This window comes from Staurois parvus, unplaced genomic scaffold (assembly GCF_062004578.1).
Source record: "Staurois parvus isolate SC_StPar_1 unplaced genomic scaffold, SC_StPar_1.0 ptg000248l, whole genome shotgun sequence".
Taxonomy (NCBI): domain Eukaryota; kingdom Metazoa; phylum Chordata; class Amphibia; order Anura; family Ranidae; genus Staurois; species Staurois parvus.
This window is the reverse complement of record NW_028318044.1, coordinates 894,455-1,038,633: the sequence shown is the minus strand read 5'-3', so window position 1 is coordinate 1,038,633 and position 144,179 is coordinate 894,455. Positions and strand designations below refer to the sequence as shown.

The 144,179-nt window shown below is 44.4% G+C and overlaps 1 protein-coding gene and 1 long non-coding RNA gene across 2 annotated transcripts; both read right to left on the bottom strand.

The window, feature by feature from the left end:
• Positions 1 to 31,277: 31,277 nt before the first annotated feature.
• Positions 31,278 to 37,163, bottom strand: LOC149459798 (uncharacterized). The gene is made up of 2 exons (XR_016313197.1): positions 32,247 to 37,163; positions 31,278 to 32,186 (listed from the first exon to the last, which is right to left on the bottom strand). It is a non-coding gene; the product is annotated as an uncharacterized LOC149459798 (long non-coding RNA).
• Positions 37,164 to 42,201: 5,038 nt separating this feature from the next.
• On the bottom strand, positions 42,202 to 132,168 carry TMX4 (thioredoxin related transmembrane protein 4). The gene is made up of 8 exons (XM_089680622.1): positions 131,958 to 132,168; positions 110,567 to 110,682; positions 99,350 to 99,395; positions 96,868 to 96,996; positions 85,918 to 85,963; positions 59,924 to 60,025; positions 57,953 to 58,016; positions 42,202 to 42,854 (listed from the first exon to the last, which is right to left on the bottom strand). Exons 1-8 carry the CDS (start codon positions 132,128 to 132,130, stop codon positions 42,556 to 42,558), a joined length of 975 nt encoding a protein of 324 aa, XP_089536748.1. The 5' UTR covers positions 132,131 to 132,168; the 3' UTR covers positions 42,202 to 42,555.
• Between the last annotated feature and the right edge of the window lie 12,011 nt (positions 132,169 to 144,179).

Below are 144,179 nucleotides of genomic sequence, written 5' to 3'. Positions count from 1 at the left end.
AATTAAGAAAATGTGAGTGTTTAATGGCATTGTGATAAATAATTAATTATTGTCCAGGTATAACTGGTCAGGAGGGATGTATCATTAATTAAAAAACTGAGTTTATAACTATTTTAACTATGTGCACTGAGCACTATGTATACCAGCAATCCCCAGCAAATCGCAGGTTTCCATGCCAACTGGTACCATTCAGCACAGACCTACTTCCAGCATGAGTGTTGGCATGATGACGTGTTCCAGTTTAGCTCCACCCACCTCTCAGACTTCGTCAGGGGCTCACATAACATATCCTTTAGATTGTAACCTCCATGAACAGGGCCCTCTTATTCCTTCTGTATTTAACTGTAATTATACTGCCCCCCTTTATATTGTAAAGCACTGCGTAAACTGGTGGCGCTATATAAATCCTGTATAATAATAATAATAATAAAAACATCAAACAGCGCAAATCAAAACTCAAAAAAATTAATATAATAAAAATAATACAAAAAACTTATAGTAAATAGAATATCAATTGAATAGACCCACTCCAAAAATAATTATTGAGATGAATATGGTGAGTAGAGTGACATTGAAAAGTCCTTATTCAAAAGACCCTTGACCCGTGTTCGCACCCGTTAGTGCTCAGATCACATACCGCACTCACCAGATAATGGTGAAAAAAAACACCTTATTTATGGGTTTTGGAATCCTGGACCCATTTCAGTTCAGCCTCCAATCACCAGGTTCAGGTGGAACTCCCTCAATGCAGGTATAGATATATGCCTCAGACCTCCAAACCGTGGTAAAAACCAGCCTCCAACCTCCAGGATCACCAGAGATCACTCGCCATAAAAAGATGATTGGTACAGAGAAAACATTTATATAGTGTAATACTGCAAGACTCAAACAGGATGAATGCAAATACCAAACCACTCACATTTTAAAAGAATATAATCAGCATTTATTGTTTACATGGAGCCAGAACGCCACATCACCAGGGCAAAGATCTCCCAGACAGCAATAGATGACAGCATGTAAGAATCCACTCTCAAGCAAGATGGCCCCGAAAGTGGCGTGGTACGTTGGATGACGAAGCCGGAAATGCGTCAACACGTTTCGCGCCTCCTCCATAACCCAACTATATTTATAGAAACACAGTGACTGATTCTGTACAAAAAATAAAGGTGTATCAGTGTGTATGAGTGCTACTGTTATCTCAAATCTTCCAGTCCATGCCCATTCTACTTACAGTGCCTGGTACTTTTTTAAAGGCTGTTAGTCATGGCAATAGAATTCAATGAGGCCACCATCGCAAGGACTAACACCATCCAAAAAATAGTCAGGACCGGAAGCATGTAGGGTCTCTTTAATGTAGGTCTCACCCCGTGATTGTTAGACGTTGGCATCCCACTGAGAGAGTATAGAAGTACTAGTGGAAGAATTTTAGAAGGCGATAGCCGACAAATGGAACCCAGTAAGACTAGACATTATTAGAACTATGTGAGTAGCCATGAGCCCAGCTTCTCTCAGGGAATATTGGGGAATATTCTCCCTTGGAGAGACCTGCCAGGAGAACTGAGACTTTATACATGAAAAAGAGAGGATCTGTGCACTTTGCATACCATCAGTCCCCATCTCTTCCTTCTCTACTGATACCATTCACTATGGACCTACTTCCAGTGTGCATGCTGATGTGCTGACGGGTTCCTCTTTAGTCCCACCCTGAGATAGAGAGGATCTGTGCTTCCTCAATACTGCAGGCATCTGGTTCATTCCAGACGTTTGGTAAAGTGTATTGAAAGAAATATGATAGGAAGGTCATTTGCTTAAGTCTGAAGCTGAATTGCATGAAGATGTATAAAGTAAACTTTGAAGCTAAGTAAATGTTTTATGCAACAAATTTGTCACACTGCGCCTCCCTTTCTTCCTTTGGGGGGGTTAAAGCTGCAGTAAGCTATTCTTTAATAATTTCACCAACAGGTAAGCTTATATTAAAGCTTACCTGTAGGTAGAATTAATATCTCCTAAATGTGAACTGTTTAGGACAGTGGTTCTCAACCTGTGGGTCGCGACCCCTTTGGGGGTTGAACGACCTTTTCACAGGGGTCACCTAAGACCATCAGAAAACACATATTTCCGATGTGTAAAGAGCAGCTACTGTGTAGAAAGCAGCTGCTGTGTTGAAAGCAGCTACTCTGTTAAAAGCAGCTACTGTGTTGAAAGCAGCTACTGTGTTGAAAGCAGCAGTATTGGAGGTAAAACGACACTTCATGAATTATAATTACTGGGTAAATAATTTTATGATTGGGGGTCACCACAACATGAGGAACTGTATTAAAGGGTCGCGGCATTAGGAAGGTTGAGAACCACTGGTTTAGGAGATAGTAGCCCTTTCTGATAGCCGATGCATGCTCTCTGAAGGAATGGCATATCAGTGCTGTTCCTTCACAGCATTGTGCCTGGCTTGGGACTCCATGTGCAGGAGTGATGTCATCGCGGTTCAGCCAGTCAGGTGGCCAGAGCTCGCGAACCTGGAAGAAAGACCGGGTAAAGATGGAAGCCCCGGGGAACCATGACAGCGCTCTGCTGGAGGGCTTCGTTTCAGGGTAAGGCCTTCATAACATGCTAGTATGCAATGCATAGTAGCAAATTATGTCTTTACCTTGCAGGGGGTGTTGTTGTTTTTTTTTGCGGTTTACTACCCCTTTAAGTGCATGTCCAAAGACATTCTGGTAAGTTAATTGGCTCCTGTCTAAATTGTCCCTAGTATGTGTATGTATGAATGTGAGTTAGGGACCTTAAATTGTACGCCCCTTGATATATATATATATATATATATATATATATAAAGCACTGTGTAAATTGACGGAGCTATATGAGTGTCTTTAATAATAATAATAATAATAATAATAAAAAAGGGTTAAAACAGGTGGTGAGGAGGCGACAGCATGCCATGAATATTTTTACATAAATATATAACATAACTATGTATACTCTACCTGGCCGATGCCCTACTACTACGACGACTACTCCACTGAGCGTCCAGCCTGGGTGCCACTCAGGGAATGCTTTGCATTTTTTCAATGAGTGCAAGGCATTCTCTGATTGGATGAGGTGGAAAGGCGGGGTGGTCATGTCATGGTCTCCACCTTATTTAATTGGAGAATGCTTTGCATTTTCTGAATAATGCCCATGCCAAGCAGGCGCCCTCCTATTTTCAGAAAACATCAGCATGGGACCCAACAGTACTTGGAGATCCCTGGAGTAGTGGTCTAATCTGGACCAATGTAAATATGTATAAAATATCCATCTCTGGAATTCATTCTTAAGTAATTATCTTTCTCTCCCTGTTCACAATACTGCCCCCATCCAGTCACTCAATTTTCTTTTTTAATTGCTGGTTTGGCAGTCATTACCGTACACATATGGACACCTATGTTTATGTCAGCTGGAGGTCAGGCTAACCGCACTTTCATTGCTGGTCATGCACAGTGCAGCTCTCAGCAGCCCAAAGCCATTTTTCATTACTCTTGATGAATAAACATTTGAAGCTAAATCTGGATTTGTGTACACAGGTGTTTTTTTTTGTGCTTCCGACTTGTATTTGTAAAGCAGTTTGGAAGGATTTGAAACGCCATAACTGAACTCTGATTAGGATCTGATGGAACTTTGCTCTGTGTTTTGGTAAATGTAGCATGTGCTACTCAGATGCATCGAAACTGCTTCTCTACCCTTTTGCAAGTCTTTGTTGTTGCAAACAGTAAGGCTGGCCACACATAGAGATTTTGCTGGGCTGATCAATAGGAATCCATTGACTCTACTATCCGTACTAATCAGTGTGAATGGAGGAATTCCCCCTGCCATCTATTGTATTTAGGCAGCCACAGCACCCATGGCTGTCAGAATACCCAAACAGTTGCCAGAGCTGATTAGATGTAGTCACTGTTCAGCTGACAATTTTCTGCTCGGATCCTTCCATTTCTCATTCAATGGAACCACTACTACAGTGATTGTCGGTAGCTTCTGGGTCCTGAGCCAAGCTTCCCTGCTTGCTGAACACAGGAGTGCACAGAAGCCATTCAGAGAAGGCTTTCCATTTTTCCAGTGCATGCAAACTGTTCTCTGATTGGACAAGGTAGGGATTGTGAGGTCACCGCCATACCTTTCCACCTCATCCAATCAGGGAATGTTTTCCTTTAGTTGAGAAACTGCAAAGTGTGTTCTGAATGGCACCCATTCTGAGTGAGAGACCTCCTGTGTTCACAATGCAGCAGGGCAGCCACTCTGCACATGACCCAGAAGCTAGTAGAGCTCACTGGAGTAGTGATGCCTACTATAGTGGTTTGAGGCTTCCATGGGCATCCCACAGGTTTGGAACATGCATACTTGCATTGGTCTGAGCTGGACCAATATAACTAATGTATATAAAATTACCTGAATTCACCTTAAAAATGTGCAGCAGAAAGAACTTTCCCTTTCAGATCAACTACTCAGCTTTCCCCTGCCAACAGTGACTTGGCCTAAGATTGGATGTAAACACAAGGTAAGTGCACAAGAGGGAGGGAGAGAAGAACCAACTTGGATGACTTCACTGCTTCTCTGGTTAATTTTGAGTTTGAATTGCTCCACCTTGCGTAGAGTAACAGAGGTAAGTGCTTGTCATTAAAAGCGTATCTCTACTTGTTGAGAAAAAAAAACAATCAACTCCGGGTGATCTATGTACATTGGAAGAACTTTAACTTTGTAGCAGAGTCCTAAGAAACAAGCTATTGCACTATGTCCTCTCTTTCCAGACTGACCCCTGAATGGGTGGGTCAGTTGGTATTGTAACCACCTGGTGGTGCATTTTCAGAATTTTATTGATCAGCCCTTTAGAAGTAGTTAAACCTTAGTTAGTATCCTACCAAAAACGAGTGTGCCCCCTTGCCCTAAACAGGGGCTACTGTCCAAATTTTAGCTGGGTGGTAATCAGCCCTGACTAACTGTGTAGTTCTTCGCTTGGTCTACCCCAAACTCTGTGGGGTTGTGATTTCTCACTGTTGCCAGTAGGTGTCATTGGTATCAAATAATATAATATGAGATTTCATAAACAAGACTATGAATATTTATATTTCCTTTGGCCTACCCAGTAGGAGGTTCATGACTGCGTTCTGGGGAGGATATAAATATTTGAAACAGGCCATGTGCAGACTTTCTTCCCCTGGGCTGAGACCTGGGGAGGTGCTGCTGGATGGAGCTTTGCTATTAGGCACAATAGCCTGTTTGGGGCCTAACATGTGCTAAAGTGGTCCTGATGCTGTCCAGCCTGCTGTGGAAACTGTGCCAAGGAGAAGATCCAGGGGAGGCCCCCCTGCAGGAGAGAGCCAGGAAGAAGGCTGGTTTCTCAGAAAGGCCTGGAGACTCATGTGCAGGACAGAAATTTGGGAACTTCCCTACAGTGTTGCTGGGTTAGCTTAAAGGTTCTAACACTTGACATTGATCTGGATCTGGGGAGTCTGTAAGTGACCTGCATGGTATATGGGACCCCTAACCCTCCTTGACCGTTCTGCAATAAAACGCTGCAAAGACAAAAGTGACTGGCACCCAATTTTCTGTCTCAGTCCCCATTTTAGCCCTATGGTGAAATGTTAGCCCTCCCCTAGAGATGCCATACTGCCTTTAGGTAGTTAGGGGGTTGCTAAAATAAATTCCTATTGCATATGGTGGCTACAATTTTACTTGTGTCTTAGTTCAGATGTCTGAAAAAAAAAAAAATCAGTGAGCCAATCACACAAGCCGGAAATTACATGTATGTGTCTCATTGGAAGAAATCTAGCCTTTTAGATCCACCTCATTGGACCTAACCCATAGTAAGCCAGCTCATTTTAGAAAGCGGGTTGTAGGCAGGTGCAGACATTCTTCCTTCCTGTAGGTGGCACTATGCTGATGTTATAGGGCAGGGGTGTCAAACTGGTGGCCTTCCAGCTTTTGCGAAACTACAAATCCCATCATGCTTCTGCCTTTGGGAGTCATGCTTGTAACTGTCAATCTTGCAATGCCTCATGGGACTTGAAGTTTGGCAACAGCTGGAGGGCCGCCAGTTTGATACCCATGCTATAGGGGAAGGGGGGTCTGTGAAGGGAAATTGCCCCCTTAGGGACTTTGTTAGTCCTCTCTGGAAAGGTAGGTATCTGATTTCAAGGCACGAGGGAGCCTTTGGGTTCCCACGTCATTGGGTTGCGAGTGGCAGGCTAGGACAAGGAACAAACTGGTACGGGACAGTGCTGGCAAGTGTAAGGCACACCGTCCAATGCCACAAGAGTCTTACGAGGATTCCTATCCTATGCAAGTGAATGTACTAGTTCCAGCCCTAACCAAGGTTCTCGATTGTGGCAGGAAGAACCTATCTTAACATAAGAAGAACATCCAAACACCATGCAGATAGTGATAGATATTTGGACTAATGGACTGGAACCCCAGTGAGATCTCCCTGTCACAGCTCCATCTCCATTTCTTTCCACCTTCAGGTTTTCAGTGTTCCTTACAACTTTTGTGTGTTTCAGCTTTTCACGTTGCATTTTCCATGACTTAAATTAAAAAAACATTTGGGAGAGTGGGGACCTCTTATAATTGGCCAGAGCTGGTTTGTGGACCTAGGACCTATAGAGCTGAGATCTCACCAATAGAGTTCATGGAAGGTGTAAGAAATTCTTCAGCCTCTATTAGAAACTAAGATTTCAGTTTTGTATCATGTACCTGTGCGAGGATCTCCGGATTATAAAGGTGCACAATTCCTGTCCGAGCACCCCTGGAAGTTGAATGGCAGTAGAAGGGGGCAGGTGCCAGAAAGCTGGAACCGCACGTAGGCAGGTGACGTTAGCCACTTTTCCACTAGGTACCTCTGTACCAGAATAGTGTCTGGTACAGCAGGTAGTGACACTAGGTGTAAGGCCCCTTTTAGGTAGAGCCCCCCCACAAGTGATGTCAGGGGTGAGTCAGCACTCACATATAAGCTAGGCTGGGAGGGATCACAGCAGGCTTGGGAAATGGGAGCCATACACCCCACATCTGAGAGAATGCAGTTTACACACCTGGGCCCTAAGTGGAGTGGACCTGTATGCAAGATGTGTTGGCTGTAGACATTCTGTCCCCAGGCTGGAGATTCCTGCTTCCCTGAAGGGTTCCCTGGAGATGCATACCCAGCTAGGAGATGCCTACAGAGAACACAGTCCTGTGAGTACTTATGGCCTTGGGTAGAGGGAAGAGTGTAGGGAGATGGCTGTAAGGTGCTCCACATGCTTTCACCTGTGACTACTGTGGACTGTCAACTTTATAAGATTGATTGTGTATGTCAAGCGACTCCAGATTGTATGTCCTTGTGATGTGACTGTCTTGCCATTCCCTGAACAACACCAGTAAAGTGCAGCAAAAGTATTTATTGTGTGGACATTCCTTTTTCAGATACAGTCAGGTCCATAAATATTGGGACATCAACACAATTCTTTTTGGCTCTATACACCACCACAATGGATTTGAAATAAAACGAACAAGATGTGCTTTAACTCAAGACTGTCAGCTTTAATTTGAGGGTATTTACATCCAAATCAGGTGAACGGTGTAGGAATTACAACAGTTTGCATATGTGTCTCCCACTTGCTAAGGGACCAAAAGTAATAGGACAGAATAATAATCATAAATCAAACTTTCACTTTTTAATACTTGGTTGCAATTCCTTTGCAGTCAATTACAGCCTGAAGTCTGGAACGCATAGACATCACCAGACGCTGGGTTTCATCCCTGGTGATGCTCTGCCAGGCCTCTTCTGCAACTGTCTTCAGTTCCTGCTTGTTCTTGGGGCATTTTCCCTTCAGTTTAGTCTTCAGCAAGTGAAATGCATGCTCAATTGGATTCAGGTCAGGTGATTGACTTGGCCATTGCATAACATTCCACTTCTTTCCCTTAAAAAACTCTTTGGTTGCTTTTGCAGTCTGCTTTGGGTAAGGAGTCCAGACCAAGGTTAGTGACACAAGGAGGCAGCAGACATATAAACAGGCAAGGGGTCATCCAGAAGCAGGTAAGGCGAACGCCGGTTAATAATCGAGTTTAAGCAGGATTCAGGATAACAGAGATACAAGCTGAAAGAATTTTCATCAATGATCCCATGCAGGCCTTAGGTTTAAATGATGAACTAGGCACCAGAGTCTATGGTGGACACATGCACACTGTTGAGCATGATCTCTCTGATGGTTGACATGAGGTTCCAGACATTTCGGGAGGAATGACCATAGTTTCCCTTTTATGTTTGACTTGAGATGTTTTATTTTCCTCTGTGCAAAATGCATGAGAATACTTTGAAAAGGTCTTGGGCTGCCTGACTTCTCTAAATATATAACTGACATCATATCCCCCAGTTCTGATGACATTAGGGCACTCAGATGAAGTCAGACTACATTCCCAGCGCTTTAAATACATTTGGAATTACCTTTTTAAAATTTCTGGTCATAAGGGACATATAATGTAGAAAAGTGAAACATTTTGAGGATCTGTAACACGAGACCAACGTCCGCCATTCTGGCTAGAAGAGCCATGGATGCCAGCACAATAAAGGACTTGTCTGTGACCCCAACCTGGCTTGTTTAAAAAAAAAAAAAATCAGCAAGGAAATGTGAAGTGAGGGATTAAAGTCCTCCAGATCAGACTCTTGCTTCTTTAGACAGAAAATATATTCAAATCAAAACAATTTTTCTTATAAAATTAAAGCAAGCAGGATAAGTGAGCGGTTTCAGAGGTTATATTATTACCGTTTAATATGGACCTCATCTGGCATACATTACCGCCGAGCAGAAGCTGGCATGGCAAAACAGTTCCCTGTGACCACAGCTGTTGGAATAGGAAGTCAATAGTTAGGGAGGTAAAAAAAAAAAAAAAATTTGGGAAGCCTAAATGTGCCTTCTGTTTACAGGCACATACGCATGCTGACATTAACCAGTGGCACAGACAATAAGGTCTTGCAAACTCGAAACTCTCCTTGGGCTCGATGAAATATTTCTTGGAGACTTTAAAGATTCATTGCAATAAACAAAATTTTTTTTTCTTTTTAGCAAGCTCCTTGAGCATGTATGAAAGAGTCACACGGCGGGACAGAGGGAGAGGTTTATGGTGTGTTATATTAGAAGTTGTGACCTGGCTAATACATAACAGCCATCCCACATCCCCTCCCTGCTACAGTTTATTTCATGTACTAAAGCCCAGAGGAACACTGCGGTTTGGTGAGTTCTCAGGGCAAAGTACAAAAATAGTCACCGTGCCGGATGCTGCACTGTGCCGTGATGTTACCAGTCTGAGGGTTATTGCTTGGGTTAGCTGTGTTCTGGGACAGGGCTTCTCAACCATCTTGAGACCAAGGCCCGGGAAGGTCTTCCAAAACCTTCCATGCCTCAACGGTATTACAAAAAAAATTATAAAACCAAATGAGGGCTTCTCAACCATCTTGAGACCAAGGCCCGGGAAGGTCTTCCAAAACCTTCCATGTCTCAACAGTATTAAAAAAATGTATAAAACCAAATGAGGGCTTCTCAACCATCTTGAGACCAAGGCCCAGGAAGGTCTTCCAAAACCTTCCATGCCTCAACAGTATTACAAAAAAAATTATAAAACCAAATGAGGGCTTCTCAACCATCTTGAGACCAAGGCCCGGGAAGGTCTTACAAAACCTTCTATCATGCCTCAACAGTATTACAAAAAAAATTATAAACCCAAATGAGGACTTCTCAACCATCTTGAGACCAAGGCCCGGGAAGGTCTTCCAAAACCTTCCATGCCTCAACAGTATTACAAAAAAAATTATAAAACCAAACGAGGGCTTCTCAACCATCTTGAGACCAAGGCCCAGGAAGGTCTTCCAAAACCTTCCATGCCTCAACAGTATTACAAAAAAAATTATAAAACCAAATGAGGGCTTCTCAACCATCTTGAGACCAAGGCCCAGGAAGGTCTTCCAAAACCTTCTATCATGCCTCAACAGTATTACAAAAAAAATTATAAACCCAAATGAGGACTTCTCAACCATCTTGAGACCAAGGCCCGGGAAGGTCTTCCAAAACCTTCCATGCCTCAACAGTATTAAATTTTTTTTTATAAACCCCAAAGGAGTGTCGCGCTCCACTGACAATAGTGCTCAAAATATAGAATGTATAAGGTGTATGAACATACGTATGTGAGAGAAAATTATATCTAATGAAATATAATAAAATATTGATTTGTACTTGGTCCAGATTTTAGACACAGTTGACTGGGAACAACCAACATCTTTTGCAACATTCCATGATGTCTTACATTCTTGAAGAAGTTTTATGATCCTCTCCTTTGTTTCAACTGACATCTCTGGTGTTGGAGCCATGATTCCTCATCATTATTATTATATGATGAATCATTATTATATGAAAGAAAATTGTATCTAATGAAATATAATAAAATATTGATTTGTACATGGTCCAGCTTTTAGACACAGCTGACTGGGAACAACCAACACCTTTTGCAGCATTCCGTAATGATTTACATTCTTGAAGAAGTTTTTTGATCCACTCCTTTGTTTGTGTATATATACACATACAGTGTGTGTGTGTATATATATATATATATATATATATATATATATATATAGTGATGAGTCTTGACTTTAGGGACATTCTGTATAATAGTGCATACAATAGAAAAAACGTATTTGATAAAGAAAATAATTCTGTTGCAAAGTTTAACACTGTATATCGACTCCACACAAGAAAAGGTTAATAAAATCAGCTATTGAATCATAACAAAGTCTATGCGTTTCGCTGTATTGCTGTTTCATCAGGACTGTAAATGGAAATGCCGCGCTCCAAAATTTAAAATTAATTAAACATCTCCAAAGAATTCCCAGTGAAGTAAATAATTGACTAAATATATAATGCCAAGATACGTACCTTCCTCACCCCAGACACCACCAAACTTCTAGTACACTCCCTCATCATCTCACGCCTTGACTACTGTAATTCTCTTCTCACCGGCCTACCCAAGTGCAGGCTCTCCCCGCTCCAGACCATCCTGAACTCAGCGGCTAGACTCATCCACCTCACCACCCGCTCCACCTCTGCCACCCCCCTCTGCCTCTCCCTCCACTGGCTCCCGATTGCCCAACGCATCAAATTTAAACTTCTAACCCTGACCTACAAAGCCGTTCACAACACTGCCCCTGACTACCTCACCAACCTGATCCCCAAGTACTGCCCTACCCGTACCCTTCGCTCCTCACTGGACCTCCTTCTATCCTGCTCCCTGGTCTCCTCCTCGCATGCACGACTGCAGGACTTCTCCAGGTCCTCCCCCATCCTCTGGAACTCACTGCCCCAATCCATCAGACTGTCGCCTTCCCTATTCACATTCAAGCGCTCCCTCAAAACCCATCTCTTCAGGGAAGCCTACCCCACCCTCACCTAACGGCCATTCTCCCTCTTTCCTCCCACCCCTCATTCCCCTCAGCCACGTCCTACTGTACCACTACCCCCTACCTCCTAGATTGTAAGCTCGAAAGAGTAGGGCCCTCCTACCCCTCGTACGTTGTTTGTTATTGTTGTACTGTTTCATGTATTGTCCCCCCTATTGTACAGCGCTGAGCAAACCCTTTGGGGCTATATAAACTCGATGTAATAATAATAATAATAATCAATTGTGCCTTATTCCATAATTACCATCAATTCATTAATGTGATAAATATTTCAATTAATTTGTAAAATAATAAAAATGAATTATGCCTTTTAAAAATTATTATAACTTAAATGTGATAAACTCAAATAAATAAATAAAGGGAGGGACGGAGGAGCAACCACGCAGCCTAAGGAGGGAGAAATCCCAGCAGCCATATCTGCAGACAAGGAGAGGATCAGTTAGGAGCTCCCAGGGGGTACCCATTATCCATCAAATCCCAACGGTTCAGCAAGTGAATACAGCAGGATTACAATAGAGACACAAAGTGAGGTTTGCATAAAATTAATATTAGGCATACATGGAGGGGAACGTATATTATTGTCACAAATTGGAGCACACAAGATTTTGAAAATATTGATTTTGGATCACAATCATGACTTATGGGACTGTCACAATTACATACTGATTTATTTATTTGAGTTTATCACATTTAAGTGATAATAATTTTTAATAAGGCATAATTCATTTTTATTATTTTACAAATTAATTGAAATATTTATCACAATAATGAATTGATGGTAATTATGGAATAAGGCACAATTGATTTACATATTTAGTCAATTATTTACTCCACTGGGAATTCTTTGGAGATTTTAATTAATTTAAAATTTGGAGCGCGACATTTCTGTTTTTTTGTAAGATACTATTGCACATTATTATACATTATTTATTTATACTGTATAATAATGTGCAATAGTATCTTACCAAATAACAAAAAAACAGAAATGTCGCGCTCCAAAATTTAAATTAATGAAACATGCACATGATTACGAGGATGTGAATAATGTCAGCGGACCACAGTATTTAATAATTTATAATCACAGTGGCTCACAAGTAAATATTTATACATTTGATAGGACTGTAAATAGAGTTTTACTAAACAATTAAGTGGCCAATCACAGAAGAGAGCCCTGTGTTTACAAACAGACAGTAATTTGGCTGTTTCGTCTCCCTGAAAAGCAGGGAGAAAAAACAGCCAGATTTGTCAGAGCAGCACATATTATAACGGTATATCGACTCCACACAAGAAAGGGTTAATAAAATAGATCAGCTATTGAGTCATAAATAAATCTATGTGTTTCACAGTATTGCTACTTCATCAGGACTGTAAACGGAGTTTTACTAAACAATTAACCATTTGCTGACCTGCTCACAAAAAATGTACTGGGGGGGCAGCAAGTGCAGGCACGGTAAGGTACATGTACATTGCCAGCTTTCTTCCGTGTTTGGGGCTTGCACCCCCAGACGATCTGTGCTGAGACTGGCCACAGCACGAGTCTGTCAGCAAGGTACAGTTAATTATTTTGGCTGTATACCTTCTGATCGGCTGTGGCCAATCACAGAACAGAGTCCTTTGTTTACAAACACACAGGGCTCTGTACACAGACTGGCTGTTTCTTCTCCCTGAAAAGCAGGTGTGAATGGAGCTGTCCTGGTTCACACGTATGCGATTCTGGATGTGTTTTCAAACTCACAGATTCGCATTGCGGGATAGATATTATGTGTTCCAATTGAGGTAGTTCGAACAGATGCGTTCCACACGCATTGCATTTTGAGTGTCATCACGAAAAGGGGCCTGTGCGAGTTTGTAGTGATGCATATCAGACTTGCAAGTGATAGAGTAGAGTGGTATGCGTAGAAAAGTGTTCATATAGGATTGCCATTGATAGGAGTTTGTTCATTGAAGTATATGGGGGGGTTGCATTGAAGCCTATGGGAGTTGTTTTTGCCTTGAAGTCTTTGGAAGGCGATTTAACATGGAAGTCTATGGAAGGCAATTTGGCATTGAAGCCTATGGGAGTAGTTTTTGCATTGAAGTCTATGGGAGGCAATTTTGCATTGAAGTCTATGCGAGTCGTTTTTGCATTGAAGTCGATGCAAGTCGTTTTTGCATTGAAGTCTACGGGAGGCAATTTTGCATTGGAGCCTATGGGAGGCAATTTTGCATTGAAGCCTATGGGAGGCAATTTTGCATTGAAGTCTATTGGAGGTAATTTTGCATTTAGGTCTATGGGAGGCAATTTTGCATTGAAGTCTATGGAAGGCGATTTGGCATTGAAGTCTATGGGAGGCAATTTTGCATTAAAATCTACGGGAGGCAAGTTTGCATTGAAGTCAGTGGGAGGCAGTGTGTGAACCCAGGCACCAAGAGGCAATTTCTAGTCACCATGACAACCTGGCGCCTGGGATTTGGCAAGCCCTGGCATACAAGACCATGAAGTACAACAAAAAGCTTTACTTTGTGCATTCACACTTTTTTTCCCCTGAAAATATGGGTGCAGTCAGTGATGAACACAGTAAAAGGTTTCACCAGGACATTGCCTCAAAGGAAAATCGGTATGAGGGCAACTGGAATCCATCAGTGCAGGGCTGACTATTGCTGGACGCTGCAGTGAGATGAAGCAGACACTGAGGACAAATGGAAAGCAGCAGCAAAACACTTTTAGCCCCCTTGAACACATGCAGTGTGATGGAGACAATCGAAGTTTAAACACAGTAAACTAAAGAGGGGGTGCAGCACTAATAAAATTCACAAAGATGATAAATAAATAACTAAAAACAATAAATTCATATATACATAATAAAGTGACACAGTGCAAATGTATGTGCCACTGAAATATGTGGCTGGTATCGTGAGAGAGATGTACTTAATCAAACTAAAGGTAAGTCCAAGGTGACAATGTGAGTGAGATCACAGATGATCTTCAGACGTCCAATGACTGAAAACGTGGATGAGGTGAGAAAATAAGGTATAGATTGCGCACTCACCAGATACGCAATCTTTATGCGCATTTGTATATCAAAAACATCAGATGTCATCACATAGGTCTGGTCAGATCTGGTCATGTATCCTTCACTGCCTCATGGCTCACACTCAGGGTTCGCACTCAGGGATGACCGCTCTGCAAATGTAGCCAGCTCCCACAGGAGCTCAAAAAAAAACAGAGGAGGCCAATAGTGCAGTATGTCAAGGATGTTTATTCCAAGAGTCAGGCAAGTGAGCATAATAAAGTAATAGGGCAATACTGACCACGTCAAGATGGCGTCAACCCGCTGTAGCTCTACGCTGACGCGTTTCGAGCTATGGCTCGCAGTCATAGGGGTTCAGCTTACCCAAGTTTAAATACATCCTAATAATTAAAAGAACATTTCATATTTCTCAAGACTCCTATGTGATACCGTCAGTGATACAGTCAGTGATAGTCAGTGATACCGTCAGTGATACCGTCAGTGATAGTCAGTGATACCGTCAGTGATACAGTCAGTGATAGTCAGTGATACCGTCAGTGATACAGTCAGTGATAGTCAGTGATACCGTCAGTGATACAGTCAGCGATAGTCAGTGATACCGTCAGTGATACAGTCAGCGATAGTCAGTGATACCGTCAGTGATACAGTCAGTGATAGTCAGTGATACCGTCAGTGATACAGTCAGCGATAGTCAGTGATACCGTCAGTGATACAGTCAGCGATAGTCAGTGATACCGTCAGTGATACAGTCAGCGATAGTCAGTGATACCGTCAGTGATACAGTCAGTGATAGTCAGTGATACCGTCAGTGATACAGTCAGTGATAGTCAGTGATACCGTCAGTGATACAGTCAGCGATAGTCAGTGATACCGTCAGTGATACAGTCAGTGATACAGTCAGTGATAGTCAGTGATACAGTCAGTGATAGTCAGTGATACCGTCAGTGATACAGTCAGTGATAGTCAGTGATACCGTCAGTCACGCTGAATTTATATTTGTGTTCAGTTTGGATTTTTCAGGAAGTAAAACTTAAAAAAAAGTTGTGTTGTCCGATATAATCCGTCTGAAATAGTTACTACAGGGTGCAGCAACATAACTTCCTTTTTTCAAAACGCAATAAAACCCATTTTATGAATCAGAATTGTTTTTATTGTCTTTAATAATGTAGGTACATATCTAAAGTTCTGTTTTACACAGTTTTGAAAATCATATCAGGTAGGTGACGCCCCCCATTGTCCATACACTGAATAAGTGAATCCAGACCGGTATGTGAACATGTTGGAGGAATTTGTTTTTCCACGACTTGATGAATTGGACTTAGGGGACATTTGGTTCCAACAGGACGGAGCAACGGCTCACACTTCAAGAGCATCAATGGCTGTTTTAAGGGAACACTTCCCGGAGCGCCTCATCTCAATAAGGGGCGATTTGGAGTGGACAGCCCGCTCCCCCGATTTGGCCCCTTGCGACTTTTTTTTGTGGGGTTTTTTGAAATCCCGCGTTTATGTAAACCGTCCAAGGACCCTACAAGACCGGAAGGCCAACATCCGCGCAGAAATTGCCAACATACCCGCTGCTATGCTGGTAAGGGTCATGAAAAACGCCAGCAATCGGCTTATTCAGTGTATGGACAATGGGGGGCGTCACCTACCTGATATGATTTTCAGAACTGTGTAAAACAGAACTTTAGATATGTACCTACATTATTAAAGACAATAAAAACAAATTCTGATTCATAAAATGGGTTTTATTGCGTTTTCAAAAAAGGGAGTTATGTTGCTGCACCCTGTATAACTTAACCCCTCGCCCTCCTGAGGATCCCCCCCCCCCCCCCCCTTTCCTGACCAGGCCATTTTTTTCATTACGGTGCTACGTTGCTGTAACTGACAATTGCGCGGTCGTGCAACGCCGCACCCAAATGAAATTCACATCCTTTTTTCCCACAAATTGAGCTTTCTTTAGGTTGTATTTGATCACCTGTGCATTTTTAATTTTTGGCGTTATAAACAAAAAAAGACTGAATTTTGAGGAAAAAAAAAACAATATTTTTGACTTTTTGCTATTAAACATATCCAGTAAAAAAAAATAAAAAAATCTAATTTCAACATACATTTACACCAAAATGTATTCTGCTCCGTGTCTTTGCGAAAAAAAAAATCCCAATAAGTGTAAATTAATTGTTTACGCAAAAGTTATAGCGTCTACAAATGGCGGTATAGATACTGGGATTTTTTATTTCACTAGTAATGGCCGCGATCAGCAACTTATAGCGGGACTGCTGGGGGCATTCTGACACTGGTGGGAACTAACATGGTGTCACTGATATCCCCAGCGACACCAATACAGTGATCAGTTCTAAAAAAAACAGCACTGACACTGTACTAATGGCACTGGGCAGGAAGGGGTTAACATGAGGGGTGATCAAAGGATTAACTGTGTGCTGGGAGTGTTTTACTAGGGGGGGGGTTTCACTGTAATCGCACTGCTCTGGATGGCTGTGCTGTGCAAAATCACATATATATATATATATATATATATATATATTATACACACTGTACATACACAGAAATACACGCACAGACACATGTACATACAGTTGCAAGAAAAAGTATGTGAACCCCTTGGGATTACGTGGAGTTTTGCATGAATTGGGCATGTGCTCTGAACGTCATCTAAGTCACAATAGAAGAACACAGTCTGCTGAACATAATACTACACAAACATTAGATGTTGCCATGGTTTAATTTCACATAACATGTAAACATTCACAGTGCAGGGAGGAAAAAGTATGTGAGGCCCTAGCTTAATGACTTCTCCCAGAGCTAATTGGAGCCAGGAGTGAGCCAACCTTGACTCCAATCAGTGTGATGATATTGGATGTGTTGCTGACAGCTGTCCTGCCCTTAAAAAACACACACCTGTTTTGGGTTTACTAGTTTCAAGAAGCACTGTCTGATGTGAACCATGCCTCGCAGAAAAGAGCTCTCAGAAGACCTACGATCAAGAATTGTTGACTTGCATGAAGCTGGAAAGGGTTACAAAAGTATCTCCAAAAGTCATACATCCCGTACATCTCGTACACCACATGCATCCCGTACACCCCATACACCCCATACATCACATACATCCCGTACATCACATACATCACATACACCCCATACATCCCATACATCCCGTACATCACATACATCCTGTACATCACATACATCACTTACACCCCGTACATCCCGTACATCACATACATCCCATACATCCCGTACATCACATACATCCTGTACATCACATACATCACTTACACCCCGTACATCCCGTACATCACATACATCCCATACATCACACACATCCCGTACATCACATACATCCCATACACCCCGTCCAGTACATCAAGCAGATATTCTGACAGGTCTGCAGTAGACCTGCATAGCATCAACAATCTACTGCAATGCTTTCCAGGCTCCTGCAGACAAAAATTATAAACCAACATCTTTTTACCTGTAAAAAAATATGCATTTATTATTTTTGTTGAAAAGGTGAACTCATCCTTAACACCCTGGTTACATCAAGACCAACTTTGAAATCGTGTGACTTAAGGCGATGTTGCACAATTTCAAACTTGAGAACATGGCGATTTCAGGTGCGATTTGCAAGACGTCTGACACAGAAGTCTATGCAAATCGCACCAAAAGTAGCACGTGGACTACTTTAGAAATCGGTGGTGCTCTGACCAAGTCGGAACCGCACCGATATGACCGCTAGTAATTGCGGACAATAGGGGGCGACTTGGCATGCGATTACCAAATTGCATGCCAAGTCGCATCCAGTGCGACCGGGGTGTTAAGGCCTGATAACCATACTGTGATGAAATAAAGGAGCCATGTATGTATTTTGTCAGTCCGACAGCAGAGGGCAATGTTGTAATGTTTGAAAGACAATCATTTTGAAAAACCTATTTAAAGCGGAACTATACTGTAAAAAAAAAACAGAAATGTGAGCACGCAGGTTATTTATTTCAGTGAACAAAATCTATGTCTCTTCTACAATAAAACAAGCATACCTGCCTGTTTGCAGTTTCCTTTAGAATATACACTGAGCTGCACATGTGCATGTCTATTGCATTTTCCTAAATGGCTAAGTGGTTAGCACTTCCACCTGGCAGTACTCGGGTTGTTGGTTCAAATCCCCACCATGGCACCACCTGCCTGGAGTTTGTATGTTCTCCCTGTGCCTGCGTAGGTTTCCTCCTACACTCCAAAGGCATGCTGGTAGGTGAATTGGCTCCTGTCTAAATTGGCCCTAGTATGTGTATGTATGGATGGGAGTAGGGGCGGACTCACAACTCATGGGGCCCCCGGGCAATAGGGGATCATGGGGCCCCTGTGTCCTTGCCCAAACTCAAAAAAGCCTATGAAAAAGATACCAGGGGCATCTCATGGGGCCCCCTACTGACCTCGGACCCTTGGGCAGTGCCCGAGTTTCCAAATGGTCAGTCTGCCCCTGGATGGGAGTTAAGGTGGTAATAAACAATTAGAAAATCGACCGATCAGTCATCCAACGACTGAGAGGTGTTCATTCATTGGTCGAAATCGTGGCCCACATTAACCAATCTATAAAAATAGTTTGTTGGGCAATACATAGTGTTGACGTCTTCCGTGGAAGGGGTGCGTGTGACCTTGTAGCCACGCCCTTCTGACCAGAATGATCGATATACACAACGATTACCAGCAATGAGTATAATATCGTTTATTACATGACCTATATACATAAATAGTGATACATAAAATATAATCTGCAGAATTCTGGTTTCATGATCTCATTAGGCCGATCTACTTTTAACATTTGGATTTTTCGTTCGTGTTTACGAAGATTCCTCGGACATAAACATCCGGGTCATCTTCTGTTCCCGCTCATGCGTGATAGCGCTTGATAGATTTTTTCGTACGACCGTCATACCACCGCATAGAAAATCGGTCGTTCATATGCAAAACGACAACATTTTTCACTGTTGTTCAACCGGATTTTTTCATTCACAATATCGTTATTGGTTAAAACATCCTGCTCATCAACGAAGAGAAAATCGTTCGATCAGCGGTTCCGTGAAATTTTTTGTACGATTTTCTAATTGTGTGTACTGGGCATAAGGGACCTTAGATTGTAAACCCCTTGAGGGTTAGGGACCTTAGATTGTACACCCCTGGAGGGTTAGGGACCTTAGATTGTAAACCCCTGGAGGGTTAGGGACCTTAGATTGTACACCCCTGGAGGGTTAGGGACCTTAGATTGTACACCCCTTGAGGGTTAGGGACCTTAGATTGTACACCTCTTGAGGGTTAGGGACCTTAGATTGTACACCTCTTGAGGGTTAGGGACCTTAGATTGTACACCCCTTGAGGGTTAGGGACTGCTGTAAAATGTACAATATATATGTAAAGTGCTGTGTAAAGTGACGGCGCTATACAAGTACCTGAAATAAAATAAAAGCAACCATCCTTTATAAAATTTGCAGTTTGCTAACCAGCTAGCAAAAATTTGTCATTAGGACAGAATTTAGGAATTGGTGTTCAATGACAGGGAGGTTCCTTGATCTGCGTCTGATTTATTTATCATCGTCTGCGATCTTCCTGGTGACCAGGGCCCACCCAATGCACACACATGATCATAATCACGCCAGTAGCCCTATCAGGCTGGAATTTCCCATTTACACATTGCTGACATGGAAAGCCGTCACTCATCTTCAAGAAACATCCCATTACCACTTCTTCTCGGCATGATGTAGAACAAGGGAGCTTTTCTTTATGACGTTAGTCGTCCACTGGAGGAAACCAAAGGAAGACATTTTTCCTTGGTGGAATCTACAAGCCATCTACCACAATGACGTCATTTCCTAACACTAATAACAGCACAATGTATTGGCCTCATTTCTGTTCCAAAGTCTCAATTTTTTTCATACAGGTCATATATTTTTTTTTTCCACCGATGTTTAAATGACTCGTAAAACAGTCAGTCTTATTCAATAAGTCAAAGTATCTTGCATTACCCGCAAAAATCAGAAGTAGAACCTTTTACTGACTCATATGAGTGAAATGGGGGGGGGACTTGTGGTTGGATGAATTTGGCACCCAAGCATAAGGCCCTACCCCCGTTCCAGCCCTGCTAGAACACGGATCCTTCTGCTGAGGCTGACCCCTCCGCCATCTTGTGCCCTGCTCCTTTCCGTAGGCCTCCTCAGCCATAGATCTTTGTATCCCGAAGAAGGAATGTCCACGCAATGACAGCTTCACTGCACTTTACTGGTGTTGTATAGAGTCCCTTGACATTACACAGTCATTCACACAAAGTGGTCAGTCCACAGTAGTCACAAGTGAAAGCATGTGCAGGACCTCACAGCCTTCTCCCTACTGTCTCTCCTTTGCCCAGAGTCATCATTACTCACAGGACTGTGTTCTCTGAAGCAGGGACGGACTGACAACTCATGGGGCCCCCGGGCAATAGGGGATCATGGGACCCTTATGTCCTTGCCCACACTCAAAAAAAGGATATAAAAAAGGTACCAGGGGCATTTCATGGGGCCCCCTACTGACCTCGGGTAGTGCCCAAGTGTTCCAATGGTCAGTCTGCCCCTGCTCTGAAGCCACCTCCTAGCTGGGTACACCTTTCCCAGGAACCTTCCAGGAAAGCAGCCCCACACAGGAATCTTCATCCTAGCCTTTTGCAATTTGCCCTAGCCCCCACCTCCCTACGAAACAAAGGGGTTGATTTACTAAAGGCAAACAGACTATGCACTCAGTTGCTCCAGAGCTTAATAAATGAGCAGAAGCGCTGCTGACTTCCATCATCCAATCATGTGCAAGCAAAAGTGTTTTTTTTTTTTTTTTTAATTTTCCTTGCACGTGATTGGGTGTTTCTTGCAAAGTGAAGCTTTTTCTCATTTACAAAAGGTCTGGAGCAACTGCATCTTGTATGGTGCACAGCCTATTTGCCTTCAGTATATCAACCCCAAAGTGTGTACAGCTGGCTCCTCCTGCATATAGGTTCACCCCACCTGACCTCCTGCCCTGTCCAGGGCCTGCGTGTGCTGGTTACATTAACTGGTATGGGGCAGGGCCGTGGATAAGGGGGTACTACCAGTCCTCCTGTACTGGGTCCAGGCCAGCAGGGGGGCCCAAGCAGCTAGGAAAATCAGATGTAGGCAGGGAAGTAGTTAGGCACGATGGAGGGGGGCAATTACTGGAACCAATCCCCTGTATGGCTCCCTCAGTGGCAGCTGAAAGCTGGCTTCTTCTCCTCTCCCTTCTGCTGGCTGCAGAGAGAGCCATACAGGGGGATCGGTTCCGGTAATTGCCCCCCCTCCTGGTGTTGTGCTGATCCCCCTCCCTGTACACCATATGTTGCCCCCACCCCCGCAGTGCTGCCGGCTTACCCACCAGCAGCTGCAAGCACTCAATAGCATCCTTCAGGATGGAGAGTGGAAGAAGGGTCTTGTATATATGTCACATTTACCAACCCCTCCTTTCCTGAATGATACCAGTACGGATCACTCACTGCGTTCATTCATAACTGAAGCATAGTAAACTGTGTTTTTGTTTTGGTGGGGGGCCTGATTAGGCTGGCTGTATTGGGGACCTGTGGCTTCTAACAGAAGCCCTGGTTTGGGGTGTTTAGCTTCCATACCCCAAGACTGTGTCCCCCTCTCCACCTATATATAACCAGAGTGCAGCGCTTAAAAAGAGTGAATGCAAATATATACGTATAAAATATGAATAAGTATGGTGCAAAGAGTTTAAATAATAATGTACTCCAGACTAAAGTGACTCTTGTGCTCTGATGACTGAGGGGCCCGGTAACCGTGTGATAGTGGTAAAGGTAATGCGCACTCACCGGACACGCATTAATATGCGCTTTGTATAAATTATTCCAGATGTCATCAGGTGTTGGGTAGTCCTCCTTCTAATGTAAGGTAGTGTGGCACCGGTATCGGTGGTCCTTTTCCCTTTATGGGTTCCCCTGTGGTCCTGGTGAGTAGTATCCCTCTGGATAGGCAGACCTTCAATTTGAAAATGGTCGCCGTCACTTTGAACTTGACAATTGGCCCACAGACCTGCTCCCTGGACGGATCATTGCAGTACAGAGAAGGTCTGCCTATCCAGAGGGATACTACTCACCAGAACCACAGGTGAATCCATAAAGGGAAAAGGACCACCGATACTGGTGCCACACTACCTTACATTAGAAGGAGGACTACCCAATACCTGATGACATCTGGATTAATTTATACAAAGCACATATTAATGCGCGTCCGGTGAGTGCGCATTACCTTTACCACTATCACACGGTTACCGGACCCCTCAGTCATCAGAGCACAAGAGTCACTTTAGTCTGGATTGCATTATTATTTGAACTCTTTGCACCATACTTATTCATATTTTATACATATATATTTGCATTCACTCTTTTTAAGCGCTGCACTCTGGTTATATATTTTGTTATTTGAGGGTGATATTGGTTACATTTTTGTGCATAGCAGCTTACATCCATATCAAGGCACTTATACCCACAATTCTTTTACCCCTCTCCACTAGTTTATATATGGGTGTTGACTCCCCCCTGATATCACTTGTGGAAGGGTTCTGCCTAAAGGGGACCCAACACCTGCTGTCACTACCTGCAGTATCAGACTCTATTCTGGTACAGAGCCACCTAGTGGTCAAGTGGCTAACTGTACCTGCCCACATTCACATAATTCCAAAATCATTAATACCTGGTGATCCTGCCATGAAGGTTTTTGTTCAGGCACTTCTTGTTACTGGGTGACAATGTTCTCTCCAAGTTTGTTATCCTTTCCCATGCTCCCCAGTGGTGACTACGAGTGGCCTTGCTGGCGCACGTTGAACAGGTATGGTCCAATGTTGTCACTGTCAGGAAGCCAAATCTGAGAAAAAATGTGCGGCAGTTGCTGTGGGGTATGTAAGCATGGAGTTGCTGGAAAGAGACCGCAGGACATCAACAGCTTTGAGATGCAAAAAAGGAATAGAAAGACAAAAAGCATTTTATTTTAGAAAAGGACAGTTGTTTATGATACACAGTGCTCTAGCAAACAAAATGTCATTCACTTAGGGTTCTACGTTAAAGCCTAAGTGCAGCCATACTTAAATATCAGCACAAGGGACATAACATTCAGTTAGTAGGATGTGTCCCTTCTGCTGATATCTCTTCTGTTAGCTCTTCACTGCAATCTTCCAGTGTGGCAGGGGGTAATACAACTTATGGGACGCACAGACACTTATCAAGAGAGACTGACTATGCCCACCTTTTCCACCAAGATCCATCATTCACACAAGCTGTACTACAGCTTCTGTCATTGGAAAGTGATCTGTGAATGGAGGACAGTGGGTAATTGATTGCTCTGTCTCATCCATTTATAATAGATGTAGTACTGCTTCTATGAATGGTGGAGATGGGCAGAAATATTGCGTGTATTCAGGTTCTTATGTATTATACATGGAGATCATAATACATAAGGGGGGAATATGATCTCCATGTGTAATACATAAGGGGGGATATGAACGCCATGTATAAAACTTAAGGGGGGGATATGATCACCATGTATAATACATAAGGGGGGATATCATCTCCATGTATAATACATAAGGGGTGATATGAACGCCATGTATAATACATAAGGGGGGGATATGATCTCCATGTATAATACATAAGGAGGATATGATCTCCATGTATAATACATAAGAGGGGATGTGATCTCCATGTATAATACATAAGAGGGGATGTGATCTCCATGTGTAATACATAAGGGGGGATATAATCACCATGTGTAATACATAAGGGGGGATGTGATCTCCATGTATAATACATAAGGGGGGGATATGATCTCCATGTATAATACATAAGGGGGATATGATCTCCATGTATAATACATAAGGGGGATATGATCTCCATGTATAATACATAAGGGGGGGGGGGATATGATCTCCATGTATAAAACATAAGGGGGGGGGGATATGATCTCCATGTATAATACATAAGGGGGGATATGATCTCCATGTATAATACATAAGGGGGATATGATCTCCATGTATAATACATAAGGGGGGGATATGATCTCCATGTACAATACATAAGGGGGGATATGATCTCCATGTATAATACATAAGGGGGGATATGATCTCCATGTATAATACATAAGGGGGGATATGATCTCCATGTATAATACATAAGGGGGGATATGATCTCCATGTATAATACATAAGGGGGGATATGATCTCCATGTACAATACATAAGGGGGGATATGATCTCCATGTATAATACATAAGGGGGGATATGATCTCCATGTATAATACATAAGGGGGGATATGATCTCCATGTATAATACATAAGGGGGGGATATGATCTCCATGTATAATATATAAGGGGGATATGATCTCCATGTATAATACATAAGGGGGGGATATGATCTCCATGTATAATACATAAGGGGGGGATATGATCTCCATGTATAATACATAAGGGGGATATGATCTCCATGTATAATACATCAGTGGTTCATATAGTGAACTCGGTGTAGAGTTATTCTCCCTGAGGTCATCACAGAGGACAAGGGGACACTCTTTACGTCTGGAGAAAAAGAAATTTAATCTCCAAACACGGAAAGGTTTCTTCACAGTGAGAGCTGTGAAAATGTGGAATAGACTCCCTCAAGAGCTGGTTCTGGCCAGCTCAGTGGATTGCTTCAAAAAGGCCTGGATTTTGTCAGGGCTCACACCTGCTCCAGTTACATAGTTAGTCTGGCTGAAAAAAGACAAAAGTCCATTCAGTTCAACCATTAAAAAAAAAAAAAAAAAATTATAATCCTACACCCACAGTTGATATAGAGGAAGGCAAAAAAACCAGCAAAGTATGATCCAATTTGCTCCCTGTTGGCAAAAAAATTCCTTCCTGATCCCCTGAGAGGCAATCGGATATATCCTGGATCAATTTTACCTATAAATGTTAGTATCCAGTTATATATACCAATCCACTGGTCCAGGGATTTGAAATCCCTGCTCTTCTCCTCCCTACATTGCCAGGATAGAAAAGATGGAATGTAAACGGTCAGCACTGTCCATGTGACAGTGCTGACCAATCAGAATCCATCTGGTCCCTCCTGACAGCACAGGATGGAGAGGAGAAAGAAAAGCAAGGGTTTTAAATCCCCAGATTGGTGGAGCGAGTGCTGGAGCCATGGCAGCTGGGGATTGCTGGTGGCAAGTACAGCGGAGACCTGGGGATGAGAGTCCGGTGGTCACTTTTTCTGTAAACATGAACTGATTGATTGCTTTGGATTGTTATTAGCAGTGTGATTGCACTTTGTCCTATTAAAGGAGGAATACAGCCAAATCCCATTTGTCTGTACATCTCCTGTAGATCACATGAGTGCATTTCACCCATGCAAAGCAGTGTGCTTACAGTGAAGCGCACACACACAGTCCAAAGTAAAACAGCACACAGTTAACCCTTTGATCACCCCACGTTAACACCTTCCTGCCCAGTGCCATTAGCACTAACCACTGTATTGGTGTCACTGGGGATGTCAGTGACACCAAGTCAGTTCCCCCCAGTGTCTTCTGACTGCCAGCCACAGTCCTGCAATAAGTCGCTGATCGCCGCCATTACTAGTATAAATTTAAAAGTATATATACACCGCCATTTGTAGACGTTATAACTTTCACATAAACCAATTAATTTACACGTATTGGGATTTTTTTTTTTTTTTTTTTTTAGCAGAATACATTTTGGCCTAAATTTGACTAAATTTGATTTTTAAAATTTTGTTACTGGACATGTTTAATAGCAAAAAGTCAAAATTTTTATTTTTTCTCAAAATTGTTGCTTTTTTTTTTTCATAGTGCAAAAAATTAAAAAAAACGCACAGGCAATCAAATACCATCAAAAGAAAGCTCAATTCGTGGGGAAAAAAGGACGTAAATTCAATTTGGGTGCAGCGTTGCACGACCGCACAATTGTCAAAGTAACGCAGCGCCGTAATGCAAAAAAATGGCCTGGTCAGGAAGGGGGGGAAATCCTCTGGAGGGCGAGGGGTTAAGGCAGAAGTTAGTCGTTATACTTCAAGGTAAACAGGCTAAAATTTGAGAGGTTCCATCAGAGTAGGTGCTGGCTGGTGGTGGGGGGCAGGGCTCAAGCCACCTTTTCAGATTTGCCTGATCTGTTTTTTACTTCTTTTGTCCTGTGCTATTTGGCATACACCTGCAATGCCGAATGGGTGGTAGTTTTAGGTTGCTGGAAACACCCCCCACCAAGCCAATACACATAAACACATACACCCCATAATAGGTGTTGGTGCCTGCGGCCGGGTTGGTGCCAGTCTTCAAATGACTGAAGATTTGAGAACATTGGACAACGTACACTGCCCCTAAGATAATGTTGTACGTTAGATTTTTTTTTTTATACTTCCTAGCACGGACGACACCTTAGTTTTCCCCATCCTGTTACACTTGTCTCTTGTCCCCTTCTCCCTCTTTGTAAACAATTTTGAGACTTTGCCTGTAACATGATAGGTGGACCTTCGTAATGTACCTTTTAGCATGGGGTTTTCGGAATTACGTTTTGCTGCTCTGGAACTGTGCTTCGATTGTAAGCTTGACGACTATGTTGGCACTTGCTTGTAAAACCTTGGAAAGTTCACCTTTTGATCTAAAATAATAAATTCACTTTTTTTTTTTTTTAGGTACAAAAAAAGTGAATTTTTAACTTTGGTTGCATGAGCCTGGAAAGCATTGCACCCGTGAGCAGCAGATCACTTGGACCATGAAGGTCTCCTACAGACCTGTACATCCCATACGGCTTGAACTGTGCTTTGAGTCTAAGCTTCTTGACTATATTGCCACTTTCTTGTAAAACCTTGGAAAGTTCACCCTTTGACCTAAAATAATAATTTCACTTTTTTTTTTTTGCAGGTACAAAAAAAAGTGCATTTTTTAACTTTGGTTGCAGGAGCCTGGAAAGCAGCAGATCATTTGGACCATGAAGGTCTCCTACAGACCTGTACATCCCATACAGGCAAGCAGATATTGTAACGGAACCGGACCCCGACTGCACTTGGGTACTTCCGTTAGACTACCGCTTCCCCGTCCGAACACCGACAACAGAAACGACAGCAGACCATACAAGACTAGACGACACCAGTCCTGAAGTAAAACCAGGAAATAGACTACTTTATTTTAACACAGATAGAAGATATATACACTCAAGGGAACAACCCCCCCCCTCCCTGCATAATGATACAGGGCAGGGCAATCTACATTTAGTAACAAGAGACACCAGCAGACAGTCCCATCAGGGGGGAGGGCTGCTGGAAACACCCCCCACCAAGCCAATACACGAACACATCCCATAATAGTTTGCTTCCAAGCAAAACACACAATAGAACAATGGAATGAAACTGCATGGCATTAAACATTCCACAACCCCAATATTAGGACAGATCACCCTGTACCCCTAACAGGCACAGGGTGACTTACACATAAGAGGGATATGGGGAGCTAAGACAGGTGTCTCTCCAAAATGAGCTGTGTTTCATGGGCCCTCCCCCCAAAGGGACTCCCGTCACAGATATACTGACAGGAAGAATCAGTTAACTAACTGATTCAAAAACTGATCTCCTAATATTCCCTCCAGGGTATTACAGGGTAGATAGAATGTTTAGAATGGGGGGGTGGGAGTAGATTGAAGCTCAGGTAGTGTTTGACTTGTCTTCCACTTTAACGCCATGACTGGTTTTATTCTTGATTCTGGTTTTATTTATAAACCGGTCACTACATTTTGTGGTAAATCCCAACCACTGATCTTTGCTGAGGAAGTGTCCGTTCACCTGCAGTGCTTAATATCTGCACTGCATATCACCACAGCATTGTAGTGTGAACTAAGTACAGGCGTACCTCAGTTTAAGAAATTCAATTTTCTGCAGGACTTTTCGTATTGCGAAAAATTTGTAAACTGAAACGCGGTTTCCCATAGGAATGCATTGAAAACCAATTAATCCGTTCCGGAGGTCAGAAAAAAGAAAAAAAAAAAAATGTCTTTTATCTGTTCAAAACTCTTTATAAAGTGCACTTTAAAGGCATAAATACTGTACAGAGACATGATTACAAATTCATTCAGAACAGATTAATTGGTTTTCAATGCATTTCCGAATTCATTTTTAATCATGTCCCTGTACAGTGTATGTCTTTAATGTGCACTTTATAAAGAGTTTTGAACAGATAAAAGACTAATTTCTTTACTTTTTTTTGACCTCCGGAACGGATTAATTGGTTTTCAATGCATTAACGGAGGTCAGAATAAAGTAAAAAACTAAAATTGTCTTATCTGTTCAAAACGCTTTGTAAAGTGCACTTTAAAAAGGTATAAATACTGTACAGGGACAAGAAAGAAAAAAAAATTTAAATGCATTGAAAACCAATTAATTCATTCCGGAGGTTAGGAAAAAAAAGTTAAAAAAAAAAGTCTTATCCGTTCAAAACTCTTTATAAAAGGCATAGTACTGTACAGGGATATGATTAAAAAACAATTCGTAATTGCATTGAAAACCAATTAAATCCGTTCCTATTGCAAAAAAAAAATTAATAAACCGAGGCATTATTTTCAATGGATTTTCATTCATAAAGCGAAAATTACGTTAACCGAGGCGTTCGTAAACCGAGGTACGTCTGTACATAGAAAACAAGACTGATATAGGAAAATGTGCATCATTTTTTTTAATGCTATACACCATCCATAACTTTATGGCCACTGGCAGTTTAAAACGGAACTTCACCCAAAAGTTCTAGTTTACTTCCACCCCCCACTGCTACATTTGGCACTTTTTGGGGGGGAGCGGATGTCTGGTTTTGACAGGTACCCGCTCCCACTTCTGGTTAGATGCGCCATGGCAATCTTAGATGGAAGTTCGGCCCCCCTCCTTCCCATGCAGCCTTCTCGTACACTTCACAGGTCCCAGAAGACTGCGGGACCACGTACGAAGTACTGAGCACTTTGCGCACCCGCAGTATGAAAGCAGCTGTGAAGATGCAAGGCTTCACTGCCGGTTTCCCTTACTGAAGAACCTGCCTGGGTGAGGACATTGCTGGATCCTTGGACAGGCAAGTGTCCTTATATTAAAAAGGATAGAAATCCTGTAGCTGCTGACTTTACATTTTTTCGGGGGAGCCTGGAGCTCCGCTTTAATTAAACATTGATTGTTACAACGGCATCTGAAAGTGGGTGGGATATATTAGGCAGCAATTGTCCTTGACACGTACCACCAACCTAAAAACATTGTTGGTGATCAACTACACTCCTTCATGGAAATGATATTCCCTGATGGCAGGGGCAGCAGCAGCAGGACACCTAACCACCTTTGAAGCATATGGTCAGTAAACTTTGTGTTCTATATCTTTTTATGTACCCCACACCAACCAACCCTGAATAAAGGTATCAAGCAGTATCACGCTATGAGGTCTCTTATTGGGCACTCTGTGTGAGTGCTATCATTCGCAGTGCCCATCTGGAAGATTCAGGACCCTGGTGGTGATACCTGGTAGCAGTTTCTGATGACCTTACTTCTGTGGAGCCGGGATGGTGATCTGGGGGCAATCTGATCTGGGATCCGATGATCGTTCTATGGCCTGGTGACGCAGGATTACATATTGCGTATGTTAAACGCACATCTGGTGAGTGCGTTTTTCACCTATTTGTGTGGTTCACACTTATCATCACACCTTGGATCAGGACGTCCACTCACCTGGAATTAGGATCTCTCCATGATCCGCACTACTGTATTGAACTTTTGAATTTACAGATCACCATCAGAGTGATATCACGCATGTGTATAAATTCACACTAATATATTGTGTGTATAAACTGTGTTTTATGATTTAGCGCTGCACCATTCTATGTGATATAAACATTGATTGTTACAACGGCATCTGAAAGTGGGTGGCATATATTAGGCAGCAATTGTCCTTGACACGTACCACCAACCTAAACATTGTTGGTGATCAACTACACTCCTTCATGGAAATGATATTCCCTGATGGCAGTGGCCTTTTTTTCAGCAGGATAATGCGTCTTATCACACTGCAAAAGTGGTTCATGAATGGTTTTAGGAACACAACTACAAGTTTGAAGTGTTGACTTGGCCTCCAAATTCTCCATACCTTATTCCAATTAAGCATCTGTAGGATGAGCTAGAAATAAGTTTGATCCCCACCTTGCAGGATTTAAAGGATCCACTACTGAGAGCTTGGTGCCAGATACCACAGCGTACCTTCAGAGGTCTAATGGAGTCCATGCCTTGATGGGTCAGGGCTGTTTAGGCGTCAAAAGGGGGACCTAACTAATATTAGGTGGGCGGTCATAAAGTTACGGTGCTCCGTGTATATATCGCTCCTGAGTCTACATGCTAGAGTCATTAGCAGCAATATGATTTTATTATCATGCCTAGATTGTAAGCTCGAAAGAGCAGGGCCCTCGATCCCCTCATGTTTTGCATTGTATTGGTATTGTTCTGTCACATGTTCTGTCCCCCTTTGTAATGTACAGCGCTGAGCGAACTATCGGCGCTTTATAAATACTGTATAATAATAATAATAATGCAACTCCTGGCCTAGATAGTGTTGTGAAGAAACCGAAAAGTCCATGTAGGAGGTTTTGGCAGCCCTGCACTGGCTGAGTGTAGAAATGCCCCTTTTCCTCCACGGCTCCATCCATTACTATGATTCAGGAATATTAGACATATTTTGGTGAAAACAAAATTACAACCACACACATAAGAACACTGTAAACATTTTTTAATATTTCATTTTTACCAAGTTGGCTTTAAGCTAAGTAGTAGATGCTCCAAAAGAGCGTATCAAACAAATAATTAGACCGTCAGGGCCCAAGCTGTACATTATGACACAAAAAGTGAACCTTAAATGAACATTGTGCTACATAAATTGTCTTTATCTAAGAAAAGACATGACTCTGCATTTAGAAATTTAAAAACATCGATCAATAAAAACAAATTCCTTCACTTTCCCGATCTGGCTTTTTTTTTTTTTTTTACCATTCACTCAACAAAAATGAAAGACACAAATACAAAGCATGTTACAATAGATGATCATCAAACAGCGTAACAATGTATCATTGCATAAAGAAGTCCTCCACCCAAGGCTATGGGTAGAGAAGAACTAGAAGATGAAGAAATGTAAACATTACCCGGCTCCTTTCTTCTAAATTTCTCAACTTTAGAAACTGACGAACGTAAAAAAGGAGTGCTTTTTTTTTTCTTTTAATGGAGAAAAGTTAAAGTTGTTGCTGAGAGCTTCCCAACATGGCTTGATCGTTCAAAGGAAGCTGGTTGCTGTGAGCAATGGCTCAAATTTTGACCCTGCTGAAACCACTTTGCACGGGGTGGGCTGATTGGAGAAGTGTTCAGTACAATTAAAAGGCTAAGTCCACCTTTAAAAGGGCAAGTCCACCTTTAAAAGGGCAAGTCCACCTTTAAAAGGGCAAGTCCACCTTTAAAAGGGCAAGTCCACCTTTAAAAGGGCAAGTCCACCTTTAAAAGGGCAAGTCCACCTTTAAAAGGGCAAGTCCACCTTTAAAAGGGCAAGTCCACCTTTAAAAGGGCAAGTCCACCTTTAAAAGGGCAAGTCCACCTTTAAAAGGGCAAGTCCACCTTTAAAAGGGCAAGTCCACCTTTAAAAGGGCAATGACACCTTTAAAAGGGCAATGACACCTTTAAAAGGGCAATGACACCTTTAAAAGGATAAGCTCACCTTTGGGAACATGTTCCATGTTCCGAATGCTACACCTGACGCCAGCTCTCCCCTCCCGACAGATAATATAGGGAGAAGTACCACCATACTATCCATCAGATTTGAAACCAGGATGGCCGTGGGGGCTCCGTCCACACGGCCGCATCATTCATTCACTTGACTTCCGTGAATGAAAGAACTGCAAGTCCCGACAGCCTTACCGGCTGTGGGCTTGTAGTTTTCCATGAACTACCATGGTGCTGTGGAGCGCGGTGGTAGTTCATTGAAGCTCAGAATAACTACTTGGCTGAACATCCCTGTACGGCAAGCAGATATTCTGACGGGTCTGCAGGAGACCTGCATGGCACCAGCGATCTACTGATCACTGGTGCAGTGCTTTACTGGCTACTTTGGACAAAAAATAAATAAATGCACATTTTTTTACCTGCAAAAAAAAGTAAATTTATTATTTTTTGTCCAAAAGGTGAATTTTAAGAACACGTTACATCCACATATTCTGCATTTGTTGACCTCCATTGTTGGAGCTCCAGCAAGCCCCTGCTACCCAGCACCCTTCAATCCTGTAGATTGCTCCTCTATTACCAATGAGAAGTGCAGGGGCTATCCCGGAGCTCTGAGATGGAAATCGTTATCTGCAGATTGACTGACCCAGATTTCAGGGCTCCCAGGGATCACTAAAGCAGAAAGAATGGTACATGCAACTACATTTTGGTGCCTGGTTTTCACCATCTGTCAGATATTACAGGCCAACAATAATATAACTACAAATCTTACAAATCACTGTTAATGTTTTAATAAATCTTTCTATGTATAGTTTAACGTGTGCTTATAGAGGTTGACATGTGTGTTTGTGCTTTTGTTGTTCTTCACTTTAGCCATATGTGTTAGTTTCATTCACTACTGGCGATTACATGCAAGAACGGGGGGGTTCCTTTGATTAGATGTGAGTAGGCAGTGCCATTGAAAGCAATAGGAGGCTGCCGGCTCTTGCAGCTAATCGCACCCACTTTCATGTAATCTTTCAAGCAGCGATCACATGCGAGCAATTGGCCCTGGAAGCGGGCAGTCTGTGTCCAGGGCCAATTGCTTGCATGGGGTAGTTGCATTAATGAATACATGTGGGTGGGTGTGATCAGCTGCAAGTTCCAGCAACCTCCTCTGCTTTCAATGGGACTGCCTACTTGCAGCTAATCGAGGGAACCCCTACAGCAGGGTAAATTTGCAGGTGTGAATGTACCCGTACGGTTCCTCTTTCTGTCTATGGATCTGCTGAAACTATCCCTCTTGTATGGCCCTCCTATCCTTCTTGTATCTCCTAGATTGTAAGCTCCAAGGATCAGGGCCGTCCTATCCCTCTTGTATTGAACTGTATTGTTGCTGTATTATTTCCCGCAGGGGCGGACTTACCATTTGGAAACTCGGGCACTGCCAGGGGTCAGTAGGGGGCCCCATGAGATGCCCCTGGTACCTTTTTCATAGGCTTTTCTGAGTTTGGGCAAGGACACATGGGCCCCATGATCCCCTATTGCCCGGGGGCCCCATGAGTTGTCAGTCCGCTCCTGGTCTCCCGTTATATTGTAAAGCGCTGAGCAAACTGTTGGCGCCATATAAATCCTGAATAATAATAATAATAATACGGATTAAAAGCAATGCAACTCCTGGCCAGCTTATCTTGTTATCTCACCAGTTCTCTAAGAAAGGTACTGATGTCAGACAGAGGGAAGGCCACTAAATAAGGAATCCACAAATCTGTATATAAAATATCTTCAGGAAGCTATCCTACAGGAAAAAAAAAAAAGTAAAAAAAACAAAAATCATTAAACATTTCTTTCAAGCAATTGCAATAAAAACTCAAAAAGCATTCCCACTATAATTTCCCTTTAAAACACAGCTTAAAACTTGGTTCACATAAAAAGTGAAAGCAGGAACATCCCGCTGAACAGGATCATGGTCTGCACTGTATGTGCCTCCGAAGGAGAGGTAGGTGTACCCACCTCTGACACAAGAATACTATGATCAATGACAGCCTAGAGTTCCAGCATCCTGTAAGATGACCCTAGGGGGCAACAGGTTTCAGGATCTTGGGTTACGATGAAAACCAACAATCCATCCACCAGCTTTGTAAAAATTCCACTTGATATACTGACCTGACATAACAGTCCCATCATATCCATCTGTGACATGCATTTGTAAGCATTGACGGTGTGTAACCAGGCCAGACGTATCATAGATAACGGTTACACATGGAGTATACAAATGTGTCCACTGTTTGTAGCTTTATGCAATATATATGGATCCATAGAAGCAGGGCTGGGACAAGGGGTGGACAGGAGGGACAACCGCCCATGGCCCAGTGATGGTGGTGGTGGAGATCCCATCATCACATTCAAGTTCCTGGTCAGTGGCTGGCAACCAGCAGGCCACAGCTTCATGTCTACACTGGCACCTACCGTTGTCATGCTGTGCTCCAACATGCCCACTCTACACCCCATGCTGTGCTCCAACATGCCCACTCTACACCCTGCCACAACGGACACAAAAAAATCAACACGTGGGCATCTTTTATCTGCTAGACAGCAAGAAACTGACCACACCACATGCAGTGCACAATCCATGCCAAGCATTGACAGCCAGGGCAGAGGGGCAGAGCATGACAGGGCTGTACACCCATTCCATGGCAAGCAGGGGAGGGTGCTGCACTAGCACCGGCTTCCGGATGAACCTGTCCCAGTACTACATACAAGTAGGCGCCTTAAGTTACAGCCCCTTCCAACAAGTACATACTGTCCTGGGCAGGGCCGTGGATAAGGGGGTACCACCAGTCCTCCCAGGCCAGCAGGGGGACCCAGGCAGTTGGGTGATATGAAAGTGGGCAGGGAGGGCGAGTGGCACAGTGGGGAAGGGGGGCAATTACTGGAACCAATCCCCTATATGGCTCTCTCTGCAGCAGCTGAAAGCTGGCTTCCTCTCCCTCCTGCTGGCTTTCAGCTGCTGCAGAGAGCCATACAGGGGATCGGTTCCAATTGCTCTCCCCCCCCCCCACCCTCCCTGTGCACCAGGCATTTCCCCTGCTGTCCAAGCCCCTCATGTGTGTCCTCATCTCCACAGTGCTTCTAGCTTCTCTCCCCTCTTTCCCACCGACAGATGCCCGCACACACTAGGATCCTTTGGCATGGAGAGTGGGGGAAGAGTCCAGTAAATATGTCACATTTACCAGCCCCTTTCTTCCCTGAATGAACACAATGAGTGATCGGTACTGATCACACACTGTGTTCATTCATAACTTAAGCACAGTAAACAGGTAGTTTTTTTTTGGGGGGGGGGAGGGGGGGAGCTGTCAGGTTGGCTGTATGGAGCCCCATGGTTTCTAACAGCAGCCCGGTTCTGGGAAATGTCTGCAGAATGGGATTCAAGCATCACAACATTTCAGCGTGCCCTTCCTCAAGGCTGACCTCATGAAGATGGGCTCACCAGACCCAAAACAACGTGTTTTGTAGAGGTGATGCTTGAATAAATGGGTTACATTTGATCCTGCAGAAATTTCCTGGGAATTTATTTCTGCCATAAAACACAGCACTGACTACAGAAGAAGAAAAAAAAAAAAAAAAACTACTACAGCAGAATTAAAGGGTTATTTCACTTTTACCAAAAATACCACCTATGCAGGTAAGGGGTGCCTGTAGATAAAGAAAAAAAAAAAAAAAAAAACTGTGCAGCTCTGACCAACATTAAAATAATGCCCTTGCTATAGGTGTAGGCCAGGGGTGGGCAACTGTGGCCCTCCAGCTGTTGTAGAACTACAAGTCCCATGAGGCATTGCAAAACTAAGTTACAAGCATGACTCCCAAAGACAGAGGCATGATGGGACTTGTAGTTCACCAACAGCTGGAGGGCCAAAGTTGACCACCCCTGGTGTAGGCCATTGAAATATATCCCAAAGCCTGGATGAAAAACTCCCAGAAATGGCATCACCTTGTCCTGCCTTGTTGCTAGCATGTTGCTAAGACGCTACAAGCTGATTAAAACCCCCCCACACGTGCTTGCTCTTCGCTGTCGCAGTAGTTCAAAGCTCAGTGATGCTACAACAGAAGAGATCGTGAACTGTGCAGGGGTTTGAGGGCTCGCCCCTGTGATGGTGAGGTAAGCAATAATGGCTAGGAGTGTCTTAGTAATGCCCTAGCAACAAGGCAGGATGGGATGATGCCATCTATGGCAATTTTTCAGCCATGCTTCAGGAGGTATGTAAATGGCCAACACCTATAACAGCATTATTCATCTTTAGTCAAAGTTTGCTTTCATCTATAAGCACCCCTTACCTGCATAGGCAGTTTTTTTGGTGAAGGTGAGCTAACCCTTTAAATAGGAAGACTTTCTACCCAGTGAGAGAACTTCTGAAAAAGGCATATGATGGAACTGCAATATCAAATTGAAAAATATTATATTACAGGATTTGGTAGCTGGATTTTGGATTCAAATGGTAAATAAAAAAAAAAGTGCTACAGCGTGTGAAGGGCCGGTGGTTGCAGCGTGTAGCTATCCAGCTAAGGCAGGATTTGGCCTTCAGCGATACAAAATGAATACTTACAAAGCAAAACACAGGCGTTTGACCCTACACTGACTGATTAGCAATATATTTTTTATGAATGACAAATCTACCAACGTGTATAGCAAAGACAGGAGAATATGCTAAATCTAAACATCTCACTGCACAGTTTAAATACATACAGTTAGATCTATATATATATATTTGGACACAGGCACAATTTTAGATTTTTTCAGGTATTTACCAAAACATATTCCAGCTCTAGTTCTATAATGGATATGGGCTGAAAGTGCACACTCTCAGGTTTAATTTGAGGGTATGTACAGTGGGGATCGAAAGTTTGGGCACCCCAGCTAAAAATTTGTATTAATGTGCATAAAGAAGCCAAGGAAAGATGGAAAAATCTCCAAAAGGCATCAAATTACAGATTAGACGTTCTTATAATATGTCAACAAAAGTTAGATTTTATTTCCATCATTTACACTTTCAAAATAACAGAAAACAAAAAAATGGCGCCTGCAAAAGTTTGGGCACCCTGCAGAGTTAATATCTTGTACTGCCCCCTTTGGCAAGTATCACAGCTTGTAAACGCTTTTTGTAGCCAGCCAAGAGTCTTTCAGTTCTTGTTTGAGGTATCTTTGCCCATTCTTCCTTACAAAAGTCTTCCAGTTCTTTGAGATTTCTGGGCTGTCTGTCACGCACTGCTCTTTTAAGGTCTATCCATAGATTTTCAATTATGTTGAGGTCAGGAGATTGTGAAGGCCATGGCAAAACCTTCAGGTTACGCCTCTTGATGTAATCCCCCATGGATTTCGAGGTGTGTTTAGGATCATTATCCATTTGTAGAAGCCATCCTCTCTTTAACTTCAGCTTTTTCACAGATGGCATCAAGTTACCATCCAAAATTTGCTGAAATTTCATTGAATCCATTTTTCCTTCTACTCGTGAGATGTTCCCTGTGCCACTGGCTGCAACACAACCCCAAAGCATGATTGATCCAACCCCATGCTTAACAGTTGGACAGAGGTTCTTTTCATTAAATTCTGTGGCCCTTCTTCTCCAAACGTACCTTTGCTCATTCCGCCAAAAAATTCAATTTTTACCTCATCGGTCCACAGAACTTGTTTCCAAAATGCATCAGGCTTGTCTATATGTTCATTTGCAAAGTTCAAACGATGATTTTTGTGGTGAGGACGTAGAAGAGGTTTTCTTCTGATGACTCTTCCATGAAGACCATATTTGTACAAGTATCTCTTTATAGTGGAATAGTGTACCACAACTCCAGTGTCTGCCAGATCTTTCTGAAGGGATCCTGCAGTCAAACGTGGGTTTTGAATTGTTTTTCTCACAATCCTGCGAGCTGTTCTGTCTGATATTTTTCTTGGTCTTCCAGATCTTGCTTTAACTTCCACTGTTCCTGATGACTGACATTTCTTAATTACATTCCGAACAGAGGATATTGACATCTGAAAACGCTTTGCTATCTTCTTATAGCCTTCTCCAGCTTTGTGAGCGTCAACTATTTTCAGTTTCAGTTTTCTAGACAACTGCTTAGAAGAAACCATGGTGCTGATTGTTGGGGCAAGGTCAGATGAGTCTGGGCATTTAAAACCTTTGAGATTTACATCACCTGGTCTTCCCAGACGATGATTGAGAACAATCCATGACACTGGCAGGTCTCAGCTTGGCAAAGGGAGCAGTGCATGCTATAAATTCTGCAGGGGGCCCAAACTTTTGCAGACGCCATTTTTTTGTTTTCTGTTATTTTGAAAGTGTAAATGATGGAAATAAAATCTAACTTTTGTTGACATATTATAAGAATGTCTAATCTGTAATTTGATGCCTTTTGGAGATTTTTCCATCTTTCCTTGGCTTCTTTATGCACAATAATACAAATTTTTAGCTGGGGTGCCCAAACTTTCGATCCTCCACTGTGTATATATATATATTCCAGCTATAGTTCTATAATGGATATGGGCTGAAAGTGCGCACCCTCAGGTTTAATTTGAGGGTATGTGCATCCACATTGCAGGAAGGGTTTAGGCAGTGGTGTATTTAGGTTTTGTGCTGCCCTAGGCAACAGAAAAATCATCTGCCCCCATTGACACCGACCAACACCAACCCCCTTCCCCCTCCCATGGAGAGAGCCTGACATTGACCAACAACACCCCTAGCCCCCCCCCCCCCCACACACACCTGGAAGAGCCTTCCACTACCCCTCCCCCCACCTGGGAGAGCCTTCCACTAACCCTCCCCCCCAGCGATAGAAAGACACTAGTCTTCATCTCCATAGATCCCCGGGAATGAGGGTCAGGCTCTACATACACCATCAAGCAGCCCGCAGCCTCTCTCGGATCCCACCTGGTAGCCATGGTGCGCGTGTCCCTTCTTTCATCGCTTCTTTTGGGGGGAGGTGCTGCCCCCCCCGAAAACTGCTGCCCTAAGCAAGTGCCTCGTTTGCCTTGTGGTAAATACGCCCCTGGGTTTAGGATTTACAGCGCTAAAGATTAGCCATCTCCCCTGGCCATGAAACAGCTTTTTGTTGAAAGATCAGTGAGTGCTCAAGATTCTGATGAGGTCAGCAGCATATGAACTAGAAAGGACCTACCTGGAGTTTGCATGTTCTCCCTGTGCCTGCGTGGGTTTCCTCCGGGTACTCCGGTTTCCTCCCACACTCCAAAGACATGCTGGAAGGTTCATTGGCTCCTGTCTAAATTGTCCCTAGTATGTGTATGTATGTATGTGAGTTAAGGACCTTAGATTGTACGCCCCTTGAGGGTTAGGGACTGATGTGAATGTACAATATATATGTAAAGTGCTGCGTAAATTGTCGGCGCTATACAAGTACCTGAAATAAATAAACCCAAAACCTTATATAAAAACATACAGAAAAATTGGTGCAGCGCTGAAGGAATATATAACAGTGCACTAATAAAAAATATATACAAAATATTATTAAACACAAGTGATAACATAGGAGTGAATTGCTACAATGTGCGCAAATATATAAGTGCGACTCTGAAAGTCAAAAAACAGACAAAGAAAGTGTTCCTGATGATGATGAGGGTCTGACAAGCACTGGCCAGAAAATTGTGCTGCATACAGATCCTGTTGCACAGGTGCTATCAAAGAATTCCATGTCATTTTAATCCATGTGACTTTTATCCGTGCAGGGAATTTGATAACAATGCGCACTCACCAGATGCGCATAGTAAAAGCGCAATGTGTTGAATCATATAATGGCCACAAGATCTGCAGGAAGTCCCCTTTAGGTGGATCAGACAGACAGCATAGGAAGAGACTCCCTCCTCTGGATCTGAGACTGCTCTGCAACGGTTCTCCGGCTGGAGTCCTGGAAATCATTTAGCTAGTGCACTCCCAAGCTTTGATACCAGGAAAACAGTTGCAGTTGTGTAGGGAGGGAGTCTTTATCTTTGCTGTCTGTCTGGTCCACCTAAAGGGGGCTTCCTGCAGATCTTGTGGTCATTATATGATTCAACACATTGCGCTTTTACTTAGCGCATCTGTTGAGTGTGCATTTTTATCAAATTCCCTGCACGGATAAAAGTCACATGGATTAAAATCACATGGAATTCTTTGATAGCACCTGTGCAACAGGATCTGTATGTGGAACCATTTTCTGACCACTGCTTGTCAGACTCTCACTATCATAGGAACACTTTGTCTGTATTTTTGATTTCACAGTTATACTTCTATATTTGCGCTCATTGTAGCGATTCACTCCCATGTTATCACTTGTGTTAATAACTTCATATTTTTTATTAGTGCACTGTTATATATTAATTCCTTCAGCACTGCACCAATTTTTGTGTATGAAACAGCATTTGGTTCAATTGTCCAATTACTTTTGGTCCCTTGAAAAAGGAGGGATGGCTACTCTTTAAGAGCTGAAATTCCTAAACCCTTCCTCTAATTTGGATGTACATACCCTCAAATTAAACCTGAGAGTGTGCACTTTCAGCCCATATCCATTATAGAACTAGAGCTGGAATATGTTTTGGTAAATACCTGAAAAAAAAAAAATTGTGCCTGTGTCCAAATATATATGGATCTAACTGTATTCTTTCGGTTATTCCTTTTATCTAGCAAGGGAATTTTGATTTACACAAGTTTGCATTCACATTGCATCCAGACTGCTCTCTGGACAACCAGCCAATATTACTACCTCTGTCCAATTAGCAGGGGGGTGATCCAAGATAGACCTAAGGCCTCATTTACATGGCAGTATTATAGTGTGTGTCGCATTTGTCCATATGGGGATGCAGAGGTTTTCTGTGCAGGCAGTCCCATTCATCTCAACTGGGACGCAGTGGCTGCACAGACAGCCATTGACCACAATCTGACAGCTGTGAGTGCGGGTGTACAGCCCTGAATGCAGACAGTGTGCGTTCGGGGTTAGGCACCCGCACAGCTGTTAAAGGAGAAGTAAAGTCAAAGCTATTTTGGCTATACTTCTCCTATGGATCACAGTTGTGCGCTTCATTATGCACTCCTGTGACCTGTTTTCAGCCAAAACTTGGTTAAAGCCCGCTATCTGCTGACATCACTCAGCTGGTCCAAGCTCTGTAAAGATCCTAACTTTAGGAGTCGGGATCCACCCAGATGCTTGGACCGGCAGCAGTCTCAACCTCACAGCGAGCCACTGAGAGTCTAAGCCAGCCGCTCCTTCCCCCTTCACAGCCCAGCACTCCAGTGAGCACTGGAGAGGGAGAGCAGAGAGCCAGTGACTGACAGTCCCTGCTCTCTGCTCAGAGCAGAGGGGAAGAATTGAGAGATCAGCGGTATTTGATCGCTCAGTTCTCAGGGTAAAGTTGGTTGGGCACAGCTGCAGCTGGGATCAGTGGTCCAGCCATCTAGGCGAGTAACTCTGCAGCCGCTGTGTCCCAAATGACATGAATGGAACTGCCTGCACAAGGAAGCACGGAAAACCTCATGTGGGCAAACACTATAGTACGCTCATGGGAACGAGGCCTAAACCAGAAAATGAGATGGGTGATCTCCAAGGCTGTGTGCTGCCGCACATGGAGAGGCAGAGCAGAGAGCCAGTGACTGACAATCCCTGCTCTCTGCTCAGAGCAGACGGGAAGAACTGAGCGATCAGCGGTATTTGATCGCTCAGTTCTCAGGGTAAAGTTGGTTGGGCACAGCTGCAGCTGGGATCAGTGGTCCAGCCATCTAGGCGAGTAACTCTGCAGCTGCTGTGTCCCAAATGACATGAATGGAACTGCCTGCACAAGGAAGCACGGAACACCTCATGTGGGCAAACACTATAGTATGCTCAAGGGAACGAGGCCTAAACCAGAAAATGAGATGGGTGATCTCCCTGGCTGTGTGTTGCCGCACATGAGTGCAAATCAAAGAAAAAACTGTCTGCACAGAAATATAAATCCATTGGTAGGTAGAACAGTAAACATATATGTATTCCAACTTTGTATATAGCCATCTGCTTGAAGTTCTTTAGCTAAAATTGTGTTTGCTGCAAGATTTAGCAAACTAAATGCAAACTATCTGGTGTAAACCAATAAATTCTGATTGTCGGGAGCTAATCACAAAACAATCAGAAAAAAATCCTTTTAAAAAATGTGCTATTTTCATAAAAAAACGGACATTTGCATGCGAAACACTGACTTGTGCTAGAAGAAAAACTTTGAAAAAAAAACCCTTCAGCAACAAACGACTCATCTTTGGTCCTTAAAAGGTAAACATCTAAAGCATACAGAAATGATTAATGTCCACTCTGGGCTGCAGCTTCACTTCTGCGTTGTCTCAAGGCACTTTCAGATTCAGGTGTGTTTGGAGGTGGTATATGCGTGCCGGTGTCTTCTTCCTCTTCTGTCCCAGAACCCTCTGCTGCAGAATTCTCCCCAGAATCCTTTTCAGCATTGGAATTTTCAGCTTCTTCATTGCCCTCTGCTTGTTCCTCCTCTTCTTCATCGTCTTCTTCACTGGCATCCTCGCTGTCAGACATTTTCTTTTCATCAATAGGGTCCTTGTCTACCCCTTCGACGTCTTCCATAGAAATATCTGAAATAAAAAGGAGAATGAATTTCTCTCTGTGTGGGTTACACCATCGCGTGACCTGTGTACAGGCTGTTTGAAAGCTGTAGGAAGAGTCCTACACAAGTGCTCATCAGTGCCCTTGTAGTTCATTGAGAAGTACAAGCTGACTGCTGTGCTGGCAGACAGGACTTGTAGTTCACTGTGACAGGAGTCACTTTGGGTGGGGGGCCCATGGAGCCCAGCTCACTTTGAAGAGGAGGGGAGACCCCTGTCTCAGCTCCCCATATTCCTACTATGTGTAAGTCACCCTGTGCCTGTTAGGGGTACAGGGTGATCTGTGCTAATATTGTGTAGACATGTCTAGGAGAGAGGTGGGGTGGGGGTTGTGGATTTTTTGGTGTCATGTGGTTGCATCCCATTGCTCTATTGAGTGTCTTGCTTGGAAGCAAACTATTATGGGATGTATGTGTTTATGTGTATTGGCTTGGTGGGGGGGGGGGGGGTATCTCCAGCAGCCCTCCCTCCTAATGGGACTGTTTGCTGGTGTGAAGTTTTGAATACCTGTGTGTCTCGTTACTAAATGTAGAATGTCCCACCCTGTGTCATTATGCAGGGAGGGGGGATTGTCCCCTGAGTGTATATATCTTGTATCTGTTTTCAAATAAACTACTCTGGTTTACTTTAAGACTGGTGTCGTCTAGTCTTGTATGGTCGGCTGTGGTTGGTGTTTGGATGGAGAAGCGGTATTCTAACGGAAGTACCCAAGCACACTCTGGGGTCGGTTCTGTTACATTCACTCATTCACAGTTTCTTGTGAATGAATGACATGACTGTGTGGGTGGAGCCACGCACAGCCATGCTGGTTATAAAATGTGCCAGCGGGCCTAGGGGGGAGGAGGATCGAGGGCTGAGGGTGAAGGTGCTGGATCATGTTACACCATAAATAGGGGTGTAATGTGTAACATGCTCCTAAAGGCAAACAACCTTTAACCGCTTCTGGATCGCTCACTGTATATGTACAGCTAAAGGGGTGCCCGGCTGGGCTGGATCACGTACATGTACATGATCCAGCATTTCCAGGTAGGGGGCACGCCATTAAATTGCCATTTGGATACAGGGATTTTTTTTTTTTTCGTTTAACCCACTAACTCACGGGTGTCAAACTGGTGGCCCTCCAGCTGTTGCCAAGCTACAAGTCCCATGAGGCATTGCAAGATTGACAGTTACAAACATGACTCCCAAAGGTAGAGGCATGATGGAACTTGTAGTTTGGCTACAGCTGGAGGGCCACCAGTTTGACACCCCTGCGCCGAATGCAAAAAACGATCATGCATACCCAGCTTTAGGAAGCCCTCCTGCAAGCATCAGTGCATCAGGGACTAGTTATTACTTCTACATGACAACTTTGTAAACAAGAGGACTCCAGCTCCCCCGTATTTCCTGCAATGTGCCTGGTCCTTGTTCACAATAATCAGACACACAATGTCTAGTGCAGATAGTTTGGCTGAAGCTGGCAGACATCTGGGTTTTCATCCACAAAAACGCAGCCGCCTCTGCAGCAACGTACATATGATTTTCTGATGGTTTTATGAAAGCCTTTGATGTTTACATGAACATATGGTATCCTTAGAAACCCAAAAGAAACAGATCATTATTCTACCTCAAACAGAACACTTATGAAGAACATACAACCTAACAGGAATTGTAATTCATTATCTACACACACACGGATAAGGATCGATGTTTCCCTCCAGCTGTCTGAGGATCTGAGAATGATGAACGCTTGGCGAAGGCAGATAGTCTTTATTTGTGTAAGAACACTAAAAGAAAAGGTCCCTACACAAAAGAGATAATAATCAGACGGGCATTGGGGAGCGATCGCTACACCGAAGGAGAAATTAGAACTGGAAACGAACACTTCATCTGACAAAGCCCATCTTTCTATAATCTGTAACGACATCTGTACCATTTTCCTTTTGTCATTCCATATTGATCAACATTGACATGGTACTACGTCAAGTTAAATCAAAGACAATAACTCCAGGATAACTGGGATAGTGTAGATGCCGAAAACGTTTCACATCAGGCTCTAGCTGGCAACGATTATTTACACAATAACTGGCTTTAACCACTTCCCGTCCATCCGTTGTATATAAACGACCTCCCAGCACCCTGCTTGTGCGCGCTCCCTGGGAGCGCACAGCACCGCGATCCAGTGCCCGCTTGCAGTGGAACACCGATCGTTGTACGGGACCTCTGCGCGAAGGCCCGATCACGTGATCACTGATTGGCCAATCAGTGATCACATGCAGAGTAGTAAGCAAGATGTCACTTCTGACATCATTGCTTACTACGTGTGAAATCTGTGAATGATCACAGAGGTCACATGGTACAGGGCTATTCAAAACAGCCTTGTACCATGTGACAAGCTGTGACCAATCACAGCTCACACAGTAGTTCTCAATGGCTGCAAGAATGCAACCAGAGAGAAGGAGAAATGATTGCTTTTACAGCCTTTATGGGTGTAAAACCAATCCGTGTAAAAAAAAAAAAAAAAAAAAATCTTCATCACCCCCAACTATGGTGAGACTGTACTGCTAGGGTGACAGTATGTTAAAAAAAAAAATAATAATATAAAAAAATAAAATAGAAATGTAAAAAAAAAATGTTTAAAAATTATAATTTTTGGTTATAAACTAATTTGGGTTATTTTTTTTTACTAAAAAGATAACAGAATAAATTTTGGCCAAGATTTATGATGCAATATTATATTATTTATTTGCAAAATTTTATAAGAAAAACACTTTTCAAAATTTTGGACTTTTTCATTCACATAACAAAAAAAATTAAAATCCCAGCGGTGAATAAATACCACCAAAATAAAGCTTTATCTGTCTAAAAAAAATGCTGAAAATTCATATGGGTACAGTGTTGCATGACCGCGCAATTGTCATTCAAAGTGTGATAGCGCTGAAAGCTGAAAATTGGCCTGGGCAGGAAGGGGGTAAAAGTGTCCGGACTGGAAGTGGTTAAGAAGTGGCTTCCTATCAAACATCCAATCAGGTTTCAGCATTAGTGAAAAGTATACCTTATGGCGTCGCTCCAAGCTATGGATGGAAGGAAAAGGATCACCCAACCGGCAAGTGAGAAAAGGGGAGTATGATGATATCGAGCGATTCCTGTGTCAGCCAATACAAGTGAAGGGATGGACGCCACTCAACCGGCGCCAGGAGTTCAATGCTGAGGAATGGCCTTGGCCACGCCCGCTGACGCGTTTCTCCCCGGTGTGAACCAAGTCTAAAAGAATTTTTTAATAAATGCTAATCCTGAAACCTATACGAGTGAAGGGATGGACGCCACTCAACCGACACCAGGAATTCAATGTTGAGGAATGGCCTCGACCACGATTCTGGCCACGCCCACTGACGCGTTTCTCCCTGCTCATCAGGGCTTGGACTCAGAGGTAGTGAGGATGTGAGAAGCCTGGAAATATACATGCATCATTGGCCATGAACAAAAGACTCAGGTGTGTATATATGTGATGATAGAGGGATTGGAAAACAGGAAGAAGACAAGAGAAACTGAATAATAATGCTGAAATACAAGAAAAGAGATAAAATGAAATTATAAAGTTAAAAAAAATAAAATAAAAATAGATACCATATTTGCCGGCGTATAAGACGACTTTTTACCCCTTGAAAATCTTCTCAAAAGTCGGGGGTCGTCTTTTACGCCGGTATACGGCATACTGACACTTTTTAGGGGGGCGGCACATTGCCGCCGCCGCCCCCCCCTTCCCCCAATGGAAGGGACACTAAGTACAGGGGTGGGCAGCGGCTGTTTCTTACCTGGTTCCGGTCCCACGACGATCCGGTCCAGGAAGCGCGGCTGCGCCTTCAGTTCGGCCACTGGATGTTCGTGCGGCTGCTCGGCTCCGCCTCCTCACCAGTGATTGGCCGCCAGAACTGTAGCTCAGGAAAGGCACACAGGCAGCCAATCACCGGCGAGGGGGTGGAGCCGAGCGGCCCCGCGAAAATCGAGTGCAGGACCAGCAGGTAAGTGGTCAGTGTAGAGGTGCTGCTGCAACCACATATGCTGGCTGCAGCAGCACCATACGAGAACAGGGTCAGCAAGTGTCAGTAGGAGGAATAGTGCCCCATCATTGGTGTCACTGATACCAATGATGGAGCACTATTCCTCCCACTGATACCAATGATGGGGCACTATTCCTCCCACTGATACCAATGATGGGGCACTATTCCTCCCACTGACACCAACGATGGGGCACTATTCCTCCCCCCCACTGACACCAACGATGGGGCACTATTCCTCCCCCCCACTGACACCAACGATGGGGCACTATTCCTCCCCCCCACTGACATCAACGATGGGGCACTATTCCTCCCCCCCACTGACATCAACGATGGGGCACTATTCCCCCCCCCCCCACTGACACCAATGATGGGGCACTATTCCACCCCCCACTGACACCAATGATGGGACACCATTCCTCCCACTGACACCAATGATGGGGCACTATTCCCCCCACTGATACCAATGATGGGGCACTATTCCCCCCACTGATACTAATGATGGGGCACTATTCCTGCCACTGATACCAATGATGGGGCACTATTCCCCCCACTGATACTAATGATGGGGCACTATTCCTCCCACTGACACCAATGATGGGGCACTATTCCCCCCACTGATACCAATGATGGGGCACTATTCCTCCCACTGACACCAATGATGGGGCACTATTCCTCCCACTGATACCAATGATGGGGCACTATTCCTCCCACTGATACCAATGATGGGGCACTATTCCTCCCACTGACACCAATGATGGGGCACTATTCCTGCCACTGATACCAATGATGGGGCACTATTCCTGCCACTGATACCAATGATGGGGCACTATTCCTGCCACTGATACCAATGATGGGGCACTATTCCTGCCACTGGTGTGCATTGGAAGAGGGGTAGTCTTATACGGAGAGTATAGCTCAAACACTAAATTTTAGCAGGAAAAGTAGGGGGGTCGTCTTATACGCCGGCAAATACGGTAATTATAGCATGAATGGGAACATTTCCCAATCATTTCTACATTTATTTTCATTTTATAATATTTTTTGTTTCTCTTTCTCTTCTCTTGTATTTTAGCATTATTATTCAGTTTCTCTCATCTTCTTCCTGTTTTCCAATCACTCTATCATCACATATACACACCTCATTCTTTTTTCACAGCCAATGATGCATGTATATTTCCTGGCTTCTCACATCCTCACTACTTCTGAGACCAAGCCCCGGTGACTGGGGTGAAGCGCATCAGAGGGCGTGGCCAGAATGATGGCTGAGGCCATTACTCAACATTGTACTCCTGGGGTCGGTTGAGCGGCGTCCATCCCTTCACTCGTATAGGTTTCAGGATGAACTTTTAATAAAAAATTCTTTTAGGCTTGGTTCATACCTACATGGTGTCCCCTCCATGCATCTCTTGTAGGGCAGCCCATTCATTTCAACGTGCTGCCCTTTGCACAAAAAACACGTAAAAGAAGTACCATTCTCTTTCCAAAAAGCGCACTGCATCAAACATCATGGTGCCGGTTTGCCACGTGCGTTTGTAGATGCGTGGGGGTGTCATTAACCATTAATGACACCACCGTGCGTCTGCTAAAGGGCAGAGCATTTCTCTGCGTGTCGGGAAAGCATGTAATTCTGCACACATTTCCGACACACAATGATCTTAACCTGGTCCTAAAGGGGTCTGTGTACAGAACATATGAAAGTGCTCTCAGCAGACTGCTCAAGTTTTACTTTGTTGCCAGTTTTGTATTTGTTTGCCTGCTGAAGCTTACTTTTCCACAATTTACAGTCACATCTGTCAATCATTGGACTCATAATTTGTTATTTTTGATGCATCACCTCCTCACTGCCTGTCAAATGCTCTCTGAAGAGCCATCCAAACACGGATCACTCTTGACAAAGCAAACCAAATGTAAATGAGGCCTTACTGCCAGGTAGGATATATTTTATCCTTCTGCTCTCTAGTTCCCGTGTCACCTCCTCCCATGTTCGCCTCCAGGACTTCTCCCGAGCTTCTCCCATCCTATGGAACTCCCGACCCCAATCTGTCCGGCTGTCTCCTAATCTATCCACCTTTAGACGATCCCTGAAAACCTCTTTAACCTCCCTAGCGGTCTGATTATGTCCATATTTCTGTGCTCAAAGCGGTACATTTTTTTGCATGGAAATATGTATTTTTTTTTAAATGTAGGCTGTAATTTTTAGGAATAACTCACTGAAATCTGTCCGAAAAAGAGTCTAGTAAACATCCCAAGTATCATAAAATTTTAAACATGAAATCATAAATTATAATTTAATAATCATAAAAAATATAATAATAATAATAAAATTTAATTCAATAATATAATCAAACCAAAAACAGTGAAATGTGAAATAGAGCGCCAAGTTCGCACATCGCTGAGCAAAGTCGCAGAATCGTTTTCAGTGTCCGATGAGGAATTTCCCCCACGAATCATTATCACTCAATTCTGCAAGTGGTTCTGATTTACTATCGCTGTTCTCTAGCCGGTCTAAAACCGCGTCTGACCTAAAGGGACGCTTTTTGGACGCCATGGACGTTTCTCAGTTTCCAGGCAGAAAGAACAGTAAAAATGCAGGCAGGGCGCCGGACAAAGCACTCGGGACAAAATGTATGTGAAATGGGTTGATACAGGAATGTTTTGGTATGAAATAATCGTTTTAAAAAAAATGTCTTTAAATTTTCAAATTTGCCGCCGGTTCTGGCGCCCGTACGTCCCGACGTCACAGGGACCGGAACCCGGAAGACAGATGCCGGCATCGGCCGGAGGAGATGGCCGGGGACGCTGCAGGGGGGACATTGTGGGAGCGCAGGACAAGGTAAGCGCTGTAGGGAATACAAAATGTATGTGAAATGGTTTGATACAGGAATGTTATACTATGTGATTTTAGTGTATTTAGTGAATGTCACTTTTTGTCATTTTCAAATTTCTCGCCAGTTCCGTCCTCCGTACATCCCAACGTCGCAGGGAACGGAACCCGGAAGACAGATGCCGGCATCGGCCGGAGGACATTACAGGGGACACTGCAGGAGGGACATCGCGGGAGCGCAGGACAAGGTAAGTGAAGAAGAGATCCCGGAGCAACGCTGCAGTGTATTCCCGAGTGTAGCTCGGGGTTACCGCTTTTGGTGCTGAAACTTTACCCCGAGCTACACTCGGGAATACCGCCAGGGGGGTTAAAGAAGTCTATTCTGCTTCTACCTAGTAAACCGCCATTTATTTCCTCCATTATATGAAGAGAGGGACGAGCGCTGGATATGATAGGATTCAAGCTGCTAGCATATAGGTAAACCTCGTATACCCCATTCATCAAAATTCAAATACAAAAAATGCAGCGCTTGAGTGTATAATACAGGGAATTAGTATGAATAACAGATTTAAATGTTCATATTTCAACATGCACCAGATTCCACATTCTTAAATTGTTAAAACAATAATCAGATGAGTAATGAAGATCTATCCGTCTAATCAAGGTGCATATAGTGATGGTGATGCTAAAATCATAAGTTCTGTGATGTATCCAAAGAAATCCGTGACTTCCGTGATAGGGGAATGACTGTATAATGCACTAACCAGATAGCGCAAGTACATGCGCATTGGAGTATAATGACCTACTCCTGGTCACAGCCAGATGGTCCTCAGCGTGAAGCCCTCAAGGACACCAGTGCACCACTCTTGCCGTCTCCTACCACCAGGGGGGGTGCGCCTCTTTACAGTAACACGAAATCACTTTGTATCCTCTATCGCCAGGATTGGTGTACTTTCTTATCAGAAGATCATCTCAGGGGCTCAGCAGTCAGATGCATGAAACCAGTGGATAATAAATGGTGTGAGAGGTGTCCTTATTCCTCTCACACCATTTATTATCCACTGGTTTCATGCATCTGACTGTCGGCCATCTTTTTGGATTCTATGCATCAGCTTTTTGGACATTAACATGTAAGTGTATTACTTACTTTTTTACCTTTGAATAAAATACTACACTATCAAGATTTCTTTCTTTTGGGTCTTATTGCTGAGCCCCTGAGATGATCTTCTGATAAGAAAGTACACCAATCCTGGCGATAGAGGATACAAAGTGATTTCGTGTTACTGTAAAGAGGCGCACCCCCCCTGGTGGTAGGAGACGGCAAGAGTGGTGCACTGGTGTCCTTGAGGGCTTCACGCTGAGGACCATCTGGCTGTGACCAGGAGTAGGTCATTATACTCCAATGCGCATGTACTTGCGCTATCTGGTTAGTGCATTATACAGTCATTCCCCTATCACGGAAGTCACGGATTTCTTTGGATACATCACAGAACTTATGATTTTAGCATCACCATCACTATATGCACCTTGATTAGACGGATAGATCTTCATTACTCATCTGATTATTGTTTTAACAATTTAAGAATGTGGAATCTGGTGCATGTTGAAATATGAACATTTAAATCTGTTATTCATACTAATTCCCTGTATTATACACTCAAGCGCTGCATTTTTTGTATTTGAATTTCCTCCATTAGCTCATCCCCCCCACAGCTATTACATTTTGAATCACTCAACCCTTCCTCCTAGATTGTAAGGTCCCAGCAGCTGGGCCCCTCTGTTTCCTCTTGTACCAAATTGTATTGTAACTGTAATGTCCGCCTTCATTTTGTAAAGTGCTGAGCAAACTGTTGGCGCTATATAAATCCTGTCTAATAATAACAATTTTATTTTGCTGTGCAGAAAAGACCAATAATGTTATACTACGCTATCAGTAGTCAGATAACAGTTAATGATCTCTAGCTTGCTTTTACAGGGTGGCGGGAGGGGTCATTCTCCTCCCCCCCCCCCCCCCCATCATGCTGATGCTTTCCGCTCCCCCTCCAGGCTCTCCGGTCCTACCGGAAGCCTGGCAGTGAAACTGGTGGATCCGCCGGCTTACCATAGAGCTGATCAGGTCCCATATTATCTCTATGGTATTAGAAACCTGAAGCGATGAGTATTTCACCACTTCTGGATTCCCCAGCATGTAAACAAGTCATTTTTGACTTGTATAAAGCATCTGATTACACCGATCTTGGTCTATTAGACCCCAGATCTCTCCTTGGTGTGATCAGATGCTTTTAGGGCCGAGGAGATATCTGGGGTCTAATAGATACAGATATAGAAATAGGGGTCTAATAGACCCAGACCTCGCCATAACGCCTCATGTGCACTGGGTGTTTTTACAGCTGCTGTTTTGGGCATCAGGCATTTTTTTTTCTAAAGCCAGTAAACTCTCCAGCAAGTTATCCTATGTCTCAATGCACACATAGGCTTTTATCAGTGTTTTTTGGCAGAGTCGCTTGCAAGCTAGAAAAAAAAAAAAACCAGGACTAGTGCATTCGAAGAGGAGTTTTTCAGCAGTTCTAATGCTGAAAAACACTGACAAATTTGACTATCTGGTGTCTAAGCATTTTTGAGCCTCAAGCTTTTGTGGGAGTATAGTTTTGCCAAAAAAAAAACAAAAAGACAAAAAGCTAAAAAAAAAAGGCTAAACGCTGAAAAACAATAATGCAAAAACGCTATAAAACACAACAAAACTTGCATTTTAATGCAGCATTCTACAGCTAACACTACTGGTGTTTTTGTAACATCCAGTGTGCATGAGACCTAAAGAGGACCTGTCACTACATAATTTTATCACAGGGGATGTTTACGTTCCCTGTAAGTGACAGTAAAAGTGTTTAAAAAAAAAAAAGACACCCTCATCCCACCATGCTCACGTGCAAAGGAGAACGCACGCCTCAGTATGTAAACAGATATCACAACACACATGAGGTATTATCGCGAACGTCAGAAAAATTCTACAATAATTCTGGCACCAGACCTCATGTGTAGCTCTTAAATGGTAACCTGCAAAGGTTTTCAAAGCACCACCTATGGAGTTTTTTAAGCACCATAGTTTGTCTCCATTCCAGGAGCGTGATCAATTTTAAAGCGTGACATGTTAGGTATCTAGTTACTTGGTGTAACATCTTTTATATTTTATTATACAATTGGGTATTATATTGTGGTGTTGTGTATCTAAATTAATTAAAATTTATTTTTTCCAACAAAAACAATTGTATTTGAAAAACCACTGTGCAAATACTTAATGACATAAAAAAAAATGCAACAACCACCGTTTAATTCTCTAGGGCCTATGCTTAAAATAATATATAAATGTTTGGGGGTTCTAAGACTGATTTTTACACACTTAAAAAAAAAAAAAAGAAAAGGGTCAGAATAGGCATGGTCTTTAACTCATAAATTTTAGGGAAGCAAAAGTTGGGCTGTAAAATTCCACAATCAAAAAAGGTTTCTTTTGTGTACTGAAGAGAGCAAGGACGAGTTGCGCCCCATTTTGAAGATTTACTTCACTTCCCATCTTGGGGATAGTTGTCACTATAAAGGGAAATTCAGAAACTGACAGTTGTCACCACCCAGGAGGTGAAGGGGAAAGCTCTGAATGAGGACAGACACCTGTTCTCCTGACTACGATCCATGATGGATTTCCCCATACTGTGCAGAAATGTTCTCTGACTTACAGCTGTATTTGTAGGACAGAAGTGATGGTAAACCCACCCAACCCTTTGACAGGCTGCGCAAAAGAAAAAAAAAAAAACCTACTTTGGCAAGAAGTTCCAGGCTTTGTTTATGTCAGAACTGCTTATCTCCCCATTTAAAATCAATAAAAATGTAACAGCAGCTTGAAGCACCGCAGAACAGAAAACGCAGGTTGGAAGGAGGTCTTCTCTGCCCCTCTTCTTGTTCAAATGTCCACGCTAATAAGACAGACTGAGACCATAGCCCTTCAGCACATGCTCAGTTTAGTGTGTATTGCTAGAGAGGGTTTTTTTTTCTTGAAAGAGTGCATGTGATCAGCACAGGTCCAGACAGAGGTCAGGAATTTTTCATCCTCCTAGAGAAGACAGAAAACTCCTCCTACAAGCTTTAACCAGTGTTCAGCTGAAGCCACAAGACTGCTATGTACTGCTGATGAGAAAAGGTATTTAGCAGTTTATATTTAATAAAATAAATGCATTTCCATGTTCTGTGTACTGTGGGAGACCAGATATAGTGGACGCGGGGTCCGGGGAGAGCGGGTATAGTGAACGCGGGGTCCGGGGAGAGCGGGTATAGTGAACGCGGGGTCCGGGGAGAGCGGGTATAGTGAACGCGGGGTCCGGGGAGAGCGGGTATAGTGAACGCGGGGTCCGGGGAGAGCGGGTATAGTAAACGCGGGGTCCGGGGAGAGCGGGTATAGTAAACGCGGGGTCCGGGGAGAGCGGGTATAGTAAACGCGGGGTCCGGGGAGAGCGGGTATAGTAAACGCGGGGTCCGGGGAGAGCGGGTATGGTGAACGCGGGGTCCGGGGAGAGCGGGTATGGTGAACGCGGGGTCCGGGGAGAGCGGGTATGGTGAACGCGGGGTCCGGGGAGAGCGGGTATGGTGAACGCGGGGTCCGGGGAGAGCGGGTATGGTGAACGCGGGGTCCGGGGAGAGCGGGTATGGTGAACGCGGGGTCCGGGGAGAGCGGGTATGGTGAACGCGGGGTCCGGGGAGAGCGGGTATGGTGAACGCGGGGTCCGGGGAGAGCGGGTATGGTGAACGCGGGGTCCGGGGAGAGCGGGTATGGTGAACGCGGGGTCCGGGGAGAGCGGGTATGGTGAACGCGGGGTCCGGGGAGAGCGGGTATGGTGAACGCGGGGTCCGGGGAGAGCGGGTATGGTGAACGCGGGGTCCGGGGAGAGCGGGTATGGTGAACGCGGGGTCCGGGGAGAGCGGGTATGGTGAACGCGGGGTCCGGGGAGAGCGGGTATGGTGAACGCAGGGTCCGGGGAGAGCGGGTATAGTGAACGCAGGGTCCGGGGAGAGCGGGTATAGTGAACGCAGGGTCCGGGGAGAGCGGGTATAGTGAACGCAGGGTCCGGGGAGAGCGGGTATAGTGAACGCAGGGTCCGGGGAGAGCGGGTATAGTGAACGCAGGGTCCGGGGAGAGCGGGTATAGTGAACGCGGGGTCCGGGGAGAGCGGGTATAGTGAACGCGGGGTCCGGGGAGAGCGGGTATAGTGAACGCGGGGTCCGGGGAGAGCGGGTATAGTGAACGCGGGGTCCGGGGAGAGCGGGTATAGTGAACGCAGGGTCCGGGGAGAGCGGGTATAGTGAACGCAGGGTCCGGGGAGAGCGGGTATAGTGAACGCAGGGTCCGGGGAGAGCGGGTATAGTGAACGCAGGGTCCGGGGAGAGCGGGTATAGTGAACGCAGGGTCCGGGGAGAGCGGGTATAGTGAACGCAGGGTCCGGGGAGAGCGGGTATAGTGAACGCAGGGTCCGGGGAGACCGGATATAGTGAACGCAGGGTCCGGGGAGACCGGATATAGTGAACGCAGGGTCCGGGGAGACCGGATATAGTGAACGCAGGGTCCGGGGAGACCGGATATAGTGAACGCAGGGTCCGGGGAGACCGGATATAGTGAACGCAGGGCCCGGGGAGACCGGATATAGTGAACGCAGGGTCCGGGGAGAGCGGATATAGTGAATGCAGGGTCCGGAGAGACCGGATATAGTGAACGCAGGGTCCGGGGAGACCGGATATAGTGAACGCAGGGTCCGGGGAGACCGGATATAGTGAATGCAGGGTCTGGGGTTTAGTAACACTTTAAAGCTGCTATGATTGCACAAATACACCAACTGACTATAAATGGGCACTTTCAAGTGAAATGTGTCAACTGAGGACTCTTAGCAGAAAGTTTTTTCTGCAATGAGATAGAATTAGGGAGTGCAGCTTCCATCATTTTATATGGTGTGGTTTGTAAGGCAGGAAAAAGCTGAGAATAGCTTTCACCTGAAACTGGGGAGACTGTATGTATTTGGAGTTTGGAACAGAGATTTACAATATATTGTGAATGAAGCACCTCAAGATGCAAGCTCAATGCATATGCACGCCACATTTGCCTACCTACACAAGCTTTAAAATTGTATACTTTGTCACAACCTCCTTAAAGAGAACTGAACCTAAAAAGTTAACACAACAACCTGGTCAATCATTCCCTCCTCTCAAGAAAGAAAGTAGTAAAAGGTTTGTGCACCATTTATGTCTGCCATATGCAGAAAAAGAAAAATAATGGGGGCAGGCTCCAACAGTAGGGAGGACAGTAAGATGCGTCTTTCCAGGTTACCCTTAGGCCTCATGCACACAGGACATTCTAAAAACGCTCCTCCTCTTGGCAGCATCATTTGGCAGAAAAAACGCCTGACGCTTGTCAGAGCGTCTAATGCTTTTACAAGCATTTAGGGTTGTTTACAGGCATCAAGTGCTTGGGCGTTAATTCATTTAATTAGCCAGACTAAATACAGGTGTACCTCGGTTTATGAATTTAATGCGTTCTCCGGGACGTTTCATAATGCGAAAAATCAGTAAATCGAAAACGCGGTTTGCCATTGGAATGCATTGAAAACCAATTTATCCATTCAGGAGGTCAGAAAAAAGTTTTTAAAAAGTCGCTGTCACTATGGGGTTTATTTACTAAAGCTGGATCGCTCAGAATCTGGTGCAGCCGAGCATGGGAGCCAATCAGCTTCTAACCTCAGCTTGTTCAATGAAGCAATAAAACCTGGAAGCTGATTGGTTTCCATGCAGAAGTGCAGGAGACTGAGTGAACCAACTTTAGTAAATAAACCCTTATAGGTCAGTGCAGGTTTTTAAATGTAATTACCGGCTTTTTTTTTTTTTTCTTCACTATAGCTCAGAGAATCACTTTCCCCCCAGCTAAAAGAAACAATGTTTCCTTTTAGTTTGTTTCCCAGATAAAAGAAACAAAAATTTTCCTTTAGCTCCAGGGAAAGTGACAGCTAATTCTGTGAGCTATAGTGAAGGAAAAAAAAGGCCGGCAATTGCATTTAAAAATCAGCGCCGACATACACTTTGTATTGCGAAAAAAATTTGTAAACCGAGGCATTATTTTCAATGGATTTTCATTCATACACCGAAAATTACGTTAACCGAGGCATTCATAAACCGAGGTACGCCTGTAATTTATTCTGGCCACTGAAATGAATACTCAAGCATTAAATGCACCCTACAAGCAAAAAAGCCCTGTGTGCACGAGGCCTAAGGGAGGCATCTATCTATCAGCCACCCCTCTCTGCCAATCCCTCCACTGACCTCCATTCAGAGTCCTCCACCCCTCTCTGCCAATCCCTCCACTGGCCTCCACTCAGTGTCCTCCACCCCTCTCTGCCAATCCCTCCACTGGCCTCCTCTCAGTGTCCTCCACCCCTCTCTGCCAATCCCTCTACTGACCTCCACTCAGTGTCCTCCACCCCTCTCTGCCAATCCCTCCACTGACCTCCATTCAGAGTCCTCCACCCCTCTCTGCCAATCCCTCCACTGGCCTCCACTCAGTGTCCTCCACCCCTCTCTGCCAATCCCTCCACTGGCTTCCCATTGCCCAACAGATAAAATTCAAAACATTAACAATAACATATAAAGCCATTTATAACTCTGCCCCAAATTACATCACCGATCTTGTCTCTTGTCTCCAAATATCACCCAAACTGTCCTCTCTGCTCCTCCCATGACCTCCTGCTCGCTAGCTCCCTCGTCTCCTCCTCCCATGCTTGTCTCCAGAGCTTCCCCCATCCTCTGGAACTCTCTACCCCAATTTATCAGACTATCGCCTACTCTGCTCACTTTTAGGCGATCTCTGAAAACCTATCTCTTCAGGGAAGCCTATCCTGCCCTCAGCTAATAATGGAATCTTCTACTCCTCCTACCAGTCCATCCCCCACAGTTATTACCTTTTGTACCACTAGCCCCTCCCTCTTAGATTGTAAGCTCCAAGGATCAGGGCCCTCCTAACCCTCTTGTATTGAACTGTATTGTTGCTGTATTGTCTGCCATTATATTGTAAAGTGCTCAGCAAACTGTTGGCGCCATATAAATCCTGTATAATAATAATCTATGGCCAGCGCAAGCGCTGGAAGGTCAGGCTACCCAATTCAGTAATATAAAACGCTTACCTGATCTCAGCGCTTCATACTTGGGTTTAGCTGGGCAGAAACAATCTATCAGCAGTATCAGTATCTGTATGGCAAACAAAACAAGAAATATATTAAAGAGAGCCTGTCAAGACAGAAATAGATAAGTTGCCATTGTGACTTGTATCAGGTCCAATGTCATTATGTGCTTGTTCACAGTAACGGGGGTTGCCTTGTGTTTTCAAGTGCACTATGTGAACAAAATAGGATACTTGTATTTGCCTTAAAAATCTTTTTTTGGAGCCCACTGACACAGAAAGTCTTATACCTTTGGTATATACCACTGTCTACAGGAGGACTGGACACTGGTAAACAAAAAACTGTAGCCTTGAACAGTGGTCTCCAAACTGCGGCCCTGGGGCTGGATGCAGCCCTTTGCTTGTCTTTATCAGGCTCTTGAGGCATAATTCCTGCCACTGACACCAACAATGGGGCACTATTCCTTCCACTGACACCAACAATGATGAATCATTTATTCCAATGATAACAAAAATGGGGCACTATTCCTTCCACCGACACCAACAATGATGAATCATTTATTCCAATGATAACAAAAATGGGGCACTATTCCTTCCACCGACACCAACAATGATGAATCATTTATTCGAATAACAAAAATGGGGCACTATTCCTTCCACCGACACCAACAATGATGAATCATTTATTCCAATGATAACAAAAATGGGGCACTATTCCTTCCACCGACACCAACAATGATGAATCATTTATTCGAATAACAAAAATGGGGCACTATTCCTTCCACCGACACCAACAATGATGAATCATTTATTCCAATGATAACAAAAATGGGGCATTATTCTTCCCATTGACACCAACTACTTCTCCCCCGTTAACAAAAATTAGGCATTGTTCACTCCCCCTGGGCACAGTCTGGCCCCTTAAATTCTGAAGGACAATAAACTGGCCTTTTGTTTAAGAAGTTTGGAGACCCCTAGCCCAGAGTATAACCACTCCAACTACCAGCATGCCTCAGTTTGTATCCAGAATTACGGAGAGCATGATCATTAAACACAGAACGGTAGGACCTGTGCTGCTGAATGGAAGCCAAGAAAAAGGTTTTTACGGTGAGTACACAAATCCTGTTTTTCCTTTATCGTCCAGTAAGGGACACAGGAAGTCTTAAAGATGTCCAAAAGCAGTCCAACTGAGTTGTGGGCAGGACAGCAAACAATAGCGAACAGGCTCAAGAAAAAAAACAACAGGAAATGGGGACTCTCAAACAGCTCAAGGGAGGCAAACAAGCGGACCTTCCCCTTTTCGGTGAAGTTCCATTGAAAGGCTATGTCAAGTCCTGCATGGTCCACATGCAGCCAGGCTTAGGATGACTGTACCAGGTAGCAGCAACTGAAAAGACAAAGTTTCAACAGCAACATAAAGCAGAGTATTGTTTGAACAAAAAAAAAAAAAGAAGAAAAAGACTTAAATTCAAACAGCAAGTTAGGCTTAATACAGAAGCCAAAAAAGAAACAACACAAGGAATACTAGTAGTAGGAGTGGTTATCCTGGGTTTGTGAAGTGTCCAATCCTCCTGTATACAACATTATAACCCAAACGTTAAAGACCTGCTATGTCCCTTAACAGACGGGACTGAAATATGAACATTCTAACCAGAACATTTAAACTACAGTAATGGATACAGCTGGTGGATGGAGCTAAGAACTCAGGGAATCTTCCTGCCATAGTCCTTTACAGATCCAAAAAAACAGTGTATGATTCTCCGCCTCTAATGAAGCCATTCCCAACTAGGGTTCCTTCATATGTTGCCAGGGGTTCCTTGATTTACTATCTGATGGTGCTTGCATAGTTCTGAGGCCAATGATACTTGGCAGTGCCAGTGACTGGCCTTCTTGCCCCATTATGATGATGTGTAAGATGAATGACATAATATTTAATGCACCTGTATTGCTCAGTAATAATAGATGCATGTCGTACCAAACCAAGAAACAGTCCAATCATCAAGGTGGCCATGATGAAAACGATGTAAGAGCCCCAAGCAGACATTCCCAAAGTGCCCGTCAAGTAGATGTGTGTTTGCTAAAACAAAAAACACAAAAAGGATGAATTAATTTTTTGCCAGCAAATAGTAACATCCCTTTAAAAACACAATAGTGCATGTTCATTTGATATCAAGCAGTTTCACTTTAACAAAAAGAAGTGATGCTTAACATGTATTAAAATCAATATAAAAAGACTACCAGCTGAAAAGAAATAACATATTTTGTCCTCCAGCAAAAGTGTCTAATGGATTCAGTGAGGTCAGCCTGTGCTCAGAGTCATTAGTGTGACAAGCTGACACATTCTTGGTTCACAATACAGAGAAACAACATGTTACACTCTGCAAAGTCATCAATCTGACAAGGTCACTATTAAGTAAAACACACACCAGCCATGTGGCAATTGTTGTTTAAAGGGTCAGTCCACCATAAACTGATATTTCAGGTTTTAATAGATTTCAGAGAGTTCATCCACCTAGAAAATCCCCTATAACATTCAGGGACTCTAGAAGAGAGATCTCAGCATCTGACTTCACACTAGTTGTGGTCTGTGGGTCCTATTCTCGCTTGCAAACGTGTGTACTTTTTACTGTGAAGAATGCATTAGGGTAAGTGGGAACACTCAAAAGCAGGGCAAGAAAAGAGCAAGTAGCATACACAAAAAAAAAAATAATTGGATTTTTTTACTCATCATAAAATCCCTTTCTCGGAGTACATTGAAGGACACAGTGGAGATCTTGATCTCTGACCACTGGGTTATAGCACCACCTTCAGGAGATCAATATCTCCATTGTGTCCTTCAATGAATGGAAGAGAAAATGGGTTTTTATTTGTACTACTCAAAAACCTTTTCTCAGAGTTCATTGACGGACACAGCAGGGATCTTGATCTTCTGAGGGTGATGTCATAACCCAATAGTCAGAGAACAAGATCTCCGCTGTGTCCTTCAATGAGCGTAGAAGGGTATGGCATCACCTTCAGGAGATCAAGATCTCCGTTGTGTCCTTCAATGAACGTAGAAGGGTTATGGCATCACCTTCAGGAGATCAAGATCTCCGTTGTGTCCTTCAATGAACGTAGAAGGGTTATGGCATCACCTTCAGAAGATCAAGATCTCAGCTGTGTATTTCAATGAACGTAGAAGGGTTATGGCATCACCTTCAGGAGATAAAGATCTCTGTTGTGTCCTTCAATGAGCGTAGAAGGGTTATGGCATCACCTTCAGGAGATCGAGACCTCCGCTGTGTATTTCAATGAACGTAGAAGGGTTATGGCATCACCTTCAGGAGATCAAGATCTCCGTTGTGTCCTTCAATGAACGTAGAAGGGTTATGGCATCACCTTCAGAAGATCAAGATCTCAGCTGTGTCCTTCAAGGAACGTAGAAGGGTTATGGCATCACCTTCAGATCAAGATCTCCGTTGTGCCCTTCAATGAACGTAGAAGGGTTATGGCATCACCTTCAGGAGATCAAGATCTCCACTGTGTCCTTCAATGAATATAAGATCAAACCGTATTTTTTTGTGCTCACTGTAAAAGCCACTTCTCCGAGTTCACTGAAGGGCACAGGAAAGTCTTGATATTCTGAAGGTGGTGCCATAACAGCCAAGCTGTTGATCATCATAGTGTAACAGAGGAGCTGGATACAGACATGTACTTTGTGAGGTACAATGCACATCCGTGGGACATAAATGTGTATTTAGAAGACCTGTTCAAAATGCAGGATACCCAACACGTCTCAAGGGTCAAGTCTTCTACCCAACTTATTATTTTTATAATACAGGATTTATATAGTGTCAACAGTTTGCACACAACTTTACAATATAAAAAGGAGATGATACAAAACAAAAATTCAAAACAAAACAAATTCAAAACAAGGAGGGTCAGTCTACAAGATTTGGACAGTGGTTGGATTTGGGAATGAAAGGACAACAGGATTAAGCAGATGTCATTCACAAAGCTTTACAGCAATATGATGTGTAACCTGGGCACGCATACCCATTTTTTTGGCAATGTTTCAATGCCCAGTTACTGGAACCTTTCCAAATTTGGTATTACCTTTATAAAAACTAACATTTAAAAAAAAAAATCTGTTTTTATTCATCTTTTAGCTCAAAAGAACCGAGGAATTATTACGCTTTCAACCAATATTAGCACAATTTTGCCAGACTTGGTTCCTATTTTTGAAGTACTATAAAAGGGAGGTCTTTACCCTTTCCTGATCGCCTCATTGATAGATCAAGAGTGCGGTGAGCACAGACATGGGGATCATTAGGGGCATGGCAGCATCATGGGGGAGGGGGGGGGGTCTCAAGTTGGACTACATGGATACTAAATCTGCTACCTTCTCAAATCAGTACACTAACCTACTGCACCTTATTTAAGATAGGTACACTTATTTTGTCCTCATTAGTGAAGCTGAATCTGCTAAATTACTATAGGCGTAGTCAAGTCACAAACCATTGCCTCCTAGTTAACTCCAACACAACGTGATGGTGCTCGAATTTGTTACATCACTTCCATACTAAAGTCATATACAGTATGACCACCCAGACATAGAACACATTAGCAGGTACCCTAAAGTTTGTCCATTTCTGTAGATTCTCCAAACCAAACTAAAATTGGTCAAAATGGATCTTCCTGTTATGTGGCTGAAAGAACGCTGATGCTAACTGAGTCTGCTCATTGCAATGCTCAAAAAAAGGGGAAGAGATTTATTAATAACAGAGATATGACTGCCAACTAGCAGAAGATCCCGTCTATTGCAGTCCCTGGTCTGTACAGGACAAAAACATCCATAGCCGTTATGTATACCCGGGAAAAAACACAGGCTTGTGTCAGACTCACTTAAAGTAAGCGGAAATGCTGCAAATGTCCATAGAGCATGAGCAATACAACAAACATAATATTCTGCTTAGTGGTACAAGTTTCTGTTTGCGAGACATCAAATGCCTGTTGCAGGGCTGAACTTTTAAATAAAACTACGGCTGATTATAAAGTGTACATCAAATCAGTGTTACTAAATCCAGGACCCTGCAGCCACTGTATCCGGTCTCCCCGGACCCTGCAGCCACTGTATCCGGTCTCCCCGGACCCTGCAGTCACTATATCCGTTCTCCCCGGACCCTGCAGTCACTATATCCGTTCTCCCCGGACCCTGCAGCCACTGTATCCGGTCTCCCCGGACCCTGCAGTCACTATATCCGCTCTCCCCGGACCCTGCATTCACTATATCCGGTCTCCCCGGACCCCGCATTCACTATATCCGCTCTCCCCGGACCCTGCATTCACTATATCTGGTCTCCCCGGACCCTGCATTCACTATATCTGGTCTCCCCGGACCCTGCATTCACTATATCTGGTCTCCCCGGACCCTGCATTCACTATATCTGGTCTCCCCGGACCCTGCATTCACTATATTTGGTCTCCCCGGACCCTGCATTCACTATATCTGGTCTCCCCGGACCCTGCAGTCACTATATCCAGTCTCCCACAGTACACAAAACATGGAAATGCAATTATTGTAGTAAATATAACCTGCTAAATACCTTTTCTCATCAGCAGTATATAGCAGTCTTGTCCCTTCTATCAGTGTCCAGCAAGCACTGGTTAAAGCTTGTAGGAGGAGTTTTCATTCTGCCCTAGGAGGATGCAGAACCCCTGACCTCTGTCTGGACAGTGCTTATTGGCCCTGTGCTGATCACATGCACTCTCCCAAGAAAAAAAAACAAACCTCTCTAGCAATACACACCAAACTGAGCATGTGCAGAGTGACTCCACACAATATGTTTGATCAGGAGATAAAGGGGGAACAAGGAAGAAGGGGAAGATCAGAGAAGTCAGGATCAAACAGTCTTTTTACACAATGGGAGGATTAACCCCTTAGGTTCCAAAGTGAGTATAACAAGCATGCTTTACTGCATCTACAGACTGATTGTACTGTTGTGGGTTTAGTAACACTTTACGATAAACCTCTCCAAAAAAAAAAAAAAAAAAAAAAAGAAGAGCTGCCATGATGCAATATGAGGTTTGCATCTTGTATAAACCCCCTCAGGGGGTTCATGTTAAAATCCAGTGTTAATGCATGTTCCTGGTGCTCTCCAAGTTCTCCCCTGGCTGCCTATCTACAGTACATTTGCTCTGAACAAGATGCTCACACAAAGCGGATTTCCAAACCAGTGCCTTGCCTTTAAAGCTGCAAATACATGGATCGACATTTGTCCAGTTCAGCAGGGACTGGCCAAACTTTGACTTCTGTACAACCACTGTCTCCATACATGGATCGATCTACCAATCGACTTCTGTACAAATGCCCTGCTGGAAATTTCCTTTTGATTAGCGCTGAAGGCTATAGCCTGCAGCACTGATCAGTGTGTTTTGATGGCAGGGGAATCCTCCCACTGTCAGAAAACAATGACAAAGTAGGGAGGGTTCCCTCATCCACATCAAATATGAGGATGGGGTAAATCAGGTCAACAACAATAAAAAAAAAAAAAAAATGAACTCCTCTGTGGACAGCTTAACAGAACACCATAAACAGCATAGGATGTGGTAGATTGGGCTGCTTGATAATGAAATTCTCACTAGTAAATGGATCTCTTCATGTTTTCTTCTCGTAGTGGTTGTTGGGATCAATACAAGATTAATAGTGAAAGTTCACTTATCTATTAAAGGAGAAGTATGGATTTGCAAAAAAATAGACATCCATACTCGCCTCTAGGCATGATGATGCTACATTTGATGCGGCAGCCGTCCCAAAATGCTTTTAACACCAAGAACTGAGCGTAGGGCTGGAGAGGGGGGCAATCGCAGCGATCGCCGGATCTCAGCTGCACGCTAAGAAGCAGAGCCAGATGTCTATCACATAGCAGGGTGGAGCCTGACAATATTCCTCAGCTGAGAGCGGGCGATAGCCTGCGGTCAGCTGACTTTGGGTCACAGAACAAAAAAGGTAAGTGCAGTCCTGTGACCTACAAGAGAAATACAGCGGGGAAAATTATTATTTGATCACCTGTAGATTTTGTACGTTTGCCCAATTACAAAGAAATGAAGGGTCTAGAATTTTCATAGGTGTATTTTAAATGATAGAGAAAGAATAGCAACCACAAATCTAGAAAAAAAACACACGATACAAATGTTATGAATGGAGTTGCAGTTCAGTGAGTAAAATAAGTAAGTAATTGATTCCCAAGCAAAACATGACTTAGTAGTTGGTGGAGAAACCCTTGTTGGCAACTATAGAGGTAAGACATTTCTCAAAGTCGGTTACCAGGTTTGCACACATCTCAGGAGGGATTTGGTGCACTCTTCTTTACAGATCTTCTCTAAAACTTTAAGGTTTCTTGGCGGACGCTTGGCAACCCAAAGTTTCAGCTCCCTCCATAAATTTTCTATAGGATGAAGGTCTGGAGACTGGCTAGGCCACTCCAGGACCTTAATGTGCTTCTACTTGAGCCACTCCTTTGTTGCTTTGGTGGTATGTTTTGGGTCATGGTCATGCTGGAAGGCCCATCCACAACCCATCTTCAGTGTTCTGGCTGAGAGAAGAAGGTTCTCATCCAAGATTTCACAATACATGGCCCCATCTATTGGTCCCTCAATGAGGTAAAGTTAGCCCGTACCTTTAGCAGAGAAACCACCCCAAAGCATAATGCTTCCACCTGCTGCTGACAGTGGGCGGGCTGGCGGGAGCCCAGAAGCCGGGACGCGGTTTCTGGCCTGGGATTTGTCAAGCCCTGCTCTGTGGATTGGCATCATTGATTTTCCAGTTGGAAAATCTTTGTGTGCAATAATGAGTGCTTCTGTTGGTGCTCAATATCACAGACAACAAAGTCCTTAATGACTTGATTTGCACCTTATACAAAATCCCGAAAGCAAGACATATTGCCAGTAGAATTGAATTGAAAATTTTCCTTTTTGAAACGTTCAGTATTTTAATGGTTACTGGGGTCAAATCAACTTTCATTTTCGACTGTAGTGATGAGAAGGTTTGAAGGAGCAGGTTGGAAAATTTTTCTCAAATGAAAATTATTCATGAATGTGGCTTTTGTGCCAAAAAAATAAGTACATGTTATAATGAAAACAGTTTAATACTTCTTGCTCAGCAACAACCAGGTGGAAATTTAAAGAGCAACAAGAGGAACATGCACCAAGCACACTCTGCATGAACAAGACCTTCAGGTGGTCATAAGGTGCATATCAAGTCACGGAGGACTTCATTAGGAGTGGTAATGAGCACTTCCAACAAAAGCATTCATTATCGCACAAAAAGGTTTTCTGACTTGAAAATCAATGTGTGATGAGGCCAATCCACAGAGAAAAGGGAATGAAATGATTAATAGATAAGTGAACTTTCACTATTAATCCTCGATTGGTCCCTACAGCCAGTGAAATGAAAGAAAACATCACGACTAGAGATAAATCAATTCTCAGGAAGCCTCGTCTACCTCGACCCAAGCCGTTTATATTCTGCTCTGCTGAAGGCATGCTGCTCTGACTGCTGCAACACGACACTATTCGGGGATAAGAAACCTGCTCTGCGTGAGCATCTTAATCAAGGCAGGATGTACACAGACAGCAAGAAGACTACAGGCCAAGCTGCTTGAAACAGATCAAGTGCAAATTCATCAAAGTGGTTGTAAAGACTGAAGGTTTTTTTACCTTTATGCATGAAGGTTAAAAAAAAAAAACCCTATGGTGTGCAGCTTACCCCACCCCCCTCACCCCAATACTTACCTGAGGCTCACCTCGGTGCAGCAATGTGCAAGAGAGGAGACGCTCCCCCCAGTCTCTGTCTCCTCACTGGATCAGACACACAGCAGCAGGAGCCATTGGCAAGGAGGTGAGGACTGAGCCATGCTCTGCTGTGTCTTATGGATGCAGAGAGTGGGGGACTCTGGAGCGAGCATGCATCAGTCAGTCAGTGCCCCCATTGCAAGTAGCTTGCTACGGGGTCACTGCTTTGGGGGAGAACCAGAAGCGCCTGCATGGGATGAGAAGAGGAGGATCACAGCTGCTTTGTGCAAAACCACTGCACAGAGCAGGTAAGTATACCAGGTTTATTTAAAAAAAAAAAAAAAAAAAAAATGCTTTATGATCACTTTAACCTCCCTAGCGATTTGATTATGTCCATATTTCTGTGCTCAAAGCGGTACACTTTTTTGGAAATATGTATTTTTTTATTGTAGGCCTGTAATTCTTAGGAATAACTCACTGAAATCTGTCCGAACAAGAGTCTAGTAAACATCCCAGGTATGTTAAAATTTGAAACATGAAATCATAAATTATAATTTAATAAATAATCATAAAAAATAATAATATAATAATAAATTTAATTCAATAATATAATCAAACCAAAAACACTGAAATGTGAAATAGAGCGCCAAGTTCGCACATCACTGAGCAAAGTGGCAGAATTGTTTTCAGTGTCTGATGAGGAATTTCCCCCACGAATCATTATCACTCAATTCTGCAAGTGGTTCCAATTTACTATCGCTGTTCTCTAGCCGGTCTAAAACCGCTTTGGACCTAAAGGGACGCTTTTTGGACACCATGGACGTTTCTCAGTTTCCAGGCAGAAAGAACAGTAAAAATGCCGGCAGGGCGCCGGACAAAGCACTCGGGACAAAAATGTATGTGAAATGGTTTGATACAGGAATGTTATACTATGTGATTTTAGTGAATGTCACTTTTTGTCATTTTCAAATTTCCCGCTGTTCCGTCCTCCGTACATCCCGACGCTTGCAGGGGACGGAACCCAGAAGACAGATGCTGGTATCCGCCGGAGGACATTACAGGGGACACTGCAGGAGGGACATCGCAGGAGCGTAGGACAAGGTAAGTGAAGAACAGATGCCAGAGCAGCGCCGCATGGTAAGCCCGAGTGTAGCTCGGGGTTACCGCTTTTGGTACTGAAACTTTACCCCGAGCTACACTCGGGAATACCATCAGGGAGGCTACATATAAAGTCCCAGACTTATGAACTTTCAAGTTGCGATCTTTCACAGATACAAACGGACCTCACATTACGAGCATTCATAGATGCAAACAAATCGCGAAAGTAGCTCACGTGTCTGCCGGACATGATCATGGCTGCACATTGTCATAGTTGTGCTGATGTGTGATTACTGTACAGTGCAATAGTGTACTGTACAGAGCCCAGGATGTCCGGAAGCAAGAGGAAAAGCAGTGGTGATATGGAGGGGACTACTAGGAAGTGCAAAGCAATAACCATGGAAATAAAAGCGAAAATAATTGAGAAATTGGTCCGAGGTGAAAAGATCGTAGACATCGCTCATTCTATGAGTCAATCACCCACTGGCACAATTCTAAAGAACAAGGCCAAGATCATGGAACATGTGAAGTCTGCTGTGCCTATGAAGTCAACAATAATATCCAAAAGCGTGGTAAAGTGATAAAGGAGATGGAGAAACTTCTCAGTGTGTGGATGCAGGATCAGCGTCGAGTCCCACTCAGCTAAATGCTTATTCAAGAAAAAGCTAAAAGCCTGTTTGAAGACTTGAAGACAAAATGGGGAGAACGCTGTGCATCTTTTACTGCCAGCCATGAATGGTTTAACAGATTCAAGGCAAGAGCCAACCTTCACATTGTAAAAGTAAGTGGTGAGGGTGCGAGTGCAGATACCATAGCTGCCCAAGAATTTCCAGTAACACTTAGAGAAATCATTGACGGAGGTGCTTATTTATCCCCACAGGTTTTGAACGTCAATGAGACAGGACTGTCCTGGAAGAAAATGCCAAAACGAAGTTACATCAGTAAAGAGGAAAAGGTGATGCCTGGCTTCAAAGCAGCAAAGGACAGACTTACTCTGTTGTTTGGTGGCAATGTTTCTGCTGGTATGAAACTAAAGCCTCTCTTAATTTAGCATGCAGCGAACTCAAGAGCCCTCAAAAACATAGCCAAGGGCTCTCTACCTGTTTTGTGGAAGAAAAACGCCAAAGCCTTGGAAATTTAAAGAGCAACAAGAGGAACATGCACTAAGCACACTCTGCATGAACAAGACCTTCAGGTGGTCATATAAGGTGCATATCAAGTCATGGAGGACTTCATTAGGAGTGGTAATTATTGTTTGGAGAAAGATATCCCATTCAACATTCTTTTGCTGCTTGACAATGCACCAGGTCACCCCAATTCATGGATAAGTTTCATCCCAATGTCAAAGTAGTGCATCTGCCACCGAATACTACGGTGCTCATCCAACCTATGGACCAAGGAGTTATTGAGACTTTCAAGAAATATTATTTACGTCACACTTTTTGTCAGGCAGTGAAGGCTATTGATGAAAAAGGAACAACCTTGCGACAATTTTGGAAGGACTAGAACATCTACAAGGCCATAAAAAACATCTACTTTGCTTGGCGTAAGGTTTCAGCTGTCACCATGAATGGGGTTTGGAAGAACCTTTACCGGCAGTTTGTTCATGAAGTTCATGGGCTAGGGAAGATGGGTAAGGAGTCCAAAGAGGTCTTCAACAACTTAGTGACCCTTAGCACAAAGCTGGAGCTAGATCTGCAAGAGGACGACTCATTGAACTCCTTGCTGTGCAACATGAGGAGCTTACTAAAGAGGACCTGATGGAATTAGAGGCCCAGCGAATAGACAAAAAGAGAGCCAAGAGAAAGATGTAACTGAAGAACCAACAAGATTCACAACACAGGAAATGGCAAGGGGATTTTTTTTTACACTTGAAGAGCACTGTTAGTTTTTGAGGCACAGGACCCCAACATAGAACGATACACAAAGGTTGCAGCACCCGTTCAGAATGCCATCCAGTGCTACAGAGTCATCTATGATGAGAAAAAAAAAGAGCTACTACTCAGACATCACTGGATAATTTTTTCCAAAGGGTAGACAGAATTGAATCCATAAAAAAACCTGTGTCATCTTCCATCTTGCCCTCCATCTCTTATTGTTGATGATCCTTCAGCTCCATTAACATCAGGTGTGGGCCAAATTCCATCTTGCCCTCCATCTCCTATTGCTTACAATCCTTCCGCTCCGTCAACATCAGGTGTGGGCTAAATTCCATCCTGCCCTCCATCTCCTATTGCTGATGATCCTTCAGCTCCACCATCTCCCACCTACCCTCCTTCTTCCAGTTAGTAACTCTCGTCCACTATATACCAGTTGTGGTACTGTACCACCATTTTAAGGAAACTGTAAAAGTAAAAATAGTTTATTTACAGTATTTTTGTGTGCGTTGTTTTTTTTAATGCTTTACATTGTATATTTCTGCCAAAGGTGTAGAAGACTGCCCAATGACGTCACTCGTGCACGTGCAGTTCATTGTGCACTGATGGCACACTGCCTGTGCCGTGATTGCAGAGAGCAGTGCTGCGATGGTGACTCCATGTTTGCATTCTCTGGCTGCGGTGACATAATGTAAAGAGATCTAGGCAAGGATAGAAGCGCCAGGAGCAGTGACGGCTCTGCTTGATAGCAAGGTTTATCATAATGTGCTAATATGTGGTGCATACTAGCACATTATGGCATCAACCACCTGAGACCGATAAAAAAAAAAAAAAAAAAAAAAGGGTGGTGTTTAACCTCCCTAGTGGTATTCCAGAGTGTAGCTCGGGGTAAAATGTCAGTACCAAAAGCAGTAACCCCAAGCTACACTCGGGCTTACCATGCGGCGCTGCATAGGGAGTCCCTGCAGCACTTACCTTGTCCTTCGCTCCCGCGATGTGTCCCCTGCAGCGTCCCCGGCCATCTCCTCCGGCTGATGCCGGCATCCAGCTTCCGTGTTCCGGTCCCTGTGACGTCGGAACGTACGGGTGCCGCCGGCGGTGGCGGGAAATTTGACCATTTTAAAAAATTTCATTTTTTTCAAAACAAATTTTTTATAGTAAAACATTGCTGTTACAACCCATTTCACATACATTTTGTCCCGAGTGCTTTGTCCTGTCCCCTGCCTGCATTTTGTCTGTTCTTTCTGCCTGGAAACTGAGAAAAGTCCATGGCGTCCAAAAAGCGTCCCTTTACGTCAAAAGCGGCTTTAGACCGGCTAGAGAACAGCGATAGTAAATCAGAACCACTTGCAGAATTGAGTGATAATGATTCGTGGGGGAAATTCGTCATCAGACACTGAAAACAATTCTGCGACTTTGCTCAGCAAATGTACGAACTTGGCGCTATATTTCACATTTCAGTGTTTTCGGTTTGATTATATTATTGAATTAAATGTATTATATTATTTTTTATGATTATTTATTAAATTATAATTTATGATTTCGTGTTTGAAATTTTATCATCCCCGGGATGTTTACTAGACTCTTGTTCGGACAGATTTCAGTGAGTTATTCCTAAAAATTACAGCCTACAATAAAAAAAACTACATATTTCCATGCAAAATAATGGTACCGTTTTCAGCACCAAAAATCTGAAATAATCATACCGCTAGGGAGGTTAAGCCCACTTTAAAGCTGAATTCCAAGTGCAATGGGGCTGTCTCTACACTGCACGGTTTAAATGCTAGTTTAGGTCTAGAGAGCCGCAAAAAGCCCTTTTACTTACCCTGGCCTCCAGGCAGGCTCCCTCTAGGCTGTAAGTGGTCCCTGCAGCCTCTTTTCCACAACACTTTAGTAGTCACAGGTCCTCTAATGTCCTCAAGTCCAATGCATACCCCACTGCCCTGCATTGGATGTGAGGATGCTGAGGAACGTTCCGCTTCCAGAATGTAGGGGAGTAGAGGAGAAAGTCAGCTACCAGGGGAGCGGGGATTAGGCAAGTAAAAACAAAAGAAGAATAAATCCCCCCCCCCCCCCAAAAAAAAACAAAAAAAAGCCCTAGGTCTAAGCAAGTGTTTAACCCTTGCAGTGTGAGGGCAGTCCCACTACAAGGGAGGATTTTTGTTTTGCCTGGAGGTAGCGCTTTAAAAATGTTATTTTCTAAAATAACTTTTTAGGGCGCGTAAGCCAGTTATCTCAAGGATGTTTATGGAACAGGTTGAATCTCATCCCGTCAATTAGTCTCTTTTGAACAAATGATTGTCCTTTTGTGTTATGATCACACATGCACCATCCTCCCCGAGTTCAGGAGTTTATCAAGTACCTCCTCCTGAAATAATCAAGAGAGATGCCGTAAACCGTGCTGTGATAAGTGTGCATTGTGAGCTCTAACAAACCACACACACCGTGAAAAAGCAATTTTGAAAATACAAAAAAAAAAAAAAATCCATCCAATTCGCAATGGCTCCAATAACGGTATGGTGGAAGAAATACTGAGAACACACAATGTGTGAGAAGGTCACTTTCTCAAAGATAAACTATTGATCCCCCACATACCCTCAGGACAATAGGCAGCAGTGGCAATTTTATTCCTTTTCTGTTATCTTCCTCTGCGTTGTGAGTCAGAGCGGGCTCAGAACATGCAGCAGATCCTGGGCTCAGCTCATTCAATCAGGAAATCAATAGGTTTCAATTCACAAAATCCATCAGAAACTCAATCAAGATTGGCTCATGCAACCTTCTACTGCTTGGTCTTATCAGAAGGTCTTATTAAAACAAAAAAATATACATATTCTTTACAGTTAGACCTCATTTACATTACACTGTGGCAGTGGACACGCTTTTTTTTTTTTTTTTTTTTTTTAAAGCGCTCTGAATGCCATCTAAGTACTGCTCACTCTCTGCTTGTTGGACCGGTCAGCATAGACCAGGCATGTCCAAAGTCCGGCCCGCGGGCCAATTGCGGCCCGCATTCCGGACTGAAACGGCCCCACAGGTGAGCTACCCAAATATATAACTTACGGCCCCCGGTAGTGATTCCCTGAAAGCTACTGAGGACTCCAGCGATCTCTAGCTGCGGCACTTGACATCATCAGCTGGCGTAGGAAGGAGCGCCCAAATCTCGCGACGTCCGAGATCTCGTGAGATTTGGGCTTTCCTTCTCTGTGTGCCGGCTGATGACGTCAATTCCCGCTCGACAGATCCCTGGAGTCCTCAGTGGCGTTCGCAGAATCACTAGTGGAGGGCCGTAATTTATATATTGGGCAGCTCATCTGTGGGGTCCGGAACATGGGCCGAGGGATCCCAGGTGGTGCGCAGGGAATTACTACTGGGGCTACCATTTATCAATTTGGGCTATAATGGATTGGTGCTCAGGATCGCTTGACGTCATCAGACAGTGCAAGGAGAAACAAAGCCCAAATCTCGCGACCTCCGAGATCTCGCGAGATTTGGGCTTTCCTTCTCCCTGTGCTGGCAGAGTGATTTAACACCTGTTTAGATTTGTCATCCAAGTCACAAAATGAAAAGTATGCCGTTTTCAATAAACTTTTGCATAAAATAGTTCATTTGCATTTAATTTTAATGGTTCATCAGAATGTCGGGCAAAATGGTTGGCCCTCGCACATGTTCACTTCATCAAATCTGGCACTCTTCCAAAAAAGTTTGGACACCCCTGGCATAGACTGAAGATACACAATCAGCCTGGCAGTAGACCTGACCAAGATGTTCGTTGTCCCAACAGTTGCTGGTTTTAATGAAGTTCTTCTTTAAGGCTCTGTATCGAGCTGATCACTTTCAGGATCCCATTTGGAGGACGGCTGCAGGGCAGCCCCAGATCCAGAGGAGGGAGGGAGATTCTTTCCAGGCTGCACATCTGATCCACCTTAATCACTTTATATCTGGACACTTTCACCCCCTTCCTGTCCAGGCCAAATTTCAGCTTTCAGCGCTATCACACTTTGATTGACAATTGCGCGGTCATGCAACACTGTACCCATATGAATTTTTTAGCGTTTTTTTTAAACAGATAAAACTTTATTTTGGTGGTATTTATTCACCACTGGGATTCTTATTTTTTTGCTATATAAATGAAAAAGTCCAAAAAATTTAAAAAAAAATGTTTATCTTATAACATTTTGCAAATAAATTTCTTCATAAATCTTGGCTAACATTTATTCAGTTATCTTTTTAGTAAAAAAAAAAAAAAAAAAAAAAAAAGAACCCAAATTAGTTTATAATTAAAAATTATAATATATTACTACCGAGCGGGGGATCGGCAGAGCTGGGGATTGCTACCAAGCGGGGGATCGGCAGAGCTGGGGATTGCTACCAAGCGGGGGATCGGCAGAGCTGGGGATTGCTACCAAGCGGGGGATCGGCAGAGCTGGGGATTGCTACCGAGCGGGGGATCGGCAGAGCTGGGGATTGCTACCGAGCGGGGGATCGGCAGAGCTGGGGATTGCTACCGAGCGGGGGATCGGCAGAGCTGGGGATTGCTACCGAGCGGGGGATCGGCAGAGCTGGGGATTGCTACCGAGCGGGGGATCGGCAGAGCTGGGGATTGCTACCGAGCGGGGGATCGGCAGAGCTGGGGATTGCTACCGAGCGGGGGATCGGCAGAGCTGGGGATTGCTACCAAGCGGGGGATCGGCAGAGCTGGGGATTGCTACCAAGCGGGGGATCGGCAGAGCTGGGGATTACTACCGAGCGGGGGATCGGCAGAGCTGGGAAGTAAAATTGAGCAGGGGACTAGCAGAGCTGGGGGCTACTACTGAGCGGTGCATCAGCAGAGCTGGGGGCTACTACTGAGCGGGGCATCAGCAGAGCTAGAGATTACTACTGAAAGGGTGGGATCAGCAGAGCAGTGGGTACTACTGCGCCTGGATCTGTTGAATAACGGTACTAATGAGCTGGTGAATTGCAGCAGATGTCACATGTGGTGTGCAGCGTGGACGCAATATAGCATGAGGTGAGCAGGGACCAGAAAGAGTGAAGGATCAGCAAACCGGAGAATCAGCAGACCTGGGGATTATTACTGAGCAGGTGATCAGCAAAGCTGGGGATTACTACTGAGTGGGGGGGATCAGCAGAGCGGTGGGTACTACTGTGCCCGGATCTGTTGACCAAGGGTACTAATAAGCTGGCGATCTGTTTAGAGTGGGAATTACTGAGCTGGGGATACTACTATACTACTATTAAAACAAATAGAAAATCAGCACACACATGGCATTTGCAAAGCTTCATTAAGGCTTCAAAAAAAGCATCATCGAACATCAAAAATACATGCTGAACCAGTGGGTGCCTTAATGTGTGTTAAAATCAAAGTAAGTGTAAAAAAGGCCATACTGGCTAAAGAATAAGCTGTTTTACACATCAGGCTCTATGATTGAAGACATAGCTTTCTTATCAATATTATAGAAGGTCTGTAGCTTACAGCAAATCCATGGGCTCACCTTCTCACCTGCTAATACGGCTTCAGATGCCGACTTCTGGTTTCCCAAAACCCATAACATGCAAATAAAAACCATAGGTGGCACATTTGTATTCTGTTCTTACCCCTCATCATAGCTACCAATTGGGATGAAAGGCAACACTGCCCAGTACAAGAATAAGAGGTGGGAGAAAACAGACAGCAGTTCAGGTCCATTCATAACTACTAAAGGACCACAAGAATGGTGTACATGGGTAGCACAGACAATACACAAATTCCCCAGGACTCGATTCAGCTATAGTCAGCACATAAACATTAACCACTTCCAGTCCGGACACTTTTACCCCCCCCCTTCCAGTCCAGGCCAATTTTCAGCTTTCAGCGCTATCACACTTTGAATGACAATTGCGCGGTCATGCAACACTGCACCCATATGAATTTTTTAGCATTTTTTTGAGACAGATAAAGCTTTATTTTGGTGGTATTTATTCACCACTGGGAATTTTATTTTTGCTATGTAAATGAAAAAGTCCAAACATTTTGAAAAAAAAAGTATTTTTCTTATAAAATTTTGCAAATAAATAATATTTAATCATAAATCTTGCCCAAAATGTATTCTGTTATCTTTTTTTTTTTTTTTTTTTACTAAAAACACAAAAAAAAAAAAAAAAAACACCCAAATGAGTTTATAACCAAAAATTATAATTTTTAAACTTTTTTTATATTTTTATGGGGTTTTTTTTTTTACATACTGTCACACTAGCAGTACAGTGTCAGCATGGTGACACTGTACTACTTGTGGGTGGTGATGAAGATTTTTTTTCACCGATTGCTTTTACACCCATAAAGGCTGTAAAAGCAATCATTTCTCCTCCTCTCTAGCTGCATTCTTGCAACCATTGAGAACTACTGTGTGAGCTGTGATTGGCCACAGCTTGTCACATGGTACAAGGCTGTTGTGAATAGCCCTGCACCATGTGATCTCTGATCATTCACAGATTTCACAGGTAGTAAGCAATGATGTCACAAGTGACATCTTGCTTACTACTCTGCATGTGATCACTGATTGGCCAATCAGTGATCACATGATCGGGACCTCGCACAGAGGTCCCGTCCGACGATCGGTGTTCCACTGTGTCCCAGGGAGCGCACACAAGCAGGGTGCGGGGAGGCTGTTTATATAAACAGCCACCCGACCCTCCACTGCCGCCGTCCGGCCATTTACATACAATGGCCAGACGGGAAGTGGCCAAAGTGGAACTGTAACCAAAACAATTTGATAAAAAAAATAATGTTCTTTAGCAAAAAAACATACATTCCACATTAATAATTAGGCTACCAAAATTCTTGCTGGAGGCTGCCATTTTGCTGAAGCCCAGTGTAGTGGATTGTGATAAACAGTCCACGTTCTATTAGATGATCAGTAAAATGACAATATAAACAAAATATAAACAAAATAAGGGGTTCAACCTCTGATGAAGTGCCATTGCACGAAAAGGCCTCAGGAGGAACCAGACAGTACGTGACACTGCCGCCGGAGCCTGGAGGAAGCCCGGCGGCCATCTTAACTCTGGTCAGTGTGATACATTACTGGATGTCATTACACTCTGCATACTGCACTTTATGTGAATAAAGCTTTGAACCTACTACACTATGGGTACCTGTTTTTTGGCTCCTATATGGAGCTATTAAGCCTGCAGGTTACCCCAGCGACTCATCATCTCTAGAGGAACAGGAGCATATAGGCTGAGCACCATACCTACCTTTAAGGGGACCTCTGGATCCAACAGACAACTCACCGCAGCTTGATGACTACACCATAGGGGATAAGCTCACCTGGATTGACCTGCCCATCTACAGATACCTTGATGGTTATATCACATGCGCTTTTCTTACTCGCTTCCGGTGAGTGCGCATTTTATCTATTGGTTGGCATCACAAGCTTGTCTGCTGTCATTTTACCATCTTAAGGAGCTGTTCTCATATCCATCTGTATTTGAACTTTATTAGAGGACATTATTGCATACCTATTATGGCTTATCATTATATAATATAATACCATCATTCATAGCGCTACACCTCATTATATTATTTCTAGTAAAAAGACAATTTTATAGTCTTGCTACTCTCTGCTTCTCGCTCTCCCAATTCCTTACTCTCTTAAGAAAACAATCAGATATAGGGCAACGGAACAATGATAATCAAAGATGGCGCCTTCATCCGGAGTCTCACCCTAGGTGACCCATTAGAAGAAAAGTATCTTTTAAATGTAAAACAACCCCCATAAAAGGGAATGAGTCGTTTTGGTGACAATGATTGGAAGATATCAACACGGATGGAAGAACACGCAGGAAATCTAGGGGACTTTTCACCCAATCATCGTATATGCTTCGCCTGCGTCATGAGACTTATAAATGTTACTGTTGTTATTTCCTCAATAAAGTGGAAATTAGGAAGTTGGCAAACTGCATTCTGTGCCAGTGTCTTACTTCCACATATTCTCACATTAATTAGGCTCACTGATAGATCACAACAGCTGTGGTTGGTTAAGTGATCACATCCAAAACACCAGAGCCCCAGTACATTTTTAGGCTGCCGGCAGATCGGCCTCTACAAATGCGGCACAGTGCCAAAAAAAGAGAGGAGAGCAACTGAGCATGTGCAGAGCAGGGTGAGACGGTGTATTACTGAATTTTAAACAGTACGAGTTGTGTTTTTATGGTTTATACCTGCAAAAGGTGCTAGCCTGAAGTGATATAGCAGGAACTCATTTTCCACTATAACTATACTGTTTTAACATACAGAAAAAAACAGGTTTTGCTACATACAGTACAAGAGAAATTACAATGCTGACCAAGGCTCCTCTGCAAAGTCTGGTTGCACCCACAGTTGTGTGGCTTCACATAAAGTTGCAGTTGTATGAAGCAAAGCCCTGGTTTATTTTGCAGACTAGTTGGAAGTCATGGGGAGTTCTGTATTAGAGGTGGGGTTCCAGGCCTTGTTCACATGAACGTACTATAGTGTAGCCTTTCTCAACCAGGGTGCCCAGGCACCCTGGGGTGCCTTGAGGTCTCTTCAGGGGTGCCTTGGCAAAATGTCTAAAATATGTATACAAGCCGGCGGGTGGAACAAGCCTGCCTTGTGGTTACACAAAACCTAAAAACGGTACCTTGACTGAAAAAAGGGTAAGAATTGCTATAGCGTACATACGCCAGTGCGAGGGCAGCGTTTACCTGCACAGGGATGCGGGGTGTTCTGTGCATTCCCAAGCAGGCGGTCTGATTCATTTCAGTTAGGACACAGCGGCTGCACAGACATGGCCGCTGCTCCCATTTTGACAGCCATGTGAATGCGGATGAGTGGCTCCGAAACGCAGACAGTGTGCATTCTGGGCCCTGCACCCACACGGCTGTCAAACTGAGAAAAGCGACTGTGTCCTAACTGGGACTAGGACTACCTGCCTCCCGAAATGAATAGGACTACCTGCCTCCCGAAATGAACAGGACTACCTGCATCCCGAAATGAACAGGACTACCTGCATGCCGAAATAAACAGGACTACCTGCATGCCGAAATAAACAGGACTACCTGCATGCTGAAATAAACAGGACTACCTGCATCCCGAAATAAACAGGACTACCTGCATCCCGAAATAAACAGGACTACCTGCATCCCGAAATGAACAGGACTACCTGCATCCCGAAATGAACAGGACTACCTGCATCCCGAAATGAACAGGACTACCTGCATCCCGAAATGAACAGGACTACCTGCATCCTGAAATGAACAGGACTACCTGCATCCTGAAATGAACAGGACTACCTGCATCCTGAAATGAACAGGACTACCTGCATCCTGAAATGAACAGGACTACCTGCATCCTGAAATGAACAGGACTACCTGCATCCTGAAATGAACAGGACTACCTGCATCCTGAAATGAACAGGACTACCTGCATCCTGAAATGAACAGGACTACCTGCATCCTGAAATGAACAGGACTACCCGCATCCCGAAATGAATAGGACTACCTGCATCCACTGAGAATGCATGAAGGTAAAAACCTTGAGCCTTTAGAACCACTTGAACTTATGTGCCTACAGATGCATAGATATGCGATTATCTGCGTAACCGCGTACATCGCATGTTCTTCAAACACAGATTTTTGAATTCTCATTTATAGCTTTTTGAAAGATGGAACTGAAAGGAGGTTAGTACAAAAGCAGGGTGAGATAATACCTAAATATAAAAGTATTTTTCATGAATACAAAGCTGGAATAAATCAGGAACTATTATATCTTCCTCCACCTAAGTTGTAAACTTAGAAGTACAGCGTTGGCTGAAATTCAAAATCTTTAAAAACTACACATTTTCATTAAATCCCACAAAAAGCTTTACAAAATAATGAGAAGCTTCATGTGAATTGGAATTTGTGACTTTTTTTAGTTGGCAGAATAAAGGACTTGCATCCATTTCATTGACACAGCCAGTAGATGGCACCAAGATACCAGAAAATAAATTCAGGTTTGGAAATCTCATCCATAAAAGAAGTAAAAAAAAAAGTGAAACCTTACAGTAATAGCATCAAACACTGCCAAATTTGTTAGACATGATGAAAATGAAGTGCGGTGTGTAGACAGCGCTTTAACCCGCCAGCTGACAACAGTAATGAACAATGATGAGCCGGGGGAGGCCAGTGACATCTTGAACTTGTTCCCAATAACACTGTTCAACATATTTTTATTTTTTGCCAGTTTTGGAAACAAAAGGATCCATTTCTTAATGAATTTCACATTCTGAGTTCAAATATAACAATGAAATTTGTCAATTGGCTCTAGTTTTTCTGTAAACGAAAAGTTTTCTACTATAGGCGTAATGACTACATAATGCACAATAATTATATAGATAGATGTCTTTCCACAAATATAAAGCAAGTGATATTGACTACATAACAAAGCCTAAATGACATAATATATTGCATAGGATTACCAAGAAAAATTATAGCCATAAGCTAAGTTGAATCATTTTAATACTTAGGATTCTCACTAGTTTTGTCTTCAGTTTGTGTCGGTTTTGCTTCTCTTGGCTTTTCTCTTGTATTCGAGGAAAGGGCTATCTCTTACAACTGCACGTGACTACACGCTTCAGGTTCTTCCTCACTTGACTCAACCACAAAGGATTCTGGTGCTTTAGGAATTGGTAGCCCCTCTCCATGAGGAACTGGACGTATTGCCGATGGAATATTTGGATAGTGCACAGATAACTTTTTCTTCTTATTTAGCCCTTTTACAATTGGAGGCACCATACAAAAGTAACAATTACTAACATGATCTGTTGGCTCTCTCCAAATCATTGGCACAGCGAAAGGCATAGATGCCTTTTTTCCATTCAACCATTGCTCCAGTGCCGTCCCACAAGAATTGCAGCATATATGTGGTGCCCAGCTCTTGTCCTGGTCTCCTATCTTGCAGCCAAAATACAAGTTGTAGGCTTTCTTAATCATTCCTGTTATCCTCCTTTTTTGTGAGATAAAAGTTATTTCACCGCAGACATAGCAGAAATTATCTGCTTTATTCACACAAGTTCGAGGCATTACTGAGTAGCCTATATAAGCATAAAACGAAATGTAAAGACGAACTACAATCAGCTACAGATACTGCAGCTTTTATGCAGTGAAGTGATGCAATTAAAGGCTAATATTGCATCATCTCAGTATACATGCAATTTTCTATTGGTCACCAGTATCAATTGCGCAATATGCAGCTGAAGTTGCATCATAATTTTGAATGGCTTACGTCATTAGATGGGTGAATATATCATGGAAACTAGTGCCAATCAACATTTTTTAGGGTCATTTTCGTTTTCAGCACCCCAAAATTATGTAAGATTAGCTAATTTTATGCCCAAAACTTTTTACCTGTTGAACAGTGTAACACACACCAGGGTGAAGGAGAAATGCTGACATCTAGATGCTGCTGTAAAAATCACAAACTAAAAGCGGAGCTCCACTCAAAAGGGGAAGTTCCGCTTTAAAGACCCGCTCCCCATTAAGGATTGGCACCTTTGGGGAGCGGGTACCCGAAATTGACAGGTACCCGCTCCCACTGCGATTGCCTAGGCGATCGGAAGTTGTCCTCCACCCCTCCCTCCTCGTAGTCTTCTGGGACACGTGACAGGTCTCAGAAGACTACGGGGTCATTCAGGAAGTGCAACGCTTCTTGCGCATGTGCAGTGGGCACCCGGCTGTGAAGTCACAAGCTGTCACAACAGGGAGCCAACACTAAGGATGCCGGCGCCTGGAACACCAGAAGGCTGGCGAAATGGGCTGCGGGGAGGACACCGAGGGATCCTGGGACAGGTGAGTGGCTGTTTTTCGAAAGTCAGCAGCTACAGTTTTATTTTTTACAGTGTGAGTGGAACTCCACTGTAGCCTCCTCAGCGGTCTGATTATGTCAGTATTTCTGTGCTCAAAGCAGTACATTGTTTTCAGTGGAAATTTGTTGTTTTTGTAGGACTGTACTTTTTAGGAATAACTCTCTTAAATCTGTCCGAACAAAAGTCTAGTAAACATCCCGGGAATGATAAAATTTGAAACACGAAATCATAAATAATATAATAAATAATCATAAAAAAATTATAATATAATAATAAAATTTAATTCAATAATATAATCAAACCAAAAACACTGAAATGTGAAATAGAGCGCCAAGTTCGCACATCACTGAGCAAAGTCGCAGAATCGTTTTCAGTGTCTGATGAGGAATTTCCCCCACGAATCATTATCACTCAATTCTGCAAGTGGTTCTGATTTACTATCGCTGTTCTCTAGCCGGTCTAAAACCGCTTCTGACCTAAAGGGACGCTTTTTGGATGCCATGGACATTTCTCAGTTTCCAGGCGGAAAGAACAGTAAAAATGCAGGCAGGGCGCCGGACAAAGCACTCGGGACAAAATGTATGTGAAATGGTTTGATACAGGAATGTTATACTATGTGATTTTAGTGTATTTAGTGAATGTCACTTTTTGACATTTTTTGAATTTCCCGGGCCATTACTTCAGCCATATGTTATATGCATGTAAAGGTTTCTACTAACATTTACATGAATACATCGAGCAGCATACAGGGACCCCATCGAGTTGCTGCTCCTGGCTAATATAAACAATGTGCAGGCACCACCGATTACAAAATTTTGGTCTGAATGAATAATTGATGAGGCTGAAGTGCATGCACAGAATGACATAGGGCAGGCATTCATGAATGATTACTGAAAAAAGCAAAAACAGTGAGCACACTGGCCTTGTGCAATACCATAAAAACTCTTTATTAACCATTTCCATACCGGGCAATTTTACCCCCTTCCTGCCCAGGCCATTTTTCAGGTTTCAGCTCTCTCACACTCTGAATGACAATTGCGCGGTCATACAACACTGTACCCAAACTAACATTTTATCATTTTCTTCTCACAACTAGAGCTTTCTTTTGGTGGTATTTAATCACCGCCAGGGTTTTTATTTTTTGCTAAATTAACAAAAAAAGACCAAAAATTTTGAAAAAAAAAAAAAAAAAAGTTTTTGTTTCTGTTATAAAAGTTTCCAAATAAATAATTGTTCTTCATAAATTTAGGCCGAGATGTATTCTGCTACATGTCTTTGGTGAAAATAACCCAAATTAGGATGTATTTTTTAGTTTGTAGGAAAGTTATAGAGTTCACAAACTATGGTATAGATCTGAATATTGATCAATCCTGAAGTACTGACAGCCAATCTAATATCTTGAGGTCCAAGAATGTCAGAACAGTACAGATATCCCCCAAATGTCAGGACAGTACAGATATCCCCCAAATGTCAGGACGGTACAGATATCACCCAAATGTCAGGACAGGACGGTACAGATATCCCCCAAATGTCAGGACAGGACGGTACAGATATCCCCCAAATGACCCCTTTTTGCAAAGTAGACAGTACGACGTACTTCATAAGAGGAATGGCAAGTTTTTTGAAGTTGTATTTTTTTTGTCATAATTTTTCGGAAAATTAAAAAATTAAAAAAAATTAGTTTCACTATTTTTTTTTTACATATTACAGTGCAGTACAGCGTCATCATATAGCTGGCATGGCGGTGATCAGGGACACTGACTGGTGACAGTATGGAAAAAAAAACACAAATATATATATATATATACACACACACACACACACACACACACATATTTAATTTTTTTTATTATTTTTTTTTTCATATTTCACTATGACCAAAGTAGTACAATGTTACCATAAAACATTGCACTACTTTGCGGAAGCGATCAGTATTTTTTTTTTTTTACACAAATTTGCTTATAGCAAAGAATTACTTTGCTATAAGCAAGCATTTACCTGCATGACATCGATTCATTCAGGGTTTTTTTTTTGTGCTTAGCTGTGATTTGGCCACAGCTAATCACATGACATGTGCATGTGATTAGCTGTGACCATTCACAGCTAGACACTAGTATACAATGGATGGCATGAATGAAGCCATCCATTGTATGCAACTGTCATGTGACCTGCTGTGATTGGTCACAGCAGGTCACATGGTACCGGCAACAGGGCCGATACTCAGATCTGTCATATGCCGTGTCCTAGGTACATGGCCGGTGACAGATCGCGCTGCTCTGCAGGAGCGCAATCTGCGCATGTGCGGGAGGACACCATATGGCGTCCACCCGGAACGCTGATGACATTTGCCGCCAACCGTTCGGCCAAAGGGCGGGCGGCAAATGGTTAAATAAAACTGATACCAATGTACTCACAACGGCATGCTACAAAGTGCATATATGAAAACCAGTCTCATCACAGGAAACGTGTTCATCCATAGGAGCACAGCTGATGCGTTTCAAGGGCAAAGCCTTCTTCTTCAGGGCTCAGAGAAAGACTTTGCCCTTGAAACGCGTCAGTTGTACCCCTGCAGATCAACACGTTTCCTGTGATGGGGCTGGTTTTGATATATGCACTATGTAACGTAACATTTGTGAGTTCATTGGCACTGGTTTTATTTAATAAAGAGTTTTTATCGTATTGCACGAGGCCAGTGTGCCTTACTCCTTTCACTTTGTTTCAGTATTGGTTTCCCAGAACTCAAGTGGACAGCTGATCTAGTGTGCTGTGTGAAGAAGTTCAGTGGCAATATCAGATTTGCATGAACAAGAGTGGGGAGGAACCTTTCTGCAGCTCGCTTGTGGATTTGCACCCCTAAGGGCCTTTCATACCAATAGTGCTGACAAGAGTGTTTGTTTTGCGCTTCATGAATGATTGTCAGAGGTCATTCCAAAGCACGTGGACTGTCGGCGCATCAATGACGCATTCAGACCGACCAACGTGTAATCAACAGCACAGGCGCTGCTGTTCACGCACTATTAACATGTCGGCACTAGCAGTGGCGGACTCCAATACAGCCCCCGTACAGCGGACACATGCGAATGTTGCACAAACGTTAAATGCATAGAGCAGATACACAGGATCTTTCTTGCAGCAAGATCCTACAAATTATGTGGATGTATTTGTATTATGTCCATCTGAATGATCTCTATGAGTTTTATTACTTTTATTTATTTCAGGAACTTATATAGCGCCATCAATTTACGCAGCAATTTATTATTTAAATATTACAGGTTCTTATATATCTCTGTAAATTTACGCAGCGCATTACATATATATTGTACATTCACATCAGTCCCTAACCCTCAAGGGGTGTACAATCTAAGGTCCCTAACTCACATTCATACATACACATACTAGGGACAATTTAGACAGGATCCAATTCACCTACCAGCATGTCTTTGGAATGTGGGAGGAAACCGGAGTACCCGGAGGAAACCCATGCAGCCACAGGGAGAACATGCAAACTCCAGGCAGGTGGTGCCGTGTTTGGGATTTGAACCAATAGCCCCGAGTACTGCCAGGCGGAAGTGCTAACCATTTAGCCGCTGTGCTGCTCATTACATATATATTGTACAATAACATGGCACTGATATGAAGCACTATTCCTCCCACCAAAAACAGAGCACTGTTCCTCCCACTGATGCCAATAATGGGGCACTATTCTCACTGACACCAATGATTAATTTAATAACTACTATTTTATTGCAGGTACTTATATAGTGCCGCCAATTTATGCAGCACTTTACATATATATTGTACATTCACATCAGTCCCTAACCCTCAAGGGGTGTACAATCTAAGGTCCTTAACTTACATTCATACATACACATACTAGGGCCAATTTAGACAGGACCCAATGAACCTGCCAGCATGTCTTTGGAGTGTGGGAGGAAACCAGTGTACCCGGAGGAAACCCACGCAGGCACAGTGAGAACATGCAAACTCCAGGCAGGTTCTTTCTAGTTCATATGCTGCTGACCTCATCAGAATCTTGAGCGCTCGCTGATCTTTCAACAAAAAGCTGTTTCATGGCCAGGGGGAATGGCTAATCTTAAGAGCTGTAAATCCTAAACCCAGGGGCGTATTTACCACAGGATCCAATTAACCTCCCAGCATGTCTTTTGGAGTGTAGGAGGAACCCCATGCAGGGAGAACATGCAAACTCAAGGCAGGTGGTGCTGTGGTTGGGATTCGAACCAAGGACCCTAGTACTGCCAGGCCGAAGTGCTAACCATTTAGCCACTGTGCTGCCCATAGTTGGTTTAGGATTTAGTTCAACCAGAAAGCTGTGTAATGTGTTTTCTGTATTGTTACAGATGTATAGTAGTAGTTCTTACCCGGATCCATCCAGAGAGATGAAACAGTCCCGCCATTCCAGTCATCCTAAAAGTGAACAGAATTCAGTATCATTCAAATTAAGAAAAAAAAATACAATCAGTGCTTATGATTTACAATTTAAACATCCGTCCCTGTCCTGCCTGGGAAAGGGATAAAAACGGGGACAGGCTGAAGAAGAAGAAGTGGACCAATTATCAGCCATGCAAATTCACTATTAAAATGAATAAAACTGGATTTAACTCCTATCAAAATCATTCTCTGTCCTGTTACATATTATTTTGAAAATGTACGCTATAAGTGCACACCATTAAAACATGAACATCTGCATTCTATCTAAGCAGGTGGCAGTGTCTTCCACTGGGTGCCTCACAATTCATTCCTAGCATTATTTATTATTATTTCAGGTACTTATATAGTGCCGTCAGTTTACACAGCGCTTTATATATATATATAGTACATTCACATCAGTCCCTAACCCTCAAGGGGTGTACAATCTAAGGTCCCTAACTCACATTCATACATACACATACTAGGGACAATTTAGACAGGACCCAATTAACCTACCAGCATGTCTTTGGAGTCTGGGAGGAAACCGGAGTACCCGAAGGAAACCCACGGAGACACAGGGAGAGCATGCAAACTCCAGGCAGGTGGTCCCGTGGCTGAGATTCGAACCAACGACCCGAGTACTGCCAGGCGGAAGGTTAGCATTCATCCTCTACACCTGGCTGGACTGTTCTTGTTCGTATAAGTAGTAGGTATGCAACCCACCTACCTTATGTCTATGAAGCCACTCCACAGACACTAGAGTGTGAAAAATGGTGCACATTATGAAATGCCAGCCAGTACATAGTTACATAGTCTGGCTGAAAAAAGACACAAGTCCATCTAGTTCAATTAATAAAATGAAAAAAAAAATAGTTTATACAATCATATATACACAATCCAATACCTACAGTTGATCCAGAGGAAGGCAAAAACACCCAATAAACCATGATCCAATTTGCTCCTGCAGGGGAAAAAAAAAACTCCTTCCTGATCCCCTGAGAGGCAATCGGATATTCCCTGGATCAACTTTACCTATAAATGTTATATCCCGTTACAGTGCATCCAGAAAGTATTCCCAGCGCTTAACTTTTGACATTTTGTTATGTTACAGCCTTATTCCAAAATGGATTCAATTATTTTTTTTTCCTCCACATTCTACAAACAATACCCCATAATGGCAATGTGAAAGAAGTTTGTTTTGAAAATTTTGCAATTTATTAAAATTAAAAAAAAATAAAAAAAAAACAACACACATGTACATAAGTATTCATAGCCTTTGCCATAACACTCAAAATTGATCTCTGGTGCATCCTGTTCTCATTGATCATCCTTGAGATGTTTCCACAACTTGACTGGAGTCTACCAGTGGGATATTCAGTTGATTGGACATGATTAGGAAAGGCATGAACTGTTTATAGAAGGTCCCACAGTTAACAGTGCATGTCAGAGCACAAACCAAGCCAGGAGGTCCAAGGAATTGTCCGTAGACCTCCAAGATAGGATTGTAAAAAGAAGAGTAAAGAACAGATCTGGGGAAGAGTACAAAAAAATCTTTGCAGCATTGAAGGTCCCAATGAGCACAGTGGCCTCCATCATCCGTAAACGGAAGAAGTTTGGAACCACCAGGAATCTTCCTGGAGTGGGCCGCCCGGCCAAAATGAGTGATCAAGGGAGAAGGGCCTTAGCCAGGGAGGTAACCAAGAACCGGATGGTCACTCTGAAAGAGCTCCAGCGTGTCTCTGTGAAGAGAGGAGAACCTTCCAGAAGAACAACCATCTCTGCAGCACTCCAACAATCAGGCCTGTATGGTAGACTGGCCAGACGGGAAATGGCAGCCCACCTGGAGTTTGCCAAAAGGCACCTGAGGGACTCTCAGACCATGAGAAACAAAACTCTCTGGTCTGATGAAACAAAGATTGAACTCTTTGGCTTGAATGCCAATCATCATGCCTGGAGGAAACCAGGCACCACTCACCACCTGGCCAATACCATCCCTACAGTGAAGCATGGTGGGGGCAGCATGATGCTGTGGAGATGTTTTTCAGCAACAGAACTGGGAGACTAGTCGGGATCGAAGGAAAGATGAATGCAGCAATGTACAGAGACATCCTTGATAAAAACCTGTTCCTATTCTGGACCTTACACTGGGGCGAGGGTTCATTTTTCAACAGGACAATGACCCTAAACATACAGCCCACATAAAGGAGTGGCTATGATCTAAAGGTGCTTCAACAAAGTATTGAGCAAAGGCCGTGAATACTTATGTACATGGGGGGGGGGGGGGGTTATTTTTAATAAATTACAAAGATTTCAAAACAAACTTCTTTCACGTTGTCATTATGGGGTATTGTTTGTAGAATGTTGAGGAAAAAAATGAATTGAATCCATTTTGGAATAAGGCTGTAACATAACAAAATGTGGCAAAAGTTGAGCACTGGGAATACTTTCTGGATGCCCTGTATATAATCTACTGAGCTGGCCAGAACCAACTCTTGAGGGAATCTATTTCACATTTTTTCACAGCTCTTACTGTGAAGAAACCTTTCCGTGTTTGGAGATTGAATTTCTTTTCCTCCAGACGTAAAGAGTGCCCCCTTGTCCTCTGTGATGACCTCAGGGTGAATAACTCTACACCGAGTTCACTATATGAACCACTGATGTATTATACATGGAGATCATATCCCCCCTTATGTATTATACATGGAGATCATATCCCCCTTATGTATTATACATGGAGATCATATCCCCCTTATGTATTATACATGGAGATCATATCCCCCTTATGTATTATACATGGAGATCATATCCCCCCTTATGTATTATACATGGAGACCATATCCCCTCTTATGTATTATACATGGAGATCATATCCCCCCTTATATATTATACATGGTGATCATATCCCCCTTATGTATTATACATGGTGATCATATCCCCCCTTATGTATTATACATGGTGATCATATCCCCCCTTATGTATTATACATGGTGATCATATCCCCCCTTATGTATTATACATGGAGATCATATCCCCCCTTATGTATTATACATGGAGATCATATCCCCCCTTATGTATTATACACGGAGATCATATCCCCCCTTATGTATTATACACGGAGATCATATCCCCCCTTATGTATTGTACACGGAGATCATATCCCCCCTTCATGTATTCTACACGGAGATCATATCCCCCCTTCATGTATTCTACACGGAGATCATATCCCCCCCATTATGTATTCTACACGGAGATCATATCCCCCCTCATGTATTCTACACGGAGATCATATCCCCCCCTCATGTATTATACACGGAGATCATATCCCCCCCTCATGTATTATACACGTAGATCATATCCCCCCCTCATGTATTATACACGTAGATCATATCCCCCCCTCATGTATTATACATGGTGATCATAACCCCCTTATGTATTACACATGGAGATCATATCCCCCCTTATGTATTATACATGGAGATCATATCCCCCTTATGTATTATACATGGAGATCATATCCCCCTTATGTATTATACATGGTGATCATATCCCCCCCTTATGTATTATACATGGAGATCATATCCCCCCTTATGTATTATACATGGAGATCATATCCCCCCTTATGTATTATACATGGAGATCATATCCCCCTTATGTATTATACATGGAGATCATATCCCCCCTTATGTATTATACATGGAGATCATATCCCACCCTCATGTATTATACATGGAGATCATATCCCCCCCCTTATGTAGTATACATGGAGATCATATCCCTCAATCTCCCCTTCTCAAGAGAGAATAAATTCAGTTCCTCTAATCTTTCCTCATAGCTGAGCTCCTCCATGCCTCTTATCAGTTTGGTTGCCCTTCTCTGTACTTTCTCCAGTTCCCCAATGTTCTTTTTGTGAATTGGTGCCCAAAACTGAACTGCATATTCCAGATGAGGTCTTACTAATGATTTGTACCGGGGGAAATGATCTCTCTCTCTCTGGAGTCTATACCTCTCCTAATACAAGAGAGGATTTTGAATTGCACGTCATTATTAAGCTTGTGATCTACCAGAACCCCCAGATCCTTCACCATTGAACCCCCCCCCCCCCCCCAGTACTACTTGAAAAAAAAAAAAAAAAAGGAACAGGACTGAGAGAACTAGGAAGGCAGTTACTGTTAATCTCTTTCTAGCAAATGCTATCTGTACTTCCAGGCTGAAGGCTGTCATTCTGACAGTTCCTGGTAATGTCAGAGCTTGCCACTAGACCCCACCCCCAACACATTCCTATTCGCCCATCACTATGTGAGGGGACCGGAAGGGGTGGGCAAGCATCAGCACAATCAGAAAGTGCTGAAGTTGGTTTTTCATGGCCTGGAATTTAACTACTGTATCTATAAAGCATTAGAAGGATGAGAGCACCAAACTGGATTAAGTCCAGTAATAATTCTATATTTCACCAAAAATTTATGAACACAAATTAACTCATTTCAGGGGCTCACCCTTCATCACAGCTTAAGTACTGGACGCAAGTTTACATTTGTACTGGAAAACAAATATAAAAACAGTACAGGAAATATAAGATCTGGGTAACCATACTAACAGCCACTAGGACTGGAGACCCCCATAGCAAAATCCGTATTATTTTACAACTGTTGTCCAGTACAAGTCCACTGCTAGCACACAGGAGGAGTTTTGAGCCCCCGAAATTCATTGGCCTTTTTAATTATGGTTTGGTGAAAAATAATTAACTTGATTGCTGTATCTCGGCCCACAGGGGTCCAGCACTCCTCCAACACATACTTGGACTTAAGCCATGACAAGAGGATTTGAAAGGCTACTGCAGATACAAGTAGGCAACCATGACAGTTTTTATTTTGCTTTATTGAGATGTTCTCTTCAGACGGTACCTTTAAATGCAGGCCTTGAGTTCGACTCAAGTGACTGTGCCTAGGTATGAGAGGAGCATCTTGGAAGAATGAGGTCAACATTCTGCTGCAGGCAGAAGGAAACATGTCCTCATTTATTTCTGGCAGCTCAGAGCTAGAAGGTAGCACAAGGTACTGAATACACGTAGCCAAGAACAAAGACTAACATGCCAACAGGAAGACTGACTTCATGATCCTTGGGCCAATATCTTACATTGCCTAAAGATTATTCTGTTTTTGTTCAGTTAGAGGGCTGATTGAAAAAAAAAAAAAAAAAGAAGAAGAATGAACAGATTCTTCCATTCACACTATCTGAATCCTCCTCGCTGGGAAATTTTATTCTGACAGCAACACTCCCCCTCCAGCAAGTCTATTCAACAAAAGTCAATTAGTTAGATTTCTGTTGAGCAAGAGCAGTCACACATGGATCGACATTTGGCCAGTCCCTGCTGAACTGGCTGAATTTCGATCCATCTATAGCCAGCTTTGGTTCAGGAAATAGACGCTGACCCAAGGTGATGCATTAACAAAAGCCAGGCTTCCAAGGATAGGGGAATAAAAAGGCCCCATCAGATGTACTGTAATCTATCAGAGAGGTGATGAATACCTTTGTTACCTAAACTCTCAGAGACGTAATATGTGTTTTTTTTAGAAGATGGATGAATGTAAACCTTGATAGGCAATCCCATTTCATAACACAGGGGTAGAATTCCACTGATTTTTATTATTAGGGGGCTTGATAAGAGAAGGAAATATACAGTTAGCTCCATATATATTTGGACACAGGCACCATTTTAGTTTTTTTCATGTATTTACCAAAACATATTCAAGCTATAGTTATAGAATGGATATGTACATCCAAATTGGAGGAAGGGTTTAGGAATTACAGCTCCTACAAGTAGCCACCCCCCCTGATTCAAAAGGGCCCAAACGAAAATTGAATATAATCATAAATAAAATGTTAATTTTTAATATTTTGTTGAGAATCCTTTGCTGGCAATGACTGCCTAAAGTCTGGAACCCATGGACATTATCAAAGACTGGGTTTCCTCCTTTCTGATGCTTTGCCTGAAGTCTGGAACCCATGGACATTACCTAAGACTGGGTTTCCTCCTTTCTGATGCTTTGCCTGAAGTCTGGAACCCATGGACATTACCCAAGACTGGGTTTCCTCCTTTCTGATGCTTTGCCTGAAGTCTGGAACCCATGGACATTATCAAAGACTGGGTTTCCTCCTTTCTGATGCTTTGCCTGAAGTCTGGAACCCATGCCTGAAGTCTGGAACCCATGGACATTACCCAAGACTGGCTTTCCTCCTTTCTGATGCTTTGCCTGAAGTCTGGAACCCATGGACATTACCTAAGACTGGGTTTCCTCCTTTCTGATGCTTTGCCAGGCTTTAACTGCAGCTGTCTTCAGTTGTTCCCTGTTTGTGGGTCTGCCTTTAGTTTTGCCTTCAGCAAGTGAAATGCATGCTCATTTGGGTTGAGATCAGGTGATTGACTCGGCCATTGCACAATATTCCACTTCTTTTCCTTCAAAAGCTCCTAGGGCGCTTTTGCAGTGTGTTTTGGATCATTGTCCTTCTGTACTGTGAAGCGCCGTCCAATCAACTTTGCTGCATTTGGCTGAATCTGGGCTGATAGTATATCTCTAAACACTGCAGAATTCATCCGGCTGCTTCTGTCACATCATCAATAAACACCAATGACCCAATGCCACTGGAAGCCATGCATGCCCATGTCATCACACTGCCTCCACCATGTTTTACAGATGATGTGTGCTTTGGATCATGAGTTGTTCCAAGCCTCCTCCACACTTTTTTCTTTCCATCATTCTGGTACAGATTTATCTTAGTTTCATCCGTCCAAAGAATGCTTTTCCAGAACTGGTCTGACTTTTTTTTTTAGATGTTTTTTAGCAAAGTCTAATCTGGCTTTTCTATTCTTCAGGGTATGAATGGTTTGCCCCTTGTGGTGAACCCTCTGTATTTGCAATCTTTCTTGGTCTACCTGACCTTGGCTTGGTATCAAGAGATCCCCGAACTTTCCACTACTTAATAGGTGATGTAACAGTACTGATTGGCATATTCAAGGCTTTGGACATCTTTATATGTCCTTTTCCATCTTTATAAAGTTCCATTACCTTGTTACGCAGGACTTTTGACAGTTCTTTTCTGATCCCCATGGCTCAGTATCTAGCCTAGTCAGTGCTTCCACGTAAGAGCTAACAAACTCATTGACTATTTATACACTGACACTGATTGCAATTTAAAAAAGCCACAGATGTGGGACATTAACCTCTAATTGGCATTTTAACCCGTGTGTGTCACCTTGTGTGTCTGTACCAAGGCCAAACATTCCAGGGGAGGGAAACTTTTGATCCGGGCCATTTGGGTGATTTCTGTTATCATTATGATTTAAAAAGGAGCCAAACAACTATTTGATAATAAATGGCTTCATATGATCATCATCCTTCAATAAAAGAGCACTTTTTGGCATGATCAATATCAAAATTTCACAATTTCTGCCAGGGTATGCAAACTTTTGAGCACAACTGTAATATATATATAGCCACCGGCCTTTACACGCACACACAAACTTTAATGGAATCCCAGTCTTAATCCAAAGGGTTCAATAATGAGTTGGCCCCGCCCTTTGTAGCTACAGTGTAACCGCTTCAACTCTTCTGGGAAGGCCGTCCACAAGGTTTAGGAGGGTGTCTATGGGAAGGTTTGACCATTGTTCCAGAAGCGCATTTGTGAGGTCAGGCACTGATGTCGGGGGAGGAGGCCTGGCTCGCAGTCTCCACTCTAATTCATCCCAAAGGTGTTCTATGGGGTTGAGGTCAGGACTCTGTGCAGGTCAGTCAAGTTCCTCCACCCCAAACTGGCTCCTCCATGTCTTTATGGACCTTGCTTTGTGCACTGGTACGCAGTCATGCTGGAACAGGAAGGGGCTATCCCCAAACTCTTCCCACAAAGTTGGGGGAATTAAATCGTCCAAAATGTCTTGGTATACGGACACCTTAAAAGTTCCCTTCACTGAAACTAGGGTGTCAAGCCCAACCCCTGACAAACAACCCCACACCATAATCCCCCCTCCACCAAACTTTACACTTGACACAATCCAGTCAGGCAAGTACCTTTCTCCTGGAAGCCGCCAAACCCAGACACATCCATTGAATTTCCAGAGAAGCATGATTTGTCACTCCAGAGAACACATCTCCACTATTCTAGAGTCCAGTGGCGGCGTTCTTTACACCACGGCATCCGACGCTTTGCATTGCACTTGGTGATGTAAGGCTGGGATACAGCTGTTCGGCTATGGCAACCCATTCCATGAAGCTCTCTATGCACTGTTGTAGTGCTGATCTGAAGGCCACACCAAGTTTGGAGGTCTTTAGCTATTGACTCTGCAGACAGTTGGTGACTTCTGCACACTGTGCACTTCGGCATGCTCTGAACCCTCTCTATCATTTTACGTGGCCTACTGGAAAAAGCTGCTATGGAAAAAGAGGGTGTAGCTCTGTCATGGAGCACAATACGACAATACTTGCAAAGCCGCCCGCTTGAGGTGCTCAGAGGGCTGGAGAAGAGGTAGGAAGTTCCGGGACCCCCGTGGGTACAGGGCGAATATGATGTCAGCTTGGGGTTGGACTGCCTATAGACCAGATGCGATTTCTCCTGCGCTCAAGGACCAAGGCCAGTGGCAAGTAGATGGAACCAAAACCAGAAAAAAGAGACCACCAGTGCATACAAGGTTGTGCAGCTCCAAACAAGGCTGGGGAAGCCCGACCAATACTGCAAAGTGAAACAAAAACGAGATGCGCACCAACCTTGCGCATTACCTCAGCAACCAAATTAATTAAAGAATGGTACTCACAAACAGCGAATAAAATCAGGCATGTAGTCCTCAAATGGACTTCAGAGATAAGGAGCCAGCGTGAATCCCATCATGGGGGTAGACACTCAGTACAGCTGACGCGTTTCGACGGCCATGCCTTCTGCATCAGAGTACTGGTAATGCGCAAGGTTGGTGCGCTTCTCGTTTTTGTTTCACTTTTTGCAGTGTTGGACTGCCTATACCTCTCCTTCAGCCCTGTGAGCACCACAAGTGGCCAGTTTTGGATTTGACATGCAAGATATTAAGCACTTTTAACATGTGAGTTGTGATAACATTTTAACCTGTTTGTTTGCCCAGTGCTTCACTTCATGTAGCTTCCCTGTCTTTCTATACTGGGATCACACAGGAGCAGTAGGGGGAAATCACAAGCGATTTGGACAGGAATTGCACCGCATTTCTGTTCAAATCGCATGAGATTCCAGCCCATTCATTTTGTATGGGCTCAAATAGCACAGCAAAAAGGTATTGGTTTCGGGTGTCACGATCGCGGCATCAGACCCCAGCCCTTCTCACCAAACCCGCGACCGAAGGACTAGCCGATCTAAAACCGCGATGTCACGTGCATAACACTGCCACACCCAGCTGTACCCTGCACAACGATTTTCCAGCTAATTGGACCACAATCGATGTACCGACAGCCTGAGCGATTGTTACTGGGTCAGGTTATTTACGCAATTAACCCTTCACACTGCCACCAACTCCTTTTTGTACAGAGAAAGAGGAAACTCGGCAATATCAGCTAACACACTATAATGGTTGAGATAATCGTCTGCATAATCAGCCTGCGGTGACCGTATTATGCAGAGGGTTTAACACACACAATAGCGTCTCTTTAGAGGCAGGAATTCGTAAATTGCAATACAGAGCTATAGAAATAGTTCAACACTTTCAGAAGGAGAGATTTATTACTAAAAGGTCAAACGGGTGCAATAAAAATATTTACAGAAACAGATGTAACTAAGAGATATATATATATATATATATATATATATATATATATATATATATATATATAAACATACAGAGACTAACAGCACAACAAAGATATCAGAGAGCGGTGAAAGGGTTAAGGTACTTGCCAAAGACCTGGGTTAGCAGATCCAAGTCAGAGCAAAAAGGGCACGGGTCTCCCCAGGTGGTATTGATGTTAAAATGGGAGACATCTTCAAACACACACTCTTAGGCCTGACAGCCTATTTTGTAGTCCCCAGCAGGGGGTGTCTCTGAAGTGAAGGACCAATGCTCCGTTTAGGGCGTGTAGGTATGGGCGGATACCTCAACTAGAGCCAAAATCTCCCATAACTCATATTTTGGCCCATAATTTTTCCTATGCACAAGTGACACTCCACCTGCTGGTAGATTAGGCAGACACGTCTGAGGATTGATTAGATATGAATTATGAAATTATACACTGCACAGTTCACGAGATCTATTTTTCAGCTTTCCTATGTATGCAAGACCATGCGAGTGACCTACCAAACTGTTCACCTTCTCGTGGCCAATCTGAAGATATACCTGGTTTTTATGCAAGTCTCTCATATTCCAAGATATGAGACATAGGGGCAAAATGGATTTTGAAAAGTGGTTATCTGATTCTGTCACATATGCCGAGTTAGGTTTATTAGGTTGGAATCTCTTTCAACTCCTGGGAAAGCTTGCCTTATCTCTTCCGAGGTGTTACAATTTGCAGGTTCTTTGGACAGGGAGGCCCCGGCTCCCTTGGGGGGCTTTATAGCTCCTATGACCCTCCTGTGACATTCCTAACTCACACACATACTGGCCAAATGTCGCTGGGCCTCTCAGAAAGGGAGGGGGGGGAGAATGAGGGGGAAATATGTTTGTCAGGATGGGTAATCCCTTTGCCAAGATGGAAGTTGAAGCCAAAATGGTTGAACCGCGTCTATCTCTGGGTATACGCTGTTACATTGGGTACTCATGCAAGTACTCGGTATCGGTGCAACCCTACTTTAAAAAGTAAATCACTGCTTATCAAACTATTTCCTTTACTCAAAACCATGTCAACAGATGCCCAATGAGTTCCCTACAGATCATTAATACAAATATATTCAAGGCTTACAAGACAGAGGAAGGAGACTTCCATCCCGCAACTGGCTCTATCACATTCCATTTGTTGTCTGCAATGAAGGAGTGGAGATCTTCAACCATTCGGGAGCCATGATAACATCGGAACACTCCATCTTTGACACTAGAAATCAGGACAAAGTTTGTTAGTCACATAAGGGAAAATCCTACTTCTATTAGGCCCAAAGCTACCAGTAAATGTAGGCTGTAAGATACAGAATCAAAGCAAACCTGTGCTGTCTTGCCCCCTATCCGGCAGGTCTTAGTCACCTTTCCTTCCTGGCTTTTGGCAGGTGAACAAAGCAGCGGAGTCCAGGAAGGAAAGGTGAAAGCCCCGTGTGAGCTCCAAGTCTCTCTAGCTGGAGCCATCTCAGGGAAAGGGACTTTCTCCCTGTCCCCATAAGACAGTGCTTGGCCAATCACCAAGCTTCATCACACCCAGAAACATGTTTTGCTACCTCAGTGCATAAATGGAATGATGGGTGAGCAAAGGAAACTTGAGTATGAGTATATGATGCATGAGTAAAGCACAGCTTTGTTTTAGGCTAACAATGCTGCTCCAAAATTACATTTAAATTCCAACTCCAGGCAGAAAATAAAAAGTTTTCCCATGCAGCAGAGCTGTGCCCACATTTTAAGGGTTAATTGCTCATTTTTGTCTAGCGGCAAGAGAAAGGAGACATGCTTGATTGATCCTCTGATCCTCCCTGCACAAGACCAGTCCCTGCGGCTCCTGCCCCCCTGATGTCATCAAGCCTGCTCTGGATGTAACAGTCTACCGCTGGATCGAGGGGAAGCGCTGAAGCGAGGGTCCACCGCTGGATCGAGGGGAAGCGCTGATTGTGGCTGGAGCGGAGGATCGGGTGAGTATACGTTTTCTTGTGGCTCCTTGACAAAACAAGCAAGTTAACCTTTGCAGTGCAGACACAGCTCCACTGCATGGGAAAATGTTTCTTTGCCCAGATTTGAAATTTAACCACTTGCCTACTGGGCACTTCTACCCCCTTCCTGCCCAGGGCAATTTTCAGCTTTCAGCACTGTCGCACTTTGAATGACAATTGCGCGGTCATGCAACACTCTACCCCTTTGAAATTTTTATCTTTTTTTCACGCAAATAGAGCTTTTTTGGGTGGTATTTGATAGCCGCTGGGTGTTGTATAAACAAAAAAAAAACCAAAACAAAAAAAAGCATAAAATTGGGGGAAAAAAAAGTTGTTCTGTGTTTCTATTATAAAATTTTGCAAACAGGTAGTTTTTCTCCATCACTGATGTGTGCTGATGAGGCTGCACTGATAGGCGGCACTGATGGGCACAGGTGGGTGGCACTGACAGGCACAGGTGGACAGCACTGATGATCAGTGCCGATCCCTTCGCTGACAATTGCCAGTTCTCGGCAGTACTTTCCTCACACTTTGACAGCGTTAGGAAAGAGCAGCCGATAACCGGCAACTGGATTTACCCGGTGATCTGCTGTGTCATTGGACACAGCTGATCACATGGTAAAAGGCCACCGTGACTGGCCATTTACCATATCACGTGGTCAGCTGTGTCCTTAGGACACAGAGATCACCAGCAGTGCACCACTGGGGGTGCGCAGGGGGGGCGTGTTCTGGAATGACATCCATGGACATCATCCCAGAACTAGACAACAGCGCTGTAGCCATCCTTCGGCTATAGCACGGTTGGGAACTGGTTAAGGACATTGTGTGGGCTCACACATACCACATCAGCATACATAAACTGAAATAATCAAGGACTCATGGTAAGATCTGTAGCCCATGGGAGGTCCAAGTTTACATGGACTACTGTATTTTGACTAAAGCCATTCCATACAGGATCATAGCAAGTAGATTGGTTTGGGGGCACCCAAGCAGGCTTGCTCCTGAGCCACTTCTCTGTGTGTCCATTCACACAGAAAGCTGTGGTTCAGCCCCCCTCCCTCACTCTCCTCATTGGCTTACTGGTTGTGATTGGACAGCAGCCTGCTGATGACCGGCTCTGAGTCAATGAGAATGGAAAGCCCCTGGAGAGCCGAGACTCTAGTGCACAATGCTGGATCGCGTTGGGACTCCGGTAAGAAGGACGACCGTGGGGACTGCTGCATACAGAAGGCTTTTTATCTTCATGCATAGAATGAACTTTGAGCCTTTACAACCTCTTTAAAGTCCAGCTTCTCTTTCGTTTAAACTATTGGTGTATATCATTTTGGGGGTGGTGTCCTTGAGGGAAACATTGATATTTGGGGTTCTCCACCATTCTATTTTCTTTCCGAAAATCAATGCAGCCATTAGATCTAAGGACTGGTAAGCTGGGACATTTTTATTTTTGTTCTTGGCTTTTGATCTGCTATAAGAAGGGATTTGCATTTTACAGCAAAAAACAGCTAAACGTATTCAAACAAGGAACATTGAAGAACATATTCCGGAACGTATTGTTTTCCTGTTGAAAATTAACTGAAAAGTAACTTGTCAACTTACTGGAAAATTGTTGGCAGTTTTGTTACAAAGAACCGGCCGCTCACTCCTAGAGAAAAAAAAAAAAGCAAAACAATCAATTTTTTTGGCACGACAGACACGCAACACACAGTGAGGTCATGAGGAAAGCAAGACAACATACACAATGAACAAATCCCCCCCCACCCCCACAAAAAAAAGGCAAACTGGAGAAGGCAGTGTGATGCTTTGGGCGATGTTCTGAGGGAATTGTTGGGTCCTGCCATTCATGTGGATGTTCTTTGACACATACCCACTACCTAAATATTGATGGCGACCAAGTGCACTCCTTTATGGAAACGGTATTTCCTGATGGAAGCGGCCTCTTTCCAGAGGATGATGTGCCCTACTACACTGCAAAGAATGGTTTGAGGCAGCTTTTTTCAACCAGGGTGCCTTCAGGTTTCTTTAAGGGCTCGTTCACACTTGACTGTTTTACCAACGCTTGCCAAACGCCCCTATAGCGTTTGGCAAGCGTTGGTCCGGCGTTTGCGGAGCGTTTTTTAACGCGCCGCATGTGCGGTTTAGCGGCGGTTGCTAGGCTTTTGCTGAGCGTTAAAAACGCCCCACTAACGCCTATAATGCAGTTTGAATGGTGTTACCGCTCCACAAATGCCCCACAACTGCACCGCAAACGCAGGCCGGGCGTTTGCGGAGCGGCACCTTAGACTAGAATAGGAGGCTTCAACGCCTCCTGACTCGACCAGAGGCGTCCGTTTTGCCGCGACGTAAACGCTCCCGTTAGAACAGCACCATGTGCTGTAATGTGCAGAATTGGCAGAGGTGTTTGGGAAGCGGTAAAAACGCTTCCCAAACGCCTCTCTGCCGCCTGCACACAACGCTAGTGTGAACGTAGCCTAAGGGTGCTTTGGAAAATGCCTGAAAATTTACCAAAAAAAAAAAAAAACCACACACCTTATACAAGCCAGCGAGTAGATTAAATCTGCTTTTTAACCTCCCTGGCGGTATGATTATGTCAGGATGTTTGTACCAAAAGCGGGACCATTTTTTTGCATGGAAATATGTAATTTTTTTTTATTGTAGGCCTGTAATTTAGGAATAACTCCCTGAAATCTGTCCGAACAAGAGTCTAGTAAACATCCCGGATATGATAAAACTTGAAACACGAAATCATAAATTATAATTTAATAAATAATCATAAAAAATAATAATACATTTAATTAAATAATATAATCAAACCAAAAACACTGAAATGTGAAATATAGCGCCAAGTTCGCACATCGCTGAGCAAAGTCGCAGAATCGTTTTCAGTGTCTGATGAGGAATTTCCCCCACGAATCATTATCACTCAATTCTGCAAGTGGTTCTGATTTACTATCGCTGTTCTCTAGCTGATCTAAAACCGCTTTTGACCTAAAGGGACGCTTTTTGGACGCCATGGACGTTTCTCAGTTTCCAGGCAGAAAGGGCGGTAAAAATGCGAGCAGGGCGCCGGACAAAGCACTCGGGACAAAATGTATGTGAAATGGGTTGATACAGGAATGTTTTGCTATGAAATAATAGTTTTAAAAAAAATTTCATATTTTTTAAATTTTCAAATTTACCGCCGGTTCCGGCGCCCGTACGTCCCGACGTCACAGGGACCGGAACATGGAAGCCAGATGCCGGCATCAGCCGGAGGAGATGGCCGGGGACACTGCAGGGGGGACATCGCGGGAGCGAAGGACAAGGTAAGTGCTGTAGGGAATCCCTGTGCAGCGCCGCATGGTAAGCCCGAGTGTAGCTCAGGGTTACCGCTTTTGGTACTGAAACTTTACCCCGAGCTACACTCGGGAATACCTCCAGGGGGGTTAATTACACAAAGTCAGACTTGTCCTGCCCCCTCCTCACTTCACTGGCTGTGACTGACGCCCCCTGCTGTGTTTGAGCCAATGAGGAAGGAGAGACATGGGAGAGCTGCTGTTCTAGTACACCTTGCTGGATCAAGATCAGGCAAGTGTCGGGGGGGCTGCATACAGAAGGTTTCATACATAGAATGCATGAAAGTAAAAATCTTCATCCTCTAGAACCACTTTAATGTTGGAGATATGCCGTACGTTACATGAAAACATTAAATGAATGAATATTGCACCAACATGTCTTCAAATGTACTTTTTTTTGTATAAAAATAACCAATTCTCAGTGTTCAACTCATGCATTGCTACTATGGAAACTGGAATCCCTTGTTTATACCAGATAAACACTACAATCAGAATGTATGATGTACTAAGGGAGGGAATATAAAACACACAAAGTGCTCAATGCTGTTCAGATGCAAAGCAACCAATCAATCACCCTCTAGACATTTCCAATAGTTTTCTATGAAGAAAAAAAAAAAAAAAAAAAACACAACACACACAGGCCCCCCAATATCCAACTGCTTCTGGGTAATCACTGGAAAATCTCCAACAGAATCTTAACCTGGTCACATGAAATATTAAAATGTTTCTAAAGGCTGAAGGTTTTTTTTTTACCTTGATACATCCTATGAATAAAGGTAAAAAAAAACCTTCAAAGTGCAGCAGCAGCCCCCTTAATGCTTACCTGAGCCTGATCCAGCAATGTGCACAAGAGCAGAGGCTCTCCCAGGCCTCTTTTTCCTTGTAGGCTGATACACTGGCTCCAGCTGCTGTCACAGCAAGTGAGTAGGGAGCAGGGCCTGGCCGAGCCACTCTCTGTGTTCCTTATGAACATACAGAGCGGGGCTCTGGAGCGAGCATGTAAGAGTGCCCCCATAGCAAGCGTCTTGCTCTGGGGGCACTCAGCAGGGGGGGAGGAGCCAGGCGCACCATCGGGGGGACCCAAGAGGAGGAGGATCAGGGCTGTTCTGTGCAAAACCATTACAGAGCAGGTAAGTATGACGTTTGTTTTTTATTTTTAATAACAAAGAAAGAGGTTTACCTTTACAGTCAGTCACTAATTCTGTAACTTATTTAGATCATACGTGGAGCTATTTTTCTTTAACCATTTCCTGACCAGCAATAGACCCGCATGCCGCTGGACTTCGGGTGGTTATACCGGAGTGATATCTACAGCTGCAGGCATCATCCCGCTGCCATTTCTTAGAGCTGGCAGTTGGCTAACTAGACACTTGATTGCTTGTACAAGCAGTGGAAGGGGACATTGTCTCTGCTGACTCCTCCCCCCCCCCCCCCCCTCACTCCCACCGCCTTCCGACGCTCTCTCAGGATCTCCTGTCCCATTTGGACCACTGAATGACCAGCCAAGTGACCGGACATCACTTCTGGCTTGCTCGGAACTAAACCGCGCCATTTTAGAAAAAAAAAAAAAAAACTGAAAGTATTAACCTCTTCAAGTCCGGACACTTTCACCCCCTTCCTGTCCAGGACAATTTTCAGCTTTGCGTGTTATCACACTTTGAATGACAATTGAGCGGTCATGCAACACTGTACCCATATGAATTTAACATTTTTTTGAGACAGATAAAACTTTATTTTGGTGGTATTTATTCACCACTGGGATTTTTATTTTTCTTTGCTTTGTAAAGTCCCAAAATTTTGAAAAAAAAAAAAAAGTGTTTTTCTTATAAACATTTTGCAAATACATATTTCATCATAAATCTTGGCCAAAATTTATTCTGTTATCTTTTTATTTAGAAAAAAAAAAATAACCCAAATTAGTTTATAACCAAAAATTATAATTTTGAAACTTTTTTTTTACATTTATTTTTTTTATATTAAATTTTTTTTTTTTTTACATACTGTCACCCTAACTGTACTACTTGTGGGGGGTGATGAAGATTTTTTTTTTTTTTTTTTTTTTTTTTTTTTTACACAGATTGCTTTTACACCCATAAAGGCAATAATTTCTCCTCCTCTCTGGCTGCATTCTTGCGGCCATTGAGAAATACTGTGTGAGCTGTGATTGGTCACAGCTTGTCACATGGTACAAGGCTGTTGTGAATAGCCCTGTACCATGTGACCTCTGTGATCATTCACAGATTTCACTAGTAGTAAGCAATGATGTCAGGAAGTGACATCTTACTTACTACTCTGCATGTGATCACTGATTGGCCCAGATCCCTTGATAAGGAGTACCTGTCACGTGTCTATTGCTGTCACAAGGGATGTTTACATATAGTAACCTGTAAAGGCTTTTAAAGCGTTGCCTATGAATTGCAAAATTTACGTTGTTCGCCACCGTTGCACAGCCATGCGCACTTTTAGGCTCTGTTCACACCTATGCAGTTTACTTTTTCTCCGTTTTGCAGTTCTTTTCACAGTTCGTTTTTCTACACGCGTTTTTACCGTGTTTTGTCCAGCTTTTTTGTTAAAGTGTAATTTTTTTTTTTTGTTGATGGGCAGAATAAGAATGCAAAAACACAAAACATCGCAAAAACGCACTACCATGCATTTCAGCAGCTTCTCCAATGAACTCTATTGTAGCGAGAACACTGCTTTTTGCTTTTAAGGCTCCATGCACGCGGGGCGTTTTAATAACGCTGGTAACGTAAAAGTGTAAAGTCACATTAAAAACGTGAGCTTTTCAGCATTTTTGCATTAGTGTTTAGCTGTGTTTTTTAGCGGCGTTTTTGGACTTTTTTTTTTTATAAAAAAAAAGTTTGGTTTTTTTTTTTGGTTAAAAAAAAAAAAAGTCCAAAAACGACGGTTTGCCGCAATTTACTTCATTTTACCATGTTTTTACAGCTAAAAAACTCCTCTGGAAACCCACTAGTCCTGGGTTCTTTTTCCAGCCAAAAAACATTGATTACAGTCTGTGTGCATGGACACGTAGGAGAACATGCCGGGGATGGACACGTAGGAGAACATGCCGGGGATGGACACGTAGGAGAACATGCCGGGGATGGACACGTAGGAGAACATGCCGGGGATGGACACGTAGGAGAACATGCCGGGGATGGACACGTAGGAGAACATGCCGGGGATGGACACACATAGGAGAACATGCCGGGGATGGACACACATAGGAGAACATGCCGGGGATGGACACACATAGGAGAACATGCCGGGGATGGACACACATAGGAGAACATGCCGGGGATGGACACACATAGGAGAACATGCCGGGGATGGACACATAGGAGAACATGCCGGGGATGGACACATAGGAGAACATGCCGGGGATGGACACATAGGAGAACATGCCGGGGATGGACACATAGGAGAACATGCCGGGGATGGACACATAGGAGAACATGCCGGGGATGGACACATAGGAGAACATGCCGGGGATGGACACATAGGAGAACATGCCGGGGATGGACACATAGGAGAACATGCCGGGGATGGACACATAGGAGAACATGCCGGGGATGGACACATAGGAGAACATGCCGGGGATGGACACATAGGAGAACATGCCGGGGATGGACACATAGGAGAACATGCCGGGGATGGACACATAGGAGAACATGCCGGGGATGGACACATAGGAGAACATGCCGGGGATGGACACATAGGAGAACATGCCGGGGATGGACACATAGGAGAACATGCCGGGGATGGACACATAGGAGAACATGCCGGGGATGGACACATAGGAGAACATGCCGGGGATGGACACATAGGAGAACATGCCGGGGATGGACACATAGGAGAACATGCCGGGGATGGACACATAGGAGAACATGCCGGGGATGGACACATAGGAGAACATGCCGGGGATGGACACATAGGAGAACATGCCGGGGATGGACACATAGGAGAACATGCCGGGGATGGACACATAGGAGAACATGCCGGGGATGGACACATAGGAGAACATGCCGGGGATGGACACATAGGAGAACATGCCGGGGATGGACACATAGGAGAACATGCCGGGGATGGACACATAGGAGAACATGCCGGGGATGGACACATAGGAGAACATGCCGGGGATGGACACATAGGATAACACGCTGGGGGGTTTACTAGCTGTAGAAAAAAAATGGCAAAAGCCAAAAACAGTCGCTATAAAAACGTCCCGTGTGCATGAGGACTCAAAAGTCTCTGGCCCTTTCCAAAAATGCAGCAACTCAAAAAAAACATAGATGTGAACATGTTCCATAGGAAACCATGTTAAATAAACTGTAGCTCGTTTCTACAAAAAGCACAAATAAAAACACATTCGTGTGAGCGGAGCCTTACAGGGTGACATGTTTAGTATCTATTTACTCGATGTAACATCATCTTTCATATTTAAAAAAAAAAAAATTGGGTTATATATTGTAGTTTTACCTCATGCAGCATTCTGCGCTGTGCTCTTGCAGTCATTTTTACAGGACGACCACGCCTAGGGAGAGTAGCAACAGTGCTAAACTTCTCTATTTGTAGACAGTCTGTCTTACCGTGGACACATGAACATCAAGGCTTTTGGAGATACTTTTGTAACCCTTTCCAGCTTCATGCAAGTCAACAATTCTTGATCTTAGGTCTTCTGAGAGCTCTTTTCTGCGAGGCATGGTTCACATCAGACAGTGCTTCTTGAAACCAGTAAACCCAAAATAGGTGTGTGTTTTATAAGGGCAGGACAGCTGTCAGCAACACATCCAATATCATCACACTGATTGGAGTCAAGGTTGGCTCACTCCTGGCTCCAATTAGCTCTGGGAGAAGTCATTAAGCTAGGGCCTCACATACTTTTTCCTCCCTGCACTGTGAATGTTTACATGTTATGTGCAATTAAACCATGGCAACATCTAATGTTTGTGTAGTATTATGTTCAGCAGACTGTGTTCTTCTATTGTTGTGACTTGGATGACGTTCAGAGCACATTTTATGCCCAATTCATGCAAAACTCCACGTAATCCCAAGGGGTTCACATACTTTTTCTTGCAACTGTGTATATATATATATATATATATATATATATATATATATATATATATATATATGTATGTATGTATATGTGTGTGTGTGTGTATACACACACACACACACTTTATTTTATGCTTGAGGGTTCTAAGACATTTTCTAGCAAAAATATGAATTTTAAAATGTAAACCAAAAGTGCCAGAAATGGCTTAGGGCTGAAGTGGTTCAAAATCCAGAGCGAAGGTAAATGGAATCTCCTCATTTTACACACACATTCGTTTTCATTTTCCAGCCTGCCCAAGAAAACGAGAGCTAGGATCTGACTGATTGCTAGGTGGAATAGAAAAATTTATATTTGAGCGTTTTTTGATTTTTATGAACTCTAGAGTGTCTGAAATCTAATATCGTACTTAGTAATACCTTTTTTTAAAAAAAAAAAAAATGGAAGTCTTCTAGAGGGAATGGCGTATTTTCCTGGTAGGTGCAAACAGAACTATCTAAGTATGGTTGGGTGGAGGCAGATAAAGATGAATAAACAGCTAAAAGAAGGTCTGCATAGAGACATGTCAGGTGCCGGCGCTCCGTAATCTCTACTATTTGCAGGTTATTACTGCAAGGCTGAGTAATTCCGTTGCTAAACCACAAGAGCTTTCCTGTTCACATTGGCCTCAGTCACCATGACATGCCTGGATAGTCTGCCTTGCACCTTTCAGTATAAAAAAAGAATAGTGTGGGTTCGTTTTTTTCCCCCCCCCCATTTTATACTTACCTACGTGGATGCTGCATCGGGCCCCCGCTGGCTCCAAGGATGAGAACTCAGCAATCACGACAAGTTTTCACCACCGCTGTAAGCGGAGAGAGATGACTATCAGTCGCCGCCGTCTGCGCTCACTGGACTGTGGAGCGGAAGGAGCGGCTGGCTCAGGATCTCAGAGCTCCGCTGAGAGCCTGAGCCAGGTGCTCCTCCAGACTCTGCGGTGGATCCCGACTTTAAAGTCAGGATCCTTCCCCAGCCTGGATCAGCTGAGTAACGTCAGCCCGCTGTCAGCTGAAAACAGGGTAACAGAACGAACTGCACTCCTGTGATCCACAGGAGGACAACCAAAAGAGTGTTTGTTGTACTTCTCCTTTAATGAACTGTTGGTGGCAGAAATTAGAGGCATCCTTGGTCAAGCAGTAGTGCAATTAGGAAAGTTGTAAACCCTGACCCCCGGTTCACATCTATGCAGCCGTGCGGGCCACGATTTGCGTCGACTCCCTTGCCTCGGGACATGCAGGGAAGAAGTCCCTGCACTTCTTCTGAAAACGCAGCCCGCATGGGAACCTCGGTTCCCAGTACGGTTGCATTTTCCAGTGCGGGCGGCGTGCCATCAGAACTAAAGACACCTCCCCCCCCCCCCCACACAGCTCACAGGAACAGAGCTGAGGCTGTCCATCAGCTGGAGGTCCCTCCCCTGTCACCATTTTTCTCTGTGTCAGGAAATCTGTCTAGAAGTGATTCATGCTGACAGCAGAAGAATGAAGCAGTAAACAGAAATGTCACGTACAGGGGTGGACTGACAACTCATGGGGCCCCCAGGCAATAGGGGATCATGGGGCCCCTGTGTCCTCACCCACACCCAAAAAAGCCTATGAAAAAGCCAATGAAAAGGTACCAGGGGCATCTCATGGGGCCCCCTACTGACCTCGGGCCCTCGGGCAGTGCCCGAGTGCTCGAATGGTCAATCTGCCCCTGGTCACTTAGTGCTCTGGACTGAGACAAGCGCACACTATAGAGGGATATGCTTTATTCATATTTCATATCTGAGATTTACAACCACTTTAAATAAAAACAACTAACGATTCACTGAAATTTCAGAGGCCGAAACATATTGACTGAAAATAGCCCTCACAGGATTTTGCCAATAGGAAAAATGTAGCTGATACAGGGGGTACTTCAGATGTGGGGGAGGGGTGTTTTCATTTAAAGGCAGGAGAGGAGCAGTGTATACAGTGAGCTACCACTATAGGTCACTGCCGGTTTTTAAATGTAATTACCAGCTTTTTTTTTCCCTCCACTAAAGCTCCAAGAAGGATCAGTCATCCTCCCTTCTGCTACAGGAAACAAAGGGGTGGGGTCACTGGGTGACCCCGTTTTTTTTTTGTTTCCTTTAGCGACGAGCACAATGACAGCTCCTTCTTGGAGCTTTAGTGAAGGAAAAAAAAGCCATTAATTACATTTAAAAAACGGCAGTGACCTATAGCGGCGGCCAGTGAGGGAGCCTGAGTGTATACACTGCTCCCTCCCTGTATACACTGCTCCCTCCCTGTATACACTGCTCCCTCCCTGTATACACTGCTCCCTCCCTGTATACACTGCTCCCTCCCTGTATACACTGCATACACTGCTCCCTCCCTGTGTACACTGCTCCCTCCCTGTGTACACTGCTCCCTCCCTGTATACACTGCATACACTGCTCCCTCCCTGTATACACTGCATACACTGCTCCCTCCCTGTATACACTGCTCCCTCCCTGCATACACTGCTCCCTCCCTGCATACACTGCTCCCTCCCTGTATACACTGCTCCCTCCCTGCATACACTGCTCCCTCCCTGCATACACTGCTCCCTCCCTGCATACACTGCTCCCTCCCTGTATACACTGCTCCCTCCCTGTATACACTGCTCCCTCCCTGTATACACTGCTCCCTCCCTGCATACACTGCATACACTGCTCCCTCCCTGTATACACTGCATACACTGCTCCCTCCCTGTATACACTGCTCCCTCCCTGTATACACTGCATACACTGCTCCCTCCCTGTATACACTGCATACACTGCTCCCTCCCTGCATACACTGCTCCCTCCCTGTATACACTGCTCCCTCCCTGCATACACTGCTCCCTCCCTGCATACACTGCTCCCTCCCTGCATACACTGCTCCCTCCCTGCATACACTGCATACACTGCTCCCTCCCTGTATACACTGCATACACTGCTCCCTCCCTGCATACACTGCTCCCTCCCTGTATACACTGCTCCCTCACTGTATACACTGCTCCCTCACTGTATACACTGCTACCCCCCCCCACCACCTCCTCCCCCTTCAAAGAGGACCTGTCAGTCATATACCATCACATAGGGGACTATTGGTCCCCTCTGTGATATCAATAACATCATAAAGTTAAAAAATAAAAAAAAGTACACATTAAAAAAAATAAATATGTATGTATGTATGTATGTATGTATGTATGTATGTATGTATGTATGTATATATATATATATATATATATATATATATATATTTATTTTAGTACAAAAAAAAAAAAAATGTGAGCCTCCCCACCCCCCATTTCGGTTTTCGGCCATGTGCATTCTGAATTTTCGGTCTCGGTTTCAACACCAGAATTTTCATTTCTGCGCACCACTAACAACAACCAAAAATAAAATGCTGGGTAAGAAGCAGAATCTAAGGAAGGTTCAAACCTTGTGCATGTCAGAAACATATACAAACCCACATTCTTTCTAGACACGCACAGAAAAGCACTGTCTCTACTTTTTATTGGTACACCCGTGCATTTAAAGCGGAGTTCCACTCGCCCTGTCAAAAAATAAAGTCAGCAGCTACAAAAACTGTAGCTGCTGACTTTTAAAAAACAGCCACTTACATGTCCCTCGGTCCCGTGGTGTCCCCCCCCACAGTCCGTTTCACCGGCTGTCCTGTATTCCAGCAGGCCGTCATCTTCAGTGCGGGCACCCAGCTGTGATCGCTTGCGGCTTCACAGCCGGGTACCCACTGCGCATGCGCGAGAAGCGCTGCGCTTCCTGAATAGTCCTGTAGTCTTCTGGGACCTGTCATGTGTCCCAAAAGACTACAGGGAGGGAGGGCGGGAGGACACCTTCCACTTCCGATCGCCTAGCCGATCGCAGCGGAAGTGGGAGCGGGTACCTGTCAATTTCGGGTACCCGCTCCCCAAAGGTGCCAATCCTTATGGGGAGCGGGGGGGAGCAGTCCTTAAAGCGGAACTTCCCGTTTTGCGTTGAGCTCCACTTTAACCTGCACTGCAGCACTATGCACTTCAGTAGCGGCTGGTTTTTTGAAACGTAGGCGTTTTTTGGCATGTAGGACAAAATCGTACTACTATGCTGCAAACACTTCAACTGTACTGAAGTCAGAAAGCCGACGAAATTTGAATGCAACTGACAGATGCTTATAAAATTCAATGACCCCTTGCAGCCATCGAGCAGGGTGAAGGAAAGGTCTTCTCTCTAGGTAGAAGTATTCCTCCTCCTCCTCGCACCCTCTGATATGGGGTAGGACCAGCCAGGGAGAAGATTACTGACACCTAATTGAAGTTCTTCCGTTCTTCCATCCTGCCTGAGCCGTATTCACTCTACAAGTCTATAGAATATTTCCTTTGCGGCGGCGGTAAGAGTAGCGTTACCTGGTTGTTCAGTGACATCCACTTTGGCAACTTTAACGTTAAGGCCGGAACTTCGTTTTGAAAAATCCTCCCAATCTCCTTCGATCTGCTGGCATGCTGGACACCAAGGAGCGTAACTGTAATGACAAAGATCAGAGATCACTACGATATAAAGTGTTACTAAACCCCCCAACAGTACAATCAGTCTGTAGATGCAGGAAAGTGTGCTTGTTATACTCACTGTGGAACCTAAGGGGTTAATACTCTGCATTGTGTAAAAACGCTTTTTGATCCTGGCTTCTCTGATCCTCCCCTTCTTCCAGCGCACGCCCCTACGATCCTCCCCCTCTTCCAGCGCACGCCCCTACGATCCTCCCCCTCTTCCAGCGCACGCCCCTACGATCCTCCCCTTCTTCCAGCGCACGCCCCTACGATCCTCCCCTTCTTCCAGCGCACGCCCCTACGATCCTCCTTCCAGCGCACGCCCCTACGATCCTCCTTCCAGCGCACGCCCCTACGATCCTCCCCTTCTTCCAGCGCACGCCCCTACGATCCTCCCCTTCTTCCAGCGCACGCCCCTACGATCCTTCCCTTCTTCCAGCGCACGCCCCTACGATCCTCCCCTTCTTCCAGCGCACGCCCCTCCGATCCTCCCCTTCTTCCAGCGCACGCCCCTCCGATCCTCCCCTTCTTCCAGCGCACGCCCCTCCGATCCTCCCCTTCTTCCAGCGCACGCCCCTCCGATCCTCCCCTTCCTCCAGCGCACGCCCCTCCGATCCTCCCCTTCTTCCAGCGCACCCCCTCCTATCTCCTGATAAGACATATCATGTGGAGTCACTCTGCACATGCTCAGTTTGGTGTGTATTACTACAGGTTTTTTTTTTTTTCTTGAGTGAGTTCATGTGATCAGCACAGGGCCAGTCAGAGGTCAGGGGCTCTACATCCTCCTAGAGAAAACAAGCTTTAACCAGTGCTCTGCTGAACACCGATAGAAGTCACAAAACGGATATATACGGTTGATGAGAAAAAGGTATTTAGCAGTTTACATTTATTAATATAATTGCTTTTCAATGTTGTGTGTACTGTGGGAGACCAGATATCGTAAATGCGGGGTCCGGGGAGAGCGGATAGAGTGAATGCGGGGTCCGGGGAGAGCGGATAGAGTGAATGCGGGGTCCGGGGAGAGCGGATAGAGTGAATGCGGGGTCCGGGGAGAGCGGATAGAGTGAATGCGGGGTCCGGGGAGAGCGGATAGAGTGAATGCGGGGTCCGGGGAGAGCGGATAGAGTGAATGCGGGGTCCGGGGAGAGCGGATAGAGTGAATGCGGGGTCCGGGGAGAGCGGATATAGTGAATGCGGGGTCCGGGGAGAGCGGATATAGTGAATGCGGGGTCCGGGGAGAGCGGATATAGTGAATGCGGGGTCCGGGGAGAGCGGATATAGTGAATGCGGGGTCCGGGGAGAGCGGATATAGTGAATGCGGGGTCCGGGGAGAGCGGATATAGTGAATGCGGGGTCCGGGGAGAGCGGATATAGTGAATGCGGGGTCCGGGGAGAGCGGATATAGTGAATGCGGGGTCCGGGGAGAGCGGATATAGTGAATGCGGGGTCCGGGGAGAGCGGATATAGTGAATGCGGGGTCCGGGGACAGCGGATATAGTGAATGCGGGGTCCGGGGACAGCGGATATAGTGAATGCGGGGTCCGGGGACAGCGGATATAGTGAATGCGGGGTCCGGGGACAGCGGATATAGTGAATGCGGGGTCCGGGGACAGCGGATATAGTGAATGCGGGGTCCGGGGACAGCGGATATAGTGAATGCGGGGTCCGGGGACAGCGGATATAGTGAATGCGGGGTCCGGGGACAGCGGATATAGTGAATGCGGGGTCCGGGGACAGCGGATATAGTGAATGCGGGGTCCGGGGACAGCGGATATAGTGAATGCGGGGTCCGGGGGGAGCGGATATAGTGAATGCGGGGTCCGGGGGGAGCGGATATAGTGAATGCGGGGTCCGGGGGGAGCGGATATAGTGAATGCGGGGTCCGGGGGGAGCGGATATAGTGAATGCGGGGTCCGGGGGGAGCGGATATAGTCAATGCGGGGTCCGGGGGGAGCGGATATAGTCAATGCGGGGTCCGGGGGGAGCGGATATAGTCAATGCGGGGTCCGGGGGGAGCGGATATAGTCAATGCGGGGTCCGGGGGGAGCGGATATAGTCAATGCGGGGTCCGGGGGGAGCGGATATAGTCAATGCGGGGTCCGGGGGGAGCGGATATAGTCAATGCGGGGTCCGGGGGGAGCGGATATAGTCAATGCGGGGTCCGGGGGGAGCGGATATAGTCAATGCGGGGTCCGGGGGGAGCGGATATAGTCAATGCGGGGTCCGGGGGGAGCGGATATAGTCAATGCGGGGTCCGGGGGGAGCGGATATAGTCAATGCGGGGTCCGGGGGGAGCGGATATAGTCAATGCGGGGTCCGGGGGGAGCGGATATAGTCAATGCGGGGTCCGGGGGGAGCGGATATAGTCAATGCGGGGTCCGGGGGGAGCGGATATAGTCAATGCGGGGTCCGGGGGGAGCGGATATAGTCAATGCGGGGTCCGGGGAGAGCGGATATAGTGAATGCGGGGTCCGGGGAGAGCGGATATAGTGAATGCGGGGTCCGGGGAGAGCGGATATAGTGAATGCGGGGTCCGGGGAGAGCGGATATAGTGAATGCGGGGTCCGGGGAGAGCGGATATAGTGAATGCGGGGTCCGGGGAGAGCGGATATAGTGAATGCGGGGTCCGGGGAGAGCGGATATAGTGAATGCGGGGTCCGGGGAGAGCGGATATAGTGAATGCGGGGTCCGGGGAGAGCGGATATAGTGAATGCGGGGTCCGGGGAGAGCGGATATAGTGAATGCGGGGTCCGGGGAGAGCGGATATAGTGAATGCGGGGTCCGGGGAGAGCGGATATAGTGAATGCGGGGTCCGGGGAGAGCGGATATAGTGAATGCGGGGTCCGGGGAGAGCGGATATAGTGAATGCGGGGTCCGGGGAGAGCGGATATAGTGAATGCGGGGTCCGGGGAGAGCGGATATAGTGAATGCGGGGTCCGGGGAGAGCGGATATAGTGAATGCGGGGTCCGGGGAGAGCGGATATAGTGAATGCGGGGTCTGGGGAGAGCGGATATAGTGAATGCAGGGTCCGGGGAGAGCGGATATAGTGAATGCAGGGTCCGGGGAGAGCGGATATAGTGAATGCAGGGTCCGGGGAGAGCGGATATAGTGAATGCAGGGTCCGGGGAGAGCGGATATAGTGAATGCAGGGTCCGGGGAGAGCGGATATAGTGAATGCAGGGTCCGGGGAGAGCGGATATAGTGAATGCAGGGTCCGGGGAGAGCGGATATAGTGAATGCAGGGTCCGGGGAGAGCGGATATAGTGAATGCAGGGTCCGGGGAGAGCGGATATAGTGAATGCAGGGTCCTTGGAAAAAAGGGTCCTGCACGTTTTTGGTGCGGTGCGAATAGAGCAATACAAAACGTATGGCTCCAAACACACCGCACACAAATCGCACAGGAATACAGTACGGTTCCTGTGTGAATCACATGCGATATACCCAACCGCATATATGTGAACACGGGATTACACTCCCTTTGGTGCCACGTAAAAGACTGAAGATAAATTCAAAATGAACAAAAACAGTTACAAAATAACAAACATCTTGAACCACGTTGGACTCGTCAGTCCTCTAATGACAGAGCTTCTCACGTGTTCAGTAACTGATAGTGAGCTATCTCTGCAGAGCAGGCGAGGGAGAGGTACGGCGAGGGAGAGGCGCGGGGAAATTTAAAATGTTTTTTCTTTTTGCATGGCGCACATTTTAACTGATTCTGGCTTATCTTTATGTCAATTGTTTGTAGAAAGAACTTTCACAGATCCTTACAGCTTGTCACAACAAAGGGCCCTAGAAGAGACACTGAAAAAAATCAGAAGAGACACTCATTAACTGCTTAACCTTTTGCTGACTGCGCTGTAGGCGAATGACAGCTACAGCACGGTCACCCAGTTCTATTGACGTCCTCCCACAACCCCTCCCCCATGGCGCTCATCCTTTGGACACAGCGAATCACAACTCAAGGTAAAGAGCCAATCACAGCGGCCCTTTGCAATGTGATCAGCTGTGTCCATTTACAGCTGATCACATTGTAAACAGGACTTGCTGGCTATCTGCAGTCCTCTCTTCATACTGACAGCTCGTGAGGGTAGGAGAGCGAGTAAGCGGCAATCCACACAGGAGACATCTACACTGATAATCAGTGCCCTGATCAGTGCAGCCCCGCCAGTACCCATCGGTGCAGCCCCGCCAGTGCCCATCGGTGCAGCCCCGCCAGTGCCCATCGGTGCAGCCCCGCCAGTGCCCATCGGTGCAGCCCCGCCAGTGCCCTGATTATCAGTGCAGCCCCGCCAGTGCCCATCGGTAAAGAAGAAAAGTTACTTATTTACAAAACTTTATCATTTTTTTTTTTCAGAATTTTTAGCCTTTTTAAATTTGTTTAGCAAAAAAAAAAAAAAAACCCAATGATGATTAAATGCCACCAAAAAAAAGCTCTCTCAAAAAAAAATTATAAAAATGTCATATGGTTTCAGTGTTGCATGACCGCGCAATTGTCATTTAAAAAGCGTGACAACACTGAAAGATGAAAATTGGCCTGGGCCAATTTTTCAGCTTTAAAAATGACTTGTGCCACTTTTGAAATCGCTCTCAGCAAAATCCATTATAATGGAAAAAAAAGATTAGGCAGCACAAAAAAGAAAGATCGTGTGAAAGAGACAAACCAAACTATTTAACAAAGTCCCCTATGTGATGATTTTTGGTGACAGGTTCTCTTTGAGAAATCCAAGGTCTAAAAGACCCTGCATGTCTCCCCTTTGCTCCATTGAATGTAATGTGGTACACATCGCACAATATTACATTCTTTCCTGGGGATTGCTTTAAAATCTCTCAGCGGGGACCCGGAAGTGACATCGTAACCTCACTTCCGGTCAGCACAAGAAGAGGAGAGGAGCAGACTCGTCCGGTTTTTTATCTCCCCTCCAGCCAATGGCGAGCCGAGCCCACAGATGGCCGAGTGGAGACCAGGAGACCTCCCGCTGGGGGCGCGGAGAGGCTGGCACTGTTTGAAGCAATCAGCGGCAGCGCTGCCGCCAATTGCTTCACTGGACAGGTGAGCCCACTGCTTGCCCGCAGCAGGGCTAAAGGAAGAAAGAAACTACCTGCCCGGCGTCCAGAAATACATGTCCCGGGCGCTAGGAATCCAACAGCCCACCAGCTTCAAGTTAGGTTCACATCTCCGCATTCCTTCGGCTGTGTTTTGCGCAGGCACAAGAGTCTATTTATTTGAATGGAGTCCCATGCCCCAGGATAGGCACGAAAGAAGTCCCTGCACTACTTTGGAAAACGCAGCCCGCATGGGAACCTCGGTCCCCAGTACGGTTGTGATTTCCAGTGCGGGCGGCGTGCCATTAGAATTAATGGCACCCGGCCGGTGGGTCCGCATTCCTATGTGCGGATCCGCAGCGGCACCACCCGCACAGATGTGAACCGGGGGTCAAAGTCACAGGTGGCTCCTGGATAACGGAGGACAGACAAATACTTAATAAAGTATCCTCAGACCCAGGGCACCATTCTAGACCTGTTCCTCCACTTTACTGATGAATATACAAGGTGCTGGCTCAGAAAACACCTTCATTAAGATAAAAGATGAATGGGAGCCACACACCCATCTCCTTCATTCAGAAAATCCACAGAATAGCTGCAACCAGGATCACTCCACCCAGGAACCAGCACCTTCTTAAAAGCAGAACTACATTGTATCTGAGCACCGCAAACCAAAAGCACAATTTATTATGGCGGCAGTACTTCCCTCTGGCAGTACTAAGGTTGTTGGTTCGAAACCCAACCGCAGCACCACCTGCCTGGAATTTGCATGTTCTCCCTGTGCGGGTTTCCTCCGGGTACTCCGATTTTCTCCCACACTGCAAAGACATGCCGGTATGTTAATTGGCTCCTGTCCAAATTGGCCCTAGTACATTATATATATATATATATATATATATATACACACATACACAGTGGGGATCGAAAGTTTGGGCACCCCAGCTAAAAATTTGTATTAATGTGCATAAAGAAGCCAAGGAAAGATGGAAAAATCTCCAAAAGGCATCAAATTACAGATTAGACATTCTTATAATATGTCAACAAAAGTTAGATTTTATTTCCATCATTTACACTTTCAAAATAACCGAAAACAAAAAAATGGCGTCTGCAAAAGTTTGGGCACCCTGCAGAATTTATAGCATGCACTGCCCCCTTTGCCAAGCTGAGACCTGCCAGTGTCATGGATTGTTCTCAATCATCGTCTGGGAAGACCAGGTGATGTCAATCTCAAAGGTTTTAAATGCCCAGACTCATCTGACCTTGCCCCAACAATCAGCACCATGGGTTCTTCTAAGCAGTTGTCTAGAAAACTGAAACTGAAAATAGTTGGCGCTCACAAAACTGGAGAAGGCTATAAGAAGATAGCAAAGCGTTTTCAGATGACAATATCCTCTGTTCGGAATGTAATTAAGAAATGGCAGTCATCAGGAACAGTGGAAGTTAAAGCAACATCTGGAAGACCAAGAAAAATATCAGACATAACAGCTCGCAGGATTGTGAGAAAAACAATTCAAAACCCACGTTTGACTGCACGATCCCCCCAGAAAGATCTGGCAGACATGAGTTGTGGTCCACTATTCCACTATAAAGAGATACTTGTACAAATATGGTCTTCATGGAAGAGTCATCAGAAGAAAACCTCTTCTACGTCCTCACCACAAAAATCATCGTTTGAACTTTGCAAATGAACATATAGACAAGCCTGATGCATTTTGGAAACAAGTTCTGTGGACCGATGAGGTTAAAATTGAACTTTTTGGCTGGAATGAGCAAAGGTACGTTTGGAGAAGAAGGGGCACAGAATTTAATGAAAAGAACCTCTGTCCAACTGTTAAGCATGGGGTTGGATCAATCATGCTTTGGGGTTGTGTTGCAGCCAGTGGCACAGGGAACATCTCACGAGTAGAAGGAAAAATGGATTCAATAAAATTTCAGCAAATTTTGGATGGTAACTTGATGCCATCTGTGAAAAAGCTGAAGTTAAAGAGAGGATGGCTTCTACAAATGGATAATGATCCTAAATACACCTCGAAATCCACGGGGGATTACATCAAGAGGCGTAAACTGAAGGTTTTGCCATGGCCTTCACAATCTCCTGACCTCAACATAATTGAAAATCTATGGATAGACCTTAAAAGAGCAGTGCGTGACAGACAGCCCAGAAATCTCAAAGAACTGGAAGACTTTTGTAAGGAAGAATGGACAAAGATACCTCAAACAAGAACTGAAAGACTCTTGGCTGGCTACAAAAAGCGTTTACAAGCTGTGATACTTGCCAAAGGGGGCAGTACAAGATATTAACTCTGCAGGGTGCCCAAACTTTTGCCGACGCCATTTTTTTGTTTTCTGTTATTTTGAAAGTGTAAATGATGGAAATAAAATCTAACTTTTGTTGACATATTATAAGAATGTCTAATCTGTAATTTGATGCCTTTTGGAGATTTTTCCATCTTTCCTTGGCTTCTTTATGCACATTAATACAAATTTTTAGCTGGGGTGCCCAAACTTTCGATCCCCACTGTATATATATATACATACATACACACACAGTATCCACCTCTCACATTTCCATAAATATTTGATTCTCTCTTTTCATGTGACAACACTGAAGAAATGACACTTTGCTACAATGAGACGTAGTCAGTGTACAGCTTGTATAACATGTAAATACACACACACACACACACACACACACACACACACACACACACACACACACACACACACACACACACACACACACACACACACACACACACACACACACACACACACACACACACACACACACACACACACACGCTTTGCATGCATTTCTGATGATGAAAAAAGGCTCCGGACAGCATCTGGGCATGGAACAGTTAAAAACGCTTCTAAATGCAAATGCTTATAAACGCGGTTTGCTGCGTTTACAAGCGTTTGAAATGCCGGTATAATCTACCCCTGAACGCAAATTTGGTGCGTTCAAAAAAAATGACTCTAAACTCAACCGACTGTAAAGGACGATGTGTACACGGACACATAGGAAAACATTAGGGAGAGTTCAGGGGCTGCTGGGAAAAAACGCTGAACAGCTCCTGAACGTGCGTTTATCATCTGCGGTGTACATGGAGCCTAAAGGGAAGAGGCAGCAACCCTATACGTGAGCCGGAACAGGAGATCAGATCTACCGCTGTACTCCTATAGGAGGTGGTTGGCAGGTGGTTAAAGAATCCCAAAAAGCAGAAATTGGTAAAACTACTCATATTTCTGTGCTGCAAAAATAAAAAATCCCTTTTGGAAAATGGAGTGTCCTGTGTGTTTTTTTCATAACGGATAAGCAATACGTAGTTGTGATCCTTTCCTCGTAGGAGACGTTGGATATCCAGTAATGGCTGCTGATAAAGTCTACACCTTGGTCGATGGCTAGGATACGGTAAGTCACATACAAGTCTGCTGTCAGAATACAATCATCAAACTCTGGAAGTGGGATTTCTTTTGTTGCGATAGTCTGGATGGCTCACAAACAATGAAAGGTCTCCTAAGGCTGTAACATTGCCGCCATAATCTGCCCTCCGGATTATGAATGAACATCTCCAAGACGAAACAATTTGTTCGGCGTTTGGCGGGTGAGGGGAAGGCCGAGAAGAGAAAACAACGCACTTCAATTTTCTACAGCGCAACTGAATCTTAATCATCCTGAAATGTAGCTTCCAGCTGAACGTTTATTACATCCACAAATCATTACAAATCGGGCCGAGGAGCTTATTGATTTCCAAAGTCACGTCTTGTGTTCAAAAACGACACCGCTTGCCTACTGGGCACTTGTACCCCCTTCCTGCCCAGACCAAATTTTCAGCGCTGACGCACTTTGAATGACAATTGCGCAGTTATGCAACACTGTACCCAAACTACATTTTTAGCATTGTTGTTAGACAAATAGAGCTTTCTTTTTGTGGTATTTAACCCCTTGGCACTTAAGGGTTCCCGGACCTTTAAGGGTTTCAGAAGCCGAGAGGCGGGGCGAGGTTTAAGGTCATGTGACTGCCATGATTCGCTGTCACGACGGTCACATGATCGGGAAAGGTCCCGATCGAAAGAGCAGATAGGGACCTGTGAGTACCGGACATGTGTGCTGGGAGTGCACAGGGCGCGTGCTCTCGGCACATATGTTCTCTTTCACTAGAACGTAAATGTGTGGCCGCTCGGCGTCTAGGCCCAGACGCCGGGAGGCTGCACATTTGAAGAGGTTAATCACCACTGGGGGTTTTATTTTTCACTAAACGAAAAAAAAATAAATAAAAATTTGGGGAAAAAAAAAAAAAAAAGTTTTAGTTTCGGTTATAAAAAGTTTTGTAAATAAGTGATTTTTCTCCTTCACTGATGTGTGCTGATGGGCATTGATAGGCAGCACTGATGGGTACTATTAGCCGCACTGATGGGGCTACACTGATCATCAGATTGTAAGCTCGAAAGAGCAGGGCCCTCGATCCCCTCATGTTTTGCATTGTATTGGTATTGTTCTGTCACATGTTCTGTCCCCCTTTGTAATGTACAGCGCTGAGCGAACCATTGGCGCTTTATAAATACTGTATAATAATAATAATCAGGGCACTGAGGCTCAGTTCAAAATTGCTTTGTCAGCAGGTGTCAGATAGGCGTTTGGGAAGCGTTTTTACCGCTTCTCAAACGCCTATGAAAATTCTGCACATGGCAGCACACAGTGCTGTTCACACTGAAGCGCGTCGAGGCAAAACTGGCACCTCATGTTGAGTCAGGAGGAGTTGAAGCCTCCCATTCAAATCTATGGTGCTGCTCCACACTAGAATCAGATCACATGCGTATTCTGATTCTGCACATCGCACAGCGTTTTGCATACCAATTTCGGGGTGTTGTTAACATGCACACCCGCAGCGGTTCGCATGAACGGGGTGCGATTCGAACTGAAAACACAAAAAATTCCGCACCGTGTCAATGTGAACCAGGTCTTAAAGCGGAGTTCCACTCAACCTATCAAAAAATAAAAAAGTCAGCAGCTACAAAAACTGTAGCTGCTGACTTTTAAAAAACAGCCACTTACCTGTCCCTCGGTGTGTCCCCCGCAGCCCGTTTCACCGCCTGTCCTGTATTCCAGGAGGCCGGCATCTTCAGTGTGGGCACCCGGGTGTGACTGCTTGCGGCTTCACAGTCGGGTACCCACTGCGCATGAGCGAGTAGCACTGCGCTTCGTGAATGGTCCTGTAGTCTTTTAGGACCTGTCACGTGTCCCAAGAGACTACAGGGAGGGAGGGAGAGAGGACACCTTCCGCTTCCGATCGCCTAGGCCAGGGGTAGGCAACCTGCGGCTCTCCAGCTGTTGCAGGACTACAAGTACCATCATGCCTCTGCGAGTCATAGCTGTAACTGTCAATTTTGCAATGTCTCATGGGAAATGTACTTCCACGGCGATCGGACCGGATGTGTGAGCGGGTACCTATCAAATTCGGGTACCCACTTCCCCCCCCCCCCCCCCAAGGTGCCAATCCTTAATGGGGAGCAGTCCTTAAAAGGGGAACTTCCCTTTTGGGTGGAACTTCACTTTACCTCAAGAGACCTTCCCAAATGCCCAGAATGCACTGAAAAATAGTAAAAAATTAACTATTTCAGACATTTTGAGAGAAATAGAGAGAGCAGAAGCAGAGAGAGCAGTATGTGTTGAGATGTGTTTCTGGTTGTATTCACTATGGATCCCATCATGAGCATAATGCGGTGCGTTCTACCATTGTTTCCTTCATGCGAAACCTGGAACTGACTGCGCTGGTGTACCGGATCCATTTGAATACATGGAAAAATGTATTCCTTAAAAATATAATCCTTAAAGCGGAACTTCCCCTTTTGGGTGGAGCTTCGCTTTAAAGAGGAACTTCACTGCCCTTGGGTGCCCTGTATTCATTTTTTTTCTTCTATTGTTTTATCCCGAATTAACATAATCCAGTGAATCCTCTGCTGTAACCTTCCGACACGTTGGGTCCCGCATCACCATCTTCCTCTATGACATCACTGGGAGCCGAATTCCTAGTTTTTGCACCCGACGACACACTTCTAGCTCCGCCCTCCTCCAGCTGCTCTGTGGAAGCCGATGCCTCCTGGGACATCTGATGTTCCTATACCTGGAAGCATCAGAAGCAAATGAAGGGGTCATCCTGAGAAAGGCGGCAGATGGAGCATGAATTGAATTAAATCACAAAAAAAAAAAAAAAAAAAAAGGTATTAGCTGGTGGAGGGGGGAGGGTCACAATGACACAAAGTCGTTTTCCTGTGCGACGGTCCCCTTTATGTGGAGTCTTCTATGCTATATTATATCCCACTTGATACAGATACACACTATAATGCACAGACCATTGTGCTCCCTGTGCCTTGACATTCTGTGGTCAGATCATACTGTAGCCGCCAGGATAAGGAAAAGAACAAACAAACAATTCTTTACACAATAATCCCAGCGAAGCCCTGGATGAAAGCAAGTTTGTATTTGATTGTCTGCCCACAAATCAGCCTCAAATTGATACATCTGTGTAATTATGGGCAGCACAGTGGCTAAATGGTTAGCACTCCTACCTGGCAGTACTCGGGTCGCTGGTTCAAATCCCAACTATGGCACCACCTGCCTGGAGTTTGCATGTTCTCCCTGTGCCTGCGTGGATTTCCTCTGGGTACTCTGGTTTCCTCCCACACTCCAAAGACATGCTGGTAGGTGAATAGGCTCCTGTCTAAAATTGTCCCTAGTATGTGTATGTATGAATGTGAGTTAGGGACCTTAGATTGTACGCCCCTTGAGGGTTAGGGACTGATGTGAATGTACAATATATATGTAAAGCACTGCGTAAACTGACGGCGATATACAAGTACCTGAAATAAATAAATACATTATACAGAAAGAAACTCGCATTGTATTTATTGCCAGAGGAAGGAACAGTCTACACCAGGGGTCTGAAAAACTTTCTAAACAAAAGGGCCAGTCAAACTTTAGGGGGGCCAGACTGTGGCTAGCAGGACTAGAAAATGACCTCAGTGAGAGTAAACCACGTCCCCTCTTTGGTATGAAAGAGCCCCAACCTTGGCGTCGGGTGGGAGGAAGAGAGCCCCAACCTTGGCGTCGGGTGGGAGGAAGAGAGCCCCAACCTTGGCGTCGGGTGGGAGGAAGAGAGCCCCAACCTTGGCGTCGGGTGGGAGGAAGAGAGCCCCAACCTTGGCGTCGGGTGGGAGGAAGAGAGCCCCAACCTTGGCGTCGGGTGGGAGGAAGAGAGCCCCAACCTTGGCGTCGGGTGGGAGGAAGAGAGCCCCAACCTTGGCGTCGGGTGGGAGGAAGAGAGCCCCAACCTTGGCGTCGGGTGGGAGGAAGAGAGCCCCAACCTTGGCGTCGGGTGGGAGGAAGAGAGCCCCAACCTTGGCGTCGGGTGGGAGGAAGAGAGCCCCAACCTTGGCGTCGGGTGGGAGGAAGAGAGCCCCAACCTTGGCGTCGGGTGGGAGGAAGAGAGCCCCAACCTTGGCGTCGGGTGGGAGGAAGAGAGCCCCAACCTTGGCGTCGGGTGGGAGGAAGAGAGCCCCAACCTTGGCGTCGGGTGGGAGGAAGAGAGCCCCAACCTTGGCGTCGGGTGGGAGGAAGAGAGCCCCAACCTTGGCGTCGGGTGGGAGGAAGAGAGCCCCAACCTTGGCGTCGGTGGGAGGAAGAGAGCCCCAACCTTGGCGTCGGTGGGAGGAAGAGAGCCCCAACCTTGGCGTCGGTGGGAGGAAGAGAGCCCCAACCTTGGCGTCGGTGGGAGGAAGAGAGCCCCAACCTTGGCGTCGGTGGGAGGAAGAGAGCCCCAACCTTGGCGTCGGTGGGAGGAAGAGAGCCCCAACCTTGGCGTCGGTGGGAGGAAGAGAGCCCCAACCTTGGCGTCGGTGGGAGGAAGAGAGCCCCAACCTTGGCGTCGGTGGGAGGAAGAGAGCCCCAACCTTGGCGTCGGTGGGAGGAAGAGAGCCCCAACCTTGGCGTCGGTGGGAGGAAGAGAGCCCCAACCTTGGCGTCGGTGGGAGGAAGAGAGCCCCAACCTTGGCGTCGGTGGGAGGAAGAGAGCCCCAACCTTGGCGTCGGTGGGAGGAAGAGAGCCCCAACCTTGGCGTCGGTGGGAGGAAGAGAGCCCCAACCTTGGCGTCGGTGGGAGGAAGAGAGCCCCAACCTTGGCGTCGGTGGGAGGAAGAGAGCCCCAACCTTGGCGTCGGTGGGAGGAAGAGAGCCCCAACCTTGGCGTCGGTGGGAGGAAGAGAGCCCCAACCTTGGCGTCGGTGGGAGGAAGAGAGCCCCAACCTTGGCGTCGGTGGGAGGAAGAGAGCCCCAACCTTGGCGTCGGTGGGAGGAAGAGAGCCCCAACCTTGGCGTCGGTGGGAGGAAGAGAGCCCCAACCTTGGCGTCGGTGGGAGGAAGAGAGCCCCAACCTTGGCGTCGGTGGGAGGAAGAGAGCCCCAACCTTGGCGTCGGTGGGAGGAAGAGAGCCCCAACCTTGGCGTCGGTGGGAGGAAGAGAGCCCCAACCTTGGCGTCGGTGGGAGGAAGAGAGCCCCAACCTTGGCGTCGGTGGGAGGAAGAGAGCCCCAACCTTGGCGTCGGTGGGAGGAAGAGAGCCCCAACCTTGGCGTCGGTGGGAGGAAGAGAGCCCCAACCTTGGCGTCGGTGGGAGGAAGAGAGCCCCAACCTTGGCGTCGGTGGGAGGAAGAGAGCCCCAACCTTGGCGTCGGTGGGAGGAAGAGAGCCCCAACCTTGGCGTCGGTGGGAGGAAGAGAGCCCCCGTTTTAGTAAATCTCCCCCACTGTGCTTTCAGGGCCGTGTATCCTCGCGACTGTCATAATGAGAGCAGCGGGTTAGTCCACACAGTTGTCGTGTCCCAATTGCCATGAATTAGAAATTCTGAAGGCCCTCTGCACACTGGTATATACCCTTTCAAGCAGATTATGCAATAAAGAGGGATATTTAGTTCACACATATTGCAATACATGCTTAAATTGGCCAACTGCAACAAAGTAATCCCTCTCTGGCCAGTCCTACTCTGCTCTGCTCTGGTGTTAATATGTGGTTACACCCCTTGAGCACCTGATGGATAAATGCATGCACTAGCTGTTAGGATTTGAGCACAGGGATTTCTTGTTTGTTGGGTCAGTAGCCAGACCTGAACCTTGTAGCTCCCCCCATTGTGTCTTTTCCCCTATGCTAGCTACTGTGGACACAATGCTTTTGCATAGGCAGAGCAGAGTAGGACTGGCCAGAGAGGGATTACTTTGACGCAGTTGGCCAGCTTAAGGATGTATTGCAATATGTATGAACCAAATATCCCCCTTTATTGCATAGTCTGCTTGAAAGTGTATATAGCAGTGTGCAGAGGGTCCTTCAGAATTTCTGGTGTTAATATGTGGTTACACCCCTTTAGCACCTGATGGATAAATGCATGCACTAGCTGTTGGGATTTGAGCACAGGGATCTCTTGTTTGTCCAATTGCCATGAATGGGACTTGCCTTCATACTACACTAGACACTTTATCTTCAGTGTTCAGCCAAGAGACCACAAGATGAAGATAAACCATCAAAGGAACTTCTTCAAATAAAGGTTTTCAACAGAACAGAACAGACAGCCTCTTTAGTAAATGAGTCAGAGGCGGTTATGTACGAAGCCCTGGTTCACACTGAATGTGCCGTTGAAATTGTGAGACTTCACTTGAAGTTGCACAATTTCAAAGTCGCATGTCAGTGCGACTTCAGGTGTGACATCTGTGCGACGTCTTGCATACATGTCTATGCAAGCTGCACCTGTAATCACAAAAAAAAAAAAAAAATATGTTAATGACCATTCACACCTCACATTCCTCATGAAGACCCCCTGCCAGGTGACCTTAATGACTCCCTCCACCAGACACCTTTCCCACCCTTGGAAACAAAAGAAATGTTAATGAGCAACTCACACCTAAGCTAATCTCAACACATACTGCTGTCTCTGCTTCTACTCTCTGTATTTCTCTGAAACAGTCTAAAATAGTTAATAATTTTCCACTATTCTGGGCATTTGGGAGGTTCTCCTGTGCTTATCTTTAAAAAACGCTTCTAAACACAAACGCACATAAACGCTTTATGCAAATGCAGCTAAACAGACATTTTTTAACCTCCGTTTTCCAGCAGTCAGTTTCCATCGTTCAGAAGTGTCCCGTGTACATGGGGCCTAAAGCTATAGAGTGCAAAATCTGGTGCAGCTCTGCATAGAAACCAATCAGCTTCCAGGTCTTTGTCACAACTTAACTGAACAAGCTGAAAGTAGAAGCTGATTGGCTGCCATGTACAGCTGCTCCAGTTATAGTGAATTGCCCCCGCACCTCTTGTGACGAGTAAAGTGAACCTGTCCTCCAGTGTGACACAGACGGCCTGCGCACAACTCAGCACAAGTGCCAACACAAACTACCCTGTACAGTGTACTGGGCTGAGCGCCTGTGTGAATGAGCCCTGGAGCTAAAAGTGCTGCCTAAGGCCTGACACCGGCCGTGACATACATGCGTTTAGAGGACATTTCTAAAAGGCATTTGAATGCATGGAATGGTTTTAAATGGTAAAGGCATACTATGCAGTTACTTGTGTACAGGGGCTGTCAGTTTAGATTTGCTTAGAGAAAACAGATATGGATCCAGGAGCTGATCAGATACTTTGATCACATGTAGACACATACGTTTACGCCTCATTCACACCTGCATATGTGCAGACACAGCGGGGTTTCCTGAGAACAGCTGGGGGAAAGGCTCTTCCTTTTTTGCAATGAGAGGCGGACAACACCAACAACCATTCCCCTGTAACCTGTGGACCGCCAGCCCCGGATGAGGACCGCCAGCCCCGGATGAGGACCGCCAGCCCCGGATGCGGACCGCCAGCCCCGGATGCGGACCGCCAGCCCCGGATGCGGACCGCCAGCCCCGGATGCGGACCGCCAGCCCCGGATGCGGACCGCCAGCCCCGGATGAGGACCGCCAGCCCCGGATGAGGACAATTTGGGAGAGTGCAAAATCAGGCTCATGTCTGCATAGAAACCAATCAGCTTCTAACCTCAGCTTGTCCAAGTAAAGCTGATTTCCATCCAAAAGTGGAAGCTCCGATTATCTGCCGCCCCCCCCCCCCCCCTTTCTGCTGCCACATTTGGCACCTTTTGAGGAAGGGGGGCGCACTTGCAAAAAATCCAAAACACACCGCAGGAACTGATCAAACGCAATCTGCATAGGTGCAAACGTAGCCTTACACAGGTTAGTCAGGATAGGTGTTAGGAAGGATGAGCCGAGAGTTTTAAGTCTAGTTGGAGTTTGCCTGAAATTCCACTTTAAGTACAAAGAGGTGCATGCCACTTCCTGGACCTCTCTATGTTGTTTACAGAGGTTCACCGAACTCTGATATTATAACGTTCAATACACTCCAGACCTCGGAGGGGAGAGATAAGGCCGCTCTGCCTCGTCCCTACTCTCTCCTGTCATGTACAGGGCAGCACAGTGGCTAAATGCTTAGCACTTCCGCCTGGCAGTACCGGGTCGTTGGTTTGAATCCCAACCACGGCACCACCTCCCTGGAGTTTGCATGTTCTCCCTGTGTCTCCGTGGGTTTCCTCCGGGTACTCCGGTTTCCTCCCACTCTCCAAAGACATACTGGTAGGTGAATTGGCTCCTGTCTAAATTGTCCCTAGTATGTGTATGTATGAATGTGAGTTAGGGACCTTAGATTGTACACCCCTTGAGGGTTAGGGACTGATGTGAATGTACAATATATATGTAAAGTGCTGCGTAAATGGATGGTGCTATATAAGTACCTGAAATATATAATGTACCCGCCAGGACTGATCCAGACACATTATACAATGGTTCACGTGCTGCAGCTGCCTGGGAGCCTTGAAAATGGCGCGCACTATCACCATCAGCCATCTACCATTTCCTTTCTAACATCTGCTGGTATAGAGTGTGGGCAGAGCATTGAAACCTCAGTGTTCTCCTAACATCCTGCTATGAGGAGATATCAGCAATAGATACTCATGGTAAACAAAAAACGGTTATCACAGAACGCGCCACAGTCACAGAACGCGCCACAGTCACTGGACAATTTGTAAAAAAAAAAAAAAAAAAAAAACACAGGCGAGGAAGGAGATCCCTTCTGCCACACTCCTGACAGACAGGGTGGATTTACGAAGGCAAATATGCTCTTCACCTGCATGGGAATTTGCCCAGAATTCAGTGAATGTGCTGAATTTTCATATTGAAAAGAATACCCAATCATGTGCAAGCGTAAAAAAAAAAAAAAAAAATTAAAAAAAAAAAAAACTTTTCTTGCACAAAAGACTGCTTGAGTCTGAGGAGTTTTTCAAGCATTTTTGCATTAAAAAAAGCGCCTGAAAAGTTCAAGAAAAACCTCTTCCCTGTGTATGTGACTGTATATCTATGTATGTATGTTTTCACACTGAGGCATTTGCAGTGTAAAACCTCCTGCTTGTGGCATGTTTGGGGAGTTAAAGACACCCCAAAACACCTCTTCCTATTGAAGTCAATGGAAAACGCCTGAAAAAAACCCGAAAAGACCCATTAGAGGGTCACAGAAATGGATGAATTTCATGTGAACGTTGAATTTGAGTGATCGGGCATGTTGGAAATTTTTTTAAAGATAAGCGCAGGAGAACCTCCCAAATGCCCAGAATGCACTGAAAAGTGGTAAATTATCAACTATTTCAGAGAAATACAGAGAGTAGAAGCAGAGACAGCAGTATGTGTTGAGATTAGCTAGGTGTGAGTTGCTCATTAACATTTCTTTTGTTTCCAAGGGTGGGGAAGGTGTCTGGTGGAGGGAGTCATTAAGGCCACCTGGCAGGGAGTCTTTATGAGGAATTTGAGGTGTGAATGGTCATTAACATATCTTTTGTTTCCAAGGGTGGGAGAGGTCTGAGGTGTGAATGGTCATTGACATATCTTTTGTTTCCAAGGGTGGGAGAGGTCTGAGGTGTGAATGGTCATTGACATATCTTTTGTTTCCAAGGGTGGGAGAGGTCTGAGGTGTGAATGGTCATTATCATATCTTTTGTTTCCAAGGGTGGGAGAGGTCTGAGGTGTGAATGGTCATTGACATATCTTTTGTTTCCAAGGGTGGGAGAGGTCTGAGGTGTGAATGGTCATTGACATATCTTTTGTTTCCAAGGGTGGGAGAGGTCTGAGGTGTGAATGGTCATTATCATATCTTTTGTTTCCAAGGGTGGGAGAGGTCTGAGGTGTGACTGGTCATTAACATATCTTTTGTTTCCAAGGGTGGGAGAGGTCTGAGGTGTGAATTGGTCATTACAATGTGTGACAAGCTTGGTAGGAACATCCTGTGTTCAGTGTTTTGTCCATCTGAGTACCTTGAAAACACTTTGCATGCATTTTTCATGATGAAAAAAGGCTCTGGACAGCATCGGGAACTGGAAGAGTTAAAAAAAAAATTTCAAACGCAAAAGCTTAGAAATGCGATTTGCTGCGTTTTGCGTTTGAAACGCTGATAAAAAATCGACTGCTGAACGCAAATTTTATGCGTTAAAAAAAACAACTGTAAACTCAACTGCCTGTAAATGACTGTAAACGGTGATGTGTACACGGACACATAGGAAAACATTAGAGAGAGTTCAGGGGCTGATGAAAAAAAAAACGCTGAACAGCTCCTAAACGTGAGTTTATCAGCTTCAGTGTACATAAGCCCTTAAAAAAAAAAAGTGGCGTTTAATTTTAAAGGGCCCATTTTCATTTCTGTGGCGTATTAACCCACATCATGACACGCATTTAACATGTGCTGTATTAAGGCTCCACACTGAAATGAATGGTCTGCCAGCATTCCAAACATCCCGAAAACTGGACACTTCACAAAATTTGTAATGCAACAATGTGACACAATGGGACATCACCTGAAGTTCCATCAGCCCCAGAATTGTACATCTGATATGACCCTAATGCAGGCCATAGACAGGTCAAAAGCAGCCATTTAAAAAAAAAAAAATGAAAAATCAGCCGTTCAATAGGCCGACGTTACCACCAACAGTAAAGAAAAAGAAAAAAAAACGGTTGATTTTCGTCCCGTCTATGGCCGGCATTTGATTACTTCTATCCCTTGCAGAGAGCTCCGCTGTTATATTTGACATGCAAAAGTCTTGCGGATGCAACAATGTATCCATTTGTATCCATTTCGGATACAGATGTTTTTATTCGGATACATTTGTTGCAACCGCAAGACTTTTCATGTCAAATATCATAGAGGCCTGGAATTCTTTTTCTTCTTCTTGCAGGTCACGGCTCATGCACAGATTTTTTATCGGTAAAAAGATCGGCTGATTTGCCCATCATTGCCGGGAAAAAAAAAAAATCGGCCGATCGGCAAAATTGACTGATTTTTTTCCAACTTCACGGCCGACCAATTAACCCACTAACGGTGTGAAAATCGGCCGATTTTCGACCCATCTATGGCCTGCATAATGCCTCGTACACACGGTGAGAATATTGGAAGAATGGTCGTCTGGTTTTTTTGTTTGTTTTTGTTTTTTTTGCATGCTTGTCTCATATCAATAATGAAGAGTTTGCTAAAGTTAGGAAAATCCTCGGAATACAGAATAAATCCTCGGCAGTGACGTCCTGTACTGTCCTGTAATGTATTCTTTTGTTGCCAATAGCGATGCCTGGCGATGGGGTTATCGGCGCTTTGCTGATAAAAAGAAGATGCGGATCATAATAACTGACTGAAGCGCAACATCGCGTCCCATCAATATTACATCGATTTTAACCCCTCGCCTGCCGGGCACTTCAGCGCTGTCACACTTTAAATGACAATTGCGCGGTCATGCAACATTGCACTCATATGAAATTTTTAGCATTTTTTTCACACATATAGAGCTTTCTTTTGGTGGTATGTACTCTCCGCTGGGGGTTTATTTGTTGTGCTATAAACAAGCAAAAAGTTGAAAAAAAAGTTTTTCTTTGTTTCTATTATAAAATTTTGCAAACAGGTAATTTTTCTCCTTCACTGATGGGCACTGATAGGCAGCACTGATGATGCTGAACTGAAGGGCGGCACTGCTGGGCACAGGTGGGGGGCACTGCTGGGCACACATGGGGGCACAGGTTGGGGGCACTGCTGGGCACAGGTGGGTGGCACTGTAGGGCACACATGGGGGCACAGGTGGGGGGGCACTGCTGGGCACAGGTGGGTGGCACTGTAGGGCACACATGGGGGCACAGGTGGGTGGCACTGCTGGGCACAGGAGGGTGGCACTGCTGGGTGGCACTGCTGGGCACAGGTGGGGGGGCACCGCTGGGCACAGGTGGGGGGCACAGGTGGGGGCACTGCTGGGCACAGGTGGGGGGCACAGGTGGGGGGCACAGGTGGGTGGCACAGGTGGGTGGCACAGGTGGGGGGCACTGCTGGGCACAGGTGGGGGGCACTGCTGGGCACAGGTGGGGGGCACTGCTGGGCACAGGTGGGGGGCACAGGTGGGGGGCACTGCTGGGCACAGGTGGGGGGCACAGGAGGGTGGCACTGCTGGGCACAGGAGGGTGGAACTGCTGGGGGGCACTGCTGGGCACAGGTGGGGGGGCACTGGTGGGGGGCACAGGAGGGTGGAATTGCAGGGCATTGGTGGGTGGCACTGATCAGTGCCCTGATGATCAGTGCCGATCCCTTCGCTGACAATTGCCAGTTATCGGCTGTAAAAGGGTGAGGAAAGTTGGTGTCACGGGGCTGTGATAATAAATTAGGATTGTAATGAGAAAAATAATAAAAATAATAATAATAATATTTAATAATAATAATAATAATAATATCCGACACTTTCAATTGCGTCAAAAAAAAAAAAAAAAAAAAAAAAAAAAAAAAAATCGCATGTCGCAGCTGGCTCACTAATGATGCGAAAAACGAACGACTTGACAATTTTGTTCAGTTTTCTGACTCGTCTCTAGTCCGGTGTGTTGGTATCACGTTTGTTGGAACAATCTTGCCGCAAAGCACATCAGTATGTGACGCAACGCGCGTTTACGCTTCAATTTGAACACAATAAAGCAGAACTGAGGGGGAGGGGCCAAATCTTCTCCATATAACAGAAGGTGTGAGAGAAGACAGGGACAGCTCACTGACAGCCAGCAATGGAATCTCCCCTCCCCCCCCCATCTCCTGTCACCTCCATGTCACCATTGTACTCACAATTCCACCATCCAGTGTCCCTCCAGTATCAGCGTCCAGTTCCCGGAGGTGACAGTCAGGACGGAGCTCTCCTTCTCCTCCGCCCCGCACAGTCCGGATACCCAGCCCAGCACCAGCAGGCCCAGAGCCGCCTTCATCCCGACCCAAGGCCGCACTGACACCGCAGTCACCATGACAGCCCTCCGACTGGATCAGGAAGTCCGATCAGTAACCCCGCCCACACGCCGATCATTTACCCCGCCCCTCCGCCGAGTGGATGATCGATAACACCGCCCCCTGTCAGATCGTTAACTACGCCCCCAGCCCGAGGAGAACTGGCGGGAAATATGATTGACGAGGAGGTGTCGAGCCGCACCCCCCCCCCACAATGTGACATCAATCGCCTCCCGGAGATCTCATCGTCTTTTTTTTATTACTGTTTATTTTTATTATATTTAAAAATATTTGTATTATCAGAGCCCCATGGCACCAATCACCTCCCCATGACTGAATTATTATTATTACGATTATTATTATTAACATTTTTTAAATTATATATATTTTTATTATCGTTTTTGCCATTTTTTTATTATTTATGTTGTTATTGTTATTATTATTATTACTTTAACTATACTTTTTTAATATTATCATAAATTGTTATTACTATTATTGTTATCATTATCATCCGTATTAATTATCACAGCATATTATTAATATTAATTATATATTTTTTATTATTTTCTATTATTAATGTTATTTTTATTATTTATAGTATTGTTGGTATTATTATTTTGTTATAATTTTTAGTTTGAGTTTTGTTATAGTATGATTATTATTATTTTGTGTTAATTATATTTTTTATTTTTTTTTTTTAGCATTCTTATTATTATATTTTTGTTATTTATAATATTAATTTGTGTTATTATTATTAATTTGTATTAATTATATTGTTTATTATTAGCATTTTCTTTATAATTGTGTTTTTATATTTATAATATTAATTGGTGTTATTATTATTGTTATTATTTCGTATTAATTATATTTTTTATTATTATCATTTTTATTATAAATGTTATTTTTATTATTCATATATATATATATATATATATATATATATATATATATAAAATATTATTTTTTCCTCATTATCATCCTAATTTATTATCACATCACTGTGACACCAAACACATCCCCCTCCCCTCGATATCATTTAATACTATTATTATTATTAATATTTATAATATTATTGTGGTTACTATTATTATTTTATTATAATTTTTATTTTTTTCTCAATATCACCCTAATTTATTATCACAGCACTGTGACACCAAACACCTACCGCTCCCCCTGACTGAATTATAATTTAATATTATTATTATTGTTCTTATTTTTTATTAATTTTATTTTTTATCATTATTATCCTAATTTAATATCACAGCATCATGACACCAAACACCTCCCCCTCCCCTCAACTAAATTATAATTTAATACTATTATTATTATTAGTATTTATAATAATATTGGGGTTACTATTATTATTTTCATTTTTTTTCTCAATATCATCCAAATTTATTATCACAGCACTGTGACACCAAACACCTCCCCTCCCCCCAACTGAATTATTATGTATTATTAATATTATTATTAATTATTATTATTATTTTGAGTATTATTACTGTTATTTATTATCACAACACCAAGCACCTCCCCCTCCCCCTGACTCAATTATTTAATTTTATTAATATTATTTATTATTATTATTGTGAGTATTATTACTGTTATTTATTATCACAACACCAAGCACCTCCCCCTCCCCCTGACTCAATTATCATTTAATTTTATTATTATTATTATTATTAATTTGAGTATTATTACTGTTATTTATTATCACAACACCAAGCACCTCCCCCTCCTCCTGACTCAATTATCATTTAATTTTATTATTATTATTTAATGTTATTATTATTATTTATTATTATTATTATTATTTTGAGCATTATTACCGTTATTTATTATCACAACACCAAGTACCTCCCCCTGACTCAATTATCATTTAATTTTATTAATATTATTTATTATTATTTATTATTATTATTGTGAGTATTATTACTGTTATTTATTATCACAACACCAAGCACCTCCCCCTCCCCCTGACTCAATTATCATTTAATTGTATTATTATTATTATTTAATTTTATTATTATTATTTTTTATTATTATTATTATTTATTATTATTATTGTGAGTATCATTACTTTTATTTATTACCACAACACCAAGCACCTCCCCCTCCCCCTGACTCAATTATCATTTAATTTTATTATTATTATGATTTATTTTTATTTATTATTATTATTGTGAGTATTATTACTGTTATTTATTATCACAACACCAAGCACCTCCCCCTCCCCCTGAATTATCCGGAGTATTATCTATCACACAGGGCTCCGTATTCCTGTACTCCGCACCGTGACACAAGCAGAGAGATATGAAGGAAAATAAATCCATCTCTGTATAATATACACGATGTGACAATATAATTCCCGGAATGCCCGCGGCGTAGCGCTGCTGTAGGAAGTCGCACTGCCATTCGCACTCCAGCAAGTTCTGACGTTCTAACTCGCTCTCTCCTGGGTGTGAATGGCACGAGCGATTTAAACTTCACCTCGGGTTTTTTTTGTTTTTTTAATAAATTGTCCCCCAGAAGAAGGCGTAGATCGCTGAATGTTACAGCTGACAGGCAGCATTTTTTTTTTTTCTCTTAAATGTCAGTTTAATTCCGCAGTCTGGCCGCACCGCCGCTCTACAAATAGATTTCCTTTCTGGTAATTGTAGTTCTTTGAATGATAAAGTTCTGCGTTTTGCGTTTTTTTTTTAAAAATAATGTTTTTGACTTTTTGAGATTAAACATCCAGTAAAAAAATTTGTAAAAATCAAATTTCATCATAAATTTCAGCCAATGTGTATTCTGCTTTGTGTCTTTGCTGAAAAAAAAAATCCTAATCCGTGTAAAAGAATTGGTTTACGTGACAGTGATAGCGTCCACAAACGGCGGTATAGATAATGGGATTTTTATTTTACACCACGTTCCAAATTATGCAAATTCTATTTAAGTGTCACAAAGATGACATATTTTGTTTTTCAGTGTAACTCATGGATGGCATTGTGTGTCAGGGCTCTTTTGATCACTGAAAACAATCTCGGACACCTGTGATAATTAGATTGGCCGGTGAGCCCAATTTAACTAGTTGCCGACCGCAGATAGCCGAATGACGGCTACACTGCGGCCGGCCAGTTCTGAGTGGACGTCATATGACGTCCTCCCAGAACGCGCTTTCCTGCGCGCACCCGGCGATCTCCATAATCACTGTGTCCTACGGACACAGCTGATCACGTGATGTGGTAAAAGGCCAATCACAGCGGCCTTTTACCACGTGATCAGCGGTGTCCAATGACACACTGATCAGAGGGAAATGCAAGTGCCAGTTCTCGGCTGCACTTTCCTCACGCTGTCAGATCGGCACCGATGATCGGTGCCCAGCAGTGCCACCCGCAAGTTCCGCCCACCTGTGCCAAGCAGTGCGCCCACTAGCTCCGCCCACCTGTGCCCAGCAGATCACCCACCTGTGCCCAGCAGATCACCCACCTGTGCCACTCTGCAGTGTCACACACCTGTGCCCAGAAGTGCCACCTACCTGTGCCCACCAGTGCCACCCACCTGTGCTGCCCACCAGTGCAGCCCAGCAGTGCTGCCAGTCAGTGCCCAGCGGTTGTGCCAGTCAGTGCCGCCAGTCAGTGCCCAGCAGTGATGCCAGTCAGTGCTGTCTATCAGTACCCATCATCAGTGTCACCTATCAGTGCCGCCTATCAGTGCTGCATATTAGTGCCGCCTATCCGTGCCACCTCATTAGTACTGCCTATCAGTGCCCTTTAGTGTTGCCTATCAGTGCCGCCCATCAGTGCTGCCTCATCAACGCACATCAGTGAAGGAGAAAAATTACCTGTTTGAAAAATTTTATAATAGAAACAAAGAAACTTTTTTTTTTTTTTTAATTTTTTTGCACTTTTTTTATTTATAGCGCAAAAAGTAAAGTGCCCAGTGGCGATTAAATACCACCAAAAGAAAGCTCTATTTGTGAGAAAAAAATGATCAAAATTTCATATGGGTACAATGTTGCATGACCGCGCAATTGACAATCAAAGTGCAGCAGCGCTGAAAGCTGAAAATTGGCCTGGTAAATACGGGGGTATAAGTGCCTGGTAGGCAAGTGGTTAAGGAAAAACTACTAAAGATTGCCGTTCCACGTTATTAACCACTTCCCGTCCATCCGTTGTATATAAATGGTTGGACGGTGGCAGTGCAGGGGCGGGTGGCCATTTATAAACGGCCTCCCCGCACCCTGCTTGTGCGCGCTCCCTGGGAGCACGCAGCACCGCGATCCGGTGCCCGCTGTGTCCTCCGGACACAGTGGAACACCGGTCGTCGGACGGGACCTCTGTGCAAGGTCCCGATCATGTGATAACTGATTGGCCAATCAGTGATCACATGCAAAGTAGTAAGCAAGATGTCACTTGTGATATCATTGCTTACTACGTGTGAAATCTGTGAATGATCACAGAGGTCACATGGTACAAGGCTATTCACAACAGCCTTGTACCATGTGACAAGGTGTGACCAATCACAGCTCACTCAGTACTTCTCATTGACTGCAAGAATGCAGCCAGAGAGAAGGAGAAAGGATTGCTTTTACATCCTATATGGGTATAAAAGCAATCAGTGTAAAAAAAAAAAAAAAAAAAAAAAATCTTCATCACCCCCCACAAGTAGTACAGTGTCACCATGGTGACACTGTACTGCTAGGGTGACAGTATGTAAAAAAAATAAATACATAATATAAAAATGTAAAAATTTTTTTTAAAAAATTATAATTTTTGGTTATAAACTAATTTGGATTTTATTTTTACTAAAAAGATAACGGAATAAATTTTGGCCAAGATTTATGATGAAATATTAATTATTTTGCAAAATTTTATAAAAAAAAAACTTTTCAAAATTTTTGGACTTTTTCATTTACATAGCAAAAAAAATTAAAATCCCAGCGGTGAATAAATACCACCAAAATAAAGCTTTATCTGTCTAAAAAAAATGGTAAAAAATTCATTTGGGTACAGTGTTGCATGACCGCGCAATTGTCATTCAAAGTGTGATAGCGCTGAAAGCTGAAAATTGCCCTGGACAGAAAGGGGGTGAAAGTGTCCGGACAGGAAGTGGTTAAGCAGAGCACCATTTTCAAGCAATATGGGGAAGATAAAGGATCTCTCTGCTGCCAAAAAGAGTGAAATAGTTCGATGCCTTGGACGAGGTATGAAAACATTCGATATTTCACGAAAACGTAAGCGTGATCATCGCACTATGAAGAGATTTGTGGCTGATTCAGAGCACAGACGGGTTGGTGCAGATGAAGGCACATTGAGGAAGATTTCTGCCAGATCCATGCATCGGATCAAGAGAGCAGCTGCTAAAATCCTATTACATAGCAGCAAACAGATATTTGAAGCTGCTGGTGCCTCTGGAGTCCCACAGACATCAAGGTGTAGAGTCCTCCAGAGTCTTGCAACTGTGCATAAACCTTCTATTCGGCCACCACTAACCAATGCTCACAAGCAGAAACGGCTGCATTGGGCAGAAAAATACATGAAGACTAATTTTCAAACAGTCCTGTTCACTGATGAGTGCTGTGCAACCCTGGATGGTCCAGATGGATGGAGTAGTGGATGGTTGGTGGATGGCCACTCTGTTCCAACAAGGCTGCGACATCAGCAAGGCGGTGGTGGAGTCATGTTTTGGGCCGGAATCATGGGAACAGAGCGGGTCGGCCCCTTTAGGGTTCCCGAAGGTGTAAAGATGACCTCTGCAAAGTATGTGGAGCTTATGACTGACCACTTTCTTCCCTGGTACAGAAGGAAGAACTATGCTTTCCGTAATAAAATCATCTTCATGCATGACAATGCACCATCTCATGCTGCAAATAATACCTCTGCATCAATGGTTGCTATGGGGATAAAAGGAGAGAAAGTCATGGTGTGGCCTCCATCCTCCCCTGACCTCAATCCTATTGAGAACCTTTGGAGCATCCTCAAGCAAAAGATCTATGAGGGTGGGAGGCAGTTTACATCCAAACAGCAGCTCTGGGAGGCTATTCTGACATCTTGCAAACAAATTCAAGCAGCAGAAACTGTCCAAAAACTCCCAAGTTCAATGGATGCAAGACTTGTGATCTGCTATCAGATAAGGGCTCCTATGTTACAATGTAACGTGACCGGTTCAAATGTTTACAAAGTTAAAATGTTGTTAAAAGTTTGACTGAAATAGCTTTTGATTTCAGTAAATATGCTGCAAACACAACAAATGACAATTTTCAGTTCTTTACAACCTATAAAGTGTTTTGAAACTTCCTGTGCGGAATAATTTGGAACAAAAATCCTGTTATCATTAGGAGATTTGTTCAATAAAATGTGAATTGTACTCTTATAGTTGTAACATGAGAATTCTGCCGACTCCTTAATTGCACGCAAATGTGCGGCCGCTCGCGGTCAAGGCCGAGATGCCAGGAGGCCGCACATTTGTGTAAGGCCAGCACCAAGATGTTAAAGTAACCACATTTTGTTGCTTTTCAACCTGAAATGAAGACAGACCAAAAGCGGTAACCCCCAGCTACACTCGGGCTTACCATGCGGCGTTGCTCAGGGATTCCCTGCAGCGCTTACCTTGTCCTTCGCTCCCGCGATGCGTCCCCTGCAGCGTCCCCAGCCATCTCCTCTGGCCGATGCCGGCATCCGGCTTCCGTGTCCCGTTCCCTGCGACGTCGGGACGTACGGGCGCCGGAACCAGCGGCAAATCTGAAAATTTTAAAAAATTACATTTTTTTTAAAACGATTATTTCATAGCAAAACATTGCTGTTTCAAAGCATTTCACATACATTTTGTCCCGAGTGCTTTGTCCGGCGCCCTGCCTGCATTTTTACTGTTCTTTCTGCCTGGAAACTGAGAAACGTCCATGGCGTCCAAAAAGCGTCCCTTTAGGTCAAAAGCGGTTTTAGACCGGCTAGAGAACAGCGATAGTAAATCAGAACCACTTGCAGAATTGAGTGATAATGATTCGTGGGGGAAATTCCTCATCAGACACTGAAAACGATTTTGCGACTTTCCTCAGTGATGTGCGAACTTGGCGCTCTATTTCACATTTCAGTGTTTTTGGTTTGATTATATTATTGAATTAAATGTATTATTATATTATTATTTTTTATGATTATTTATTAAATTATAATTTATGATTTTGTTTTTCAAGTTTTATCATCCCCGGGATGTTTAGTAGACTCTTGTTCGGACAGATTTCAGTGAGTTATTCCTAAATTACAGGCCTACAATAAAGAAAATACATATTTACATGCAAAAAAAATGTACCGCTTTCAGCACCAAAAATCTGAAATAATCATACCGCTAGGGAGGATAAAAGGCCGGGAGGCACCGGCGCCAAGGGGTTAAGGGGGGCGGGGTTAAATCTTTTTTAAACCCACTGTACATGTTAAAGTTGCCGTCCGCTGAACTCGGCCGATTCAAGTAGAAAGGACCACCCTGTGGTTGGGGCGTAGGGGTGTCGGCTTTTAGGAATTAAAACAGATGGTAAAGACATAACCGGGCGGCACAGTGGCTTAGTGGTTAGCTAGTCTGCCTTGCAGTAATTGGGTCATGGGTTCGATTCCTGACCATGTTGCCTCCTGCGTGGAGTATGCATGTTCTCCCTGTCCTTGTGTGGGTTTCCTCCGGTTTCCTCCCACACTCCAAAGACATGCTGGTATGTTAATTGGCTCCTGTCTAAATTGTCCTAGTTTCATCCCTGGCCATGTGGGATCTCCTGCATGGTGGGGGTTGGGGAAAGACCTGGCAACCTACCCTGTAAAAATAATTGCTAAGAGAATTCATGGAAAAAGTTGCTTACGAGTGACGGTCCATGCAAGGGTCAAATGCGACTAGATAGATAGACATAACACCCCCTCACCGCCTTGTCAAACACCCTCCGTAGAGTGATCCACCACAGATCGCTCTTCAGAAGGCTTCCGCATGCCTAAATGAAGGCAAACGTCGCGACAGGTTAGCTTTAGTCATTCCGACGTGTAAAGAAGTTGTTACAAATTATTTCATCTCAGGAAACGCTTTTTTATTAAGCAACCATTACATATTTTTTTGACGTTTGCAGTAGGTGCTCCTGAACCTCGCTGAGCATCGCCGCGCCTTGTACTGTTTTGTGTTATTTATACACCCGAATCAAAGAAAGATGAAGAATATAGATGGGAGCGTCCCAGAGGCGCATTTATCATAAGTAAGCTTCACATAACAAATATTAGAAGTGCGGCTTGCCTGGTGATAAATGGAAAATGTCGCAGATTTCAAACTGTTTCCTTCTATTTGACATTTTCATTCCGGATTTTCCCTTTTTTTCAAAGTCATCATTAATATTTGTGAAGGATAAAAGTACTTAATGTTCTGCTATCTTTCTTTCGGTTTTTATACGGCTTTTTATTGACTTTTATGTAGTTTTAAAATGAGGTGAATGCCTGGAGAAAATACATCGGTGATGGCAATGATTTTGTACTGTTCTGTCTCTCCAATCTAAGATTGATTGTGATCTCTGTAACTTACAGCTGTGATGAGATAGCGATAACTCCAATCTTAGTTGAATGACACAGGCAGTGACTCGATCAGATGACACCTTGTAGATCTTGTGACGTTTATTCCATAAACTGAGAGAATCTTACAACAATGAACATCGGATAAGTCAAAAGATCATAATGTGATCTACTTCATGACATGAGGCTAGAAGCTGAAATGCATTACTGGGAAAAGGGGTGGGGCTATCTATACAGCATGAACTAAACCAAAGGGAAGGGAGGAGCAGAGACAAAATACAGAGAACACTTAAAGGCATATGACAGTCATGTGAAACATGACATGTACCTTCAATATTACTTTGCTGTATGCGCTCTGTGTTGGACCTGAATCTTAGCCGGGGGGGGTAATAGGAGATTAATATTAAAAGATTAAAATATTGTTAAAATGGTTCTACAGCTTTAAGGTTTTTTACTATAATGCAGGGGTCTTCAAACAAGGGGTCAGTATACTGTCCTTCAGACTTTAGGGGGGCTGGACTGTGGCCATCGTAAGTAGAAAATGTTCCGGCTGTAAATTTGGAGCAAACTATGCCCTATCTGAGGTGTCAGTGAGAGGAATTGTGCCCCATCATTTGTGTCATTGGGAGGAATTGTGCCCCATCGTTGGTGACATTGGTAAGAATTGTGCCCCACCATTGGTGTCATTGGGCCCCATTGTTGGTGTCATTAGGAGGAACTGTGCCCCATCGTTGTCATTGGTAGGAATTGTGCCCTATCATTGGTGTCATTGGGTCCTATTTTTGGTGTCGTTGGGAAGAACTGTGTCGTATAACTGGTGTCATTGGCAGGAATTGTGCCCCATCGTTGGTGTCATTAGGAGGCATTGTGCCTCATCATTGGTGTCATTGGGAGGAATTGCGCCTTATCATTGTTGTTGTTGGTCCCCATTGTTGGTGTCATTGGGAGGAACTGTGCCCCATCGTTGTTGTCATTGGTAGGAATTGTGCCCTATCATTCGCGTCATTGGGCCCCATTGTTGGTGTCATTAGGAGGAACTATGCCCCATCATTTTTGCCATTGGTAGTAATTGTGCCCCACCATTGGTGCCATTGGGCCCCATTGTTGGTGTCATTAGGAGGAACTGTGCCCCATCGTTTTTGCCATTGGTAGTAATTGTGCCCCACCATTGGTGCCATTGGGCCCCATTGTTGGTGTCATTAGGAGGAACTGTGCCCCATCGTTGTTGTCATTGGTAGGAATTGTACCCCACCATTGGTGTTATTGGGCCCCATTGTTGGTGTCATTAGGAGGAACTGTGCCCCATCGTTGTTGTCATTGGTAGGAATTGTGCCCCACCGTTGGTGTCATTGGGCCCCATTGTTGGTGTCATTAGGAGGAACTGTGCCCCATCGTTGTTGTCATTGGTAGGAATTGTACCCCACCATTGGTGTTATTGGGCCCCATTGTTGGTGTCATTAGGAGGAACTGTGCCCCATCGTTGTTGTCATTGGTAGGAATTGTGCCCCACCGTTGGTGTCATTGGGCCCCATTGTTGGTGTCATTAGGAGGAACTGTGCCCCATCGTTGTTGTCATTGGTAGGAATTGTGCCCTATCGTTGGGTCCCATTTTTGCATTTCAATGATTTTTATTAGTTTATAAACATTTAAAAAAAATAGGAGCAACAAGACACGCCCACGCCCATCAATTGCACATAAAAAAATAAAGAAAACAGTGCTCTAACACCAAGAGAGCAAAAGGTGCGCCCACACAGGGGCTATCAATGGCACATAATAGACAAAAACATTGGTATAACACAGACAGTAACTCAAACTAAAGGCAGCTATCCACTGCCGCACCAAAAAGAAACAGAAATAGAAAAGGAAGGAGGAGTGCAAAAGGAAAAAGATGACAAGGCCATGAGCAGGGGTGCGGGAACGCCAATACCGAGCACCATCACAACCGCAGGCTAGCGGGGGGGGGGGGAGCGGGGGAAAGGTATATTGCAACCACGGCTCCCATATTTTCAAGAATTTCTATTGGGAGTCGTTACAAATACTCGCCATCTGTTCATTGAGCATCATAGTGGTCATACGGTCCCGCACCCCCTGAAGTGGGACAAACGGGCTCTTCCAGGCCTGAGCAGTTGTTCTAGTGGCCGACAAAAACAAATAGGACGCCAACTTCTGCTGGTGAGCCAAGAGCAGGGGGTCCCATTTTTGGTGTTGTTGGGAGGAACTGTGTCCTATAACTGGTGTCATTGGAATTGTGCCTCATCATTGGTTTCATTGGGAGGCATTGTGCCTCATCGCTGGGGTCATTGGAAGGAATTGAGCCTTATCATTGTTGTCATTGGTCCCCATTGTTGGCATCATTGGGAGGAACTGTGCCCCATCATTGGTGTCATTGGGTAGGAATTTTGCCCCATCATTGGTGTCATTTAAGCCCCATTGTTCATGTCATTGGGAGAAACTGTTCCCCATTCTTGGTGTCATTGGATAGGAATTTTGCGCCGTCATTGGTGTCATTGGGCCCCATTGTTGGTGTCATTGGGAGAAACTGTGCCCCATCATTGGTGTCATTGGGTAGGGATTTTGCCCCATCATTGGGCCCCATTGTTGGTGTCATTGGTAGAAACTGTACCCCATTGTTGGTGAAATTGGTAGGAATTCTGCCCCTTCGTTGATGTCAGTGAATGAAATAGTGTCCCAAGTGCCGGATAAAGGCAAGCAAAGGGCCACATCTGGCCCCAGGGCCACAGTTTGGAGACCACTGCCTTAATGCATTCTATGCTCTAAGGCAGTGGTGGCGAACCTATGGCACGTGTGCCTCAATGGGCATGCAGAGCCCTCTCTGTCGGCATACATCTGATGCTCTCAATGTATCAGATAACAGCACACATAGGGGCCATGCGCATGCTCAGAAAGGAGTAGTGGCGCCAGGCGATGATGTCATGAGCCGCGACTCATTAGCCACAATTCAACCAAGCTTTTGCATGGACAATCACTTTCCTGCCAAGGATATATACTGTATATATTGGACTGGCTGTGAGTTTTAATACATTTGTTTTTATTAACACAAGATTTGCCCCCTTGTGCTGGTGGTCAGTGGAACTTTGCCCCCTTGCTCTGGTGGTCAGTGGAACTTTGCCCCTTTGTGCTGGTGGTCAGTGGAACTTTGCCCCCTTGTGCTGGTGATCAGTGGAACATTGCCCCCTTGTGCTGGTGGTCAGTGGAACTTTGCCCCCTTGCTCTGGTGGTCAGTGGAACTTTGCCCCCTTGTGCTGGTGCACAGTGGAACTTTGCCCCCTTGTGCTGGTGGTCAGTGGAACTTTGCCCCCTTGCGGTGGTGGTCAGTGGAACTTTGCCCCCTTGTGCTGGTGATCAGTGGAACTTTGCCCCCTTGTGCTGGTGGTTAGTGGAACTTTTTCCCCCTTGCTCTGGTGGTCAGTGGAACTTTGCCCCCTTGTGCTGGTGCTCAGTGGATCTTTGCCCCCTTGTGCTGGTGGTCAGTGGAACTTCAACCCTTGTGCTGGTGATCAGTGGAACTTTGCCCCCTTGTGCTGGTGATCAGTGG

What these genes read in the sequence shown, in the direction of transcription:
- TMX4 (XM_089680622.1), bottom strand. Translation starts at nt 132,130, where the DNA reads ATGGTGACTGCGGTGTCAGTGCGGCCTTGGGTCGGGATGAAGGCGGCT. An exon ending in GGATGTCACTGAACAACCAG is followed by an intron (nt 99,396 to 110,566) that starts GTAACGCTACTC and finishes TTTTTTCTCTAG; the next exon opens with GAGTGAGCGGCCGGTTCTTT. An exon ending in GTATGAAGCGCTGAGATCAG is followed by an intron (nt 42,855 to 57,952) that starts GTAAGCGTTTTA and finishes TTTTTATTTCAG; the next exon opens with ATATTTCTATGGAAGACGTC.